This window comes from Martes martes (genome assembly GCF_963455335.1).
Source record: "Martes martes genome assembly, chromosome: 5".
Taxonomy (NCBI): domain Eukaryota; kingdom Metazoa; phylum Chordata; class Mammalia; order Carnivora; family Mustelidae; genus Martes; species Martes martes.
The window spans coordinates 18,993,107-19,116,037 of record NC_137892.1 but is presented as its reverse complement, the minus strand read 5'-3'; the positions used below and the strand labels follow the sequence as shown (position 1 = coordinate 19,116,037).

The window sequence follows — 122,931 nt, the reverse complement described above, 5'->3', positions numbered from 1 at the left end:
CTTCCTTTCCTCAGAGGTCCTTGATGAGCTCAGCTTCCAGAATGTTCCTCGGGGCCCCTGTAGGAGCGGTAGCACAGAGGGAATGGTTCAGGGTCACAGAGGCGTGTCCTGCAGGGGCTCAGGGAGGGGCTTTTCCACTTCCTTCATGATATGAGCACCTTAGGGCTGCCCAGGAGGGTGGCCATGCCCAGAGGGGCCTCCGGCAACACCTCGGTCAGCCGGAGCAGGCCCAGCCCAGGCAGGGCCCTGAGAGGCTGGGTGAGGGCAGGGAGGGAGGTGCAGATGGGAAGGCCTGGGGAGAGCTCCAGGGGTGGAGACCCCAGTTACGGCCTGGACCTCTGCCCAAGGACTTCCTCAGAAGCTGCCTGGGCTCGGCCTCAGCTTCCCGTTGTCAGGGCAGGGGATCGGCTTGGAGGCGAGGATGTCTGGGCCTCAGAGGAAATGAGGCTTTGGCAGGAGGGATCCCCTGACATGTGTGGAGACCCACAGACACACACGTGAGCTCCCACACACAACAGGCACAGAGGCCCCAAGGGACACATGCCATGCCTGCCCACAGACACGCATGGTCCTCGCAGTCGGCCCCGAGGGGGTGGGACAGGAGGCCGGAGCAGGGGGCTGTGGTCAGGACCGCTTTCAGGGAGGAAGGGGGCTGAGCGGCAGAGAGAGAGTGAGCGAGCTGGAGGACATGTCTCCACCACCACTGAGCGCCCATTCCTGTAATTGGCAGAGCTGGTCTAAAGCAGGGCACTGGCGTGGAGCCCCACCCCTGTCTCCAAGGAGCCTGCAGCGCCCCCTGGGGAGCAGCTGGTTCCTGGGCATTCCTTGGGCACTGGCCAGGCCAGGAGAGGGGGGAAAGGGGCTCTTGGGGAGCCCAGCAGACTACGACGCTCTCAGGCTAGAACCCATGCTTGGGGGGCAGCAAGGAAAGAGGCCAGCTGGGTTGTGGAGTCATTCTTAGAAAATATATCCTAAGCCCTAAGGGGCGAGTGTGGGAGTGTCAGCAGCCGCCGTCCTGTTCTCAGGCTGTTGAACGCAGTGGCCCCTGGGAGCAGGATCCCACAATCCCCAGGGGCAGGGCATGAGTTAGGAGCTAGGAAGGAATGTAACCTCAGTCCTCCCTTGCTGCACCTAGAGATTGCTAGCGCAAACATCCGCTCCTCCCTTATCCCAGGACTGACTCCCTGCGTACCCAGGCCTAGGGAAGAATGCAAGCCCACTTCCAGATATTTGCCCCTTTGTACTCCTTTCCCACGCTTGGAGGCATCTGTCCTTGCTTTTCTGACAAAAAAAACTAAATAAATAAAATAAAAGCTCTGTGTAGGATTCAGCGGCGGGTGCTCCTCCTAGCAGAGGCAGCCCTGCATGGCTGCTCAGGTTGGTGACTGAGAATTTTATTTCAGTGCTCAACGACATTTGGCGCTTGGACATCTTCAGGATCTGGTAAGAGTCCTCGTCTGCACATCACTCCTCAACCCTAGAAAGGGAAAGGACGTCTGCTCATCCAGGTAGGAACTACAGGCACTCGATGTCTGTGACGGAGTAACCATTGACCTCATTTTTTCTCTATTTTGTGCGGTATTTACTGTCTATTTCATCCTGATCTACTTTTCTGTCTGTTATAAACCTGTCAGTCATGGGAACATATTTAAGGAAGGAACAGGTTCTCATAAAAAACAGCTACATATACCGCTACGTTCTATAGGATGCGAAGGAATGAAGATTCGACACAGCTGTTGTCTGTAATATATCAACATTGCCTAGGGCACCTGCTGAAGGCTCTTTCGGTTGAAGACTGAGAACACACCGGCGAAAGGCTCAAAGATGCTTTGGGTCCTCTTAAAATTTCTCATTTGGATCCATGGAATCTTTACCCGATTGCTATCTACTCTTTGCAGGAAAAAAAAAAAAAAAAACCAGCTAAAACTAGTTAGCAGGACTTTATTCCTCCCCCTTTCAAATCTGGCCCCCACCATCCCCAGTCGCAACAACAGCCCCTAGCACCCCACCAGAGGCTCCAACATTATCCCCTAATCAATTGCCTCATCCTCCGCCCTCTCTGAAGGCAGAAAATAAAGCTGTCGGAGAGAGTGCCTCCTTTTCCATTAAAAAAAAAAAAAAAAAAGTTATAGAAAGCCCCCAAACAAGAAGACTTTATTGGAGCATTTTCTGTCCTTTAAGCCCAGGCCTGGCTCTCAGTCCGATTGTCCGGGCCATGGCAAAGGGGATCTCGCCTATAATAACTGGTCTATGCTTTACAAGAGAGAGAAAAAGAACAAATCGGTTCGTAGGTATCCCATTGGCAGCTATTTTAACCATCGCTGCTGTTTCGGCCATTGCTGCCGCATCTTTTCTATCTCCAAACTGCACGACAAATGCATTCACATATGCAAAACACTACAACTAATTTAGAAGAACAGGTCAAGATTGAGCCACACATTTTAGCTAGACGGCAGGCTCTCGAGGCCACTGTTGTCTGGCTAGGAGGGGGCTAGATCCCAAGCACTCTGGACCAGATCCCAGCGAACTCCTGACTCTTTCCTCCCGCTGCGTTACTTCAGTTCCCTACAACAAGACTTGGGGGCAATTGAAGACTCATCTTCATCAAGCCTTTTCCTCCTCTTTGAATCTCTCCATTGAAAATTTGAAACTTAGGGACGCCTGGGTGGCTCAGTTGGTTAAGCGGCTGCCTTTGGCTCAGGTCACGATCCCAGGGTCCTGGGATCGAGTCCCACATCGGGTTCCTTGCTCAGCAGGGAGCCTGCTTCTCCCTTTGTCTCTGCCTGCCTCTCTGTCTGCCTGTGCTCACTCTCTCTGACAAATAAATAAATAAAATCTTTAAAAAAAAAAAAGAAAATTTGAAACTTAGGTTATAAGCACAACTATAGGGAAGTCAACAAGCTATCATGAAGAATGTCAGGGACGTTTCTGTGCACTCAGTCCAGAAAAAAAAAATTGGTTCCCTGGGTTCAATTTCCACTCTTGGTTTGACATGGGCATACTGCTTTTAATGATCTCCTTTCTCATTATAGTTGTCAAGGCAAGGGGGAACTGTGGAAGTTTTCTTAGAAAATATATCGTAAGCCCTAAGGGGTGAGTGTCAGCTGTGGTCCTGTTCTCAGCTGTTGAATGCAGTGGCCCGGTAGGAACAGGATCTCATGATCCCCAGGGACAGGGCATGAGTTAGGAGCTAGGAAGGAATGTAACCTCAGCCTCCCCTTTCTGTACCTGGAGATTGCTAGCACTGACATCTGCTCCTCCCTTATCCCAGGACTGACTCTCTGAGTGCCTATGCCTAGGGAAGATATTTGCCCCTTTGTACTCCTTTCCATGGTTGGAGACATCTGTCCTTGCTTTCTGATAAAAAAACAAAAATAAAAACTCTGTGTGGGATTCAGCGGCAGCTGCTCTCCTTGGCAGAGGCGGCCCAGCACAGCTGCTCAGGTTGGTGACTGAGAACTTCATTTCCATGTGCCACGACACTAGGTGGCAAGGACAGAGCTCCTGGGGTCCCGGGACGCTGACATGTGGAGATTCCCCCAGAGCAACCAGGCAGAGGATGCCAGGGTTTCACAACAGCCCAGGACTAAATGCAGTGGCGGTGGCCCCAAGGACCCAGCCACTCCTTCCCTCCTGCAGCCGGGCCTGCCTGTGCGTGCGGCCTTTTCAGCTCCCGCCCAGGTGCCCCTATCAGGCTGGGCTCTGCCACTGTTGACCAAACCCAGCTCCAACCAGCCCTAGCCAAAGGAAGAAGTGGCTGCCTTATGAAATGGCAAGGCTGCCCGCCTAGAGGGTCGCTCTGGGCAAGTTGGCCCTGGGGCTCCAGGACATTAGCCACCTCCTTCCTCCCAGTGTGGCCTCATGTTGGCTCTCTCCTCCTCAGGGTGGCCAGTGGCCATAAAGGGCCCTCAGAAATCTTCCTCCCCCCATGAGTTCCGTTTTCCAAAGTTCTAAGGAAGTTTCCAGAACTGCATCTCACCCCCTTGAATTAGCCTCGGCCAGCACAGTCAGTTCTGACTCACCTGTCCATCCCTCAGGCCTGGGAGGGGTGGCAGGCAGCTCTGTCCACACCATAGGACCTGGGAAGATGAAGGGTTGGGATCTCCCAAGAGTGGGACACTGGCAGGTGGAAACAGCAGGTGACCATTCTAGGGTCACAGCCCCAGGAAAGGATGGGCTCAAGGATCCTGAGGGGTCTGACCCACCGTGCCAGGCTAGCAGGGTCGTCTTCAGGGTGGTCTGTGTGCGTGTGGCCCAGGCAGCTGTGAGGCTGGCAGACATCAGGTTTCCTGAGGGGAGCAGGGCTGTGGCTGTGCCCAGTGTGGACTGGGTGCGGGGACAGTCCTGCATCAGGGTTCCATGTTCCATCACAGCCCTGGCTGGACAGTGGGGGAAACAGGTACGTGGGCATATATGGGTGGGGGTGGGGTGGGGCTGGGAACCCTCGAGGAGCCTGTGACCTGTGCCTCGATGAGAGATGACCGAGGCAGGGCAGGGCTCGGAGGTGGCACGGGGTGGATTTGAGAATGAGAAGGACTTGATGGTCAGTGGAAAGTGATAGCCGAAGGAGGGAGTTGGAGGGGGGGTTGGGGAGGACCCTTTGGTTTCCTGGGACTGGATTCAGGACAAGGGGAGGTCCGGAGAGCCAACGGGGACCTGCTGCGGGTGCAGGGCCTGGAGGATGCTGGGTGGACAAGGGAGACAGGCCCCAGTCCATTAAGCCTCTGACTCTTGGTTTTGGCTCAGATCATGATCTCAGGATCATGGGCTTGAGCCCCACATAGGGCTCCGCGCTCGGTGTGGAGTCCGCTTATCCCTCTCCTTCTGCTCTCCCGCTCTCAAATAAATAAGTAAAATCTTAAACCAAACAAAACAAAAGAATGATTGGGAGGAAGTGGCCAGGCTGCCCCCAGGCCGCTGCTCCATCCTTCCCTGAGCTCCATCTGGCCCTGGTTTCCGCCTGCTCAGGCTTCTGCCCTTTCACTGGCTGTGGTCATGCCCCTCCCTCAGGCCCCCTCCCCTGAGAAGGGGCGGGGAGAAGGGCCAGTCTTCCTTTCCCGGCCAGCCTCTTGAGAGAGCCCGCAGACTGGGGCTGAGAAGAGCTCCGCAGTGACTCTCTTCATACACCAGCCTGGGCCCATAGAGCCGCCAGCACCATGCAGGACGAGGTGGCTCTTCTGGCCACTGTCACCCTCCTGGGAGTCCTGCTGCAAGGTGAGATGGCTCCTGTTTGGGGAGGTGGATGGGCTCTGGACTCCTGCAGCCTGCCTTCTGCCCTCCAGACCCTGGGGAGGGGCTGAAGGGCCCGGGGAGGGGGGGATGGTAGGGGCAGAGGCAAAGCCTGGAGCGTCCAGAGTCCTGGGGCCCCAGCTCTTCTGGCCACAGTTGAAGGCTGAGAAGCTTGCATAGTTCTGGCTGTGGGTCTCGAGGAGGGGCAGCCGTGGGCCTGGCGCAGCCCTGCTCCAACGGGTCCTGCCCTTGTCCTCTCCCTCCCTCTTCCTCTCCCACTGTCCTCTTGCTGGGGTTCCCAGGAGAACCCAGCTCTGCCTTCAAAGGCATCCTCTCTATGCTGGGATCCACATAGAGCTGGACCGAGTTGGAACCTGCTCCCTGAGCCCCCAAGGGGGCCTATGTGGTGGCCTTTTAGGCTAGCCCTAGAGGACACATTCCCAGGCTAGGCTATCCTCGCCACTTGGGACACCGTGACCCCACGCTGTAGGGGCTAGGACAAGGCATAGCCTGGGCAGGGGCCCTGCTGGGGGGCTGAATTGATCTCCTGCTTCATGAGCAAGCTTGTCTCTTAGCCCCTCCTCATGCAGCCACAGGGCCTCCTCCAGGTCCTACACTGATGGTACGCATGCCCTCGGCACCCACAGGGCACCTGGGAAGGTATATGGCACCAAGGGCACCAAGGCCACAGGAGTTGCTGGAAGACAGCTGGTGACAACCAGCACCGGGGCTGTGTGTGTGGTGGGGGCCCCTGTGCGTGCAGATCCTCTGGGGCCAGCGCACCCTCCACAGCCACCCATGCTGAAATGGAGACCCCAGGAGGCCCGGGGTGGGACTAGAAGTGTCCCAGCAGCAACCACCTGGGGGGAGGGGAGGGAATGTCTGTCAGATTTAGGTTGGGGTCCAGAACACCTGAACAGAGAAACTAAGGCAGGAGCCTGGCCTGATGTAGGGTCAAGAGATCCTCCCCGCCTAGTGGGCCCTGTAGGTGGGGGCCAGAAACTGTAGACCGCAGAGCGTATACTCTCCTGTACCTGGAAGGATGAGCCACCTCTGCCCTCAAGCCCCCGTTGTGTGCCCTCTTCAGGAACCCCCAAAGTCAAGGTCCGTGTCTAAAGAGTAGGTGCTAGTCATTTGCCTGTGTTTTGCAAGTCAAAGGATTCAGGAGCCAAGTCCTGAGCTTCCGGTCCCTCCCCGGTACAGATGTGTCTGGGGAGGTGGGGTGGGGGTGGGGGGATAGGGCCTCTTGGCATCCCAGGCCCTCACCCTGCCCTCCCTCTTGAGCATCTTAGATACAGGGCGGGCCCAGAATCAAGGGGTGGGGGCGAGAGAGCCCCTTGGCTGGCCTTTATTTTTCAGGAGCGCTTTAAAGGGGAGTCGTGACAAGGTCAGCGTGGAGAGGGCGGAGAAAAGGTGGAAACGGACAGAGGGTGCGGGCCTCCGGGCAGCCAGACCTGACTCCCGCCCCTTCTCGCCCCCAGCCTATTTCTCCCTGCAGGTGATCTCCGCGCGCAGAGCCTTCCGCGTGTCTCCGCCGCTCACCACCGGGCCGCCGGAGTTCGAGCGCGTCTACCGAGCCCAGTGAGACTTGGCGGGAGGGCGCGGGGCCGGCAGGGAGCGAGCCCGGGCGGCGGCAGGGTCCGAGCTCCCCGCCTCCGCCGGCGCCCTCATGCCCCCCGCCCCACCGCAGGGTGAACTGCAGCGAGTACTTCCCGCTCTTCCTGGCCACGCTCTGGGTCGCCGGCATCTTCTTCCACGAAGGTCTGCGCCCCGGACAGGCGCGCCCGCCCCGCAGCCCCGGGTCCCGCGCCCGCCGGCTCACCTTGCCCCGCCCGCCCTCCCCCAGGTACCGCAGCCCTGTGCGGCTTGGTCTACCTTTTCGCGCGCCTCCGCTACTTTCAGGGCTACGCGCGCTCGGCGCAGCAAAGGTGAGGACCCGGGCGGGGATCGCGGGAGGGCGCCAGAGGCCGAGGAAGCGGGGACCGGACGGGGCGGGTCAGGGGGCTTGTGGGCGGGGTCTGGCGGCCTGGGCAGGTGGGCGGGGCGGGGCCGCTGGCGCCCCGACCCCCGTCGAGCCCCGACCCCCGCTGAGCCCCGCCCGCAGGTTGACCCCGTTGTACGCGAGCGCGCGCGCGCTCTGGCTGCTCGTGGCGCTCGCGGCGCTCGGCCTGCTCGTCCACTTTCTCCCCCGCGCGCTGCGCGCCGCGCTCCTGGGACGGCTCGGGAAGCTGCTGCCCAGGGCCTGAGATGGAGGACGCCTGGTCAGCGGAACCGGAGAAGAGCCGGAGCTTCCGGGAGGACAGGGGAGGGGTGCTCGCCCCATCTCAGTCTCCAATTAAAGTGTCGATGGCTGGACCACGGACTCATTCTCTGGGTCGGAGGGGTTCGCGCGCCGCGTGCCGTGGAGCCCAGCCCCGAGCCGCGGCGGTCGGTGGGCTTCCCGGAGGGTGGGGTGCTGCGGAAGGACAGGGCCCTCTCTGGCCCTGGGGCCGCCCTTTTCGCCGAGGTTCACCCCACGGCTCCTCTTCCCTGCGTTCAACGCTTTCCTCGCCTGTCCCCTCCTCTGAGGCCTGCTGCCTCTTCACTGTCCCCCCGCCGTCCTCTTCCTCGTCCCCTGGCTTTCACAGCTGACACCAGGGCCATTTTCCGGTCAGCACTCGGTGCCTGGCGTCCAGCTTGGTGTAGAGGCTCAGGCACCCTGCCGCGCAGCCGTGGGGGCGGCGACCAGTGCAGGCAACGTAGCTGTGACAGGCGCTCGCGGGGGGGGGTGGGGGAGAGGACGCCCGGGTGCCTTGGGTGACCAGACCTGGGCAAGGCCTGCTGGCCGGACAGCGTCCCTAAAGAGGAGATTTTTTAGCCGAGTCTGCAGAAGAGAGGAGCTTTCCAGGCAGGGCAGCCGCGCGTGCACGGGCCCCAACGTGGGCGGGAGACCCTAAAATATGTCCGAGATGGGGGGTGGGGGGTGTGGCAGGGTGAGCGGGCGCCTTGGGGACCGAAGACGAGGGCAGGGCTGGGACTCACTAAGTGGGAGATCCGGGATGCCTCGCGTTTGAGAGGAGCAGGCAGTTGGGGCGGGATGATGGGTGTTAGGGGGCGTGCTTGGCGGGGGACGGGGGCGGTGGTCCGGAAGCGGAGGCGGCTTTGGGCTCCCGGCCCGGGATTCCGCGCCGCTTCCACCCGCGAGTCACAGTTCCGGAGGCCCGGGCCCTCGGGGAAGCGCGGCCGAGGTCGTGCGGAGCTGCGCGGCGCGGCGGGCCGAGGTGGCCGCGGGCACGGGCGGCACTGCCTGGCGCCCGGCCTCCCGCCACCGGCCGGAGCTCTGGGGAACGCGCACTCACACAGGAGGCACGCGCTTCATTAACCCTTTATTACAAGTCACGCTCTTATAGAAGTATATGTGGACTTACGTGAAAAAATCAAATGTATCCAAGAATAAAAAACACAGCACATAAAGTAGTATATGCATTCCAGTGTTCGCGCCGGAGACAGCGGGCGCCCAGGAAAAAGCTCTTCTAAAACGGCCTGGCTCGAGCCGGCCGGGGATGCGAACGGTTCCGGGCGGCACGGGCCAGCCTCAGGCACAGTGTGGGGGCCGCCTGCCTCCTCCCGCGGCCGGGCGGGCGGGGGCAGCACCAGCTCCTGGGGCCTCCGGGCCAGCGGGGATCCCAGGCCTGCGGAGCGGGGCGCCGGGCAGAACCCCTCAGGCTTGGGGCGGCGGCGGCACCGGGCCCTCCGGGGCAGCAGCGACAACATCCTGGGTCTCCCAGGGGGCTTCAGGGCCGGCCAGAGTGCACCCTCAGAAGCCCTCCGCTTAGTCGGCCTTTTTCAGGAAGATCTAGAAGAGCAGGACTCGGGGTCAGCGAGGTGCAGGGGGCCTCAGCGCTCAGCTCTGGTCCGGCTCCCTGACCTGCCCGGCTTACCTCGCTCAGAATGACCCACACTGGGGAGTCCGTCTGGATGGAGAGGCGCAGTGCTTCCAGGGGGCCAAAGGCAGGGTCCACCTCACCCTCTGCCACACCCTTGGAGAAGGAGCCTGAGGGAGGGCAGCGCTGAGCCACGAGCCCCAGACCCCGGCTCAGCCCAGCCCCATCCCCCCAACCCCGCGTCCGCCTGCCTGCCCCCCACTCACCTATCTGGAGGTAGCCGTCAGGGCTCCGAGGGTACCGGAGGGTGGCTGAGCGGCCCTCCTGCAGGGCCTCCTTGTCTGACTGGGGGTTCTGGGGGGCAACAGAAAGGGGCTGAAGCCAGTGGCCGTGGGAGGGGCCGGCCTTCCAGCACATCCTTCCCCTGCCACACTCACATCGAAGGGCAGCACCTCCACTGACGTGTTGAAGAGCTTGTCCTCTGGATGCTCGATGTTCCCGCTGCGGAAGAAGAACCTGCGGCCAGACAGGCCTGTGAGTTGCTGCCGGCGTGGGGGAGGGGTGGGAGAGCGGTGGGGGAGGGGGAAGGGTGGGGGTGCAGCCGCGGCCCCCCATCTGGCACAGAAAAGGCCAGGCCTGGCCCAGGAGCGTAGCAGGTGAGCCCTGGGGCGCTGAGCCAGGTGGGGGACCCCCCGGGGGGCAGACGTTGGCTTGAGCAAGGCACTCAGGGACGAAGGTGATGGGCCACTGTCACAGAGCTGCTGTGGGCACTGCCTTATTCTTAGTACCTACCATGCTGAACCTTCCTCTTCAGATAAGGACACTGAGGCAAGGTGAGGTTAAGTCATTTGCTGGGGGCCCAAGAGGGGGATATGGTGAGGCCTATCCCCTGGCGGTCTCCCTGCCCCTCCCCCGGGGTGGACCTGTGGGTGCCAGCACTGACCGCTCCAGGCGCAGTGGCTGGAAGAAGCGGAAGCGGATGAAGTCCCCGGCCGCAGGCGTGAAGGCCCAGAAGAAATCCTCGCGCAGGTAGGCCTTCTCCAGGGTGAAGTGCTGGTATGTCTTGAGGCTTGTGCTCACCTCGGCCGGTGGGTTCACGTGCTCCTTCCTCAGTGCCTGCTTCCCAAAGTCCTTGTCCTGCCCCCGAGGAGGGACAGCAGACTTAGAGAGGGCGCCCTCTGGAGGGGGACTTGCCCTGCTACCCCCAGCCACCCTCCCCAGCTCCCTGGGGCTCTGCCTGTCCCCGGCCAGGCCCGAGGGTGGCACAGCCCACCTTCAGTTTCTGGATCTTGCCAGCCAGTGAGGAGTGCGTGCCCACGTGCTGGAAGAGGGATGGCTTGAAGCGGATCCGCAGGTTGGCCTTCTGCCGGTCACAGTGCTTCTGCAGAGGGATACGGATAGCTGAGGGCTCCGCTTGGCTGTCTCCTTGTGTCGGTCCATGCCCCGCCCCGCCCTTGGTGCTGCCCCTGCTCACCGCATCCTTCTCGGGGTTGCAGACCTTCACCCACAGAATGTGGTCCAGGAGCCAGTCAATGGGCTTGTCCCGGTAGAACATGAGGATGAACTCCACAATCAGGCTCAGATCCAGCGACTTGAACATCTTCCCTGGGGGTGGGAAAGGGGGGAAAGGGGTGCTGGGTGGGCGTGGGGGGGGTCACTAAGAGGCTCCCACAGCAAGCCCCATGGCCAGCTGCAGGCAGGGGTGGGCACAAGGGGACAGACGGGTGTGGTGAGCCCTGACATCCTGAGGTAGAGGGTAAGGGGAAACAGGCCAGCGGGGGCTGCAGGGGACACTCCAGGCAAAGCTCACAAGCATGACGTTCTGTGGTCCCAGGGCTGCAGGGACAAGGACAGAGAGGCCGAGGTCGGCCGGACTGAGGGGCCCTGGTCAGGTCTGTGGCATGGGGTGGGGTGGGGGGGCGCACCAATGAAGCCCAGCTGGGAAAACTCCAGGATCATCCAGTCCTCTGAAGGCTGCTGGAGTGCGAAGTTCTTCATGGTGCTCAGGTAGTTGGGCTTGGCGACAATGTCATCCTCCAGCTGCACAGGGGTGGGTAGAAGGGCAGCTGGACTCAGGATGGGCACTGGGGTGGGGCTGGGCTCACCACCAGGGGCCAGGGCCGATGGGGGGCAAAACAGGGTCTCGGTGCTGACCTGCACGTAGTAGATGCCTTTGGACTGCGCATACATCATGAGAAAGCAGTAATCGAGGTTTTGTTTGGTCCTCCACCTGCAGGGCAGGGGCAAGGATCAGGAGCTCAGACCCCCCCACCCCAACCCCATGCTGGGGTTCTCTGATGGAGAAACGGAAGCACTGCCAGGAAGTGCCTGGGACTTGGGCACCCACAGACCGAGTTCTCAGCACCAGTGGGCAGGTGGTCAGGGTGCACGGGGAAGGGGGGAGTTCTCATACCTGACTCTCTCCTTGGGGTCCCCAAAGGACTCTCGGAGGCGGGAGAAGTCAGGGTAGAAGTGGGGGGAAGGGGAGATGACTTCCAGGAGCCCGGAATGGATCTCCGTGGGGAACCTGGGGGGACAGAAGGCCAGTGGGTGGGCAGTCTCCAGGCACAGCGGTTGGGGCAGCGCTGAGCTAGCTGGACCCGGTCCCTTTGCTCAGGACCCCCAGGCAGGACCCAGACAGCACACCCACCCTAAGGAGGCAGTGAGACTCCAGGGGGCTGGGCCACCTCTACACACCCACTGTCTTTCAGAGAAGAGGGGTAGCTCCCTTTCCCACATCGGAAGCCAGGATCATGTAAGTGAAGCAGGCACCTGCCTGCCCCACACTCCGCAGAGCCTCTTCCCCCCACCAGCTTTATGGGTCCGTCAGTACTCACAAGGCTTTGATGTTCTCTGTCACCACCGAGGTGTACTGTGGGTCAGTCTGTGGGGAGAACAAGTGCCCTCCCTAAGCCTGACTGCCACCCCAAATGCCCTGGGAGAAGGGGCTGGGGGGAAGGGCGCGGGCTTCAGATGACCCCATGCACAGAGGGAGTGAACCCCCCATCCTGAGGGCCGAGTAATTCTGGGCTGGGGGCCACAGGTGTGGCCTTCGGTGTACACGGGGCCCTGGGGGTGGGGCAGCCTAGGTAACTGGGATTTCCACCAGGGGGCGCTGATATGGTTTTTGTGGTTTTTTTTTTAACTTTTCATAAATTTGTGAATGAAACTGACAATCGAACCTCTGACAGTGTTTTCCTCCAGAATGTTGCTCGGTTTTCATTTCTCCTCCTTGTTATTTCCTGCCCTGTGTTCCCCGAATGCTCCACCCCGCCCCCACCCCGCACCCCAGCCCACTCGCCTCGGCGATCAGCACCACGATGACCGAGTCTTCCTTCTCCTGCGGGCTCAGCTCCGAGATGAGCGAGTGCAGCGTGTCCGTCAGGTACGAGTGCACCTCGCGCCGCACGCTGGGGATGCCCATCACTACCGACACTGCAGGGGAGCGAGGGGTCGGTACGGGCGAGATGGTGGGGCCCGCCCCCCATCGCCCAGCCCCTGCCGGGACCCGCCCCTACCTCCGGTGCGGCCCTGGCCCACGCGCACGGCGGGCTGCAGGCTGCTTTCCTTGGCCAGCAGGTGCGGCAGGTGGTGGAAGACGGTGGGCAGGTGCAGCACGTGCTTGTGGGAGACGTTCCACGGCTTCAGTCGTGGATCCTCTGAGCGGGTCGGGGAGGGACGGGTCAGACGAGGCACCCTCCATCCGCCCCGCCTCCCCGGTCGCCGCGGGCGCGGCTCCCGCGCTCACCAGTTAGGCGGCCCCAGGTGCGATTGCCCTCCCCCTCTCGCAGCGCCTGCCTCTCCGACACGGCCCTCTTGATCTCGTCCAGCACCAGGTTGAGCTCCTTGGAGCGCTTGAGGCTCTCCTGCTCAGCCGCGTGCAGCCGGTCACGCAGCGCCAGGAACTCCCGCTGGTACACGTCCACCACATCGCCTGTGGGTAGTTCGCACGCTGTCACCAGGGGGCAGCCGAGCGCTGACCTACTGCCCGGGGAGTGTGCCCGCGCGCGCATTTTTGTGCCCATCTGTGCGATGGTCCACCTACATCTGTTCTTGTGCCTGTGCACATGCCAGCTCCGTGTGTGTGTGTGTGCGCGCGCGCAGAGGGAGTGTGCACAAGGGTCACTTTGAGGTCACACTGACACACCGCGGGGAGAAAAATCCTCCCTGGCAGGATCAGTACTCTCCAGTACTCTCCCCCTCCCCCATTATCTTCACTTTTGAGGGGACAGCTGAAGGAGAGCTTCGGGGTCACTTCCAGCCCCAGGTGGGGCAGTCCTTAGACTGAATTATCACCCAGTGGCTCCCAAACCCCCTCTTGGTTCTTTCTGCAGTATCCACTCCTTCCAGGAGGATCGATGCCCAGGGTATCCCCCAGGGCACAAGGACGCAGCCCTTCTTCAACAGGCTTCTTAGCTCCCTGGCCTGTCCCCTTCCCACCCCTTGGCTTCTGCCCTTTGCTTCCCACTGGTGTTCACAGAGGAGGTCACAGGCAGCCCCAAGTCCCTCCGGGAATGGCCCTCCCTGGGTTCTCATTCTGTCCTCCAAGTAGCAATGGGCCCCAGTGCTCATTCTACACTAAACACCAGCTCTGGATTCTCTGTCGCCCTCCAGCCCCAGGGGGTAGCTGCTGCAGTTAGGGCCTCCTTGTGCTCCAAGGAACAGATGAAATTGAGGAACTACTCCCGGGTCACTCAGTGAGTCAGCAGCTGCAAGGGGACACAGCTCCGAATGCCCACGGGCCTGGCTCTCTGGAGACCTGTACTAAGCATGTATCCCCCTCTGCCAGGAGGACCTGTGTCCCAACCTCCAGCCAGGCCCCAGCTGCGGGCATTAGGAGTGCAGGCAGGGTGGGAGCACCACCCTGACAGTGTACTGGGTGCTGACAGTGGAAAGGGATTCCCAGGATGCCAAGCACCTGGCCCCACTGGTCTGGCAGGGACCAGTGAGCAAGAATGAGACAAAAAACAATCCCCCCCCCCCCGACCAGTGGCCCATGCAGGCGTGTCGCGTGGGGCTGTGCACTCAAGGACTGTTCTCAGCTCTTGTCATCCCTATACCGGCTTTTCCTTGTCTCCTGTTTGTGTCTTTGCGTGTGCACTCTCTTCTGCCTGGGAGCTCCTTTTCTCTTCTGGGTCTAATGAAAACCCGTGAAGGCTTCGAGGCCTAGTTTCAAAGTCTAGTGTTCAAGTCCAGGAAACCTTCCAGATCTCCCCTCTCAACCCTAGGCTGTTTCTGTTTCTTGATTTCCCCGTGGGGTCCCAGCCCCCAGAATGCCCTGGGATAGTGGCCACCCCCACCCAGCAATGTGCACCAAAGGTCATGACCAAGGCAAAGTTCTGTCATCTCGGGATACCCCTCCCCCCTTAAGCTGCAAGGGGCAGAAGTCTAAGAGCTAAATCCAAGGGGAAGAGGAAGAGGGGTGGAGGGTGTGCGGAGGGGGAGGCTGGGGAGGTGAGCCAAGCGGGCCCTCCCTAAGGCAATCCAGACTCATCTGCTGGCCCCACAGGGACAGCCCTGCAGGAGGAGGGAGGGGAGAGTCAGGTTACAAGATCTGTGAGGCTCTGTGCTGGGTTCAGTGGCCGGGTTACCCTGGAAACCTGACCCCTTGAACAGGAGCCAACCACCCCCATCAAACACTCACCCACCCTGCCCAGAGTGGGGTGGCACCAGGCACCACGAGCTTCTTCCTCTGGGGCAGCGGTCCCACAGGAAACGGGGACTGGAGTGCTCAGGGCCCGGGAGGGAGTTCAGAGCTGCTCTGTGAAGTTGGGGGAGGGGAGAGGCCTCCCTGGCCTTCTCTCTTGTGTAGACTAAGCTTTGTTCCACCTTCACCTGCCTGGGCAGACAAGCCAGGTGGGCAGCTGTGGGCACCTGAGTCACCCTGGCCACCGAGGCCTGGGCCCAGCCTGCTCCCTATCCCGGCCTCCCTTCCTAGGGGCCTCCCCAACCCCGGGTCCTGAACTTCTTCTGTTTACCAGAAGGCAATAGGCCCACACCAACCCTTCTGTTCTTTCCCTCCACACCACAGGCCCTGTCCCTCAGCAGCCCGCCCTGCTCCTGCCCTGCCTACAAGGTCCCCAACTGGACCATCGTTCGTGATGTCCCTGGTCCTGGGTCCACTGTCTTTGCCTCTCAAAGCTAGAAACTCAAGCTCTATGCCTGTGTCTCTCTGGGCTGAGCCTTAGGTGGCGGGGCTCTGCAAAGCCATCCTGGCACCCCTACGACCTTTTCAGGCTGGGTGGCTGGACTGCCACGGTGAACAGGCTAGGGAGGGGGCTCAAGGCAGAGGAGGGGCAAAGGGACAGAAGTTCCTGGGAGCTAGGGCTGAGGGCACTTTGGCTTCTCTCTCTGCACACCTTCCTAGCCCAGGGAGGAAGGGTGGAGGGCCTGGCCCAGGTGCAGCTGGCCCCAGGGAAGGACAGCAGCTGGGGCCCCACTAGGGCGCCTTTCCCACTCCTCCCCCGACACAAAGCAAAGTAATCAAGACACCTGAGGACCAAGGACCACAGTCTTCTCCTGGTTCCCCCTTGATTGAAGAAACAGATTTAAGAGCCAAGCCAGGCACAGGCCATGTGCCATGTACTTAGGGAAAGGGAAACAGGCTCTGAGGGGCACAGGCAGGTGCCAGGCCCAGTGAAGGGGTGGGGTTAATGTGCAGGTGGGCCCAGGGTGTTCTCCTCTCCAGGCCTCGAAAACCACGCCCCGCAGGGGGCATGGAGGGTGCCGGTGGTTGCTGACATCCGGCCTGCTGGGATGGTGGGCAGGGCTGAGGCCAGGGTCTGCTGTTCTCCCTGGGGATGGGCCTGCAGCAGGTGCTTGGCTCAGGGCCAGAGTCTGAGTGCTAGTGGAGCTGTTGCACAAATCTGGTCAAGGCTGGTTATGAAAGTGGGCCCCAAACCCGGATGCAGGGTCCAGCTGGCCAAGGCCTAGGTATCCTTCCTGGCCCTTGGCCCTAGGCTTCCAGGAAGCCACCTGCTCCTGCTGCCTCCTTCCTCTTTGGCTCCCAGCCTACCTTTCTTACAGATCCGGGTTCTTCTGCCCTTCCCCTCTGTACTGGTGCCTGGGCTAGTCCTGTCCTAAACCCCTCACTTCACTGCAGCCAGAAGCTGGGGTCAGGCCCGGCTTCCCCACGTGCAGGTGTCTACACGTACAAAGGAGAAAGGTTTGCCTAAGAGTCCAGATTCAGGCTCTTCTTGAGGCCTCCAAAGACCTGGCTTTGCCGGGCCCCCTAAAAGGGGAACAGCCTTTGACAGAGAAGGGCCTGGTCACCCTGTCGCCGCGTCTCACAGGCTTTTGGGCTTCTGTGAGGACCCCTGCCACTGAGCCCCACAGGTGTTTGGCTTGGAGTGCCAGCCTCCTGGATGGCCCCCTCGGAGACGGTGGGCCCTGGATGGAGCTTCTGGTGTCCCCTGTCCCTCTGCTGCGTCTGGAGGTCAGTTCCCTGGGCCAGCCAGGCTCCCAGAGAAGGGGTTGTGTGGGGGGACACCTGCACTGCAACTCCTGATCTCAGGATGAGGGCACGTGGCTGTCGCAGGAGGCACACAGGAACTGCGGCCTGGCTGAGGATGGGGTGCAAGGGCTCATCAACCCACTCACGGGCAGACAGGTGTGTCCCAGGGCATTAGATCCAGGCCCACCCTGGTCTCCATGCCACCCTGCTTATGTGGCTACTGTCCCAAAGGTCTCACATGCTTTCCACCTGATGACACACCCACCTACAGAGGAATCTGCCCCATCCGTGCCTTCTCCCAGGTGACACACCCAACCTACAGACTTCCAGAGAACTCTGCCCCAGCCATGCCCTCCCTGTGCCAGGCCCCAGGGACCTCCCTTCAGGGCCCCTGGAGGCTTAAGGCCCTGACCCAAACAGGCTGGTGGACCGCAGTGGGCTGGGGGCTGGTCAGGCAGGAGAGACAGGTGGGGGTCGTTGGGGCTTGGAGGGTCAGGGAGTTTCCAGAGCCTGCCTCAGGCGTCCCTCCTCCAGCTTCGTGTAGCATGGGGTTGAGAAAAGAGGGAAGCAGGAGGTAGGAGGGAGGCAGAGGGTCAGCTGGCCCCAGCTCGATCCCGCTTAGACCTCCCGCAGGAAGGCCAGGAGGCAGGAAGGAAGCAGCTTTTCCCGGAGGCTCCTACGCTGCAGGCCAGGGGGAATGAGGCCTGTGAGGGCCTCCTCAGCCCCAGCCGTCCCAGTCCCAACCAACATCAAGCGACTTCAGCCCGTGCTGCGGCCTGCCCCTGCCCCCATCCCCTGGTGTGCAGACCAAGCTCAGAGGAGTGGTGGTAGTCTGGCCAGCCTGCCCAAACTTCAGGTGGAGGGGTGGAGGTCTGAAATAAGTTAGCCGAGACTGGGCAGGCTACTCACCAGGCCAGCGGCGGGCCAGCAGCCACGGGAATGCTCCCCCAGCACCCAGGTCCCCCCCGAGGAATCCTGGGGCCAGACGTCATGGAGGAGGGCGGCGGAGGCCCCAGGGAGCGGCCCCCCACCTTACGCTGGGGTGGAGAGGTGGTGTGGGGTGGAGGGTGCTGTCCGGCTGCCCCCTCGCACCTGTCTCAGGAACACTGCACCGGCTCCTGCCCAGGTGCCTGGAGAAGGTACCTTGGGGCCACCTGGCCACGACCATCTCCTGACCTTGTGTCTCTGTCCCTCTCTGGAAACTCCAAGGTCCCCAGGTCGCCCGCGGGAGCGACCAGCCCTAGCACGGGCGCAGCCCTACTCACCGAGGCCGGTCCCGCGGTCCGGAGCACCGCCCCGGGCCCCCGCCGACCGCTCGGGCCCCGGCGGCCCAGCCCAGGCCGGAGGAGGATTTCGCTATTCCGGCAGCAAACAAGTGGGGGCGAGGATGGGAGGGGCGTCCTCCCGCGCCGCCCGGGCGGGGAAGGGGCGCCTGCGTCGGCTTCCGGCCGCCTCCCGCGGCCGCCGGCCGGACCCCGCTCCGGCCGCCGGCGCCCAGGTGAGCCCAGGTGCGGGACGCGGCGCGGGGCCCGGCGGGGGAGGGGCTCACCTTTCTGGCCGCTGAGCGCCGCGTACCAGGAGAGCGAGAGGAAGGCGCACAGGCAGAAGAGCAGCAGCGTCAGGAAGGTGCCATTGCGGAGCCTCATCTCCTCGGGTGCGCGGCGGGGCACCTCGGCGGGGCCGAGGCCGCATGGCCCGGGGAGCCGGGGCCGGGGCGCGGGGGGCCGGGAGGCGGTGGGGGGCCCCGGCCCCGGGGCGGAATGGGGCTGGGGGCCCGGGGCCGGGCGGGGGCGCGGGCGGGCGGCGCCGGGGACACGGGCCGGGCGCCGCGCTGACGGCTCCTCGCGGGCGCGGGGCGGGCGGCGCGGGCGGCCTCGACTGGGCGGCTGGGCCGGGCCGGGCTGGGCTCGGCGAGGCTGGGCGGCGAGAGCCGCGGCCCGGCCTGGATCCGGGGCCGCCGCGGAGTCGGCGGCGCAGGGCGGGGCGGCCCGGATTTAAAGGGGCCGCATCACCCGCTGCCGCCGCCAGCACCGCGAGGGGGCGGGGTGGGGTAGCGGCTCCCGGGATCCCGCCCGCGCGGCCCGGGACGGTGGCTCCCTGCGTGGGCTCGCGCGGCCCCGCCGTCGGGCCGCCTCGGGTAGGTCGAGGCCAGGGCCTCTGCGAGTGCGGGTCGGCTGCGGGGGAGGTGGCGAGCCGGGGGTGGGGAGCGGCGGCCTGGACCCCGGTTTTTTAACCTCTCCGTTAGGACCCACTGCCCCTCTCCAGCTGAGCCCCGGACCCACGTCCCCTTTACCCCGGGACCCTCGGGCCGGCGGGAGCTGGCGGTGCCTCGAGCTGGGGGGCCGGCCCGGAGTGGCCGCTGCCTGCACCGCGCCCCGGGCGCTTCCCCTTCCAGAATCTTTCTCAGTCGGCGGGATGAGGGCGCGCGGGGGGCTGCCGGAGGCGTTCTGCTCCGCAGAGTGCGGGCAGCGGGCCGTTTTCCCCAGCAAAAGAGCCGCTGTTACGCGGGTGTTGGGCACAGTGGCCAGTCCAGAGCGGGGCTGGCTCCCGGGGTGCTGGCGCGGATGGGCGGGAGGCAGGGGGAACCTCAGGGTGAGGCGGGCCACGGCCCCTCGCGGTCCCTCGCCTCTCCCCTCGCCGCGGGGCGCTCCGGCCTTCCCTCTTTCCCCAGCCCTCGGTGAAACCGGGGAGGGTGCAAACTGCAAACGGTGAAAGGATTCGTCCTACTGAGGTTCGGGCCGGGAATTTGGGGAGCGCCCTTTTCCAGTTCCTAGAGTCCTGGTTCCCAGCATTGCTCGCAGGCTCCGCCTGGTGGGAGAGGCTTCAGACCAGGAGTCGCTGGGGTTTTGTTTTTCCCTTCCAGCCCGGGTCCACATCTGGGGGTAGGATGTGCTCCGGGGAGCACGGGAGGGTCTGGGCGGGAGCCTCTGCAGAGGTATTTATGCGGGACCAAGTGAGGAGAGAGAGTCTAAGCAGATTCCACGCTGAGTGCGGAGCCGGTTGTCCCTGGGCCCCATCGCGGGCCGCGAGATCATGACCTGAGCCCAAACCAAGAGTCGGTCACTTAACCGACTGAGCCACCCAGGGGCCCCCTAATGAACTTTATGAACTGACACGAGGCCTTGTTGGATTCTTTTCCTTCTTCTTTTTTAAGGTTTTATTTATTTATTGGGGAGAGCGAGACAGATAGTGAGAGAGGGCAGGAGCAGGGAGGAGAGGGAGAAGGCTTCACCAGGGAGAAGGCTTCAGTGGCAGCAGGGAGCTCCATGCAGGACTCCATCCCAGGACTCTGGGATCATGACCCAAGAGGAAGGCAGTCGCCCAACCGACTGAGCCACCCAGGTGCCCGCCTTTTTTTATTTGAGAGAGAAAGAGAACGCTGGGATGCATGAGCGGGGGTGGGGGGGTGGGGGGGGCAAAGGAAGGGGTCGGAGAGGGAGAAGCAGACTCCCAGCTGGAACCCAGGACCCTGGGATCATGACCCAAAGAGCTGAAGGCAGGCTCTTAACCCACTGAGCCATTGTTGGAGTCTTTTTTTTTTTTTTTAAGATTTTATTTATTTGACAGAGATCACAAGTAGGCAGAGAGGCAGGCAGAGAGAGGAGGAAGCAGGCTCCCCGCTGAGCGGAGAGCCCCGTGCGGGACTCGATCCCAGGACCCTGGGATCATGACCTGAGCCGAAGGCAGAGGCTTAACACACTGAGCCACCCATGCGTACCTGTTGGAGTCTTCTGAAGGAAACTTGTGTTCCTGTGTTTTTACAAGGCATCTACTGGTTGTGGCAAGGGATAATGGTTTTTCATCTGGACTGTGATACAGGGGTTTTTAAATTTTTCTTAATGTCTATTTAAGTTTAAAAGTGAGTTTAAGTTTAAAAGTTAAGTTTAAAAGTGATTTAAGGAAAATTATTAAACCAGTAAAAATTAAAGAGATGGCCTGTCTGTGACAAAAGTTTGGGGAACTCATCCGAGTCCCCTCCCGCGGACACTCTGGCTTTTGGGAGGAGGAACCGGAATTAGGAGTGCCCCAGGGATGGGGACAGAATCCTGGGGATTGCAAGGCCTCTATCAGGAATGGGACTATCCAGGGCCATGGTGGGGGAGAAGGGTGGTGATTGACTTCAGGAAGTGTAAGGTCTGGAGCGAAGGGGAGTGGGAGAGGGGCTAGGGGCTCTAGGCTGGAGGGGGCCACACACCCGAGCCGGTGGTTGGGCAGCCACAGGGGTCCAGGCTATGGCGTTTTGGGGCCAGTCTTTCCCAGGAGGGATTCCCCACGCACCTGCCAGTTTGTCAACGCCATGCCCGAATGTCCTGCTGGGATTGTAAGCTGAGGGAGAGAAGGGACATCCCCAAGAAAGCCGGTGCTGCCACCAGAAGGGGGCTGGAAGTGGGGTGGTCCTGGCAAGAGAACAGAAGCCTGCAGAAGTGACATCCCCGGGAGGGGAGGCCGGGTGTTCCTTAATTCATTTGTTTCTGGATTCATTTGTTCATTCATTCTGCCCACTGTGGTGGGGTCTTGCCATCCCAGCTCCTGGAGGACTCCTACCTTTCTCCTTTGAAACGGGAGCATTTGCTGGGCCCCCATGCAGTTTTCCACTGCTCTCTGTGCCCTTGAAATAATTCATTCCCCAGGGACTGTCCACAGCCAGACTCCCTCCAGGCCCTTTGAGGCCTGGGGAGCAGCACCCCCTCACCCAAGGGTTCAGCTTCTGTGCTGGGGTTGGCAACTCTGATCCCCACCCAGGAGAAAGCATGGAGCCAAATGGGCACAGAAAAGTCCTGCTCTCTCCCCAGACCCCAAGCTGTTTGTCCTTCTTCCCTTGTCTTGCCTCCTACAGAGTGAAAACTCCCCCATATCAGGATCACCTGCCAGCCCTCAGCCCACTTTGCTTTCCTGGAGATTTTCTGGCATGGCCCTTGGCGATGGCCGGTCTTTCCATCCTTCTCTCCTGGGCTTCTCAACTGGTGGTCCAGGGACCTGGAATTGAGGAGGTCTAGGAGTTAAGATGAGAAAGAAAAAAAAAATCCATCTTAAATGTTTATGAATCTGTAACTGCAACGCAGCATTTCCTCCAGTTATGAACAGAGGCAAGGGAAGTCGGGCAGAACGAGTGGTATTTGAGGCCACTGCACAGAAATTTCAGGGATTTTCAGACTACGGGTGTCGCAGGGGCCTCTGAAGAGCAGTGACACACTTCTGCTTGGTGATTCTGGTGTTTATCAGCCCTGCCTCTCTATGTTTTAATGGAATGAGTTAATAAAGAATCACAGGTGGGGCGCCTGGCTCAGTTGGTAAAGTACAGGACCCTTGATCTCAGGGTCATGAGCTCAGGCTCATGAATTCAAGCCCCCCCTCCAACGTGGGGCTCAAATTCAGGACTCTGAGATCAATTGTTCACGGACCGAGCCAGCCGGGCAGGCGCCCCCCCACATTTGTGTTTTTATATTTTGATAATTGCATTTCAATATTAGTACTCCTTGTGTAATGCAGTATATTTTAAGCATTGCAAAACGTGGTTCTAAGCATGTTTTGTCCTCTCCAGATGCTAAGGGAATCTCCTGCCCCGTGAGAGTTTGGAAGTCCTGCCCTAAGCCTCACCTTGGCCCTCAGCGTTCCCTTCTTTCCTTGGACACCTCATTTCCATTTTCATTCATAACCAATGTTCTGAATGTTCGCCCTGTGCCAGACATGCCTGAGTCACCAATGATACCAGGGACACTAGCTGGGACACTACTCAGCCAGCGTCCTGTCTCTGGCCACTCCACCCGGTCCTGGAAAGGTAAAGTCCATGGAGCTCAGAAAGCTTACAGTGGGGGAAGTTCCCTTGTCCGAAGATAGTGGGCCTTCCTGGGGAAGTGAGGTTAGTGATATGCCCCGGGGGAGAAGGAGGACTGGCCCCAGCAGAGGGGGTCAGCTGGATCAGCCATGGAAGGAGTCCCCAGGCTGCCCAGCTACAGCTCAGGGAGAGAAGGGGTGGGTGGGGAGCAAGTCCTTGCGCACCTCGTCAGGGGTTGGGGGTTTTACCCTTGGAGCTACGGGGAGCATCCAAACCAGGGACTGAGATGGTCATACTGACATTTTGAAAAGATCACTACAGCAAGAGGGGAGAGGTGTGTGGAAGGGGCCGGAGGGAGGAAGAGAGGAAGCAGGGAGATGAACGAAGGGCCCTTGTAGGTGAAGGAGTCCAGAATACATCACTGGGGCATGAAAATTGTATCGAGCTGAAAGCATCTGAAAATAGGCTTTTCCTTGAACTCCCTTATCTGCCTGAAAGCAAGGCCTCCCCAAATAACTCAGTTGTTCTAAATCCCCTTCAGAGTGTCTGTTATTACCTGATAAGGCCATTGTTACAAAACCATCAATAATACCTCTCAACTGTTCTCCTGAGCAGCCATTTATCTTTCCTAGAAGTCTTTTGTTTCCCTCCTAAGTACCATCTCCTCCTCTGCTTTCCCTATTAAGTTGGGCTATCAGCCCCCGAATTCTAACTGCCTAGTACTGAAATAAAATTCTGACTTTTCTCTTGCTAATCGTTTTTTTTTTTTTTTTTTTGGTCAATTTAATTCACAGGCCCTAGGTACTGAACCTAAAAGGGTAGTGGTAGAGGTAGATGCCCTGATGCAGGCATCTGGGAGCAAGACGGCCTGGAACGGGGGACAGGGTTTTGGAGATGAAGTCGGTAGGTGCAGGACAACCTTCAGGGGATTGTATATTGTTGAGGTCGAGAGCGTGGACTAGAGAGGCAGCCTGCCTGGGTTCATAATCCTGATTCTGGGCAAGTTACTGAATCTTTTCTCTGCCTCTTTCCCTGGGGTGAAAAGTGGGGATAACAATCAGTCAGGATAGGCTTCATAACTGCACATTTCCATGATTTAATAACAGTATATTTCTCAAAGCCATGCATCCCTCACGGGTCGTTGGGGAACTCTGCTTGTGGTAGTTCCTGCCCAGGCTTTGGGGGACAGGGACAGAAGCTTTGACATTGGCAAATAAACACATGCTCTGGCCTATAAGTCTTATGGGGCTCTTGTCTCAGGTCCTGGGCTGGAATGAACGGCGTGACATTACCCCAGGGGAGCAGGTGAGTTCATACATAAAATATTCAGACTGCTTCCTGGCATAAGAGAAGCACTCGGTGAGTGTTTTACTGTGATTATCTGAATGTATGACCAACAGGAACCTGCCAGGGGTCTGAAGGCACCACAGGGTCACAGCTGAGCCCCGGGCTGCTGGCTGGCGTTGTGCGGAAGATCCTTGTCATTGGGGGCCCCGGGGCAGGCGTGACAGGTGGTCGGTAGTACTCGTGGTTACCACTGAGCAAGACCCAAATCAACTGGTTTAAGGCATCTCGTGATACAGCGTCAGGCCTGCCGGGGACCGAGGAGCTCGGAGGCCGAGGTCAGGGTCGGTGGCCAGCTAGGCTTACCTGCCCAGCCCTGACCCGGGATGCCACAGCGCTCTGGTTGGCCAAGCTTGGGCATGTCCCTGTCCCACCCTCCCCTCAGCCCTTGGAGAGAAATGAATCCTTAAGGGACAATTTCCATCCTTAAAGGAAATTAGGAATGCATGTGAAATGCAACAGTGAGGGCTATAAACTTCCTTCTCTCACCCGAACTTTTTTTTTTTTTTAAGATTTTATTTATTTATCTGACAGAGATCACAAGTAGGCAGAGAGGCAGGCAGAGAGAGAGAGGGGAGGAAGCATGCTCCCAGCTGAACAGAGAGCCTGATGCAGGGCTCAACTCCAGAACCCTGGGACCTGAGCCGAAGGCAGCGGCTTTAACCCACTGAGCCACCTAGACGCCCCTCACCCAAACTTTTATCAAGGGGAACTTCAGCCCTCGCCCCCACCCCTCTGCCTCCAGCTGCAGCCACCTGCTCTGCCAGGCCCAGATGCCTCCTCTAGTCTCCTGTCTTGGATCAGCCTGGGGCGCCTACACCTGTCCGGGGTCGCTGCACTGTCCCATCATGGTCCCGTCCCCCATACCACCAAGCTTCTCCTCGGATGGTTCCAGAACCATCTGCCTTCAGGCTGACCCTGGGCCCCTCAGTGGGCCCACAACAGTGCACAAAAGAATGGGAGAGGCCTGTAAGGTCTGGCGCCATCGGATCTCTGGATTTCCGTCCGTGACCCCGGTGACCCTTTTCTGAGCCTCCACCCAGGCATGGGTAGGTTCCAAGTAATCAATGGCCTTAGGGGACCACCAGATCTGATGTGTGTGCAGTGGGGGCGCTCTCCTTGGTGCTGTGGGTGGGGGAAACCAGTGCCGCTGCTGGCATCTCCACGGGGCAAGGACCTACCCAGGGCTAAGGGCCCAGGGACACACGATTGACAGGGGGCTGGCCAGTGGGCACCAGTAGTGAGGACGAGGTCCAGTCCAGCCTCTACCCAGGTGGCCTGTGGCTCCCTCCAGGGACTCCCACCTTGGGCCAAGCTCTGGCTGCACATTTGTTCCTGGCCAGGCACGTGGCAGGCACACGGCTCAGCTATAGAGGTCCCTAGTACCGCCCAGCCTGGGCACTGAGCTTGCTTGTTTGCTTCTTTTTTTCAGATTTAATGTATGTATTTGAGAGACAGTGAGCAAGCACAAGTGGGGGGAGCAGCAGAGGGAGAGGGGGAAGCAGGATCCCCACTGAGCAGGGAGCCCGATATGGGACTTGAACCCAGGACCCCAAGATCATGACCTGAGCCAAAGGCAGATGCTGAACCGACTGAGCCACCCAGGTGTCCCCGAGCTTTCTGACAGGTATTTACACATATGGCCCAATTGGGCCTTGGCGTGCTTCCTTTCCCTCATTCAGTGTTGATGAGAGCAGCCTCCGCAGCCTGCTGCCCACGGAGGGGCACTGTCACGTGCAGAGGGTGCCCCTCAGTGGCCTCTCTGGGACAAGTGTCCTGCCCCCATGGGATGGCATGCAGGCAGCTGAGCCCAGACTGACGCTCCTGTCCTCCAGCTACGTGCCCGGCAACTTAGCATTCCTGAACTCTCCAATCATGACGCCTGGCAGCTTTACTGCATTTCCCTGATGGTGCACACCTTGAGCCCCTTTTCTTTCTTTCTTTTTTTTTTTTAAACATTTATATATTTATTTTTGAGACAGCAGGTGGGGGGAGGGCAAAGGGAGAGGGAGAGAAAGAGATTCCCAAGCCAACTCTGCTGAGCGTGGAGCCCAACCTGGGGCTTGATCTCTCGACCCAAGAACACAACCTGAGCTGAAACCAAGAGTCGGAGGCTTAACCGACTGCACCACTCCTGTACCCAGAGCCCTTTTTCTTTAAGAACACCCCCAAACCCACCCCACCCTCACCCTGCCACGGCCCCCCACACCTCTTGGCTGGGCTGTGGGCTTTTGCAGGAGGGGTTAAAAGGAGGTAACACCCAGTGTTTGTGGGTTTTCCCAAGGGGGTGCTCAGGAAAGGCCTCCCCCCATGGAGGAGATGCCAGTGCAGGAGGAGGAGGGAGAGTTCCAGATAGGGAGGAACCTGGGGAAAGTCATCAGGTAGAATGAGCTGGCAGGATCAGGAGCCAAGGAGGGAGTGTGTTCCTCCCTTGTGGAGGACGGTGTGGAGCTCCCACCCACGAATCACACTGTTCCTCCACAGAGAAATAAGACTCAGCCCTCGGAGCCCGTGCTGGGTGAACCTGATCCCCCATGAGCCTCAGTTTCCTCTAGGTGGCCCAGAGCATCGTGGCCAGAGTCCTGCCATGGCCTTGTCTCTGGTTGCCCCAGCACCCACCTGTAGGCTTGGCTCCATACCCCAAAGAAAATAAACAGAACATCAGAAATCCATGGTCAAGGGATGGGATTACTTCTGTAAGGGAGGAGGCCTTGGGGGGTTACAACCTAGAGATGGCAATAAACCCAGTCAGATGACCTCCTGGCCAACCCTGCTCCTCCCCCAGAAACTCCTGACTCATGTCTCTCTCTGCTCCCACTCTTGCACCTCAAACCCTACTGTAGTCTCCTTCCTGACACCCCAACCCCCCAGCTGATGCCCCCAAAGGCAGCCAAATCCCAGCCAGCTCCCTGGGAGGAGCCCCTTTCTAGTCCCATTCAGAGATGGAGAAACTGAGAGGCTTCTCATATGCCTGAAGATGTGCCAGAACTAGTGGATCTTCTAGGGTCTTCTGATTCACCTCCCGGTGGGCACAGGGAAGGTTCCTGGAGTCCTGGGAGGGGACAGGCAGCAGATCTCAGAAGGGGGCCTGGGACCCCAGGGACAGGGTCTGGCTGGCTCTGGTCTCCCTGCTGCCACTGGGGCCTCTGTGGGCGCTTGCGGCTCTGAAGTACTGCTCCCCACCTTGGCGGCATGGCTGCCTGTTAAAATGTCACCGAGCTAGGTGGCAGTGGGGCGGGGATCCCCCCTGTTATGACGGGTGGTCATGGGACGCTGACTCACTGCCGGCCAGACCACCTGACCTCTCCCCACAGGCAAGAGGGCCCTGCCAGGGGGTTCCCCAGCTGCCGCCTTGTTTACTTCTCACTGGCCTTGGGGGAGGAGAGAAGGGCAGGGCCAGGGCCAGGGCTCCGCTCGGCAGGAGGGCATCCTGGGAAGGCCAGAGCAGGGACTCTCCAGGGGTGGGCGCCTCCAGGTTGGCTTCCCTGGGGCCATTTCCTGCCACTCTCTTTCCCCCTAAGCTCTCCATCCGTCCTCGAAAACCCACCACAGTCCCCAATGGGGCCAAAGGGTCAGAAAGCAAAGGAGGTTCTGGCGGCAAGTGTCTGTTTCCCCCGCTTGTTTGGACAGGGCCTGCACCTCAAGCCCTTCCTGAGACCCGAGGTTCCCAGGGCTTTCCTTCTGCACCCCCACTCGCTCCGATGAGGCCACTGAAACTTGGGGGGAGTGGGAAGCTGGGCTCTGGGTCAAGGCTGCCCTAGGACACCTGTGGGCCGAGGCAGCCTCTGCCCAGAGCTGCCCCTTGTCCATCCTCTGACCCTGGGGCAGTGGGCATCAGGTGCCTTTCCCAGGCTCACAGCAGGGATGCGGGGAGGGGCCTGAGAGGATATGTCCTTTTTAAAGGGGTGTGTCTACTCTGGAGCTCCCTGGGAAGGACCATCTACACCTGTGGACAGGTCCTTGCTGTGTTCCCATAAGCAAATCACCTTCACACCTGAGAGCCAAGTCCACCCACCCTTCCCTTCCGGGTTTCCCAGCCCTTGAGGTTGTGCCCGCTCCCCCAAACCCCACCATGAGAGGACATGACTCAACAAGTCTGCCTTCTACTCACAGGACCCCACCTGGGATACTGCATAGGGTGACCTACCCTTCTTGCCCACCTCCTTGGAAGACCCTCCCCCCACCTTCCTCCAGACCTTGTGAACTAGTGGGTTTGGTTCCATAAAACCGTGTTTCTTGGTTATTAACTGGACGGCTGTTGGTCTGATTCCTGGGATGCCCATGTGGCCAACAGGCCGGAGGCCACGCCGGCCCTTTGGGCACCACCTGTGGAACTGAACTCTGTGCTGACCGGCAGGGGTCGGGCTGCCCTTGGGGAGTCTCTTGGGCCATAGTGAACACCTGAGGTCCACTGAGGCCCCAGAGCCAGGTGGGGGTAGGAGACCCCGTGCTCCTGAGGCACCTCTCAGCCTTACCCACCAGGAGCTCCTCTGATGCTCAGGCCCGACTGGGGGTGTGTCTCTCACTCCACTAAGGGGCCATCATGGAAGATGCTGGAGGCGCTGGAGCGGGCTGCCACCTGGAAGCCAACTTCTTCCAAAGGATGGGAGGCTGTGAAGAGTGAAGTGTCCCGCACAGGACCTCGAGAGCCAGTTAGTTCTGGCCTGGGGCTCAGGGCCGCTGCGCTGGGCATCCCCGGCGGCCTTTGTTCTGCTTTGCTGAGTCACGGTCAGGCCCAGGCCTGGGAGGGTTCCGGGGCGGGACCCCCGTGGGTGCTTTCCCGCAGGTGAGGAGGTCGGAGCCCAGCCCTAGAGGTCAGAGTCCCGGGCCGGCCTCTTGGGGTCCCGGGGGCACTGAGGACAGTAGGGAGGGGCTCGGTTGTAGGAGGACGCGGGATACCGTGAGGGGAGAGCGGGGGTGGGGGGAGGCGACACACGGGAGGGGGCAGAGGGCTCGGGGCCTCGGCAGGGCGGCTCGCGCTGGGCGCTGCGGAGGGGCGGGGCGAGAAGGCCCCGCCCCCAGGAGGCCGGCCGGGGCGGGGCTTCCCGCGGTCCTTATAAAAGCTCGCGCCCGCCGTCATCGCGGCCCGGCTCGTCCCCAGCCGCCCGACCTGCAGTGATGGCGTCGCTCACCGTGAAGGCCTACCTTCTGGGCAAGGAGGACGCGGCCCGCGAGATCCGCCGCTTCAGCTTCTGCTTCAGCGCCGAGGCCGAGGCGGAGGGCGCGGCCGGGCCTGGGCCCTGCGAGCGGCTGCTGAGCCGGGTGGCCGCCCTGTTCCCGGTGCTGCGGCCCGGCGGCTTCCAGACGCACTACCGCGGTGAGCGGGCCGGGCGCCCTCGGGGGGCTGCGGGGAGCCGTGACGCCGGCTGGCGGGGCAGCACGGGGCGGGGCGGTCGGCTGCCCCTGCTCCTCCGGCCTGGGGGCGCCCGCGGGGTGAGGGTGGCGCTCCCGGCGGGGGTCGGGGCCGGAGACCCGGGGGCGCCGGCCCCTCCCCCTCCCTGCCGTGACGTCGCAGGTCTGGGCCCCGGCGCGCTGGGGCGTCCTCGCCTGCCGGCGGCGGGCACTCCGGTTACGCTGACCGATTGCTGCGGCCGAGTCGGGGCTGCCTGGGGCCCGGGAAGAGCCGGCCGGCCGCGGAGGAAGGGCTGGCGGGGGAGGCGGGCCAACCAGCACGGGGGCGCGTGCAGGCGGCGGGGAGGAGCGGGCGGGAGCGGCCCCGGAGCGCCCGAGGCCGGCCTGGGTGCTGACGTTCTCCCGCCGGCCGTGGGCAGGGGGACCCAGTCGGGCCGTTCTGCAGTAGCGTCGGCGGAGATGCCCAGGAACGCGCTCCGTCTCTTGCGGCGCGGGTGTGGGCCCTGGCCGCTGGGGGTGGGGGCGGGGAGCCGGTCGGGGCCGGGAGGGGGCGGGCAGCCAAGGCCGGCCCCTGGGAGGGGCAGTGCCGGGCCCTCCCTAGGAGCGCTGCCAGCTGGCCCGCCCGGTTCCTGGCTTGTTTGTTTTTGTGACAACTTCGTGGAGCTCTAATCCACTTCCCGTGTAACTCCCCCGTTGCACGGGAACAGTTCTAGAGCCTTTACATCACCTGAGAAATGGACCTAAGGTTTAGCTAAGACATATGTAGCTCTTCTCCTCCTCCGCTCTAAGCAATCGCTAATGTTTTTCTCGATGGATTTCCTTATTCTGGACGTTTCCTGTGGACAGGGACACTGTATTTTCCTCTTTTTTTGCAACCGACTTGTACTCCGCGTAACACTTTCGAGGTTTAGGGGTGTTGTAGCTTGTGTCTGGACTTCATTCCTTTTTGTGCTGAATAATAGGCCATTCTACGCACATAACCACGTTTTGTTGGTCCGCTCCTTAGCTGGTGGGGGTTTGGGTTATCACCTTTTGACGCTGCACGTGTTCTTACGGCAGATGTTGCATCCTGGGCCCACAGAGCTGGCCCAGCCTGCAGGTGCGGCGGGGGGGGGGGGTGGGGGCGGTGTGGGGGGGTTTGGCCTGCATGGTGGGACATCAGCACCGTTTGCTGAACTAAAAATCAGAGAGCGCATTACAAATCCTGTAGCTTTATTGGGGGCAGAAGCAGGCAGGTGGACTCCTCTTCTTGGCTTTCCTAAAAAGCCAAAGGCCCAAGGCCTTTGGAGGGGCTGGGCCCCCAGGAATCCCATCACAGGTGGGGGTCTGCTACAGTTGAAGATGGGTCTTGGCCTGGCTAGACATGGACCGAAGCAGTGCCTGCTTAAGGGGCCGCTGGCTCAGAGGCAGAGTGGCAGCTGCAGTATGCCCCCCCCCCCGCCGCCCCCCCCGCCCCCAGCAACCCCCATTCGCTGGCACATGCTCTGTCTCCCTTGGGAACCCAGGGCCCATGTGGGAGAGCTTACCTTCCAGGCAGTGTCACAGTGAGTGGGCAGTCCGGTCTCCGCCCTGCTGGACACTGGCTCACTCAGGTGTGCCTCAGTTCCTAGGCCTGCAGATGCCCCTCTAGTAGCAGCCTGTGCCCTTCTCAGCAGCTTGGGTCCAACTGAGAAGCCTCTGGTGCTCACATGCTGTCTTGTAAACAATCTAGATGAGGACGGAGACTTGGTGGCCTTTTCCAGTGACGAGGAACTGACCATGGCACTGTCCTACGTGAAGGATGACATCTTTCGTATTTACATTAAAGGTAAAGGCTTGTTCTGGGGGCTCCCCGAAGCCAGGTGCTTCTTGCTGAATAAAACCTGCTTGAGGTTCTTGAGCAATCCCCTCCGAGGAGCAGGGAAGGACCTGGGGTTCTTTCAGAGCTGGACTCAGTTCTCTCTGTGCTTGGCCTGAGAGAGGAGGCCCGCAGGGGTTGGGCCTGGGGATCTCTGGGTTCACTCTTGATGCTGCCCCAGCCAAGTGCCGGGGCGGCTTTGGGGATGCTGTGGGGCTTATTTTAATGGAGGGGGCAGCACTCCCTGTGGCTTCTTGCTTGCCCGGGCCCCCTGTACTGGGTACCAGGCGCAGGACTGCGAGCCTCATGGCAGGTTCTTGGGTCCCCCTTGCTGCTCTCACTTGAACAGCCGGGTTGCACACGGACCCCGTGTCTGGAGAGCAGGGCCAGGGGCCACTGACTGAAAGCTCCCCCCAGTAGGGATGAGCGGGAACTGTGGGGTCCCACCTTTTGGCTCTCTGCCCTTCCTGCAGAGAAGAAGGAGTGTCGGCGGGACCACCGCCCGCCGTGTGCTCAGGAGACGGCCCGCGGCCTGGTGCACCCCAACGTGATCTGCGACGGTTGCAGTGGGCCGGTGGTAGGGACCCGCTACAAGTGCAGCGTCTGCCCGGACTATGACCTGTGTGTCGCCTGCGAGGGGAAGGGCATGCACCGGGAGCACAGCAAGCTGGTTCTCCCTGCTGCCTTCGGCCCCTTCCCTGAGGTGAGCAGGGCTGCCCTGCAGGTGGGGTGGGGGGCACGGAGGGCCAGGAGCTGGAGGCGGGGGAGTCCTCTGCTTTGGTGTCACTGGGCCCCTCTGTTCCTCCCCGCCCCCAGGGCTTCTCTCATAGCCGCTGGCTGCGGAAGCTGAAACACGGGCACTTCGGGTGGCCCGGCTGGGAGATGGGCCCACCGGGGAACTGGAGCCCGCGTCCTCCCCGGGCGGGGGACGCTCGGCCCAGCTCTGCGGCAGAACCAGGTGAGGCTTGTGTCTGCTGGCTTTGGACAGGGGAGGTGGCCGGCTGGCAGCCTGGGGGCCTTCCCCACGTCATGCAGTCCTGCATGGCTGCGGTGGTGCCCCTCAGCCCCTCTCAGGTGGGGAGCGTCCCTCTTCTCTTCCTCGCACACATAGAGTGCCCGAGGCTGCTCATTTGCTGCCCTAGCTGAGTGCTCAGCCCTAAACTGCACCCTCATCAAACCTTCTGTTTTTGTTTTTGTTTTGTTTTGTTTTAAAGATTTTATTTATTTATTTGACAAGCCTTCTGTTTTTTAAAGTGAGTTCTACACCCAGTGTGGGGTTTGAACTCCCAACCCTGAGCTCTGAGAGTTGCGTGCTCTCCTGACTAAGGTGGCCAGGGGCCCCTGCTCAAGTCTTCTGGAGCACAGTCACAAAGTGAAGAGCTTAACTTCTGGCTTGTGTTCCAGAATCCTGGATTCTGGTTTTATTCTGATTTTATTAACTTACTGTCTTCTGATGTCCCCTTTCTTTGGAACAAAGGTGGGAATGTTTGATCCTGAAGGGGGTTTGAGCTAGAATGTGGTCAGTATTGTAAAGCGCACGTAGCAAATCCCCCATGGGCTGAGTACCAGGGTCACACAGGAGCCTGGAGCAGGAGAGAGTTCGGGAAGGCTGCCGGGACAAGACCCCCGGGGATGGGGGGCACCTATGAGGAAGGTGATAGGATCGTAACAGGTATTGAAGTCTGCTTTGAACATTTTTTGTTTGTTTTTTTTGAAAACTGAAGCTGCTGGTCCGTCGGAGGATCCCAGTGTGAATTTCCTTAAGAACGTAGGGGAGAGTGTGGCGGCTGCCCTGAGCCCTCTGGGTAAGTGGTGGCCTCTGTCCTTTGAGAGCAGCAGTGTTTTACCCGGTGAGAGGGTGGCTGGTGGGTTGCTTGTCACCACCTGGGTCGCCATGGAGGAATGGTGACTGCCAGGCCCTGAGGGCTGGCCAGCATTTGTCGCCTCACACCAGCCTTCGCCATGCGCTGCACCATAGGCCACTCGAAGTTGAATTCCATGACACTTTCTGGAACTTTCCCTGTGGAGTGAAGTGGAACCCACAAGTGTTAGGTTGGGATGATCCCAGTAGCCTCTGCTGCAGGGCTGGGCCCTGCGGCAGTGGGGGTCCACTAGGACCGGGACTTCTGGTTCAAGGGTACAGTGGACCTGTGATCTCTGACTAGAGGCGTGCTCCGCTTTGTGTCTGCCATGGCAGCGAGTGTCCACGTGTGAGCGGATGCTGATGGGAAGGGGAGGCAGGCCTGTTCTTGCCCCCAGCTTGAGGGCATTTCAGCTCCCCCTCCTTCGGGCTGCTGCTCAGTGGGGACCTCCTGGCGTTGCTCCTCCGTGAAACTGCGGACTGCAGTTTCGCACTGGAGCTAAAGGCTCTGGAGAGCAAGGAGAAGAACGGATGGTTTTCATGCCTTCTAGCAGGGCAGCGGAGGGGCGGTGACCAGGTCCTCATCGGGGGACAAGCTGGTGCTGAAGCCCAGCTGCCGCTCGAGATGCCGTGATGGGAGCCGTGATTTAGGGGGACGGGAAGCTTCTCTTTGGAAGCTGGTAAATGGCCAGTGGTTCTCAAGGTTGGCTGAGCCTCCAAATCACCAACACGGGGTGTTTTGTTTGTTTGTTTGTTTGTTTGTTTGTTTGTTTGTTTTTTGGTATGTTTTGGCTTATGGAAACTTGTCTAAAATTATTCTGAAGAACTAAGTCTTTTGCTAAAAGAACAAACCAGACAAGCTGGGGAGTCCCAAACCCCAGTCTAGGTCCAGGTAGGGTACTTTGAAACTGCAGAGTCCCCGGTCCACCTTCTGGGTTCTGGCAAATTGGTCGTGGGTTGGGCCTGGGAGCTTTGTGTTTCAAAGGCTTGCCAGGGACTTTGAGTTCCACTTGCTGTCCATCGCGAGGCCCATCTGAGCGTGTGGCCTGTTTCAGAACTTGACCCGGATTCCCCACTTGGGACAGAGGGGAATAATTTTGGCCATGCTCAGAGGCGTTGTAGGATAAGGGTAAAGGCCTTTTCAGGTCTTTCAGAGCGGATGGGAGTTGCTGTGTACCCACTAGGGAGGAGCCTGGAGCTCTTGCACAAGGACAGTTTCAGTACCTATGCCTCTGAGTGGTTTCAGTTGAGGAGAGCCACTTGCGGAATTGACTAAACTCTATAGAATTTTGGGTATTTTCCTTCTTAGGAGGTCCTGACAGCTAGGATGACTCCTGTGCTAATGGCCTAGAAGGGACTGTTCCCAGAGCAGGGGCCTGGAGGGACAGCCAGTAACACCTCCCAGAGGGCAGACTATATGAGTGACTCAGCAATTTTAAAGCACAGCCCCAAGGCCTTGTTTGGTAGGTGCCCTGAGAGCCAGCTGAGCAGGTCCGTGGCTGAGGCCCCGGGACCGCTTCGGGCCCGAGTTTGCAGTCATTGACCTCTGCGACCCAAAACCGCAGGTCCTTTCCTTGTCCCAGGGTCTTCAGAAGACCCTCCCCTTCACAGGCTCCGGGGAAAGCAGGCCACAACCAGTGGTACAGTCTGTAAGCCCCTAGGTCTCAGGTTATCATCTGTTGGAGAAATTGGGGTTCTAGAATCTCTCTGGTTCATTTACGGAAGTCCTGTCATTCGTCCACATAGAAAACTGAGACTGTGTATGGGTGTTTATTGTATGTCCTTCCAACTTTTCTGTTTGCTTGAACCTTTTTTTTTTTTTTAATTAAAAGATTTTATTTAGAGCACGTATGGGGGAGGGGCAGAGGGAGAGAGAATCTCAAGCAGATTTCCCAATGAGTGTGGAGCCCGACACGGGGCTCCAGCTCACGACCCTGAGATCATGACCTGAGTTGAAACTAAGAGCCTAAAAGCTCAACTGACTGAGCCACTAAGACACCCATGCTTGAACTGTTTATGATGAAAAGTTGGGGGAGGATAGAAGGAGAAAAAGGACTTAAATATCCAGATGAGAGTACTGGTAGCTAAGCCCGCTTTTATCTCTCTCTGTTCCTCACGCTGTACCAAAGTAGCAGTAAAGGGATTAAACACAGGAGTATAAAGCAACATGGACAAAGAAAAGGGGGAAAAAGTGCTAGAGGAGAAGGTAAGAAGACCTCACACTTTGAATGGTAGGAAAAGAGTTTGAAGGTGGTGACCAGCAGCGTGGAGGCATCAGAAACCCACGTGCCTGCTCAGGGGTCCTGGGGCCGGTCAGGAAAGGCCAAGGAACCAGGTGGGGGGTGGTGTGGGAGGTTGAAGGCCACTCTTCAGGGTCACCTGGAGATCACTGGCTGGTCAGTCAGCTGCTGGTCCTTGCCCACCCACGCATGAGACCTGATGCTTTGTTGCTGGAGCATTTGACCCAAGGAAGCTTCAGCCCTAAGGACATAGGGCAGGGTGAGGCACCAGCCTGAAATTGGGCCCCGTGAATGGGCAGTGGGTCTGGCTGGGGCGTCCCTGCTCAGTAGTGGCCAGACAGGCCAGAGCCAGGTCCCACAGCTCTGCCACCTGGGATCCCGCTGCCTGGCCAGGCACTCAGCCACCCTCCAGAGGGAGACGAATGATGGCCCTGGCCCCTCCGAGACGGCCTCGCTAGGGTCCAAAGGCCACAGTCTCCAGCCTTTTGGGCACTTCCTGCATATGGACGAGAAGGAACTTGGGGACGGGCTTTACAGGAAAGAGAATGTCAGCGTCCAGCTTTTCCATCCTTGAAAAAAGAACAAGATACAAATGGTATCTTAAGAACAGATAAGAAACAGTTGAAGAACATTTTTTTTTTTAGAAATTAAGAAAAATAGCCAGAATAAAGAACTTTAAAAGAAGGCTTAGATTTTAAGGTCATTTCAAGGAAATAATCCAAAAACAAAATAGAGGTGAGAAGAGAGAAAAGGTGAGAAGAATTGAGGATTAATTCCTGGAGGCCCAGGGTAGGACAGCTAATAGGAGTTCTGTGAAGAGAGCAGACAAAACTGAAGGAAGGAAATGAACAAAGAATGTAAGACCATCTTGGCCCAGAGGACATTAACCTCTAGATTGAAAGGGACTCCAAGTGCCCTGGACAGTGACCAGAAAAGATTCCGCTCCAGACCTCCTTGTCCTGGCGCAGAACCCTCTGGAGAACGGGAGGCTCTGGAAATGCTCCAGGTTACTGGAAGAGCTCGAGAGTTCTAGGGGCCAACACCAGAAGACTGTGCATCAACCAGGGACTGTGAAAGTCTGAGCAGAACTGGCTTCTCAACCTCGAGCGCCATTCCCAGCTGAAACGCTCACGTATGAGGGCAGAGCAAAGCTGTATGTGGTGGCGTTCACCTGAACGCCGAGTGTGGTTTTCTCTGAAGAGTTTCTGAAAGGACAGGGGAAGGGGAGCTAAGTGTTGATCTAGAACAAGAAGCAGTGAACTCGAGCCATCAGAGAAAAGGTGGCGTGGGGTGAAAGCGGTCTTTGGGGAGTGGGTGAGCTGTGTGTTGGGGCCAGGAATCTTTGCTTGAGCCTTCTGGAATGGTTGGAGTCTAAACTGGGGGCATGTGGTCGTCTGATAAATTAATTAGAAACAGCACCAGTGACTCTGCCCTCCGTCCCCTCAGTGGGCACGTGTGCCCTTGTGAGGGGCTGCAGGCGACCTGCTGGCCAGCCCAGGCTTCCCTCCTCGTGGGCTTCCCACAAGGCCAAGCAGGATTCTTGGGTTTCCTGTCACTGCGCCGCACCCCTCCCCCCCAACATGTGAGGCTTCGTGTGGTCCTGGGTGCTGTGGCTGGGGCTCTCTGGCCACGTCTGGTATGTGGCTCCCTGTTTCTAGCCCGCTGCCCACACGGGGCAAACAGGGGCTCTTTATGGGCTTTCTGGCTCCAGTGCTGACCTGGGGTGTTTGCTGAGATTAAGGTTGCATTAACTTGGAAGAAGAAGAAGGGCCAGTAAGGTGCACAAGTCAGCAGACATGTGCTGGGAGCCAAGGTTTGGGGCCAGGGTATTGGCAGCAGTTAGCCCTTGGGGATCCTGAAGGTCAGATGAACGGCCATCTGCCTTGTGGCGGCGGGGGGCTGGCCTTGTGCCTTGGTCCTGCTGTGGCTGTGCGATCCTGTGCCCCCCCCCAGTATGCTGGGTCCCCTCCCCACTACTCTGTAGGGCCCCCTCCTATGCTGTGGGGTCCCCTCCCCACTACGCTGTGTCCCCAGCCAGGAGGCCCTCCGGAGACCTCACAGGTCTTTGCTTCCTCCTCGGTCTCTGCAGGCATTGAAGTAGATATTGATGTGGAACACGGAGGGAAAAGAAGCCGCCTCACCCCCGTCTCTCCAGGCAGCTCCAGCACCGAGGAGAAGTGTGGCTCTCAGCCGAGCAGCTGCTCTTCAGACCCCGGCAAACCGGACGGGGACCCGGAGGGCGCAGCGCAGTCCTTGGCGGAGCAGATGGACAAGGTCGCCCTGGAGTCAGGGCCGCCCGAGGCAAGTGCTTCCCACCTCGACCCCCAGGCCGCACACAGCCCATCAGGCTGCGTTCCTGGCAGAGGGCCGTCTGGGGCGTTTGTCATTCTGCAAACCCGCTGCTTGAACGTTCCTTACCATTTGCAGGAGTGGAGGCTGGGGCAGGTGGGCTTGGTGCGGGTGTCCTGTGTGCTCACGGGCTTTCTGTTCCAGGAGCAGATGGAGTCTGATAACTGCTCGGGAGGAGACGAAGACTGGACTCATTTGTCTTCAAAGGAAGTGGACCCGTCTACAGGGGAACTCCAGTCTCTACAGATGCCTGAATCCGAAGGGCCAGGCTCTCTAGACTCTTCTCAGGAAGGGCCCACGGGATTGAAGGAAGCTGCGTTGTACCCACATCTGCCACCAGGCAAGTGGCTTCAAGCCATTGTTTCTGCCTCTTTCTCTCTGAACATCCCCTCCCCTCCTTTTAGCGTCTGGACCCAGAATCACGAAGGCCGTCAGACTTAGAGGCCACCTTCAGTTTCCCCGAGGAAAGTGTCGACCTCTGGGTGGGGTCCACGGCCAGGGTCCCTTTGGAGCCAGGCAGGACACCCAGCAACGTGGAGAGGTGGTGTGTGCGTGGCAGTAAGGCCCGGTGGGGACTGTGGCAGCCTGGAGCACAGCTGAGTAGCAGGGGACAGCTGACCTCTTGCTCAGGCTCATTATTCTCACAGTAACATTAAACCGTAAAACTGGTGAAAACCCACCTGTGGGCCACATTTGGCCCTTTGGGCTACTGATACTACTCTCTGTCTTGGAGCAGGGGCAGCAAGCTATCACTTATAGGCCAAGAACTGTTGTTTAAAAAAAAATTTTTTTTTTATTTATTAGAGAGTATGAGCAGGGGGAGGGTGAGGGGCAAAGGGAGAAGCAGGCTCCCCGCTGATCAGGGAACCCAGTGTGGGCCTCGATCCCTGGACCCTGAGATCATGACCTGAGCCAAAGGCAGACACTTAACCGAATGAGCCCCTAGGCAGGTGCCCTGATTTTTTCATTTGGATAATGGTTGGGAAGAAGTCAAGATGTGAAAACTGGAAGAAGGTCAGATGTCAGTATTCGGGACAGAAGTTGCCGTGGAGCACAGCCGCGGCCTTCTGTTCAGACTCTGCGGTGTTCGCTGTAATGGCAGAAGTGAGTTAGGAGACCATACAGCCTTGCAGAGCTGCTCAAAATCCTCACCTTCTGGCCTTTTCTGGAAAGAGCTTGTCTGGCTGTCTGGGAGGGTCGCTATGCTGGGCAGAGGGCCCATGGAAGGGCTGGTCCCTTGGGCGCTGGCTGGCTGCCCCCCCTCACGGCTTCCGTCCTCCTCCTGGCAGAGGCTGACCCCCGGCTCATCGAGTCCCTGTCCCAGATGCTGTCTATGGGCTTCTCCGACGAAGGCGGCTGGCTCACCAGGCTCCTGCAGACCAAGAACTACGACATCGGGGCAGCGCTGGACACCATCCAGTATTCGAAGCACCCGTTGTGACGGCTTCTGCCCCAGTCCTGTCCCCCTTCTTGTCTCCTGGTCGTGTTGAGCTAGTGTAGAACAGCGCGGCCCCTCTCAGGGCCAGTTTCTCTGCATTCTTCTTCCAGAATCTGGGGGTGGGGATGCACCAAGCCATCCAGGGCAGTAGTGCAAGTGAAGGGAGGGGGAGGCCCATGTGTGTGGCTGCTGATGTCAGAGAAGCGTCTGCCGGCTCCTGTGGGTGGACGAAGAGTCCTTGCTGGGAGGACGCGGAGGCCCGATGGCCTCCTACTGCTCTCCCCCCACCAGGATCACACCAGCAGTCCAGAATGTCTTGCCTAATGGTCTTGTGCTTTTCTTTTTTTAATGACTATAATAGTAAGCTGACCTATAGTTGATTTTCACTGGAAACCTGATCGGCTCCAAGTTCAGAGCGAGGACAGCAGACATTCTGTCAGGTGGGGCAGGAGTGAGGATGGGGAGGACAGGGCAGACAGGACAGTCCAAGCCTGGGCTTCTTGAATCTGCAACTGAGGGGCTGAGAGAGGGAGGCTGGTGCTCACAGAATACCGCCTGTTCCATAACCACTCTAATTCTCTCACTTTTGAATGTGTCTGTTGCTTTCACAGTAAGAAAACCCGTTTGTAACCATTCTGTTGCTGTGTTGCAAACAATCTGTAATTAAATGGTATAAGCACTTTAATCAAAGATGTTGCAACCAGAGACGACTTGATAGTTTGTTCTTGTTGACAGCTTGTATAAATCATCTCTGGTCCCTTTTTTTTTTTTTTTAAAGATTTTATTTGAGAAAGTGTGAGGGAGAGGGAGGGAGGGATGGAAGCATGAGCAAGGGGTGGGGCAGAAGGAGAAGCAGACTCTCCCCTCCCTGCCCCCCCACAGCCCCCTATGTCTATGGGCTTCTGGCAGGGAGCCAGATGCAGGACTCGATCCCAGGACCCTGAGATCATGACCTGAGCTGAAGGTACAGGCTTTACCAACTGAGTCTCCCAGGTACTGCCCCCCTCCCGTCCTATTTAAAAGCTAATTTTTTGGGGTGGGGGGCAGTGGCCAAGAGGTCCCATGTAACATGTGTCCGGGAGGGTAACCTTGTTTAAGTCACTTCACAGATCATCCTCAAAGTCCTCACCAGTTTTAAAAAGGTCACATAGTCGCACAAGCGGGGGCTCCTGTACCCCTGTGACCAAGGGACTGCCCTTTGCCAGAGGACCAGTGTCCCGTGGTTGTCCGGAGGGCTTTACACAGGGCCTCTGAGACACCGACGTGAAAGTATGTGCAGGCCAGGGAAGTTTGGGTGCACCGAGCAGCCTGCTGGGGTGCCCTTCCCTTGGGGTCTGGACCCATAGGGTCCCCTGCTCAGCCAGTGCTGCCTCAGCATGCTCGGGGTCTCTCCGTAGGGCCAGGGAGGGCTCCATGTCTGCTCGTGGGCCATTTCCAGGTGGCAGAAGGAATCGTTCCCACTTGGAAGATGTAGCTCTGACCTGTGGGGCCAGATGTGGAGGACCCACCCGAGGAACAGAAAGCTCCCCGGTTCCCCTGTCCTCGTGGCTGCCGCCTTCTTTGACCTTCCCGGCCAGGCCAGCTTCGTCCTGCAATGGAAATGACAGGAGAGAACCATGTGCTCTATTCCGAACAAGTGCCCGTGGCCTGGCAAGACCGAGGGAGGGGAGGGGAGGGGAGGATCCCCACGCCTGCACGGCTGCTTTCTTCTCTCCGCCTCGGGGCTCCCACACACCTCACACTCTGTTCCACCTGTTCTTCCCGCTCGGGCCGGCAGGCTGGGGACCTGCTCTCATCTGATGGGTTAGCAAAGCAGGGCAAACGAACGCCCTCGCCACCTCTGCCACATTCCATGACCGGGCTTTCCTCAAGAGATTATTCCCACGGAAGCCTTAGAATCAGGTGCCCAAGACCATCTAGAAAGGGTGGAAGAGCTTCCGTCCTGTCTGCTCCGTGCCAGGCAGATGTGAAAGTCTCCGGAACCATGGGGAGGGTTTGGAGCTGTGGGAGTGGCTGCAGAGGACCCCAGGAGGACCTCAGCAACCGCAGCCCCAGGGCCTGACTGCCTATCGTGGAAGGTTCACGAGGACAGGCAGGAGCCTGCATCACGACCCCAGGGCGGCGTGGAAGAGGCTCATGGTGCTCTGTTTCCGATGCGGTGCCCCTGACCTGCCGGGACTCTGCTCAACTATGGCGCAGCCTGAGTTCCTCCCCTTCAAAACAAACTGTGCCCGTGTGAGCCTTCCTGTGAGAATGCAGTTGAATGTTAACCTTGGGCCTGGCCCATCAGTAACTGCCATTATTCTACAACTCAGCTTCAGGGCCACACAGCAACATCAAAGTCTGACCTTTGCACTACCAGTTGAAGCTGGGCAGGCTGGCCTTGGCCTTGTTGGGGGATGGCAGAGACCGATGCCCAGCAGAGAGCCTTGGCCTCCATGCCTGTGGCTCCTGTGAGACAAGAGAACTGAGCCTCCGTTCTGCGGCCTTAAATGTGCGGTGGCGTCTGGCCTGCCAGGCAGAAAGCCTCTAGAATGAGCCGCGGTGTGGGGACGGCGGGGTGGTGTGGAGCGTGGGATGCAGGGCAGGAGGACCCTGAGCTTACCTCCTACCACAGACACACCGAGGCAACAACTGCACGTATTGCAACTAACTGAAGATGCTGTGAAGCCAGCAGGACTGACTTTCCACGGCTGGCTTTAGCAAGGTCACATCACAAACGGTAGGAGGGCTGGACATGTGGTCAGGAACCAAACCCCTGGAGTGACTGGCCACAGACGGGAAGGGCCTCGCAAGCTCCGAGAACATGGGGTCAGACCCCACACTGGGCATCCCTGGCCTTGGGGACCTGCACTGGGCAAACCAGTCCCTGCATCACATCTGGCTTTGAAAATCTGGGGCCTCACACCCAGAGCTGGAGGGTGACAGGACACTAAGTCCCTGCCCTTAAAAAGCCAACATGCTGGGGCGCCTGGGTGGCTCCGTTGGTTAAGCCTCTGCCTTCAGCTCAGGTCATGATCTCAGGGTCCTGGGATTGAGTCTTGCATCGGGCTCTCTGCTTGGCGGGGAGCCTGCTTCCCTTCCTCTCTCTCTGCCTGCCTCTCTACCTACTTGTGATCTCTGTCAAATGAATAAATAAAATCTTAAAAAAAAACCCAAAAAACCAAAAAACCAACATGCTGAAGAGCCCAGCCCAACACCGCACGGAAATAGCAGTCGGTAAAGCACCTGGTATGCATGTGAAGGTTTAACGACTAATTTTAGGATGTGTGCTGGCAGGCCAGGGAGCTACAGGTTTCCCCCAGAATAACAGTACTGGCGGGGGGGGGGGCACATTTCACTTGCCCTCCCCCGGCCTGGACGAGCGGGTGCTTGCGGGAGCCGGCTCCATCCCCGTGCCAGCTTCAGGCAGGTGCTCCACGCCAGCAGCCCTGCAGGCTTGTTCCACCCAACCTCCCTGCCTGCAGAGCGGCTCCTGCCCTGGGGGTGGGGGCAGGGACCAGTGTGCCAGGCTGCCCTCCTGGCTAGCTATGAAGGGGGCGAGCCCGGCGCTCTAGTGCCCCCACCGCTATTGTGGGGCTGACTCAGGCCCTGTTCCTGAGAACCCCTGGTGGCTGCAGCTGGGCCTCTAAGGTGCTGGGAACAGACCGTGCCCGTGTAGCTGCAGCAGGGAAGCAGGGCACTGCGGCCAGCCCCGCCTGCAAGCACGCCCATAGCGGCCACAGTTCAGACACAACGGGCACACCGCTCACAGGGGACACCCCTAGCACCACGGCATGGTTCTGCCGACCCTGTGGGACTGCACTACAGAGCAGCACAGGAACGCTTCTCCACGAAGCCACTATTTGCAAGAGCAGGAGACAGAGCTGACCTACCTAATCTACAGAAACAAACAGAATCAGACAAAATGAGGAGACAGGACCATGTCCCAAATGAAAGAACGGGACAAAAATCACAGAAAAAGAGCTAAACAAAATGGAAATAAGCAATATGCTGGATAAACAGTTCAAAACAATGGTAAGAAATGGTTGCTGAACTTGAGAGGTAAGTGGGTAATCCCTGAGACTGTCAACAAAGAGATAAAAATGATAAAAAACACACCAGAGGGAATTGGTGGCAGGTTAGAGGATGTGGAAGACCGAATCAGCGACCTGGAAGACAGGGTCATGGAAAGCACCATGCTGAACAGCAAAAATAATGAAAAATGAGACCAGGTGAGAGGACCTCTAAGATATTAGCAAACTTCACAACATTCACATTGCAGGGGTCTCAAAAGAAGAAGAGAGACGCGGCAGAAAATTTATCTGAAGAAACAATAGCTAAAATCCTCCCTAATCTGGGGAAGGAAACAGATATCCTGGACTAGGAAGCACAGAAAGCCCCAAACAGGATTCCCACACAGGACATGATGAGGATGGCAAAATCAAAGGGAAGATTTTTTCTTTTTTTAAAGATCCCATTTATTTGACAGAGAGAGATCACAAGTAGGCAGAGAGGCAGGCAGAGAGAGGGGGAAGCAGGCTCCCTGCTGAGCAGAGAGCCCGATGTGGGGCTCGATCCCAGGACTTCGAGATCATGACCTGAGCCCGAAGGCAGAGGTTTAACCCACTGAGCCACCCAGGCACCCCTCAAAGAGAAGATCTTAAAAGCAATCAGAGCAAAGCAAACATACATACAAGGGAAATGCCATAAGGCTATATGCTGATTTTCAGCAGAAACTCTGCAGACCAGAAAAGAGTGGCATGACACACTCAAAGTGCTGAAAGGAAAAACCCACAGTCAGGAATATTCTACCTGGTAAGGCCGTCATTCAGAATTTTAAACGTGCTAAACAGTTCCCCAGACAAAATTCAAAGGATCACCACTAAATCAACCTTTACAAGAAATATTAAAGGAACTTTAACAAGAAAGAAAAGCCCGTAAGTGGAAGAAAATTATGAAGGGAAAAAATCTGACAGGGGAAAGCAAACATCTAGGAAAGGTAGTGGGTTAATCACTTATGAAGCCCCTATGGAGATTAAAATGCAAAAGTAGTAAAATCAATGATATCTACAGATAGTAGTCAAGGCACACACACAAAAAAGATATAAAATATATACATAAAATGTGGAGGGGGAAATAACAATTTATGGCTCTTAGAATGTGTTTGAACTTAGGCAGCCATTAACTTAATACAGACGGCCAGATGTACAGCTCTTGTTCTGTATGAACCCAACGGTAATCACAGATCAAAAAATTAAGGATAGTTAAAAAAAACTACAAAAAACTGGGGCGCCTGGGTGACTCAGGTGAAGGGTCCAGCTCTTGATTCCGGCTCAGGTGGTGAGGGCAGGGTTGTGGGACAGAGCACCGTGTTGGACTCCACCGCCCTCAGCAGGGAGTTGGCTCGAGATTCTCTCTCCCTCTGCCCCCGCCCCCACCGCCACACGCTCTCTGTAAAATAAATAAATAAAAATCCCGGAAAAAAAAAAAAAAAAAGCCATGACAGATGCACAAAGAATAGAAAGGAACCTAAGCACAACACTAAGGAAAGGAACATAGAAGAACCATGAAAACAACCAGGAATAACAAAATGGCAGTAAACACATACTATCAATGATTATCTTAAATTGTCTCAGTGCTCCAGTCAAGAGGTATGGGGTGACTGAACGGATAAAAAGGCAAGACCCATCTATGTGCTGCCTACAAGAGTCACTTCAGACCTAAAGACAGACTGAAAGTGAAGGGACAGGAAAAGATACACCATGCAAATGGAAGTGGAAAGAAAGCTGCGGTAGCAATACTTCATCAGAAAAAGTAGACTTAAGGACTGTGCGGGCATTACACAGTGATAAAGGGATCAGCCCAACAAAAAGAGGTAATAGCTGTAAGTATCCGTGCACCCACCATCAGAGGAACACCTAAACCTGTAAGTATTAACAGACGAAGGGGAGAAGTTGACCGTAACAGAATAATTGTAGGGGACTTTAACGCCTCTATTACATCGATGGACAGATTATGCACATGGAAAATCAGTAAGGAAATGGTGGCTTTGAAAGACACAGATGTACTTAGCAGATACATACAGAACATTCCATCTAAGAAAAGCAGAATACGTATTCTTTTCAAGTATACACAGAACTATCTCCAGGAGAGGTCACATGTTAGGCTACGAAACAAGTCTCAATAAATTTAAGAAGATTGACATCACATCAAACATCTTTTTCAACCACACTCTATGAATCTAAAATCAATGACCAGAAAAGAACGGGAAAAAACACAAACATATGGAGGCTAACAACATGTTACTGAACAACCAGTGGCTCAACCATGAAATTAAAGAGGAAAAAAAAAATACATGGAGAGAAAAGAAGATGAAACACAATGGTCCAAAATCTTTGGGATGCAGGAAAATCAGTTTTTTTTTTTTTAAAGATTTTATTTATTTATTTGACAGACAGAGACCACAAGTAGGCAGAGGCAGGCAGAGAGAGAGGAGGAATCATGCTCCCTGCTGAGCAGAGAGCCCGATGTGGGGCTCGATCCCAGAACCCTGGGATCATGACCTGAGCCGAAGGCAGAGGCTTTAACCCACTGAGCCACCCAGGTGCCCCAGGAAAATCAGTTTTAAGATGGAAGTTTATAGCAATACAGGCCTCTCTCAAGAACAATAAAAATCTCAGGGGATGCCTGGGTGGCCCAGTCAGCTAAGCATCTGCCTTCAGCTCAGGTCATGATCCCAGGGTCCTGGAATCGAGCCCCACATCATGCTCTCTGCTCAGTGAGGAGCCTGCTTCTCCCTCTCCATCTGCCCCTGCTCCATGGTCTCTCTCAAATACATAAATAAATACAATCTTTTAAAAAAGGAGAACGATAAACATCTCAAATAACCTAATCTTACACCTAAAAGAACAAGAAAGAAAAAGAACAAAGCCCAAAGTTAGTAGAAGGAAGGACTCAAAAACAGAGCAGCAATAAAGGAAAAAGAGACTAAGAAAACAACAGGAAAGACAAGTGAAACCAAGAGCTGGTTCTCTGAAAGATAAAATTGGTACATCTTTAGCTAGACTCATCAAGTAAACTCAAATACATAAGATCAGAAATGAAAGAGGATGGGTGTCTGGGTGGCCTAGTGGATTAAAGCCTCTGCCTTCAGCTCAGGTCATGATCCCAGGGTCCTGGGATCGAGTCCCATATCGGCTCTCTGCTCCTCAGCGAGCCTGCTTCCCTTCCTCTCTCTCTGCCTGCCTCTCTGCCTACCTGTGATCTCTGTCTGTCAAATTAAATAAAATCTTTAAAAAATAAAAAAAAAAAAGAAATGAAAGAGGAGAGGTAGCAACCATCATCACAGAAACACAAGACTCTGAGACTACCATTAAAAAATTATATGACAACAAGCTGGACAGACTAGAAGCATTACATAAATTCCTAAAAACAAATCTTTCAAAAATGAATCAGGAAGAAATAGAAAATTTGAACAGGCCAATTAGTAGTGATGAAATAGAATTTGTAATAAAAAAAATTCCCAACAAACCAAAGTCCAGGACCAGAAGGCTGCACAGGTAAATTCTAGCAAACACTTAAAGACTTAATACTTATTTTCTTTACACTACTCCAAAAAATAGAAGAGAAAAGAAAATTTCTAAATTCATTTTATGAGCCTTCTACCAGCATCACCCTGAAACCAAAACCAGAAAAGGCACTATGTAAAAAGAAAATTATGGACCAAAATCCCTGATGAACATAGATGCAAAAATCGTCAACAAAATCTCAGTAACCCAAATTCAGCAATATGTTAGAAGGATCATTCAGCATGATCAAGCAGGATTTATTCCAGTTATACCAGGGTCGTTCAATATTTGCAAATCAATGGGACACGTCGCATCAACAAGACTAACAATAAAAACCATATAGTTGCATAAAAAAACCCAACAGTTGCATAAAAAGCATCTGTCAAAATACAGCATCTACTCAGGATTAAAAAAAAAAAACTCTCAACAAAATGGGTTTAGAGGAAACATACTTCAACATAATAACAGCCACAGAAGTCAAACCCATAGTTAACACCATACCAAATGGCACAAAAGTTAAAGCGTTTCCTCTAAGATCTCAGGAACAAGACAAGGATGTCCACTCTTACTACTTCTATCCAACACAGTACTAGAAGTCCTATCACAGCAGTCAGACAAGGAAAAGAAATAAAAGGCATCCGAATTGGTAAGGAAGAAGTAAATTCCCTATTTACAGGTGACATGATACTTTACACAGAGAACCCTAAGGACTCCACCTAAAAACTTCTAGAACTGATAAATGAATTCAGTGAAGTTACAAAATGAATATACAGAAATCTGTTGTGTTTCTATACACTAATAACGAAATAGCAAAAAGAAAAAAAAAACAAAAATAAAAAACAAAAAGGGAGGCCTGGCTCACTTGGTTAAGCGTCTGCCTTCGGCTCAGGTCATGGTCCCAGGATTCTGGGATCAATTCCTGCATTGGGCAGGGAGCCTGCTTTTCCCTCTCCCCACCCACCCCGTGCTCTCTCTTGCTATTGCCTCTCTCAAATAAATAAATTAATTAAAAAAAAAACACTTAGGAATAAATTTAACGAAGGAGGTAAAAGGTCTATACTCTGAAAACCAAGATGCTGATGAAAGAAACTGCAGATGACACAAACAAATGGAAAGATAAACCATACTCGTGGATGGGAAGGGCCAATACAGTTAAAATGTCCATACTACCCTAAGCATTCTATGAAATTCAGTGCAATCCACAAGAAAATACCAATACTATTTTTCACAGAACTAGAACAGATAATCCTTAATTTGTATGGAATCCAAAGACCTTGAATAGCAAAAGCAAACTTAAGAAAGAAAAAAACCTACCCCGGATTTCAAGATATAGTACAAAGGTATCGTAATCAAAACAGTATGGTACTGGCATAAAAAACTGACACATAGATCAATGGAACATAACAGAAAGTTCAGAATTAAACCCACAATTATATGGCCCAATAAGGATGAAAGAGGCAAGAATATACAATGGGGCAAAGACAGTCTCTTCAATGAAAGGTGGTGAGAAAACGGGACTGCTTTCTTACACGATATGAGAAAATAAATTCAAAATGGATTAAAGACCTAAATGTGAGAAATGAAACCATGAAACTCCTAAAAAAAACATAGCCAGTAAGCTGCTGGACATTGGCCTTAGCAACGTATTTACGGTTATGTCTTCTCAGGCAAGGGAAACAAAAGCAAAAACAAAATACTGGGAGTACATAAAAATAAAAAGGTTTTGCATAGTAAAGGAAGCCATTAACAAAATGAAAAGACAACATACTGAATGGAAGAAGATATTTACAAACAATGTACCTGAAAACATCCTTAATATATAAAGAACTTATAAACACCAAAACCCCAAATAATCCAATTAAAAAATGGGCAGAGGACCTGAATAGACATTTTCCCAAAGAAGAGATACAGATAGGTAACAGACACATGAAAAGATGCTCAACATCACTCACCATCAGGGAACTGCAAATCAGAACCACGAGATTATCCTCACACCGGTCAGAATGGGTAGTACCAAAAAGACAAGAAATAACAAGTATTGGGGAAGATGTGGAGAAAGGGAACTCTTGTGCAGTGTTGGTGGAAATGTATATTGGTGCAGCCATTGTGGAAAACTGTATGGAATTTCTTCCAAAAATTAAAAATAGAAAATCATATGATCCAGTAATTTCATTACCCATGAGAGCAATAACACTAGTTTGAAAAGATCTATGCACCCCTATGTTTGCTGCAGCATTATTTACAACAGCCAAAATAGGGACGCAGCCCAAGTGTCCAATGATGGGTGAATGGAAAGAGAAGATGTGGTGTGTACCTACATAATGGAATATTACTCAGGCATAAAGAAGAACTCATAAGTACAGAGAACCGGTGGTGGCCGAAGGGGACGAACGGATGGGCAAAACAGATGAAGGGTACTGAGCAGTACAAACTTCCGGTGAAAAATAAGGAAGGAGATGAAAAATATAGCATAGGGCATAGAGTCAGTAATATTGTAACAACGTGTGCTGACGGACGATGACTGGCATGGTGAGCACGGACTCAAGTACTAACTGCCAGATCACTGTGTTGTGCCCCTGGAAGTAATATACCATCATCTGTCAACCATACTTGAAAAATGAAAATAAAAACAAGACCGGGGCAGGGGGGCGCCTGGGTGGCTCAGTGGGTTAAAGCCTCTGCCTTCAGCTCAGGTCATGATCTCCAGGTCCTGGGATCGAGCCCTGAACTGGGCTCTCTGCTCAGCGGGGAGCCTGCTTTCTCCTCTCTCTCTCTGCCTACTTGCGATCTCTGTTAAATTAAAAAACAAACAAAAGAGCAGGTCCTAGGTGAGGACAGTGTCTCGATGCGCAAGGACCACCTGGATGAGTGACGACGAGGCTGAGAACAGCTCTTCGGAAGTCCGGGGCAGGTCCTATGCTGGACAGTCAAAGACCCGCCCTGGCACATCAAGGGAAGAGAATGGTCCTGACTCAGAAAAGCCCTACTGCTCAAACTTGGTTGATTCCAAGGCAACAAGCTGTCCTTGTGCCCAGAAGCTCACATCACTGAGACTGGGCATGGCAGGGAGATGGTCAAGCCAGAGAACGAGGATGGCTTAAGTCAGAGCAGACAAAACACTCAGGTAGTTAGCAATTCTATGTGTGTTTCATGGTTACCGGGACCAGAAGAGAAACACTGTCCTCAATCACTGACCTTCTGGGGTTCCAAGGTAAGCTCAGAATCACATAAGTTCTGGACATCAGGGCTGGGTGGAGGCTGGACTGTGCTCTGGCTCCATTTCCTGGTGGAGAGAAAGCACTGTGAAGAATCCAGTCCTGTCACCATACTTGGGGTCATCCCAGCACAGGTAGGGGCCTGTCCTCCCATACAGCTTCCCACCCAGGTGGCCACTCAACTTCTGCTCGGCTGCCAAGAGCAGGCTGCCCGATGACACCCAAGGCAACCCACTTCTCTGCCCCAGAGCTTGTAGTTGCTAGAAAGTTCTTACTTTGAACTGGAATCTAACTCCCAATATCACTTGCCCTGTAGGGGCCACCCTGGCTCTAGACCAGGTACTGTCTCCAAAGACTCAGGGAAACTAGAGGAGCATAGACCTACAAAAGGTCAGGTCTTCCCTGCTGTAAGCTACAAGCTCCCAGAACCGCGAACCACCCTGGCCACACTGCACTATGTGTCACAAGGATGTGAGCACCATAAAAGGCGCCCATGCTGGCATCCTACCCGACCCTGAACACCACACGGCAGCACTTGGGACCCTGCAAGGCCAAGAAGGGCTTGGTGGTGACGGCACCTCCGGCCAGGCTGCTCCGCGCTGCTGACCGCGAGAGGCCACTTGTCACTCCCTGTGAGGCACTGTGGGGACAGGGCAATGGCTGGATCAGTGACAAGCTCAGCACCTTTTTTTAGGCAGGCCTGTGTTGAAGGAAGGCTCTGGCTCTGGCTCCTCTGTCCTGGACGAGGGTGCACTCTCGAAACACACACCTCCTTCCATCCCCAGCCCTTTTGAGTCTTTTTCCAGATACTTCAGCCAGCGGTTCTCTGAGGACTGGGGTTTTTCCTGCAGGATTGGGAAGCAAGTTTATTCTCAGGACCCATATCCGCCCTGGCACCAGGAAAGGCATTTTGTGGGGGAGGGGGCAGTGATAATGGGGAGATGGATGTCCTATAGCACACTGGGGGCTGTGCACTGGCACAGAGTGTGGGAAAGCTGCTGGACACAACTCATCAAGGAACTTCCCAAATGTCCATGCTCCCCGGCCCAGTGGTTCCAAAGGAAGGCAAAAGCACAAAAAGGCTCATCCAAGTGACATAAATCAGAGTGAAAACTCACCACAGCGAAAATCTGGAAATAATCTACGTGCCCAGTCATCATGGGGTAAATATCAGTACCTCCACTCTATTCTGTAGATACTGGGCATCACTGCAGACTCTACAGCAAGGGAACGACACGTGTGAAAACTCCGGGGCGCAAATTAGGATTTCTCATAATCGTGATGATGTGAGATGGAGTCCCTCAGCATACAAAATCGGAAACAGAGCGCTAACCATGTGAGAGTTGTTGTGTTAAAGTGGTGTATGAGCAACACTCCCGTTTATAATAAAAATACGGAAAGCCAGCAGAGGGAGGATGTTGCCAACACGATTCTGTGAGCAGAGGCGGGCTCTGTCCTCCAGTGGGCGGGGAGCCTCCGACAGCTGTTCCCGTGCCCCCGGCCCTGGCAGGACAGTTTTCTGTGTACCCACGGCACCCTGGGTGTACCCATGGTGTCACCTCCTCAGTCACTCAAGCTCTGACACACACCACCCACCCACCATGGTCTGAGCACCTACTTTACTGGGCACTGGGGCAGAAAACTGGATGGGAGCCCCGCGGGGAGGCTCTATCTGGAGAAAGGGAACATGAAAGCCAGGAACTCTGCAACAGCATCTTTCCCCTAGCTGAGGTGTGCCCAGAGCGCAACGGGGCCAAGGGGAGAAACAAGAGGCGGTGAAGTTCAGGCAAAGTTCAGAGAGCTCCCAGCCAAAGACAACGCCCTTTTCAGAGTCCCGTCATTACCACTAAACATGGGTGTCTCCAGCCTCACCAAAGGGATGGGTTTACTTTGTGTTCCCTGCAGCTTTAAGCCAGTGTGTGTTACGGACAGCATTTGTTGCACAAAAGACCAACAAGAGAACTCCCTCTGGGACATACTTACCTGCACACTCTCATGCTCAGCCTGCCTGGGCCCCGCATTTTCCTCTTCATCAACATTTCCAGGTTCTTCCAGAGACCTCAGTGAAAGATTATACATGTGTCCTTAGTGAAATGACCCGAGAGACGAAGGGCAAGGAGATAGGGATGCCAGGATGCGCATACTTGACAACGGATATCAAGGACTGCTCTAGGGATCTTAGGATCTTATGTGTGTTTTTTTGACGTAATCTGGTGATACTCAAACAGTTCAGAAGGGCCTGCGAGGAGGGACCATTTGTTGTTCCGATTTAGGCTGGTCAAGCCGTCCATCAACAAGAAAGGTGACACGGGCAGAAGGGGCCAACTCTTCACCTAGACAGACCCGTGTTTGCATCCTGGCTTTGCCAATGACTGGCCGTCACTGTGACAGTGTGACTTTGGGTTCGTCAGTGTACCCCAGTTCCCTCTCCACAAACACAAGATGGCGTGGGTGACTATGAGGATGAAAGAGATGACGTGTGCCCGTGCTTTGCTGAGGGTCTGGGATACAGAGTAACGTCAGTGGAAGCCTTACAGCAGTTCCTCCCGTCAGCTAAGGAGAGGAGGTGTCCGCTGCAGTTCTACCCTTATGAGTGAGGAGAGACCCTGTGTCTGTGTCACAGTGACTTCTGCCAGCCTCCCAGGGGCAGCAGGGCCCTCTCGACACACGGAGAATGGGGGGCCAGGGCCTCCCTGGCCTCTGAGGGGCATGACTGGCCAGGAGAACACTTACTGTGCCAGCGCTGGAGGCTGGAGCAAAACCACCCACCCCCCACGTCGGACACGGTGGTTCCATCACACCATCAGATGGGACCTCTCTCCAGTGAGCGGCCGAGTATGGTCATCTGGTCTTCAGTTTCTTCACTGGTACGCAGACATCCACGATCTCCACAGAGCGATTATAAAGAGGCAACGGGAGCATGCACGTGCAACACCTACCCCGCCACGGGGCTGATACTCCGGCGTTCACTTGAGCCGTGTCCTACCAGCTACCAGCCAGACCTCTGCTCACCTTTCTGATTCAGGGACTCAACTCCAACAAAGGACAGTCTGAAGGGAGCAGTCCGTCTTCTCGCTTTAAAGTCACCACTGAGAAGTTGGGCCTCTGCTGTTCCTTTGTAGGCAATCTCTCTTCTCTCCAGCTGCTTTTCAGCTCTTCCCTTTGTCTTCTGTGTTCTGTAATTTTATCATGCTCCTGTGTCTAAGGGCAGATTTTTTTTAACCTTAAAAATTAACTTAAGGTAGGACATACACTAAAATTTAAGTGTATAGTTAGATGAGCTTTGATGAATTATATCTTTGAAACTATTATCCAATTAAGATCGAGAAAAAAATTTTTAATGGAGATATAATGGACAACATATGGAAAATTTTCATCACGCCCAGAAATTTTCATATGTGTCTTTAGAGGCAATTCTCCTCTCCCCCAGAAAACCACTGATCCCTACAATATGTAGTCTTTTGTGTCTGGCTTCTCTCACTTAGCAATGTTTCTGAGATTTGCCCTTGTTGTTTTGAATATTGTAGCATCCCACTGCAGGAACATACCTGTAATTTGTTTATCCATTTACCTTCTGATTTATCTCTATGTCTAGCCTTTCACCAATAGCGCACTGTCTCAATTACTGTAGCATTATAGTAGATCTTGAAATCAGGCTGCACAAGTCCTCAGCTCTGTCTTGGTAATTCTAGGTACTATATTTCTTTTTTTTTTTTTTTAAGATTTTATTTATTTATTTGACAGGGAGAGAGAGATCACAAGTAGGCAGAGAGGCAGGCAGAGAGAGAGGGAAGCAGGCTCCCCGCGGAGCAGAGAGCCCGACGTGGGGCTCGATCCCAGGACCCTAAGACCACGACCCGAGCCGAAGGCAGAGGCTTAACCCGCTGAGCCACCCAGGTGCCCCAAGGTACTGTATTTCTATATAATAGGATCAGTTTGTCAATTTTTGCAAAAAAAAAAAAAAAGAAGCCCACTGGAATTTTGACTTGGATTAGGGTATCTCTACCAATTTAAGGTAAACTGAAACCTTCGTGATATTGAGTTTTCCAATCCATGAACATGTTACATCTTTTCGTTAATTTAGCTCTTCTTTAATTTCTCTCAGCAATGTTTTGTAGTTTTTACTGAACAGATCTTGCATATATTTTGTTATATTTATCCCTACATACCTAATTTTTTGATGCTGTTCTAAATTGTATTTGATTTAAAAAATAATTTTCCGGGGTGCCTAGGTGGCTCAGTTGGTTAAGTCTTTGGTTCAAGTCATGATCCCAGGTTCCTGGGATTGAGCCCTGCACTGGACTCTCTGCTCAGCAGGAAGGCTGCTTCTCCCTCTCCCACTCCCCCTGCTTGTGTTCCCTCTCTCACTGTGTCTCTGTCAAATAAATAAAATCTTTAAAATTTTTTTCTAATTGCTCATAGCATTTATATAGAAATAGTTTAATTCTACCTATTTACTTCTTTAGATTTTATTTATTTATATGAGGGGGAGAGAGAGAGAGAGACTGCACAAGTTAGGGAAGAGGCAAGGAGCAGGGGAGAGACAAGCAGACTCCCTGCTGAGCATGGAGCCCTATGCAGGACTCAATCCCAGGACCCTGAGATCATGACCTGAGCTGAAGTCGAATGCTTAAGACTGACCCACCCATGCACTCCTGTATGTTAAATTTGTATTGTTGTGATCTTGGTAAAATACTAGCTCTAGTAGCATTTGTGTAAGTTCATTAGGATTTCCTTATATACAACCATGTTGTTTGCAAATAAAATAATGACGTTATCCAGTTTGAGACTTATTGTTTCCTAAATCTAAGAATGTAAGACTATGAATCTGGAAAATGCTCTAGTCTTTTCTCTTCAAATATTGCCTCTGCCCCACTTTCTTTATTCTCTCTCACTGGAACTCTTCCCTGTAGCTTCCATGTTTCTCAACTCACATTTTCCGTCTTTTTATTTCTGTGTTGCATTGTGAATACTTTCTTCACATTTTGCTTCCATTTCACTGATTGTCTCTTCAGCTACATTTAATGCTAAACCAGTCCACTGAATTTTTAATTTCAACGATTATACTTTTCACTTCTATAAACTCTTTTTGGTTGTTTGTCACCTACTTGGGCATTTTTAAAAGTCCTTTGCTTCCTTTTTTTTTTGCACTCTATCCCCAGTGTGGGGCTTGAATTCATGACCCTGAGATCAAGAGTTGCATGCTCTACTGACTGAACCAGGCAGGTGGCCTGAAGTCCTTTGCTTTTTATATTATCAACCCTGTCTTTTATCTCATTAAAGGTATCAAATATACATTCTGTAGTCTGAAGTCTCTGTGGGTCTCACTTTTCTGTTGTTTCTGTTCTCTTTTGCTCATGATGACGTATCTCCTTGAGTGTTTAATGATTTTTTAACTCTGAGTATATGCTTCCTGGAACTTTATCTGCAGAAATTCTTTCAGGCCTGGGTTGAAGATGTATGCTCCAAAGGTGCTGCATTTGCCTTTGCTTCCTTGGACGATTTAAAAATAAATTCTCAGCTTGAGGCTTTTCACACAGAGCATGTAAAAGGCTGAAAAGCCACGTGACCGCTTTCTTGTGTTTATAAATTCCTAGAGAGATAGTTCCCTTCCCCATGCCAAGGCCAACATGCTCCCCGTTGCAGAGAGGGTGTGTTTCTAGTTCATTTGCTCATCCACTGAGGGTGTAGTATTCTGGGGACTCAGCTCTAGGTGGCGGTCTCCTACTGACCCTCCCACATTGACCAGGCCATAGTCCTTGTCTTTGTCCCCCACACCCTTCCTAGCCATCTAAATGGGAGCTCCAGAGCAGCTCAGGCACTTACTCTCTGGACTTTGGCTTTTGCTTTGTTTTTGACTTCTGATATTTCGTTTACTTCCCTGCCATCTCATCAGGGTACTCAAAATACTACAGTTAGCATTTTTAGTTATTTTCAGTGGGAAGACCCTTCAGGGGAACTAATCATCACATGGAAATCTAAGGGATTTCTCCATCTTCTACTTCCACTAACCACTCAAGGTGAATGCAGGCCAAGACAAGATAACCATGCCCTTCTCAAACAACTATACCTGAATGCCATCTCTGAGATCTGTCCCTGCAGCAGATTTAATTTTTGGACATGGCATCTACAGTCAGCACCGGAGCCCTCACCATAAGTCTGAAAAACAAAAAAAATAGTAAGTTTAAGAAATGTGGATGGAACGCTGGGAAACAGATCCATTAGTGATGTACCTCAGGAAGTGGAAAGCTGTACTTTGCAAGGCCCAGAAGCAACATGCAGAAATCCTGATGACTGACCACTGTTTCTGGAGTGATTTATTTACAAACTAACTAAAGTTTGTAGTTTATTTATTTGTAGTTTATTTACAAACTAAACTCAGGAACTAATAGTTCTGGGCTATCTGGCTGTCCTTTTTTTTTTTTTTTTAAGATTTTATTTATTTATTTGAAGAGAGAGAGAGCAAGCAAGTGAGCATGACAGGGGAGAAGGTCAGAGGGAGAAGCAGACTCCCCATGGAGCTGGGAGCCCAATGCGGGACTCAATCCCAGGACTCTGGGATCATGACCTGAGCCGAAGGCAGTCGCTTAACCGACTGAGCCACCCAGGCACCCCTCTGGCTGTCCTTCTAAAGCACTCAGAACTTGCATATCAAGGACACACTCAGCCCCAAACCCCACACTAAATGGTTACTGAATGTAAACAAGAAATTTGGAAGAGAAGTAACACGAACCACCAATAAATATACAACATGATACTTACTATTTACTGATAATCAAAGGAACATAAATCAAAATACAACGAAGTACCTTTTTTTCCCCACTTAGCAATCATTTGTTTAACATTTATTGCATACCTATTATGTGCCAGGCCCCTGGACCAGGTAAGGACAATACAATACAGGAGTGGACAAAAATCACTGTCATCGTGGAGTGTACATTCTAGTGCGAGGAGACAGACAATAAGCATATAACTATGTGGCCATCAGATGATAAGTACTACCCAGGAAAATAAGGCAATGAAAGGGGTAGAGTAGGGACAGAGCAGACAATTTTATATGGGTTTTCAGGGAACAGATCACTAGGCTGACATCTGAGCACACAACAGGAAAATATGAGGGCCAGAGCCATGTAGGCACCTGGGGGTAGGCTTTAGCATAAGCAATGAAAAGGACACGAGAGCAAGGCCCTGTGCCTGGCACTTTGGGGGAACCATAAGGCAGCCACATGGCTAGAGCTGAGTGGTCTGAGGGAAAACGACAGGAGGGGAGGTTTGAGTGTAGTCCCTGCCCCAGGCCAAGCTGGCTTTGTGGGCATGAGACCTGTTTTGTTGCTGCCATCTTGAAAACATTTTTTTAAAATTTGAAATTCTTAATAATCTTACCTTTGAACTTGTGTTGCATGGGACAATGGGTCGCGTCTGTAAGCAGGGATACACACGCTATGCACGCCCACGGTTCTCTGCTGCACCATTCGCATACAGCATGCTCAATGACCCCAGAGCACAGGATTCCAGTAGACTCACAACAAACATGTGGGAGTGTTCACGGAGAGTCGGAGTGTAGACGCTAAGTGGTTGCCGTCTACACCTGAGTCTGGGGGGCACCCACAGCCTGAGAAGCCAGGCTTTCCACAGAACAAGAACCCGCTTCAGATGCAGATATAAGGCAAGGGTGTTCTAAACATACACAAATGACCAAAGAACCCTGTCATATCTTTTCTTATTCTGGTTACCTGCCTAGACAACTGATCACTGATGCTGAAAAGGAGGACACTGAAGGAAAAGGCAAGAAAGGGAGACCCTTGTTCCTCTCCCTCTCAGTCCTTCCTTACACATCAGGGAGCTGATGAGGGGGAGTGTGGGGAGAATGTGTGCATATCACTAGAAAAAAGCTGAATTAATTTTGTGAAGCATTTCCACTGTTTTGGGAACAGTGAAATACACAGGCATGTATGAGATCCAAAATCCAAGGAGGACAATCTGGATGATCCTGCATATACAGTAAACACTCTTATGTTATTTGGCTCACGGCTAAATGCTCTTCGCATTTTAAACTGGGGTTGCAGGGCGCCTGGGTGGCTCCGTGGGTTAAGCCTCTGCCTTCAGCTCAGGTCATGGTCCCAGGGTCCTGGGATTGAGCCCGGCGTTGGGCTCTCTGCTCAGCAGGGAGCCTGCTTCCCCCCACTCTCCCTGCCTCTCTGCCTACTTGTGATCTGTCAAATAAATAAATAAAATCTTAAAAAAAAACCAAACTGGTGTTGCACAATACCAATGGTAAAATTCACGCTAATAATTTAAAATAACTTAGGAAGACATGCCACAGTAAATTAAAAACATTATGAGTAGTCAAGAGAGACAAGGAAAGAAAGGAAAAACTTACTATTTTAGTACCTTTCATGGCTTTTTTTCCTGCTTTTGAACAAGGGGCCTTCCATTTTCATTTTGTACCAGGCACACTTGGCCCTGTCTGTAGGACCAGGGATTTTGCTCTAACCTGGAAGGCTGGGGAGAGTGGCCTGGCCCTGCACACGTTTTAGCGGGACCTGAGGCTGCAGTGCTGAGGGCAGGCCGTGCGCAGCAATAGGGCAGGCGGCAAGGAGTGTCGCCAACAGTGGTGTGGCTCCAACCACTGGAGTAGCAAGTGGTCAGGCTGGGTGCATCCGCAAAGCAGAGCTGACAAAATCCGCTGATGAACTGGACGAAGAGTGTTTAAAAAAAAAAAAAAAAAGAGGAGTCAATGATACCCTCCAGATTTTAAGCCCAAACTAACACATATGTGAGGGGGAGGACTGTGGGAGAGCAGGCGGGTGGGGGCTGGCGAGACCTTCTGTTTGGAAAGGGGTCTCTGGATGCCTATCCGAGAACCAGTAGAGCGCTTAATGGGAGGTTCAGGGCTGGGCGTGGGGTCTGAGACAGACATCCCAGCACTGTCAGATGACCTCCTCTCAGAGTGTGAAGGGAGTGAGGCCAACAAACTGAGAGCCAGAGCAATTCTCAAATTTAGAAGTTGGCTAGCTTAGAAAAAGCTAGCCAAGAGGACTGAAACCCAGCCAGAAAGACAGCAGGAGAACTAGGAGTGGGATGACTGGAAGTCCAAGTGAACACAGTGTTTGAGGGGGAGGAAATGACAAACTGTGACAGATGCTGCCAACAGGTCAAGTCCCTGGAGGCCTGAGAACTCACTACTGTTTTTAGCAAATGGAGAGCACCACTGACTTTGACAGGAGCCCTTCTACTGCACTGTGGAGAATAAAAGCCCAGCTGGGGCAAGTTCAAGTGAGAGGGGGAGAGAGGAACTGAAGAACGAAATGAAAAAGCTTTGCAAGACGTTACTTGACATCCGGCATAAATGGCAGGGACCACAGCCGAATGCTAAAATCCTTCTCCCCTCATCTGGGCACAAACTGGACAACGTTTTCTAGTCTTCCTTGCAGTCAAGGGTGGCCATGAGACAAGGTTCTTTCTAGAGGGATGGGAGCCACTTCCAAGCCTGACCCCTAAAAGCCTCCCGTGTAGCTCCTTCCTGCTCTTGGCCCTCGGTGGCCTAAGGCAGCAGGAGACAAGCCTCGGGGAGTAAGAGGACCTTGAGATAAAGGGGGCCTGGGTCCCTGCATGGTGGCACCAAGAATGGCCACGCTGTTGCTCTCAGTCCCTCCCAGGATTGAGCAAGAGAGACAACTCTGTCATGCTACCACAGTTTTGTTGTCTGTGTGTCACTGTGGCCTAGTCTACAGAAAGCCAGGCTCAACTGCACAGGCACGGAGGCGCGAGAGGAGCTCCCCTCCAGAATTTGGAAATACATGCTGACGTGGAAAACAAGCAGCAGTCACTAGCTCACAAGCCCGCTCCTTGTCTTTGGGGAGGGCCTCAGCAGCTATACTGCTGACCAATGACCTGATCGTCCCTACTCCCACCATCCCAGTTGGCTTGACCAGATGTGGCCATCTGGGTCAACAGAGCCGATCAGATTGCTTCTCCCAGTTTATTAATTGGGACTCAGCCACTCTAGTTGGCTTGAAGTGACAGTCTGTGGTCTGTGGGTGGAGTATGTCACCGTGAACTATCTAGGGAGAGAGAGGAAAGGAAGGAGAGGAGGCAGGGAACAGGGAAGGACGATACAGGGAGAATCTGGGTGCAAGGAAACAAGGGGAAGAAAAAATGATGTCTGCGTCGTCTGCAGCTTTGTAGTTCCTGGGGCTGGTCCTTCAAGGGCTCAGGGAAGAAACTCCTCCCTTGCAAGCCCCAAGATACCCCGTCACCTTGCCAGTACATTTTTTTTTTAATTTTGCTGAAGCCATTCTGAAGTGTTCTTTTTGTTTTGTTTTGTTTTGTTCCTACTTGAAACTAAAAGAACCTTGGTCAAAAGATATCCTTTGAAATAGCAATTTAACTTCTAGGAATTTGTCCTAAGGGAATAATTGGTCTCGTGAAGAAAGAGGTCTTTGTAGGAAGCTTCACTGCAGAGCTGTTCATAACAATGAAAACGAAAATCAGCCTAAATGCCAATCACTGTGGGCTTGGTCATTTTCTGATTCAACAAATATTTACTGGGTGAGCACTTATCATGCCAGGCACTGTGCGACGTGAGAGGGTGTATCAGTAAACAAACCCAGCGAAGCTTGAACTTCCAGGAGATAAACGAGACTCACGTAAACACACTCGGACATAATATCTAAACCAGGAAAACGAGAAGAGCTGGGGGAAGCCCCAGCAACGCGCACAAAGGCTGTGAGAGTGCGGCGCTGGACTGTTTCAAGGTCTGAAAGGAAAGGCCTGACGGTTGGAGGAGGAGAACGAGAAGCTGAGGCTGGAGAGGTGGCATCAAGGGCCAGAGAAGGTGAGCGAGGGGCTCAGTGAGGCAAAGGGTGCAGGACAGTTGGTGGTAGTGAAGAGATGAGGTGGCGCAACAGGAACTTGCCTGAAAAGGGCTGAAGTGGGCCTCAGTGAGAGATTTTACCCCGAGCTTCCTTCCGTCCATACACTCTCGAGTGTCTCCTACCGGCCTCCACTTCCTGAGCCTGCACCCACCAACACATCCCACCCGGCTGGGTCTGATGGCCCGGTCATCTCCTTACAGGCCCTGCCTTCTCCTTGCATTTGCTCAGTCTGGTTTTAAATGACCTGTGTGTGTGCATCAGATTCTCTTCCACGTGAGCAGATCTGTGAGGGCAAGAACGACGAAGTTTGGCCTTCCCTTATTTCTCCTGTGCCTGCACACAGAGGGTGCTCAGTAAACACTTGCTAACTGAATAAACAATGAAGGGAACTTTCCAGCCACTGCTCCATCCAGTTCACTTCCTGAAGGAACAGGAACCCACGGGGCAAAAGTTCTAGATCTAGGGAACTTGGTCCCAATACTGGAATCCTGGGGCTCCACAGTAACATGCTTCTGTAGGGCTGGGTCCCACCCTCTTTCTGGCATGGCTGTTAGAACCCCTGTTTCTCAAGACTCACCCGCAAAAATGACTGCTTCTCTCCACAAGCTTTGCATGTCCACTTCAGACCCTTTTTCTCCTACAATGAAATTCCAGAAATTTGGCTTAGATGATTATTTAGGTGGAGCTGAATCATAATGATTTTTAAAGATCAATGAAGAATAGAAGCCTAAAAACAAATCACCATATATGTAAAAAAAAAAAAAGCTACTATATTACAAAGGTGGCATTTTAGGAATGAGGGAAAAACAGACTATTTAATAAATGGTGCTGGAAAAACTGGCTGTCCATATGAAACAAAGTCAAGTAGATCTCTACTACTTCCACAACCTTTAATTTCAATTCTTGAAAAGTTTAACTAGATGGGTTCTCTCTTAACATGAAAACACACCTTACATTCAGCTCTAAAACTGGAAAATCACTACCAGCACTCCCATGAAAATCAAGAACAAGCCCAAAACCCCCATTACTATTCAACTGTTATTTTTCTGCCAATGGAATTGGGAAAGAAAAAGTAATGAGGTATGAAAACCGGAGAGGAGGAAAAAAATTATCATTATAGATATGATTTTTTAAAAATATTTTATTTCTTTATTTGACAGAGGGAGAGATCACAAGTAGGCAGAGAGACAGAGAGAGAGGGAGAAGCAGGCTCCCCGCTGAGCAGAGAGCCCGAGGCGGAACTCGATCCCAGGACCCTGAGATCATGACCTGAGCTGAAGGCAGAGGCTTAACCCACTGAGCCACCTAGGCGCCCCAGATATGATTTATCTACCTGAAAACTCAAGAAAATCAAATGAAAAAGTACTAAAAACAGTTAAGACAATTTAATAGAGTGGGGCTGAGTACAAAGTTAATAGAGCCTTTACATAAGCGAATACCTAGTTAGAAAAGGTAATGGGAGAGTCCATTTATAATAGCAAGAAAGAGTGTTATCAAGGGACACAAAGTTGCTTTAAAAAATGGAACGAAGCTGCATGCTTAACATCAAGATGCCTGTTTTTTTTAATAATTTTGATTTATCAAAATTAATATGAGTATGATCCTAATATGATCAGTCTTCTTGGGGAAGTACCCAAAAGGAGTCTAAGGAGGACAGCAGCACCTAAAGCACCTACTACAAATTTCTGTGGGCATATCCGCCGAGTCAGCACTTCTGATTCTCTAGCACCTATCTTCAAATACCATAAAAATACTGCTTTCTATGGGTACATCTGGAGGTAAGAAATGTACTTAAAAGAAAAAAAAAAAGGTCTGCAAGGACACACAGGTAGCTAGCTCTAGGGGTGTGGAGTCTGGACAGAGACAGTATGGGGTAACAAGATCTTTGCACTCATCCAGCCCTAGATCTGCCATTTATTAGACACCTTGACTTCTCTGGATTTCTGTATTCTTCTCTCTGTAAAACCAGAATGATCCTAATCCAGAGGGTGTTGAAATTAAATGGGATGTGTGAAATGGTCCCATCTGCAATTACCCTTAACTCTTTTCTCGCTTTAGTTTCAAATCTCATAGTTGAAAATGACCGTGAGAATGCGCACTACATATGTGTAATAACTGAAAAATGGAAACGATTTCCATTGAATCTCAACTCCTAAAACACAGTGCAAAAAAAGTGAAGTAAGTAAAAACAGTTTCTGAGCCCCCCAGCAGCCCTTGGGGGTCTTAGCAAGCTTACAGGTGCATACTGAGCATCTGACATTTAAACACTCATTTTGAGTGAGTTTGATGTTATCCTTTTCCAGGACACGGCAGACGAGCAGGTAACCAGGGGGAAGCGAGAACTGTCAAGAAGTAGGTATGCTGGACGGCAGTATTAGGTGACAGCAAGCAGGAAGATGAAACGCAATCCAGGAGAAAACAGGTTAAGTGACATCCCCTCTCCCGCGTCTTGAAAGTCAAGGAAGCAGTACGTTTTGGAAATACCGAGTATCCTGTTTAAAACGCTCCACGCGAGGGTTGTTCACCGTCTGGGGAACAGCCCCTCATCACAGGGAGGGAGACACCACGGAGCTAAGGGCTGGATGGCACGGCACGCCCAGTCGTGTCTCAGTCTCAAAAGCTGTCATCCCTCTCGTAGTTAAAGTAAGAGCCAGCCGCTCTGGGAGGGGCTATCCTCAACCTGCTTTCCCCAACTATCCGCAAGAAGCCACGAGGCCGCCTCCGCAGAAACCATTACCCCCGGTTTCGACGCATCTTATAACCACCACGCCGGAAACTTAAAAAAAAAAAAAAAAGCTCGGAACGACGTTCTGGCGGGACAGCAAAACCCAGTCCTCAGGGCCAGTCACCGTCACGAGTCCGGGCGTCCGGGAGACCCAAGCAACCGCAGGAGACGGCGCCCGCGCCTGGCGGCCGCAAGGCACACAAACGAAGCCCGGCCCCCCGCGGCCCCGCCAAGTCCTGCCCGCCCTCCCCGCGCCCGGAGGAGGGGGAGGCCGGTGCCCGCCCCACCTGGTGCGCCTGGAAGAGGCGACAGCGGCAGCACCGCAGCACCCGAACCCGCTGTGGGGGCGCCATTGCGGACGCCGTCGCCGCTGCGCACGCCGTCGCCGCTGCGCACGCGCCCTATACTCCTGTCCGTTCCGGCTTCGTCTTCCGCGCGCGTTCGGGGTCCTTTAGACCCCGGCGCGCCTCGCGTGCGCGTGCGCTCTACGCTTCGGCCCGCCCCTGCACCGCCCAGCTCCCCTGCACGCGTTCGGGCCTCTCTAGCCCGCCGAGCGTCTCGGCGGTCAGCCGGGCTCCCTGTGACTGCCCAGGGAAGGCCTTCGGGGATCGCAAGGGGTTTGGGTCAGCCGGGTCACCACCGACTTGCTGCCTGGAGCAGGCCCGCCCCCGCCCCCGTCTCTCTCTAAGCCCGCGTCTTCGCCGGGGCTCGCTGGAAAGATTGAAGTTGCAAGGGCCGGGCCTCCAGCGCCGCTCCGGGTCTGGGCTCTGCCCGCGCCGTTCCCTCTGTGGCTTCTAGTCGCCGACCGGGAGCGGGTGGGCTCCTCCCCTCTGCGGCCCAAACCCTCGGGATCGGGGTTGGAATTCGAAGGACCTCCGGGCGGAGGCGGCCTTTGGTAACCTTTGAGCTCAAGCCCGAGGGCTGCGGAACCAAAGATCCTGGGACGGTGGCTCATGAGCCCCACGCTTTCCGGAGACGGGAAGCTGCTGTGGACGAAACCAGCCCCCCGGGAAAGCCCCGCCGCGACCCCCTCAAAGGTTGGAGGGGCAGGACCCCTTCTGTCCCAGCCCGGCAACCCGCCGAGACGTTCCATCACCACACCCTGACAAGGGTCTGGTGGGAGGAACCCTTCTTAACGGATCCTGGTAGAAGGGTAAAATGGAAAACCATCTGGCAGTTACCCCTGCTCTAAGAAAACAATCTGACTCACCCAGATTTATTTTTTATGTACTAGTGTTCACTGACATAGAACAGGAAAATGGAAGTAGACGTGCTAAACGGACCATCGTGCAGGTCCATTACAGACAATCTGTTTCCCCGTGCAGATGCTGCATGTGTACTGATGGGAAGCAAAGAAGTTACAGACAGTACATAATTACAATTAGGAAAAACCAGACATTATTTATTTCCAGGGGTGGGGAGGGGGTTACTGTTATAGAAGATTTAAAGTTGTTTATATTTTCCAAATTTTGCACAGTAGCATATGTTACGGGGGAAAAAAAACAAATTAGCTTAAAAATTGTTTGAGGGGCTCCTGGGTGGCTCAGTCGGTTACACATCTGACTTCTGGTCAGGTCATGATCCTGAGGTCCTGGGATCCAGCATCCCCCTCCTTTTGCCACGCCCCCCCCATACTCACTTTCTTGTGAGCTCTCTCAAAGAAATAGGTAAAATCTTTAAAAAAAATGTTAAAGAGGCTGGATTTACAAACGGACTGTGACCAGACCACACATGAAAACCAACCCCCAACCCTCCAAGCCAACCTACAACCTCTAGGACAGACAGGGCTCAGTCAATAACGGCCAGTTTCCCTATATTTTGCATTTCCGTCTTCATCTCAGGACCAACCAGAGAAAGCCAATTACGCTCCTCACACCAACACAGAAGAAATCCCTCGTTAGCTAGCTTCCCCTTCCAGGCCAACAGCCTCTAATCAGCACACCCCCTGAAGCCTTCCCTCGTTTTCACGCTTAAGGCTTTCCCACTCCTCTACCTTGAGTCTCTGCCAAATGCAAGGGGTGATGGGTGACTGCTTTTCTAGCAAGCTCCAGATACACAGTCCCTGTTCTCATTTGGGTGGTCTTTGTTTATTCCCACCTGTTTTGAGTTATTGTGGCTAAAAGCAGAAGGCAGCTGAAAAGAGTGTTTTATGATTAATGAAAAGAGCAGAACAATTTCATGGGACACCTTGGTGGCTCAGCTGGCAAAGCAGTGAAGCGTATGACTTGATTTCGGCTCCGGTCACAATCCCCGGGATCGTGAGATCCAGCGAGCACAGCGTCTGCTTGAGATTCTTCCTCTCCTGTTCCCTCTGCCCCTCTGCCTCCCTGCCCCCACACGCAGGCACGCGCACTCTCTCTAAAATCTTAAGTTATTTTTATATGCGGTATGGGTTCAGGTTTGAAAAAGATAAAAAAATAAACACAAAAATACTGAGTAATCTTCGGGCGCCTGGGTGGCTCAGTTAAGTGTCGCGGTCATGATCACAGGATCCTGGGAATGAGTCCCCCAGTTGGGCTCCCAGCTCTGTGGGGAGCCTGCTTCTCCCTCTGCATTTCTCTCTCATTGATAAATAAATAAAATCTTAAAAAAAATACTGACTAGGGGCGCCTGGGTGGCTTAAGCTTCTGCCTTTGGCTCAGGTCATGATCTCAGGGTCCTGGGACTGAGCCCCGCATCGGGCTCTCTGCTCAGTGGGGAGCCTGCTTCTCCCTCTCTCTCTGCCTACTTGTGATCCCTCTTTGTCAAATAAATAATAAAATCTTAAAAAAAAATACTGAGTAATCTTAAATACTAGGAAAAATCGTTTTTCTACTTTTCCTTTCACAACAAATACGTAAATTTTAAAACTTCATATAGTTTTCTTGGGAATTATAAAATTGATGTGGTTTGGTACATCACCTGGTAAGCAGTTTTAAAATATAATTACATTCACTTACAGAAGGGAAATATTTTTAAAGCTTTACTTGTATTATCCATCTATTTTTTAGTGTTACTGTTCTAGTTGTCATTTTGAATGTCATTGCAGGTTGAATGATTAACAGATGAAAGTACTATTGTACATTTTTGTATATTCCTTTTTTTTTTTTTAAAGATTATTTATTTATTTATTTGACAGACAGAGATCACAAGTAGGCAGAGAGAAAGGCAGAGAGGGAGGAAGGGAAGCAGGCTCTCTGCTGAGCAGAAAGCCTGATGCGGGGCTTGATTCCAGGACCCTGGGATCATGACCTGAGCCGAAGGCAGAGGCTTAACCCACTGAGCCACCCAGGTGCCCCTGTATATTCTTTTATCATATGAAAGGCTAGATTCCTGTTTTATATTCTTCTGTTTCTTTGGGATAGTCTCACATTTAGACTTCCACATGATACATAAAATACATATCCAAATTTCAAATTATTTAAATCTAATTGATTACAACTTAAGACTTAAAACTGCCAACTTTGTGGAATTTTTGTTTATCTTTACTTAATTTCATTATGGCCAAGTATATGGTCTTTCTGGTGTGAGCTCTTTGAAATTACTTTATGGCAAAGCATGTAGTCAGTTTGTGTAAATACTAGAAAGGAAGTTACATTGATTGACATTTTTTGTTGTTGTTAAGAAAGCAAAGTTATTCAGTTTCCTTGCTGTTGTTTTGCTGTGTTTACTGAGACGGGACCCAGCAGCTGTGAACAAGGTAAAATCATGGAGACTGTTATTTAAACAACCAGCCATAAAATCTAAAGATAGAAAGTAGATTAGCGGTTGCTTGGGGCTGGGGGTGGAAACAGGGATTGGCTGCACATGGGTAGGAGGGTGTGTTTTAGGTGATGGAAGTATTCTAAAATTGCATGGTGGTGATAGTCACACTATAAATTTACTCAAAATCATTGAATTATAACTCAAAATAAGTGAATTTTATGACATGTAAGTTATGCCTCAATAAAGCTATTAAATTAAAAAACAAAAACAGAGGCGCCTGGGTGACTCACTTGGTTAAGTAACCGACTGGAGCTCAGCTAGGGTCTTGATCTCAGGGTCGTGAGTTCAAACCCCACACTGGGCTCCAGGCTGGGCATGGAGCCTACTTATAACAACAACAACAACAAAAGAGGAAAAAGCCTCCCAGCCTCAGATCTATCTATATATGTTTTTAAGGTTTTATTTATTTATTTGTCAGAAAGAGAGTGAGCCAGCAGAGGAAGCTGCAGGTAAAGTGAGAAGCAGGCTCCAGGCTGAGCAGGGAGCCCGATGCCGGGCTCTATTCCAGGACCCTGGGACCATGACCTGAGCTGAAGGCAGACGCTTAACCAACTGAGCCACCAAGGCGTCCCTCAGATGTATCTTTCGGTAGAAGAGCTGCCCCATGTGGTGGGGATGGGGGGCTGAACGTTAGACACTGAAGATCAGCTTTTGCTGCAAAGTTAGGGGGTGCTCTTGGCTCAGTCTGTCACCTATGGCCCCACAACATCTTACTGGACCCAAGTGCTTGCTACAGCCCAGGTCCAGGCCCAAGCCCACACCTGCACACTGGTCCCAGGCTGTTTGTACCTGTGGAGCTTGGGACCTCCCCCATCGGCAGACTTCTGGGCCTGCAGCAGCACCTTCTGTGTCGCCCTTCTGGGGGCCCTGAAGCCCCACCCCTGTGGGGGTCTGAGTGGCCAGAACCCCTGGAACATGTCCTGGGCCCCTACCTGGGAGGAAGCCAAAAGCCAAGCAGTAGCTGAGGCCACATGAAGGCTCTGTACACAGTGCGGTATTGAGTTCTTTCAGGGGTTTATTAAGGCATTGCGCACAGTGTGATTTTCTGCCAACCGAAATGAATACAAGGAAATCTACCAGGACCTGAGGGATGTGCTTGTAAGGTTAACGGTGAGGCTGACGAGCTGAGAGAAGATATAGAATAATGCCCTCATGGTCCGCTCTGGTGCGCCCCAGGGGCTGAGCCAGGGGCTCAGGCTCTGGGCTCCTAGAGAGCACCAGGACCCCCACCCCCTCTCCCCAAGTGTGGAAGCTGCGGTGTGGCCTGGCCACAGAATGGGGCACAGAGGCACTGGGCAAGCAGGCCAGGATGGGTGGCCTCTGACACGACGACACAGGGACCAAGGCAGGTCCCGCCAGGCAGGCAGAAAGAAGGGGCTGGGAGCCTCTGTCTGGGCCCTACTGTGGCTATTCTGCCTTTTTTTCCATTTACAGCTCACTGGATCCAGGGAGAACAGGAGAGGTGCGTCCTGAGAGAACAAACAGAACAGGAGGGAGGAGGGGGCGGGGAGGAGAGACAGGCCAGGTCCCCGTCAGCCTGAAACTCCAGACTGTTCGAGGTCACTGGACGTGCTGAACTGTCTCTCCACCTTCTTTTGGTCCTTGATCTTGAGTCCAATGTCCACCCTCTTCTCAAAGAAGTTCACCAGGACGGACTCTGTCAGGATGGAGGCCAAGATCTGCTCAAAGGAGATGCACCAGTCTGTGTCGACAGTGCCCCCGCCGCGGGTGGGGGCCGGGGGGCCGCGGGCCTCCGCGCCCACCAGCACCGTGTCGTCGGCCAGGTCCTCACACTGCAGGGAGCCTGTGCTGACCACCGAGTACGAGGACATGGACATGTCGTCTTTGGTTTCGTCGTCGGACAGCAGCTGGGACGGGGAGCCCCGGCCCTCGCCACCACCCCCGTCACCCACCACCTGGGTCTCCTGGGGAGCCTTCCCGAGGTGGGTGTCCCCGCCGGCTTTGGCCTGGGGGTCCCCTGCAGCTGGAGGCTGAAGCTCCAGGGCTGGGTCCTGTGTGGGGTCAGGGGCTGGTGGCTCGTCCTCCTCAGCGACACCGGCCCTGGGCTTCCTGCCTGGTGGGGCGGAAAACTTCTTCCCCACCTCGCCGATGCGGAGCAGCAGGCTGGCCACGGTGGCGATGGCGTGGTACAGGGCCTGCTCCATGGGGTCCTCACTGAACATATTGTACAGCGTCTTGCACAGCTCAATGAACTGTTCCTTTGCCGGGGAGACACAGAGGAAGGACAGGGAGATGGTGAAAGACGGGTTAGTCTGGCCTGGAATCGGCCAGACTGCCAGTGCTGTGTTGTCCTGTTCGTGGTCTCTAAGACCTGTGCCTTGTGCCCATTTCACGGACTGGGACATGGAGGTGCAGAGAGGGAAAGTGCCTTGACTAGTATCACAGCCTTAGAAGAGCGTTCTCTCCCAGCTGCCTTTCTTTCAGCACAGAGAGAGACTGAGAGCCTCTCCCTCTCCCTACAGCTATGCTGCAGGCAGAGCCAGGCTGATTTCTATCAGGACCTTCCAGATCCAGTGGCTACAAGGACTTCTTCAGTGTGTTTTGCAATCACTTTGAGTTTTTTATATCTTTGACCAGGATGGAGGGTGAGGACAAAGCAAGCAGAGCCTGGGTCGGGTGAGGGGGTGCAGAGGTCTGACACTACACACTCAGGCCTCCTGCCTTGCTCCACGGGGGACCCCACTCTTCGGGACACAGGTGCGAGAGTGCCCAGACTGCAGAGAGCCCCTCTGGGCAGGGCAGGGCTGTGGTTGGGCTGTGGCCCCGGCTCTGAGACCCTTGGCCAGATGCTGGGCTCCCAACCCAGAGGCCAGCAACTGAACAAGGGCCTGTGGGCAGAGATGGCCTGGGTGGGCAGGGCACTGAGGAGGGGCCTGGGAGGAATAGGGGCGCTGTGAGGCTGTCTTATAAAAGTGGTTGTGTGGGTCTCTGTGTGTCAGAGGCTAACCTTCCCTACCGCTTCTCTGGTGTGTAGATACGGATGAAATGTGAATGGATCATCGCCACAATACACCATCCAGGATAAAGCCCCAAAGAACTGGCCCCCGTCCTTCTGGAATCCTCCCTGATGGCTGTCTGACTGGCAGGGGCAGGAGGTAGACAGGAGAACTTCTGCCCTCCAGGGAGTGCTGGGAGGGAGGGAGGGGAGCTGCTGGGTTAGGCGAAACCCAGCCTCGAAAGTGTCTGTTGTGGGCTCTGAGTGGGCCTACCTGGTTCATTTTGGGGAGATCCTTAATCGTTTCCTTCTGAACCTCTTTCTCTTTGGCCCACATGCGAAGGTAGTGCCGATAGTCGGGAGGGCTGGTCCCCTTCTCCTCTGTGAGTTGGGAGAAAAAAAATCTGTCAACTTAGAGAAAGAGCTGGGAGCTGGTAGCAGGTAGTGAGTGGGTTTCGGTAATGTCTGGCACGGGGTTACCTGGGCTCTTTTACAAAACACCCTGGTTTTTGGGGAGGTGATGTTGGAAAGAACACTCCAGAACACCTGATGTCTTCCCCGAGTTCTTATGCTAAAGGAAGGCCTGAGCTGATGAAGATGGCCCCACCCTGTCTCCCCCAAGATGGCGAAAGAGAGATGACGTGGAGGTGGGGAGAGGCTGGCAGGAGAGGGAGGGAGACTGGACACGTAGAGAGGTCCTGGCAGAAAGCAGGTGCCCTGAAAGGAGGTGGCGATGGGGGTGGGGAGCTAAGAGAGTTTCAGGCCTGGGGCTGATGAGAGTGGCTTCCACCCACAGCAGGCTTCCCTGGGTGGGGGTCCCACCCACAGGGAGGACGGCCCAGCCCCAGGGCCCTGGGATCTGGATCAGCACCGTGAACAATGGCCTGCTTGTACCTCCTCTTTTTTCTTGGCTGTCTTCATTTCCGCCTCTTTCTTGCTCTTCCTGCCGTAGGGTCTCTGGACGACCAGAAAAGAGAAAGCACATGGGAACACTCCTGTTTGCAATCGCAAACCACGGAGGCCTGCGAACAGCCCGCTCCGGCCTCCCGCAGGAGCAGTGGGCCCAGCGCACACTCACACTCTTCACCTGCTCACAGGGACCGACGCGCCACCAGACCCGCCTTCCTCTCTGCCAAGGGAACACGAGTCTCAGCCCGCGGGATTAAGTTGAAAAGGGTCAAATTGAGGGCAGTCCTGATCATCAGTTCAACCCTCCACCAACCAGCACACTGACTGATGAGGAGTTTTATGTATAGGAATTCTGTCCTGGACACCCTGTTTCTCAAAGTGACATATTTGCTGGAGTTGGCCCACACTGTCTGCTATGGGGCCCACGAACGTGGGGAGGAGCTGGGGGCCCAGCTCTCCCAGACCTGGGGGTGGCAAGGCCACCGGGGGTCCCCCAGTGGGTCGCAGCCTCCCAGCGCAGTTAGTAGCAGGGAGACTCTGGGCTCAGGCTTCTCACTGCGGAGTGGAGACCCACTGCCTGGGGCTGCGTGGGGTCTGAGGACAGGGCTCTGTACTCCCAGGCCCTGGCCTTAACTAGAAGCCCCTGGGAAAGGCCAGAAGTGCCTGTGATTTTCCCAGATTCTCATGGTAACAGAAGACCCATCTGCTTCTTTGCTTTGTGCACCTGAAATCAAGGTCCTCAGGCTTCCTATCAAGTTCAAATTAAGCCTTTGACACCACCGGCAGGCCTGCCTTGGGTTTCCTGATATGCACTGTGTTTCATCTCTCTCTTGGCTCTGTGTATCCTTGCTGGGCAGTATCTACCATGAGAACTGACAGGCTGGGGTTTTGGCCGGTGAACCCCAGGCCCGGAACGCCCCATCACCCTGGATGTGATGCTCTCAACAGGCTTTACGTGTAGCAGGGAACACCTTCCAAAAGGCACCCCACAAATCTCTCTCTCCTTAACAGAAGAGCCGTGTAGGCCATGAGAACGTTTCCACCGCCCTCCTCCCCTGCTGCCTGTCCGTTTCCCACTGTTGCAATGATGGTGTTTAGACTTTTTCTCTAGAGCCTGACGATGGAATGCTGTTTGCATGCAGCTGGGGAGCTGATGCCTAGTACTGTGCCATATGTCCTCACTTACTATGCCCCTCGACCAGCACAGAGGCCACCTCCCTCCTCCCCAGTATGCTGTGGCTTGGTTCTGGGTCCTCGGACCTCATTCTCACAGGAGGCATACCTGGACCAAGGAGGGACCAAGCATGTCCAGGCCTCCCGACCATGTGTGGTGGGGGGTGGGGATGTTAGGCAGACACAGCTCAGCACAAAGCAGGTGCCCCTGGCCCCCAGGGACTGACCTTGAGCCTCCCAGGGCAGGAAAAGGTCCAGATCTGAGGCCAGAGGAGATGCTGGAAGGGAGAGCGGAGGAGTAAAGGAGAGAGGGAGGGAGAGACCAAGGTCCAGGAAGGCAGAGACAAGAGAAACAGGAGTGAGAACACCCCGGGGGCCCTCCCAGAGAGAGGCCGTTGCCGTCACCCGCGGCTCCCCAATCCCACCGAGGGCCGCAGACCACCTGTGCGGGTCCCACAGCACAACTGCCCCACAGCAAGGCCGGAAGCTCCCCCCTCAACGCTGGGGCCAGTGGAACTCACCTTCTGAGGAGCTGTCTTCTGTGAAGTAGTGGGTCGCTTCCAGGGCTGACTCGGCCTCCTCCGGGCTCAGGGCTGTGCTCAGAGAGAAAGGGAAGTGAGAGCATAGTGAGGCGCCCCGCCACGGGGCCCCGAGATACGGTGTGGGCAGAGCGGTAACAACGACCACGGATCTTGGGTATTGCTCCTTTCTTGACTTCCACGTTGTGTCTGAGAATGTCACACGTGGCTCATCCGAATACCCCGCCATTCGTAGCTGGGAGTCCCGCCAACAGCCAGCCTCCCTCCCGCCCTGCTGGTGTGGTGCAGGGTGTCCTGAGGGGACCAGACCCCTGTGGGCAGCTGCATGGGGACCAGTCACACACAAGGGACTTGCTCTTCTCGCTCTACGCATCTTGGGCATCGTTCCCCACTGGTACGTTCTGGGTAATGATGTGGTCCCCGGGGTTTGGGAGCCACGTGGTTCTGTGGTGGGGGGACTCGTTCTCCCCCCCCACCCCCCCTACCCTGTGCAGACGGGAATGCAATGACAGGGGTTGAACAGGTGGCACTGGGGGGAGGTGGCAGGGTGTGGTCTGTGGGCTCTGGGAGCCCTGGATGGAGCAGGGCAGACACAGGTGGCTTGGGAGTGGGTGAAGATGGTCCCACGTGCCCTCACCCGGAGGAGCCTGGCCCAGTGGGGTCTGCCCAGCCCAGGCCTTTCCCTCCACAGGGTCAGAGGTGGCTGGCACCAACCTTCCCTGGAGGCATGCCTGAGGCCACTGTTCATGTTGAATTACAGGCAAAAACCAGCCACAGGTGAGAACACCTAGGTCCAGGCCTGCGGCTTCCAGCTCCGGCCACCCAGAACCACCCCCCAGGCAGCTCTAGAACCGCATTCTGGGCCGATGAAGTGACAGCCTCAGGGGCGCGCACAGCACTGTGTTCTGAACACCACTGTGCCACCCCCTCCACGCAGCCCTGGGGCAGCTGGTGAGCAGCAGCAGGGACCTGATGGCTCCACCCCTGGGCTGGAATTCACCCCGGCCTGAGTCTTCGTTTCCCGGTGGAAACAAGGAACCTCATCTTGGAGAACTCTCCATGCTGGGCAGAGTGAGCCGGGCCACGCAGTGGGAACCGACAGACTATGGGATTCGGCCTGAGGACTTGCTGCCCGTCATCCTTCTCCCCCTGTGGCCTGCTGGTGACCCTGGGAAGCTCAGGCACAGCGCAGAGAGCCCAAGGAGAGCAGCTCCTGCTATGGGCTGCTCAGCAGGGTCCCCATCCCGTGCATGATAGGCCCTGACTGGTGAGGGGGCCCTCACCTGGGGGCAGGTGCAGTTTGTAGAGGGCCTTGAGCTTGTCGGTCAGGTCCCCATGGTACATCCCACCTGCAAAGGGAAGCCAGTGAGGAGGCCTGCCAGCAAGAGGGCACCAAAGCCCCCCAGCCAGTCCCCACTGGAGCCCCTGCCCTTTGAGTGGGTTCTGGTGCATCCCTCCTCCCAGCCTCTCTCCTGGAGAGCTCTCTGGAGGGAGCCCCAGGCCCCCCACTTGCCCCGAGCTTTGCCCTTCTCAGAGTCGGCAGACCCACCCCAAGCAGTCATGGCCCGAGGGAGGGGAAGTGGTGCGGAGGACCCCACTGGACGCCCACATGTCCCCAGTGGGAAAACTGCCCTTTCCATATCAAGGCTGCTGCTGCAGTGGGAGGACTGGTGGGGCTGGCATCTGGAGGCTTCTGGGGGCCGGGCCCTGGAGCTACTCACTCATCCCCGTCACAAACTCCTTGAAGTTGATCAGAGAGTCCCTGTTTTCGTCTAGGAGCCGGAACATGCGCCCCGCCAAGACTGGCGTGTGGGCGCCACAGGCCCAGGGCGTCAGGCTGGTGAAGAGCTCCCGGAACTGGCTGGCGTCAATGCGGTACTGCTCCAGGTAGGGCAGGCTGGGGTCCCGACGCACAGCGGTGGGCCGGCTGCCCCCCCAGTACTGACTTGCCAGGTGCTTGGCCTGCAGGGGACACAGCCTGGTGAGACGGCTGGGCCCCCCAGCGCCCCGGCGCTCAGGACTGCCCGGCTGGTCCATGTGTTCTACCTGCTCCGTCGGAGCCTGCAGAGTCCCAGGCCGGGGAGCACCAGCCCGACACGGCATCTCACAGAACCGCCCACACAGGCCCCATCGGCCTCTCGTGGACAGATGCAGGAGCGGAAACACAGCCCTAGGGCTGCTGGCTACAGCAGGCCACGGCGGGTGGGAGGCGGCACCGACTAGACCGTTGTGACTGTAAGGCTCAGGTCTGAGTGCCAAACCAGAGGCCGCCGGGAACCGACAACAGGTGGTCTGGACTTAGCTGTTTCTGCCTGCTCTTCACAACTGCTCCCCTTCTGTTAACAGCATGTGAAATTTTGGGGGAGAGCCCCTCCTGTCCCATCCTCAGGCTGTGGGCTGGGCACATGGCCTAGATTTGGCTCAACAAACACCCTCCTGTAGCCACAGCACCTAACCTGAGTTAGTCCAACAATTACCCCTGGACTTCTTGTTAAAACCACTTGGAAAGAAAAGGCTCTTTCCCCTGAGAGAACGGGATGAGCCTGGAGCTGCAGACGATAGTCCTGCCATTCTGTAGGCAGAGCAGTCCAGAGGACATCTGAAGTAGGGGAGCTGGGCAGCATGTTTAAGCACCTGGATCTAGCCATGCATGAAGCTATGCATTCCTAGATTTTCCAGTAACATGAACCAATATATCCCCTCTCACATAACTGTAAGCTGACTTGAGTGGATTTTCTGCCTCTTAAGAAAGTATCCTGCCTAAACTCCCTGAAGGAATAAATTCTGCCCTAGGAAGTCTGTGGTAACTACATCTGAGGATGCTTGTAAATTGATTTCTCGGGGTGCCTGGGTGGCTCAGTTGGTTAAGTGTCTGCCTTCAACTCAGGTCATGATCCCAGGGTCCTGGGATGGAGCCCCACGTTGGGCTCCCTGCTTGTGGGAAGCCTGCTTCTCCTTCCCTTCCCTGCTCATGTTCTCTCTCTCAAATAAAATCTTAAAAAAAAATCGATTTGTCCTTTGGCAGGAGGTTGCCACACTGAGGACGCACTTAGGAGACTTAGGGGACGCACTTAGGCTGAGGTACTGGGCCTGCCCTTGGTCTTGGCTGTCACCTTAAACACCATGTAGAGGTCCTCCAGCTCTTCAATTGAGAAACCGATGTCCCCAGGTATAGCTCGGACCTAGAAGGAAAGGGCAACAGGATGTACTGACGGATTCTCAAGTTCCAGGTCTCTGAGAGAACCCCCAGTGGACAAAGGCTAAGACAAACCACCCTGCCAGGGTGCTGCCAGTTGGCCAAGCCCAGGACGGCAGTCCATTCACGGAAGGAGGTGTGGACCATACGCTTATCCCTGGTCACCCATCCCACCACTCAGTCCACACTCCAAGTTCCTTCGTGGTGAGTGCCGCAGGGGCCTTTCTGTCCCGAACACCCAGTCAGGGACACAGGGTGAGGGCAATGATGCAGTGACCACTGTCTGGATCCTTGGAAAGACTCTGGCACTGGCTCTCTGGAAGGTGTCCTAGAACTTACCAGTAAGGGATCTCTCCAGAGCTGGGGAGGACAAAGGCTTGTAGTAGAGGCACAGCGGGTTGGGTGGGTGGAGGGTGGCTGAGTGTCATTACCCAGGGGCATGGGGGAAGCCAGGCTGGAGGACTCAGCCCACAGGAGGATGACCCTTGGCCTTTAGGTGCTGGGGTGTCAAAGAAACTTGCAGTGACAGTCCAGGAGCAGAAAATAGCCACCAGGCCCCTCCCACTTCCTCAAATTTGCACCTTCACTCCCAGATTCCAGTCCCACAGGAGGCAGTACTAAGGGACTCTGCCCCACACCCTCTGGGGAGGAGCAGCCCACCCAGGTCATGCCTACTGCCCCCGGCCCCCCGCAACCCACGGCCATCAGGCCCAGCCCTGTCCATACCACGCTGCGCTTGGCCGTGTCCTCCAAGGACTGGATCACTTTCAGCCTCTGTTTAAACCGCATCTGTTCGATGTCATCGGCCCTCAGGCTGCTGAATTTCTACCGGCCAGAGGTGACTCAGTGAGAGGAGGCAGAACCACAGAGCAGAGAACTGCCCTGGGCCACAGCCACCCACACCCACACACCCGGATGGTGCACATCAGCCTGAGAGCCCCAGAGGGTGCTGACCTCATAGGACACCTTCAGGAGGTCGAAGATGTCCACTTCGGCTGGCGGGTCATCTCCACTAGTCAGCAGGGCATGGAGGTGTGGAATAGGAGGAGAAACACTCTGCTTGTTGACCACGTTATCTAGGTATCTGCAAGGATTAAAGGACAGAAGCCTGGACCCCCACAGGCAACAGGGGTGTCTTACCTACTAAGTGACGTGGAGAACCTAACCTGCGTAGACTCCCCATCAATAATTGAGGTGCCCGCCAAGTTGGGAATCCCCCTGGAGGCAGTGAGAGGCCTCACCCCTCATGAGGCCTGAGCACTAACTCTAGGAAGCCAGCCTGTCCTCTGGGGGTTCCTTGGGTCAGGACCCTGTTTCAGCCCAGACCAGACCACACCACAAGAGAGGTCTGTCCCAGTGGGAGGGACGACAGGGCTCTGGGTTGGCTCGGTGGGCAGGTGGCAGCACCCCTGGCAGGCCGGGGTTGCTGGGAGTGTTCCAGGCCAGGCAAATACTCACACATGGCCAGCAGGGCCCTATAGAACTCAGGGCCTGGGCCAGTGTGAGGCCGGGGCGGGGCAGGGGTCCTGGCTGTGGGGGGCACAGGGAGTCCCAAGGCGAGATTCTGAGGTGAATGAGCTCTGTGGGATGCTGCTGGCTGGGGCCAGCGCAGGCAAAACTGTGATGAAGCAGGCCCAGGGCCCAGGGTAGGGGGACTGTGGGCTAGCACGGAGATGGAGGGAGGGGCCGGATCCCAGAGAATGTGCAAGGGTGGGATGTGGGGACTCAGGGGGCATGTGGCGGCCAGGAGACAGGTATGTATGAGTCCACTCAGCTGTGCGGGCAAGCCTAGCGTGGGCCTCTCCATCTGGGTGACAGTGAGGAGGGAGTGATGCGGAACGAGGAAAGCAGCATCAGGACCGCTTTGGGAGGCGAGCAGATGCAGGGCGTCCACCCGTGGCTGGAGGCCATGCTGTTCCAGCCCACTTTATCTGCTCCCAGAGCTACCACACCCCAGGGCTGTTTGTCGCCAAGTTCCCACCAGAAAGGAGGCTCCCCACTGCCCCGGGCCCAAGTGTGCTCAGTGGGCACGTCGGTGCATGCTGAGTGAGGAATGCCCAGAGCTGCTGGGGGGCTGGGCTCTGCCATCTGCGGGGGTGCTGGCTAGCAGCCCGGCAGGACGAGGGAGGCCAGCTCGGTCACCTGCCCAGGACGGTCATGGCCTCGCCCTCATCGCCGCAGCCCAGCAGCTGCTCCATGTTGGCATCCAGGATGGCCAAGGCCACCTGCAGGATCACCTTGATGCCCTCGTAGAAGAAGCAGTCAACGATGACCACAGCGCTCTCGAAGGGCATGACGCTGAGGAAGAGGGTCAGGAACCAGGAGAGAGAGATGCTGGAGATCACCCCCAGGTCCTGCATCTTCTCCGAGAGCTGGGGCAAGAAGTCTCTCGTGAGCTCCTCAAAGATGCCTTGGTCCACCAGGGCCCCTAGGGAGAGGACAAGGGAGTTTGAAGGCCAAGCCCATGCCGCTGGCTTGGGCCCCAGGGGGTGCGGGGAGCCCACTGGATCCCCAGCAAGCTCCACTCACACGCAGGGCCAGAGGGGATGGGCTGGAGGAAACAAGGGAGAAACAGCTTGAGGGCTTCCCTTCCTCGGCGTCCAAACTACTGTGGGAGAAGAACACTTGCTCCCACTGTGCTTGGATTTGCTTTGGGGGAAATACAAATCCCTCCCTTCTAGAAGTGTCAGGAGTAAGCAGGAGCCGTGGGGGCTACTGCATGTCATGCCCTGAAACTTGTGAATCCCAGTGGGGGAGGCCCCCCAAACCAAATGGTAGGGGAGGGGCATCTTCGAATAGCAGACTGAGTCAGGTCTGTAATTAAACACTTTGCCAGTGCATTTCCATTTAATCATACAGACTCTTCGGGCTGTCGCTCGTGGTCGTCAGGCTGGGTGACAGGTGCGCAGGGAGGTACTACCCCCTCTCACTGCAAGGTTGGAAATCCTGCACAATGAAAACCCTTACACAGAGAGTTAGATGGCTGAGAACGGAGGCCCAGGCTGACCTCTGAAAACCACTGATTGTGTAATAGCTTCTCTCCCTGCCAGCAGCTCCTGGGGAGCTGCACGGAGTCTGGGCAAGGTGGCCGGGGGTCTGCGTGGCCTCTGCCTTCTAGCTATGTGGTCATTTCTCAGCCTCATCTGGGGAATGGAGCCATGAGGGTCTGCAGCCTGCTGCACGTCACTGAGGCCCCCCGAGAGCTCACTTGTGCTGAGTGCTCGGTGCGGGGGCTGGTCCAGGGGCACCACCCCCACGGGGAGCCTTGGGCACTCACCCACCACCCTGGTGTTATAATAGTCAGGCAGCATGCGCTCACAGAGGGCCACCAGCAGCCAGAAGGCCTCCTCCTCGCTGCCGTAGAGCAGGAGCACGGAGGTGACGATATTCATGGCCTGCGGGCACAGAGACAGCAAAGGGGAGGCTCACGGAGCTGGGCCAAGCGTAAAACCGCCCCATCCCCCCAAGGGCCTGCATGGGCTCACTCTCCACGCAAGTCCGACTACGACAAATGACAACAGCAGGCAATTTGCCGAAAGGCCATTTGCCGGAAACCAATTTGGCAAGAACCATCAGCCAGATCCCTCCAATCGGGCCAGTGGGCGCTTGGAAAGCCGAGAGGGAGGGAATGAGCATGTGGCTCTTCTTCAGAGGTTTCTGGGGTGGGAGGTGTGATACAGGGACAGGAGGATCGGTGAGTGAGCTCCATGCGACAGCCACACAGCTGAGGTCAAACGGGGCTGCACACAGTCTACACCGATAGCAAGGCTACTCAGAACAAGCTTCCATCTTAAAAATTCTCTCAAGCCAGCATGTGGACTTTCCCTGTCCCAGTAACAGGTCATGCAGAACACTGGCCATTGGGAAAGGGGCTTCTGAAGGGGCAGCATGCTTCTTGGAAACCCAGACGCAGTCTCAGGGAAACAGAACGCCATCCGACTGGGCCGGGAAAATGGCCTCCCCAGATGTAAAATCCGATGCTGCCAAAAGTGCACCTCGAAACCTCGATGAGATGCCACCTCACATCATTAGGGTGGCTACGGTCCAAAGACCAGAAAGCCAGCATGGTGAGCATGTGGGGCAAGTGGAACCTTGTGCATCACGGGGTGGGGGGGTGGGGGCGAGGCGTGTAAGATGGTGTCATCACTGTGGAAAGCACTATGGCTACTCCAAAAACAAAACAAAAACAAAAACATTAAAGGTCAAATTACCATACAGTCCAGCAATTACACTTCTGGGTACGGACTCAAGAGAAGTGAAAGCAGGGAGAGGAATAGGCACTGCAAGGGCCCGCTCATGGCGGCGGTATTCACAAGAGCCCAAGGAAGAAGCCACCATGTGCCCAGCTGAAGACACAGGGGAGAGCGAGTGTGGCCTATACACGAAGTGCAGTATGGTTTGAGAGATTCTGACACTGGACCCAACAGGGATGAGCCCCGAGGATGCTGCGCTAATGGAGCTGGCCGGCCCCCAAAAGGCGAATCCCACACGACTCAGTTTCAGGGCGGTACTTAAGGTGTGCAAAGCCATAGAGACGGAAGGCAGTATGGGGATTAGCAGGGGAGTCGTTGGCAGACACCAGACAACCAAATGCTCCGGGACCCAGACCCGAGCCCGCAGAAGGCGTCCCTGCCAGGGGGCGAAGTGAGCAGTTAAGAGTGGCTCCTGTTATACGGCTCTTGGTGGTTGGGCTCTTCCGGGGGACACAGGGCACACTCTGGCTTCTGCTGAGCGAGCCACTGGCGGGAGGTGTGGCCCCTGGGCCCGGCTCACCCCCTCTACCTGACAGTAGCCGATGGTGGGGTTTCGGAAAGCATAGGCAGTTAGCACCCGCCGGAGGGCAGCGATGCCCAGCTCGTTCTGGAAGGCGGGGTGCTCGGGCATGGAGCGGTGGAGGTCTCGCTCGATCTCCTCTGTGGCCAGGCTGTACTTCCCCGTGGACTTCTCCACCAGCTCGGCATAGTAGCCCGGGTGAGTCACCATCTCATTCCAGGCCCCTGAGGAGACAGAGCCGGCAGCTGTCTCCCACCTCCTCCCCTCCTGCTGGGGCCGTGGGGGCAGTGACAGGGCAGGCTGGGCATGTCAGTGCACCCCAGAAGAGAGGAGGAACTCTGGGGCCCATCAGGAGGTGTGAGGCAAGGGTCCCTTGGTGGCAGCTCCTGGGAGGGGTCGCCCCACCACAGTTTGAGTGGTCTTCTCAAGAAACCATCCACGTGGCTAAGGGCATGCGTGCTGACAGAGCCTGACCCGAGGAGAGGAGGCCTGGCGGGGGTGGGAAGACACCACCTGGGTGACAGAGCCCCACCCTCCATGTCTGCGCCCCAGGACAGTGCCCCGAGCTCGGGCCCCTCACAGCTCAGAGCCCCATTTCGGCCTTGGAAAGGGCTGGCACCTCCAGCCCGGCGGACACAGAAGGCTGGCCCGGGGCCCGTGGGGCTCTCACACGGTGGCGCTGGGGGCCGGGCCGATGTCGGGCAGCTCACCAGAGAAGAGGAGCCACAGCTCCCCACGGAGGCTCTCAGGGATGCCCTTCAGCACCAGCTCCCGAGTCTTGGCTGTGCGGTACATGCACACACCGCGGCCGTACTCGAAGAAGTGAATGTCCCATGACTCCTCTTTCATCTTCTCCTTGGCCTGGGGGAGAAGCAAACGCTCTGCGCGTGTGGGCCAGGGCCCTCCGCCATCTACAGCGCATGGCATGAGGGCCCACGCCGGGCGGCAGGGACAAGAGCCTCCGTGTGGAGGCCTCGAGCCCAGGTCGGGCAGGGTGCCCCCGAACACTGTCCCTCGGGGCCCAAGGACCTGAGGTGACGTGCAGGCACGAAGCCTCCTCCCAGGCCCGGGTCCCGTGCGGTGATGGGGCCCATGCTCCAGGCTTACCCCCTTGGCCCCAAGGTCCTCCATGGGAGAGTTTCCCTGGAAGAGTTTAAGCAGCCCCTGGGATGCGGTCGGTGCCTCCTGCACACTGGAGCCCTGGCGGGCCCCCAGGGGGGTGGTGGGGCTGGGCTGATCTGCGGCCTCTGCCAGAGCCGGGAGGCGCTGAAAAACACAACACGGGGTGGGGGTGGGAGGGAGAAGAAGTACCCAGTGAGTGGGCTGCCCAGCGCAGGGTCTCTGATGTGTTTGACCATCGGCTGTTTGAGCTCGTGGCCCCGGGCCGCGGGGAGCTGCTTATGTTGGGCCTACAGGGACAGAGCAGCGGACCTCACAGAGCCCAAGGGCCAGGCCGCACAATGCAGCAGAGGCAGGGTGACCTGAGGGCCCGTTACAGGTCTAACAGGTCAGAGGCAATTGGTACTGCAGAAGCTCCTGATGACTGCCGGGCCAGGCCAGGAACCCTCTTCTGCCCCCCTCCCTCGGGCGACCTGTCCACTGGGCCCTCAAGGGCCCTTCCAAGAAGAAGGGGCTCCCAAGAGGGCTGCTTGGTGCCCCTACAACTCCCCACATTTCTATCTTCCTCTGGTCCACACGTCTGGTGTGGGGTGTGCCCCACAGCGGCCACACGACCCCTTGGCCCTGGACACTCGTGTCGGTTGGGGACTGGGTGCTGTGGCATCTGGTGTACTAGAACTGGGTGTGTTCTAGTACACAGAGAGGGTGTGGACCCTCTCTGCCTCGGGTGCCACTGGCTATTTCCCCCATGGGGCCTAGCCATAAACAGGGCCTCAGAGGGCTATAGGCCACTCCCCGGGGTGGAGGCCCAGGGGTCTGTTTTCACACCACATAGCCAGCCAAGGAGCTGAGAAAGGGAGCCTGGAGTGGCCCAGGGAACGTACCAGGGTGGGCAGCAGTATGGGGCTGGCAGAGGGAAGGGAGGATTCAGGGACAAAGGTCTATAGGGGAGCCCTCACTTCTAGGGCTCTTGCCCTGGTTTTCTGGAACTATTCCTCTGGCAAACACATCTCCTCAGGGGAGCGCTGGCAGCCATGACCCTTCAGGCCCAGTGTGGGTGATACCTGACATCCGCTCCTTGCTTGTCCACTGTCCCTGCGGCCTGACTTCCAGGGGAGCTCGGTGCGGGCGACGCCCTATGCAGGGAGCTTGCCTCGTCCCCTGGCCCAGGGGGTCAGGCGGGCCACAGCTGGCGCCTTCTGTCTGTTCTCCCCTCGGCTCCCTCCCTGAGCACCCACCGACAAGAACAACACTGCTCTGAGGTGGGCACTCGTCACTGGCTCCCCACCACCCACATCCCCTCATGCCCGCAGCCAGTTCCCCATTTTTATGTGGGGACACACTTCTCTCTGCTCTTGGCCTTGTACTTTGTGGGCTCCACTGAGAACTGGGGTGATAGCCCTGTACTAATGATGAGCTTTTCCCACCCCTGGGCCCAGAGGGTGGTTGGAGGCACTATGTTACCCAGTCACCACCAAGGACACACACGGGTGACTCTGCAGGGAATGCTGGGATGAGCCAAGGAGGATCCTGGTCCCATACAAGGCCTGGGAACTAGGCCTTCCTGGTGAAAAGCCCCGTCCAGCAGGGAGAGGCCCCTCTGAAGACAGGCGGCCGACTGCAAGGACTTCTTGCAGTGGACCTGTAACCCTCCCCCGCCTTTGCATGTCGTGTTCCAGTCTGGGTCCTGTTGTCTCTGATCCCAACCCCCCGCATGGTCCTGTCCTCCAAGTGGCAGGGACAGGGGAGGCTGGCTGGCTTCCTGTGGGACCTCACCCTCTCCGTGTTCCTTGTAAGAGAGCCCTCTTCGTGGCTGTGATGACAGGTGATGCAGGGAATATGTGTTAAACCCACCGAACCCTAGTCTTTGACTATATATGGCATATTATATGTCAGTTTTATCCTGGAGATGCTGTTTTTAATAAAAGGTGGGGAAAAAAAGAAAGAAAAAAAAGAAGCGAACTCTGCTAGGTCCCATCCACAGTCCATCTCTCTGTCCCCCGCTGGTGTTTCGGAAGTGGAGTTTGGGTCTGCTCAGTCTGTGGGACACAACCCCAGTCCAGACCGAAATGGAGATTCTGCTTCCTGCCCGAGGTTCCCCAAAGGGACCAGGGCACAAATGGACTTTCAGGCCCCAGAGTACCTCAGGGAATCAGACTCTCAGTGCCGGTGAAGGGCCCGGACTCCAGGACGTGGCCTTGGCCATACCATCCTGTGTGACAGCCGTGTGTGAGATGGGGAGCTCACGGGCCACCTGGGAGCCCTGTGTTTTCCTGGGGCAGGTCCTCCCATGCCTGCAGGTGACCACCTCACACATCTGTCCAGTGCCAACCTCCTGAACCACCTGCCCGCCTCGTTTCCTGCTCAACAGAACCTCCAGCCTCCTGTTTGACTGACTGAGCAAGTGCGAGCACCAGGGTCCGTCACGGCCACAGGCATCAGCCAGCCTTCCTTCCTGCATCCATGGCCCACAGTCCCACCATTCCACCTCCAGGACCTCCCTCTAGGCAACAACCCTCCTCCAGTGGGCCCACAGACTGGATCCAGGCTGCACCCTCTCTACAAGCTCTCCTCGCACTTCCACTGGTGTATGGGTTATACTTCAACTGAAGTGACCCCTGTTCTTCTCAGCTGACCTTTATACAAACTCCTCAAAAGAGCTGTTTAGATTGTTAGACTGTTTCCTTTCCCCCAGTCCGTCAGAAAGTATACCTCCATGTTCTACTATCCAATACCTAGTACCCGGGTCCGTTCTTCCTAGACCCTGTCGATTCCCTCCGGTGGGCAAAACTGAAATCAGCAAGTGAGCTTCTCCCCATCCCTGCTTTCCCTGTCAACATACAGTAATACACTTTCACTCTCAGGTAAGGAGGCAAATGATGAACTTATTCTACTTTCCATGCCTTTGAAAAAAAAAGAATTTATTGATTTGAGAGAGAGAGAGAGAGGAGGGAGGGAGAGAGAGAACGAGCAGGGGGAGAGGCAGAGTGACAGGGAGAAGCAGGATCCCTGCTGAGCAGGGAACCTGATGCAAGGCTTGATCCCAGGACCCTGAGATAATGACCTGAGCTGAAGGCAGATGCTTAACCAATGGAGCCACCCAGGCGCCCCATAAAGCTGTTAGATCTCTTAAATTCCTTCATGTTCTTTACTTATTACCTGTGGTCTTCACTCCTGAATCTTAGTTTGCCAATATAAAATTCTTCACTTGTGCTTTTTAAAAATTGTGTTATCTTTAAAATGTTATTCTGGAGGGCTTGGGTGGCTCAGTGGGCTGAGCCTCTGCCTTCGGCTTGGGTCATGATCTCAGAGTCCTGGGATCGAGCCCTGCATCAGGTTCTCTGCTCAGCGGCGAGCCTGCTTCCCCACTCTCTCTGCCTGCCTCTCTGCCTGCTTGTGATCTCTGTCAAATAAATAAATAAAATCTTAAAAAAATGTTATTCTGGGGGCGCCTGGGTGGCTCAGTTAATTGAGCATTGGACTTGATTTGGCTCAGGTCATGGTCTCAGGGTCCTGGGATCAAGCCCCACGTCAGGCTCTGCATGGAGTCTGCTTGAGATTCTCTCTCTCTCCCTCTGCCATTCCCTCTGGCTTATGTGCTCTCTCTCTCAAATAAAAAAAGAAGTCTTAAGAAAAAAAGACATCTCTGATGCTTATTTTTAAAAAAATTAAAAATAAAATGTTACTCTATGTAAAATGTTGCTATCTGAAAAGTCTGAACCCACTCTGATTTTCTTCTTTCATAAATGACCTGGGTCTTTTTTGACTGGTTGTCCCAAAGATTTTTTCTTTTTAATCTTTAAATAGTTTTTACTGCATTCTGTAATAATATTGACTATTCTGGACTGGTTTTCCCAGATGTATGACATGCCCTTCCACCATGCACTGTCAAGTCTTTTTACACTCAAAAAAGTTTTCTCGATTAGTAGTTTCTATCAGCAGTTAGTCTATGCTCTTTTGCATAAGTTGGATCTTCTTTGTCTGACTTCTTTATCACAGCTTCTGACTATTTTTTTCTCTTTCTTCATTTGTTTGGCCCTCCTCTGACCCCCATCCCTTCTTTAACCCTTCAAGACTATTCATTGTAGCGTTCTCTTTGCGTAATACCTACTTCTCAAAAATTTCTCGAGTCCCGTCAACTCTCTTTCCTGTTGACTTGTCAACTTTGTTTCCGAGCTTTCTAAAAAATTTTATTTATACCATTCTTTGGTAGTTTCTATTACTTTTCTAGTTCTTTTTAGATCATTTTGAAATATTAGAGTACGGTTTTCATCTGCTCTGGGGGGACACTGTTCTGACAGACTTTCATTGTGGAAGGTTACTTGGGTTTGTTTCTTTCCCTCTATGATGCCTTCGTATGGGGTGTGATCATAATCCTCTGTTGCTTGGGTTTGAATGACGTCAATCTTCTGTACTTTTGGGAGGATCATGTACATGTTGGGGAGATGACATTAAAAGCACAAGAAATAAAAGAAAAATAGATAAACTGGACTACATGAAAATGTAAAACTTCTATACATCAAAGGACACAATCATCAAAATGAGAAGACAATCCATGGGAATGAAAGAAAATATTTGCAAATTATATCTCTGATGGGTTAATATCCAAAACATATAGAGATTTTCTACAGCTTGACAACAAACAACCCAACTTAAAAAAAAAGGTGAGGGACTTGAATAGACATTTCTCCAAAGAAGCTGCACAAATGGCCAAGAGGACATGAAAAGATACTCAATATCACTGATCACTGTGGAAACACAAATCAAAACAACAATGACATACCACTTTGCACCCATTAAAATGGTTATTACAAAAAACCTGGAAGGTAACCAGCATTGGCAAGGATGGGGAGGAACTGGAACCCTTGTGCATTGCTGGTGGGAGCATAAAATGATGCTGCTGCTGCGGAGAAAGGTGTGGAAATTCCTCAAAATACTAAACACTGAATTACCCATTGACCTCTTCTCAGCAATTTCACTTCCTGGTATCTCCCTCTCAGAACTGAAAGCAGGGTCTCGAAGAGATAAGTGCACACCTACATTCACAGCAGCATTATAAAATAGCCCGAAGATAGAAGCAACCCAAGAGTCTATCGAAAGACGGACAGCGGCTGCCTGGGTGGCTCAGTGGGTTAAGCGTCAGACACTTGATTTCAGCTCGGGTCATGATCTCAGGCTTAGAAGATCAAGACCTGCATTGGGCTCCCTGCTAAATGTGGAGCCTACTTAAGATTCTCTCTTTCCCTCTACCACCGCCCCCAAAGGCTCCCACTCACACACTCTCTCTCTTTAAAAAAAAAAAAAAAAAAAAGATGAGTGGAAAAACAAATATATGGTATATACATCTACAATGGGATATTATTCAGCCTTAAAAAGGAAATTCTGACATTGCTATCACAAGGACGAACCTTGAGGACATGACACTAATAAGATCAGCCAACCACGGAAGGACAGATACCATAGGATTCCTCTTCTCTGAGGCCCCTAGAACGGTCAGAGTCATAGAAGTAGAAAGGGGAGTGGTGGTTCCCAGGGGCAGCGGGGAGAGGGACTGGGGATAGTGTTTCAGTTCTGCAAGATGGAAAGAGTGCTGGGGACGGATGGTGGTGGTGGGCGCACCACACAAGAAGTGAATGGACATCACGCCACTGAACTATACACTTTATAAAGGGTAAGGTGGCAAGTTTTAGGTTACGTGTCTTTTACCACAATTAAAAAAAAAAAAAAGGACCTCCTGAATTTGACCACTTCTCCTGAGCGCCTCTGCTCCTACCCTTGACCAAGGCTCTATCATTCCATGTCCTGATTACTTGAGCAGCCTTCAACTCCTGTCTGCTTCTACCCGGACCCCTCTTGAGCCCAGCACTGCCCGAGAGAAACAGGATGAGAGCAGCCTGGGTGGTTTGGCCGGTTGGGGATCTGCCTTTGGCTCAGGTTGTGATCCCAGGGTGCTGGGATTGAGCCCTGCTCTGGGCTCCCTGCTCAGTGGGGAGCCTGCTTCTCCCTCTCCTCCCTGCTTGTAGTCTCTCTTACTGTCTCTGTCTCTGATCGTCTCTCTTAAATAAATAAATAAAATCTTTAAAAGAAAAAAGAAGAATGAGAAAAGCATATGTAATTTAATACGTTCTAGCAGCCACGTTAAAATACAGGAGAGAAACTGGTGAGATGAGTTTTAAATAACCGATTTCATTTGATCTGCTAGAGCCAATATATGCTTACTACGACATGGAATTACTATAGGAAGTTACTGAGATCTTTTCCGTCCTCCTTTTTCAGAGCAAATCTTTAAGCACTGGTGCGGAGTTCACAGTTATGACACATTTCCATGTGGACCAGCCATGTTCTCAAGGGCTCCGGAGCTGCATGTGGTTTCCATACAGAGTCGCTATGCTTCTAACCCGTACCCAATCTGACAGGCCAGACTCACTCTATGAAAGCACACACAGATCCTGTCGCTCTGGCCAGAAGTCCCCAATGGTTTCCCATCTCACTCAGAGTCAGAGCTAAAGTGCCCACAAGGCCTGCAGGCTTCTGTGCTCGGGCTTCCTGCTTCCCCCCTAACCTCACCTTCTACACTGGTCTTTGCTCGCCTCTGTAGCCAGTGCCAAGCCCAGTCCCACCTCTAGGCCTTTGCACTTGCTATTCCCTCTGCCTCCAACGCCCCTTCCCCAGGTACTCATGGCTTGTTCCCTTGCTTCTTTCAAGCTTGATCGGAGCCCCTCCTTTTCCCAGATCCCCTTATCCTGTTCTATTTTTATCCATAGATCTTATTACCACCAGCCGTATCTCAGATGTTTGCTTACTATCTGTCTCTCTCACTAGAATACAAGCTCTGTCTAATCTGTTCGCTGCTCTATTCCCAGTGCCTGGGGTAGCACCTGGCACCTAAGGGAAATGCAGTAAAAACATGTTGGCGGAGGGTGCCTGGGTGGCTCAGTGGGTTAAGCATCCAACTCTTGGTTTCAGCTCAGGTTGTGATCTCTGGGTCATGGGAATGAGCCTCACATCAGGCTCCCCACTCAGCGCAGAGTCTGCTTGTCCCTCTCCCTCTGTTCCTCGTCCCAACCCCTGCTCGTGCTCTCTCTCTCTCTCAAAATAAATAAATAAAATCTTGAAAAAAAAACAAACCCAAAACTATGTTGGGTGAATGGTGAGCCTGTTTAGAAGGGGCCCAGGGTCTGTGCTTACTCTGGCCTGGTGGGTCCTGTCATTTGTCGTGTTGGGCCTCATGAAAGCCTCAACATTCTTGCTTGTGCCCCTTTTCACCCAACCTAAACTCACTCTCTTGAAATCCCAGGTCAAGCCTACCTTCTTGTAAGAAACCGTTCTCAATGTCTCCAATGAACAGTCTGTCTGGTCCCTCCGCATCCCTTCCCTACCTACTTAATAGCTTACTGAGCACTGACCACGGGGATGGAAAATACAAAGGCCTCCATGGGCCAGACCAGGTGGGGATCTGGGGAGCAGTCAGGCACGTGCCACTGCTCAGGTGCAATGCCACCCGGCAGGAATGTGGACCCTGTAATGCCAACACTGCTGATTTTTCCAGAGAAGCCAGCTATGTGGATCTTTATAAGGACTCCTCTACTCATGAAGTGGTTTCACAAACTCAGACCGACCCACAGCACACATACCTTGTCATACCAGGAAGTGATTAGATATGGCCACGGCTGTGCCAACCTCAGTGAGCTCCCTCTGGTCGCAGATGGACGTGAGGGTAATCACTGTCATGGACAGAAGCACATCACGCTGCCTAAATCTCTAAGTTCATAATTATACCACAAACTGAACATCTCAAGGGACTCGATCATGTTTAGAGGATACTAGAAATGCAGCTCCTCATTCTAACAACTGGTGAGTAAAAGCAGGGATAAAAGATTTCCTCTGGGGGCGCCTGGGTGGCTCTGTGGGTTAAAGCCTCTGCCTTCGGCTCAGATCATGATCCCAGGGTCCTGGGATCGAGCCCCACATCGGGGTCTCTGCTTGGCGGGGAGCCTGCTTCTCTCTCTCTGCCTGCCTCTCTGCCTACTTGTGATCTCTGTCAAATAAATAAATTAAAAAAAAAAAAAGATTTCCTCTGCCTTTCCTAGGTGAACTGTGCCTCAAGTAGTGAAGTAGTCGATGAGGGGGATTCTGCCTAGGGACGGATGCCAGCTCATAAACAGAAGGACTGACATCAGTAGACGGCTGCCCTCTTGTAACCCCTGATGAATTACCACATCTATGCAAAGCCCGTCAGGGGCTGGAAACAGCACATGACAAGAAGAGTGGGTGTTGGATGTAGCTCCTCAAGCCCGCCTACAAGCAGACCTGCCCCTAAACGCACAAACAACTGAATCTGAATCTGATCTGGGTTTTGCTATTCAACCACCAACCTACAGGAGACGAGGACCGAGGAACACGCTGAACACCTCCAGAGGGATGCTGTCAGGAAGAACCAGACCGTGAGGCCCTCTACAGCACAAATGACCCCGTTCCTTCCATAAAATACTGCACAAAGAAAGAGAGATGGAGCAAACATCTCCAGATCAAAAGGAATTTGAAAGACATATCAGCCGCCTACATATGACCTATGTGCATTTCAAGGCCAATGGTGCTCAACCAGTAAAAAGTAGGCCTGTGTTTGTGGAAATGTGAACACAAGTACTGCACCTCTGAGCAGCTCGGGTTCTGAGCGCGCAGGCCCCCTGTTTTGGATAAACACAGTGCTGTAAATGTGTCTTCCTTCCCTTATGATTTTCTTAATCTCATTTTTTTTTTTGCTATTGTAAGAATACGGTATATAATACACGTAACATACCAAATCCAGGTTAATCAACTGTTAATGCTGAGTAAGGCTTCCAGTCCAGCGTGGGCTATTAGTAGTTAAGTTCTGGAGGAGTCACAAGTTCTACGCGGATTTCTGACTGTGTGAGGGGTTGGCACCCTTACCTTTGCATTGCTCAAAGGTCAACTGTATTTGATGTCAAGGAATTACTGTTCATTTTGTTGGCGTAATAATGACATTGAAGTTAAGTCTTTAAAAAAGATGTCTCCCCGCCCCACTAAAGAAGACTAAACTAAAAAAAAAAAAAAGATCTTTTCCTGTGAAAATCCCTGAAAGGTTCAAGATTGACGGGAGAAATACCAGTAAATAAACCCAAGCTGGCTAGGCCTCGACCGTGTGGCAGAAGTTCCTAACAGATGGACATGAGGTTGGCTGGTCAAGCCAGAGGTGGTTTCTTATATGGATGGCGTTTGAGCCAGGCAGGTGACACTCAGAAGGACCGCGCGGGCAGAGACAGATATGGCTAGAACACCCGGGTCAGGCTAGCTTAGGCTCGCCATCCTGCACCCAGAAGGAGCCCTCCCACCTGAGGCCCACGGCAGGCAGCAGCATGGAGGCTGATGGCTGCCCGGTCTCTTTTCCTGGCCCTGACCACCCCTGGCCCAGCGCTCCCGGGGACCCCCTGACCTCTGGGGCTGGGTCTGCGGTGCTGGCTTTCCTTCCCCCGCCGCTGCCTCCTGGCTGCTTGGACGGCATCTTCTGGAGGAAGTCAGAGATCCTCTGCACTAAGAAATCACGGTCTTTCAGGTTGGCGAATAGGAAGGTCATTTTGCTCTTGGTGCTGATGGACAGAGGGCTGGGCAGGACACTGGAGCTGTCAGCTTTTTCAACAATGGTCACCTGAGAAGGCAGATCAAGCACCAGGTGTCAGTGTCTGGGAATGGGAAGCTGATTGGCTCTGTGCACGTGGGAGCACAGTGGCCTCCCGTGGTTGTGTCTGGGCCAGGGGCACCGGTTGGGCCCCACTGTGTTCCTGTGTTGAGTCTGCTGCTTGCCACTGGGCAACTCTGAGCAAGTCATGTGCATGTGCAGCCTGGTATCCCCCCATGGATAGGCAAGGTGAGGTCGCCAGCCCCGCTGCCAGTCCCATTCGGCTTCCCAGAGATGTCCAGTTACTCTCTGAAGCACGGGGAGCAGCCCTGCCCATGCACTGGCCCAAGCATGGGCTGCCGTGGCATAGGCCGACAGGTGCAGCCCCAGGCCCGGCTCTGACCTTGAGGCATGTGCACAGCATCACAGGCATGGGGGTTGCAGAACGGGCTTTCATGGGATGACTCTGCAGAGCCTGCGGCCCAGAGGGGGCAGACAGACAACAGACATGCAGCGGCTGGCCTGACAGACAAGGACAGGCTGGAGAAGCTGGTGCAAGAGTGAGCAGGGGTGGGGCACGTGAGTGTGTGCAGGTGTGCGTGTGTGCACAGGTCTGCATGCATGGGAGCTGAGATCTAAGAAGGGGCCAATGGTTCACTGAAGGTGCACAGGTCATGGCCGGGCACCAACAGGCGCTGACTGATGCTCTGAATTCCACGGGCTGCTGTGGGGTTAGGGGAACTAGAGGGGGGCAGGGGCAGGTAGCACCCTCCTGGCGGGGACGGCTGTGGAGAGAAAGGGACGTGCTACGGGTGGGGCGCGGGAACAAGGCCAGGTCAGCATCCAGGCCAGCTCCTGCTTTTCAGCTGAGTGGATGGACGGAAGGAATGCTGGTTCCCTAGGCGGCAATGAGAAGAGCACATTTGGGGGCATGATGTCCAGAGCCCGTGGGAGGTATGTGTGGAGACTGCTCTGAGGGGGAGGCCCCGGGAAGGCCCCTGGTGGGCACACTGAGGATCATCAGCTCTAGGCCTCAGTCCCAACCCCAGAGCCCAAGTCAGTCCTGCTCCCCGCCTCAGCCAGAGCTCTCTGCCATCAGAAATGGTGGGGTCATTGGGAGAAACAGAGCTGAGGACTACAGAGACCTCTGCACCCACCCCCAGGTCTTGGCCCAGGACAGACTCATGGCCCAGCAGGAACAGGAGACGTAGGGTCAGGGATGCCCTGAGCCCTCAGCCAGGAGCTTCTAGAGCTGCGGCTCTTTCCAGTCCTGTGCCTTAGACTTCCCTGGGGAAAATGAGGCAGCACACAGGAACCCCCTCTCACTGACCCCATACCTATCACCGCTGCACCTACAACCGGAGGGCTTTGTAAATGCAAGGGGAATCTCATCACTCCAGGTCGTTAATAAAATCAGGATACTGTGATTTAGATTCTAACTTAAGCACCTCACTGTGCTTCACAGAGCTGAACAGCCAATCTGCCCTGCTGGGCCATGAGGAAAAGGAGGCCTGGGGACCTTCTGAGGTGGGGGGTCTGTCAGTGCTTCTCATCTGGGCAGGAGCCCTCTCCCTCACTGTCCACACCCCTCACTGTGGCATATGACAAACGGCCTTGCTCCCATCAGGGTCACTGGGGAAGCCTAAGAAACCTGAGGAAAAAAATACCTCTGACAGGTTAGAGCTGACCCCCTACCTGCGACAAGTGAGAGCTGTCCCCTACCTGTGACTGGTGAGAGCCGACCCCTGGGACAGGTGACAGCTGACTCTTGCTTGTGACTGGTGAGATCTGTCCCCATCCCTGACAGGTAAAAGCCGACCCTATCTGTGACAGGTGAGAGCCGACCCCTATGACAGGTGAGAGCTGACCCCTGCCTGTGATAGGTGAGATCTGTCCCCATCCCTGACAGGTGAGAGCTGACCCTACCTGTGACAGATAAGATCTGTCCCCATCTCTGACAGGTGAGAGCTGTCCCCATCCCTGACAGGTGAGAGCTGACCCCTACCTGTGACAGGTGAGATCTGTCCCCATCCCTCACAGGTGAGAGCTGACAGGTGAGAACCATCCCCAACCCTGACAGGTGAGAGTGGACTTCCAGCAGCCCTGCTGGAGTCTGAGTCACAGCCAAGACAAGTGTCGGGAGAGGAACAGTGAGGTGGCCTCTGAGAGTGACATGGCGGGGCTGGTCAGGGTCAAAGTCCTCCCAGTCCAGCCAAAGTGGGGCTTTGCTAAAGTCCAACTGCTGGGCCAGGAAGGCAAGACTCGGGGACACTCCCCCGCAGGAAGCCTCTGGGATCTGATCAGGGAGGCACAGGTCTGTCCTGAAGTTAGCTGAGCTCTCCTGGCATGCCAAACCCCAGCCTATCTCCCGACGAGGAGAGGTGACCCCCGGGGGAGCATCCAGCTCACCCCATGCCTGGAGAGGCCTGACATGAGGCAGGGGCTCAGGGAAGCTGCTGACTCACTATGTGCTCCCCACGTGCCCACCACCAAACCCCAGAGGGCTGCCTGGGCTGGCGACCCCCACCAGGTGCCCCAGGGAATCAGGGGAAAGCTGGCGGAGGGGGCTGGGGGCTCACCTCCCGCAGGGGTATGATGAGATGGCAGGCATCCTCCTCCTTGCTGGCGAAGCAGATGTAGTTGCTGGAGATGAACATCTGGCCAGGGATGTGCAGCTTATTGAACGGGGTCCACAGGGTACAGCCTGTGTGGCCATCCAGGCGCTCGTCCCTGGGCAGCCGGAATGTGGCCCGGTAGCACTCGTTCTTGGCTCGGGCGTCCAGGTCTCTGGGGAAGCATGGCAGGGTGAGGGGGGGAAGGGGAGAGTAGTCAGGGCCAGTGTGCCTGCAAGGGGGCTGCCATGTGGGATAGGGCTCTTTGGGGTCCTCCGTGAGCAAGTCACGCCCAGGGTCTCAGAGTTCAATGGAACACACTTGGCAGATGGCCAAATACCACAAGACACATCTGTAAGACCAGCAGAGATCGATCGGTCAGCAAACAGCACGCCCTGGAGCCCCGAGCGCTCTGGAGGACAGCCAGAGGCTTGACAGGGTTTGACAAGTCACCTGCTAGGTGCTGAGGGCAGACAGGGGCCCAGGGCCTAGAGGCACCCCACGCCTGTCCCACACCCGCCCTGAGGCTGCTGCTGCCACCACGGAAGACCCGGCCCCACGGGGACACCCAGATGAGCACCCCTGAGCTCAAACCCATGGTATTGTGGATGGACACCAAGGCACGCCTGCCCAATGACCTTGAGAGGTGGCTACCTGGCACCCTGCTCTTGGCCCACTTGGTGGCTTTTTCCTTGTAAACATCTCTCCCCACAGTGCCACGGGGGCTACTGGCCCCCTTAGCAGGGCCTGGCAGGCACAGCCTGATGGACACTATCAAGTCCTGGCCCTTGCTTGTTTCCTTTCTGGAAGGTTCTAAAAGCACCCCGTCACTGGCATAAGGAGAGTGATGTCCTTGGATGGTGCCCTCCTGTAACTATGGGCAACCAGCCCTTTCTGGGACCTCCCACCCGAGGGGGCTGCGCACCGCTTCAGAGCTGAGATGTTTCTGTGTGGCCGGGTGGGCCGGGGCAGTGCCTTCTCCTCCAGGAAGCCCTCGCTGTCCAGCAGCTGCCGCATGGCCAGGTTGGCCAGCTGCTCCATGAGCTTGAAGGTCTCACCGATGTTGAGGAACATAGAGAAGAAGAGCTCCTGGTCCCGTGTGTCCACACGGATGCTCTCAGGGAAGAGCAGAGTGGCATTCTTCTCCAGCCTCGTGACGTCCACCCACTGCACCACCAGGCTCACTGGACACCAGCAGGGACACAGGCTGGTGGGTCACATGGGCCAGAGAGTGGAACAGCTCCGGCGCCTGAAACCCACCAGGAGAACCGCACCCGAGGGCATCACGGACCGTAGTGGGGCCTCTGCCCCTCCCCCATGCCTGAGCCTGGCCATGCTGGGACGGGGGTGCCTGCAAGGAGGGCCTGGGCCATAGGGGTCTCCTCTGGACCCCAGGCCAAACTAGCACCCCACCCTGAGAACATCCTGAGGAATATCTGCCCCACAAATGGCTGAAGGGTGACAAAGGGCACAGGGAGGTGAGCCAGAGAGGACCCTGCACCGTGAGGAGGTGCCAGGTGGGAGGAGGGTAGGGGAAGGGTGTACGACAGGTGCGTGCACAGTGGGGTAAGGCCTCGCTGTGCTCAGAACCGCTGAAGCCCTGGGAGTTCTTTCTGGGGGTGGCGTGGCTGCCCTGGGGACTCTGCCTTGTGCCCCAAGGCCAGGGCTTCCCCCAGCAAGGCCCTTCCACCACATTCTGCTGCTTGGGGATGGCAGCAGACCTAGAATATTCCGACTTCAAGGAGAGCAGAGAGCCCCTGAGCCGTCGTTCTGGGAAGAACCCTTTGGTAGGTGCAGGTGGGCCAGGTGCCTGCCTGCCTCAGGTCGGGGCCTCCTTGCCGTGAACTGCGGAAGTGCACTGAGTTTTGGGGAGACCCTCCGGGTAGGGGAGTGGTGTGCGGGCACAGAATATCAGGGGGCCATAGCGGGGGGAAGCCACTCAGGAGCTCCGGCGGGTGGGAGAGGCGGGGACGGCTGGGGGGCAGGGGTCTGGGGGCCGCTCACCTTCCTTCCCCAGCAGGAAGGAGTAGAAGCACAGGTGGTTGACGCTCAGGTAGAGCCAGCCCTGCCGGGGCACGCGGCCCTTCCAGTAGCTGCAGGAGTAGTAATTGACCAGCTTCTCCCCCTCGGGCATCCCGAACTGCTTCCGCATCTTCAGCTCAGCCTCCTTGAACTTTCCAGGGTCCTCATCTCCCTGTGGCTGCAGGTTCTTGTTCTCTTCTGCGATGATGCCCTGCAGGGGGACAAGGGGACTGATTCTGGCAGGCCCTGGCAGTGGGGGAGGCAGGAGGCAGGTGCCTCGACCCAGGACTCCTGGACGCTGGCCCCAGGGCCACAAGCTGGCGAGGCCGAGGCATGTGGTGGGACAGATGCCAGGCAGGTTCCCTCAACCCCTGAGCTGATAATCCGGATCTCCAGCATGGCTGACCAGAAGTAGGGACTTTTCAAATAAACATTTATTTCTATGTAAACTTCCTGGAAAATTTAATAAATGTGGTAAAAAACACCGAGTACAACAGTGTATTCAGTAAGCATGGAGCCTCCCTCTTGCCCGCTCTGCTGGTTCCCTTCAGACATGCAGGCACCAACGTTCCTTTGCGCAAACACATGGTTTTCTCTTTCCCTCTTTCTTTACCCAAATGGCATCCAGCTGCGGCAACGTTCTGTGAAGTGCTTTTCTCATGAAAAGGATGCTCTGTATTTCTTTGACTTTCTCCCCACTCCCTCAATGTACCAGGGGCTCCTACTTCTTGACCCCACCCCCAGACCAGCTGCAGGCCCCTCCCAGCTCAGGACATATCCATGCTGTGCTCTGCCGGCCTCTTCCCTGGTCTCAGGATGCCCAGAGATATCACTCTGGGCCACAGAGCCAGCCCCAAACCTCTTGAGGTAAAAGATGTTCTTAGCACCCTTGGCTCAAAACATACATGCAGATTTTCCAGGAGGATGATTCCTCAGTAAATGAAGGTAATTCAAGGCCAGTGTTTGGGGCCTGGCCTACTGCTCCCACCAGGCCTCCTGGTGGCCTCTTGCTCCTCCATCCAGGGGCAGGGCGGATAGCCAGGGGCCTGGGTGAGGGCCAGAGGTTGCAAAGCACCTGCCTTGTTACTAAGGCCCCACCTTTGTCTTCTGCTGCCCTCAGTTCCACTGCTGGGAGGCTGGGGAAGCAGGCCCACCAGTGGAGTGCGGGCGGGCCTTCACCCACACCCAGCTGCATCAGTCACCTTCCTGGGTCTCAGTCGGAAGCCCCCTCTTCCCTTCTCCCCGCAGCTGGGAGACCCCGAAGCAGGGCGTAGAGGGGCTGACCTCTCCTGCTCTGCCTTTCCCTCTGCGATCTCCTGGGGCCCCTCTTCCCAATGCCTTGTCCTTTAGGAACAGTGTTGCAGAAGGAACGGTCCCTACCAATGGGAATGAGCTGGCCTGGCTCACAGGGCTGGGATTTGGTTTGTTGGCTGACTGAACGGGACTGTACAAATCACTCAGTTGATTTTAAATGACTGAGTCCATTTCTTTAATAGTTTCAGGCATAGTCAGCTTTCTTACTGCTTCCTGAGTCCCAGTTTCAGTTATATTACATGGTAGGCCAAATAAGAGCTCCCCAGAGACGTCCACAGCCCAAACCCCAGAGCCGGGCACAGGTTACCTTATGTGGCAAAAAGAGCTCTGCAGATGTGCTGACGTATGGATTCTGACCCAGGGAGAGGTCCCTGGATCATTCAGTGAGCCCAGTATATCACCACCAGGGTCCTTGTCAAGACGAGACAGGATGGTCAGAGCCGTGGAGGGAATGAGAGGACAGGAGTGGGGAAAGAGAGGGCGTGATCTAGGGTGCCACGCTGCTGGCAGGCAGATGAGGGAAGGGGCTCAGAACTGAGGAAGACCGGCGGCCCTGTAAAAGGAACTGGAGGGGAAACAGGTCCTCCCCGCCCTGAGCCTCCAGAAGGAGCCCCATCTGCCCACACCTGTCGTTCAGCCGAGACCCGCTGAGTTCTGCTGACTTCCAGAACTCCCAGCTAACGGACCTGTGTGGGGCCACGAAGCATATGGGAACTTGTGGCAAGCAGCGATGGAAACGAATGCATCCTATTGTGAGAAAGTATCTGCGTTGTCTAAACTCTTGGACTTCCTGGCTCGAAGCTGTTCATGGCATTTTTCTCTCTTCTAAAACTCTGCTTTTTTATAGGTGCTCCTCCTAGTTCCCTCCCAACCCTGCTCGTTTGAGGCTTCCCGCTTTGGTCCTGCGTCCCATTTGCCACAGGTCTGCTTATGGCTTAGGTCATTTCCGGACCTGTTGTCTTTCTGCACCGTTCTCTCGTTTCCTACGGAGTTAACTTCTGCCCTTTACTAATTCCTTCGGATTTCCTCATTTCTGGGCTTAGACACGCTAACTTACTGAACTTACTGAGCTTGGGTCATGAAATTCCACCCTCTCTTCTCCTCCTAAGATTTAAGCCTTAAGTCCCGCTGTGTCCTCCTTTGGCTGCAGCCTGCAAATTCGGATATGCCATGGCATTCTGAGGATCATTCAGTTCTAAATGTTTTCTAACGCACACATCTTCTTTAACCCATGCGTCATGGAGAAATTTTTTTTCCATTCTGTTGGTGACTTTGTTTGGGTCTGGCGTGCAAGAAGCATTCAATAATGTTGCTTTATTGTTATTATTATTATTACTATTATTATTCTTGCCCAGCTTGCTCACTGGGAGAAGAGAGACTTGCCTCTGCTCTCCTTGCCTTTTTTTTCGTGGAGCTACAAAGGTGATGTGGGTCCTGCTCAGAGCCTCAAAGTGCACAAGAGCCAAGGAGCTCGGCGACGTCTGATGCGTCTAGAAGGTTCCGGAATAATGAAGTCACAGGGACCTGCCCAAAGCAACCCTGCACTGCTAAACCTGGACACAGTAAGAGCCCTCCAAGAAACATAATCTAAGGCAAAATCATGGGACAGAAAGACGACGACGCACAGGCCCATGTGCTCAGGTAGAGGCTCGTTACCACATGAATGAGCCCCTGAAGATGAGCTGAAGCATCCCTGTGGGTTTTGACACACGGCTCCAGTTTTCACAGCTGTAACACACGCCACTCAGTGTACCGCGTGTGACTGAACTGGATGAGCCGGGTACAGGACTCGGTAGGAAGTCCTCGATAAATGCCAGGCCAGCAAGCCGCTTGGCTCTGGCTCTGCGGAATGGACTGCGGCCACTTCCCCTCCCCACCTCAGCCTGGAGGTACTGTTTCTGCTGCCGGCACTGCAGGGAGCATCCTGGGACCCATGTGTCGCCCTGCACATGTGCCTATGCTGTGGGACCAATACCAGGCAAGGGATAGGCTGCGTCAGAGGCGCACACAGTTCTAATTTCCTAAGTGAAACGTACCTCTGGCTAGCCTGGTACTTCCAGCATTTCCCTGTTCTGTGAGCCATGGGACTGACCATCAGCGATGCGTGCCCCCCGCTTGTTCTAAGATCCTCTGCAGGGGACAGGAAGTCGTGGCTAAGTGCAGGCTGACTCTGGGTCCGCCCCGAGAGGGGAGGCCCTGCCTGGCAATGAGTTCAATCAAATGCCCCTTTCAGGAGCAGAATGGGAGCACACGGTTGTCTTTGCTGCTGTTAAAGGGAGATGAGGGCCACACCACCCTGTCTGATGAGTAAATGAGATGACACAGGCCAACACTGCCCACCCCAAGCTGGGCATGGGAACCAGAAGTGGAAAAGGTGGACCTTACGTGGATCTTGCCCTTGACGAAGGTGGTGATGTCTTCCTCATTGTCGAAGATGGACAGCGTCTGGAGTAAGTTATTTTCCAGCCATTCCCAGTGCTTGGTGATCTCTTTGCGGGAAGAACCTGGGGGAGGTTTGGTGGAGTAAAGAGGAAAATCATTACACTCACCACACCTTAAACATAAGTTCGGAGGCTAACATGGATGACCTAATTTGCTCTACCCAAGACACTACAATCTTGAGGCTGCTTTCTCTTTTCCTTCCTCCAGCATTCTGTACGGGTACATGACGGTAGTCATGAATGGTCCCGATGAACCCAAAAATAACTCAGGCAGAATGGCAGTCATGTGCAAGGTAAGGCCTGCACCTCCCCTAACACCACAGAAGAGTGGCCGCTATTCCCCATATGCCCTTCCAGAAGCAGTCTGTAGGTCTGCGGGTCTGCTGGGTTGTCACGATTTTCCTTCAGGATAAAGGATTTCCTGTGGTCTCTGGTATGCAGGGGACTAACCAGACACAGACTTGGTGCAAGGGACTGCAGTCCTCCAGACAGTACGTCTTGTAGGACTCCGACCCCCTGGCCGGCTGCTCTCCTGCTGCACGTGCTAGAGGCTCTCACCCCGTCTCTGAAGCCAGATGCAGCCACCCAGGTCTCTGCCTGCAGCTCTCCTCCCCATCCCTGCTCACATCTCTGCTCCTGCCTCCTCCAGGAAGCCCTGCCTGACCCTGTCAGCTTCTGGCTGGGCCCCTGTGTCTGTCCCGCCTCGGAGGTGGTCCTGTGCTCCTCGGGGAGGGGCCCTGGGGGCACAGCAAGTCCACTGGTAATGGAAAAACTCAGAGAAGGCAGTTCACCACCTCTCCCAAAGGGCGGGGTGGCTGTTTTCTCTGCCCCCACCCCCGGAACTGGGAAAAGGGCCCCCCAGGAGGAGAAGCAAAGGGATGAGGGAAGTCTCTGCCTGGCCTGGCTTCCCCTGCCTCTCTGGGGTTTTGCTTGTGCCTGGCAGGGGCCTTGCACTCAAGAGCTGTTTTCTGAAGGAGTGAACACAAGAAGAAGGGGGAGGGCCCTGCCTCCTCCCAGCTGACCCGGGGTGGGACAGTCTAGGGACTGAGAGTGCCAAGAAGGCCCAGCTGACCCCCTGTGACCTATGTCTACATGGAGGGAGCCCGAGCAAAGACACAAGATCAACACGGCTGTGGACCACAGACATTTTTGCTAGGCTGCCTGATTTTCTGGTAGCCCGTCCTTCCCTACCTGGCAACACTCTTCCACCTGCTGGAGACTCCGGAGCCCACCCTGGCCAGGTCGAGTTGGTCCCCACCATCTCCTCTGTCCAGGGCACTTGCTCATTGCTCTGGCACATATCACAGCCCAGCCGTGTCTTGGTGAGGGGTGACTGTTTCTTTACCTTTACCCAAGGCGCTCACTACTCTATAACCGTTCTGAATTAGGGCCCTCCCCTCCCCTGTGGGCCAGCATGAGGCTGCCTCTGTGAAGGCGATTAAAACCCAGGATCATACGACTTACAGCGAGCCACAACACACAGTCAGCGGGACCCCAGCAAGCCTCTTCAATCATCCATAAGTGACCTTTCCCCCCATTTTTCTTTGGGCTTCTCATGTGGCCTCCTTTCCCTGGTGTACAGAGGCCAAGGTCTAGCTGCTAGGAGAAGGGATTTCCCTCTTTTTCTGCCAAGATCCCACGTTTGAATTTGGAAGTTAAATCTGCAAGCAATGCAACTCAAGCATGTCATTCTCTTTTACACTCGCGTTCCTGGCAACCTCAAACAGAAGAAATCTTGTCCACACTACTCATGTGGATCTGTGTGAATTTGATTATAAATATTTACATGTGTGCATTTAAAAGAATTATTAGTTAGCAGTAACTCAGTCTTCATTTAGCACTAAGTGAACACAAACTATGCCATCTCTGTGTGTTAGGTTCAGAGACTATAAAGAATGTAACTGCTAATTATTATGAAGTGCTATTTTGGCTTTCAGACCTTTTCGTGATGTCTCTTGTTTACTTCTTAGAGAATCTTGGAGACAGGACCATTATTTTCATTTCACAGGAAGAAACTGAGGCACAGAGAGGTTAAGTAAGTGGCCCAGTGTCACAGAGCCAGGAAGTAAGCAAAGCACGATCCTAACCGAGGCTGCCTACCCTCGCCCTCAGAGAGCTGCGAGTCGAGTGGGAGAGCCCGTGAGCCTGCAGTGTATGAGATGCTGGTAAAGACACGGCGAGTCCAGGGGAGCAAGAAGGAAAGATGGATGTCTGGGTCTGGGGAATCTGGTTTTCCATAGGAGCTGACACCCGGGCGGGGTCTCAACAGAGTGGTAGGTTAGGTGGATGTGGGGCGGGGGAGACACCAGGCACAGGAACCAGGACAGGTGTGGCTGGGAACTTCGGGTCCCGTGAGTGTCTGTCTGGTCTGGCTACGGGCCAGGTGTGAGTTGAGGGGAGGACAGGAATGGAGGCGGGCTGACCCCGAAAGGCCTTCAGGGTAGGCTAAGGAGTCGGGATTCACTGGGCAGGTGTAGGCATGACCAAACCTGGTTTGGCAGAGCTGGAGGGGAGGAGCGTGCCCAGTAGAGGTCAGGGCAGGGCTGGGAGGCCTAATAGAAGCCGCAGCAGCTGGGAGCGTGTGGCCTGAGGCTAAGGACTAAGGCTCTCCAGCATGGCCTCCCACCTCCCTCACTGCCTCCAGATCTGTTCCCGGAGAAAGAACATCAGGGAGACAGAGGAAAATTTCGAGGGGCCATTTTAGACTCACATCTCTCGCTCTAACCCAGGCACACACCAATCTCCCTGGGCCCCACCCCATGGAAGCCCTGCAGACCAGGAGCACCGGGGTCCTGCCATGCCCCACTTGGCCTTGGGCAAACCCAGACTCGGATTCATACACAGGGGAAAGGGCACCTCCGTTCAGAAACACCCCCCACCCCACCACGGAGGAGGCTGACTTCCAAAGCCAAGATCCCAGCTGTGGATGCTCTTGTCACCTTTCTCGGGCCTCCTAACCCCCTCAGGGCCACTGCTTCCTCATCTTCAAAATAGAAAAAAAACCCCAAACCCCCCCCCCCCCCCGCCAAAGTTTCACCTTCTGGAGTTCTTGGGAGGTTTGCTAAGTGCCTGGCCTGCAGGAAGTGCTATCTGAGTGTATCCGTGAATGCGTCCAAGTGACCTCAGCAAGGCCAGTAGGGGCTGACAGGGACCTCTTCCCAGACCCGGGGAGGGTGGTGTGTGTCTCTGCCCGGGAGGACAGCCACCGCTGACTGTCATTATTGATGGCAGTTGCATTCCATCATGTCTCCTGGAACATGGAAGAGGCCAGGATGGATCCCAGGGGAGCTGCGGGGAGGGCTATGCTCCCGAAAACCTGGGGTCACACAACGTTTCCATCAACCGATCAGTTCATGACTGTGTTTCACGCAGTCTTCTCCTTAAAGGCGCCTTATTTCATATATATTAATTCCCTCCCATCGCATTTGAGGCCAGCGGCTATAACTCAGGCCTGAACGGAGCCCCCCAAACACATGTCCTCTCTCCATGAGGCCCATTACCACGTTTGTGCTGAGGGACACAACTGGCACCTTGGCACCCCACTTGGGGCCACTGGCAACAGCAAAACCACCCACAAAACCTACAAAATGCCCAAAGTATGGCCCAAAGACCGCAGAAAGGACCCCTGTTTTATAGTCTGACAACTGCCAGAAGGCAGAAGGATGTATTGTCCCCCTTGGGCTGGGAACCCGAGTGTTGGGCGACTCAAGATGCTCATTGCACATTTCCATGACTGTCCACAGGGTGCCCACGACCATCTGAGCTGCCTTTCTAAGCGGGATGCCGGCCTGGCCGTGTAGGCTGAAGGAAAGGCAGCACTGGGTTCTCCAGAGGCAACATCCAGCCCAGGAATGCAGGCTGTGTCCCCTTCCTCCTGGGGTACCCCCCACTCGTCCACAGCAGGCCCTACCCAGCACCTACCACATGCCACTGTCCAGTAGACCTGCGAGTCCTGGGTCTGGTGCAGGATTCGGTAAGGGGCCACGCGGGCACTGGAGTCCAACACCACATCCAGGGTGCCCACGAGAAGACCTGGGGGCAGGGCAGAGAGAAGAGGGTGAGGGAGGGCCACGCTCACAGCTGAGCCCTGGAGGCTGCCCAAAACGGTGGCACCACCCTTGATGCCCCGGCCCAGACGGAGACACAGCTGGCACCCCCCTCATCCACCAAAGGACTTCTTTTTCCTCCAAGGCCTATGGAAAAATCCCCTCCCACTTCTTCCTGGCAGCTTCTGCTCACTCCCTGGACTCACAAACACTTGGAGGCAGGGGCTGAGGCAGGTTTTAGGGGGGCCTTCTTTATAAGCTTAAACCATTCTGGAAGGCCCTTTTTAGGAAAAATTAGGTTGTTCTTTAATTTTTAAATTTATTTTAAATATTTTTTCAAAAATTTTTTCAAAATTCTCAAAAGATGAGAAAGTACAACCGTCGCAAACTAAAGACAAAAACACCACCATGGATATCACAAAATTCAGACAAAGAGTATAGTGTGTTTTATTAACTGCCAGACACATCTCTTAAGGTACATTTTCCTGACATTTTTGGCCATGTACTCTGCCAGCTTTTTTAAAAAATGTAAGACGATGATTTTATAATATCATTTTCCGTTATCAACAACAGGAAGATAATGTAGTTTCTCCTCTGCCAAGTAATCACAAATTTTTATTCTGGGAAGTGGGGCTTGGGGCTTGGGGCTTCAAAAGTCATGACTGAAGAGGACACAGCAATTTTTAGAACTGTCCAATTTGGGAAAACACTTATCCAGTGGTTTCCACCTCTGAAGCATTTTAGGGCATTTCAGATTTTCCTTCTCCTCACGTACAGCCTTTGTCAATGCCACCATCTCCCCAACAAATCAGAGATGTCTGCCTTTTACCACTGTGTTTGATTCTCTCCTCTTCGTTAAGTGAATTATCAAGCTCTCTGAAAATCTGTTCGCTGTTCCTATTTGGAATTTATGTTTTCCTCTTTGATGAAGTGCTGCTTTTGGTATGCTCTGGAAATAGTCTGTTACCATTTTCCTGTTGATGTCAGAATAATTTTTACTGATTGTATTAACTTGAATCTAACACTTTCATTTCATATTCCACTTTTAATTATTTTTTCCCTCCCCAGTCTTGAACAAATAAAATTACTGATTACAAAAGAAGGTACCCATCGCAAACACCCAAGTTAGGAGCCTGTAATCTCGCCTGTTTTACTGAAATGTTCTAAAACGTCTCTCTACATAGTCGTTAAAGTGGCATATATTCAAGCTTTATCAGTGTGTGGAATAAACTTTTTTTCATGGTTCCTGTTGGGGTTTCTCTTCTGGTCTTGGAAACTTTATTTTAATGCTTATTCTGTTGGCATATCCATGTTTCGAGACCTGAAAGCTTTTTCGCGGGCAGACCATCTCATCATACTCAGACTCTTCCTCCTTCTTCTCCCCCCCACCTTTTTTTAAAAGGTTTTATTTATTTATTTGACAGAGAGAGAGCACAAGCAGGGGAAGCAGCAGGCAGAGGGAGAAGCAGGCTCCCCACTGAGCAAGGAGCCTGATGTGAGGCTCGATCCCAGGACCCCAGGATCACGACCCGAGCCGAAGGCAGACGCTTAGCTGACTGAGCCACCCAGGCCCCTCTTATACTCAGACTCTTCACTGAAGGATCCAGGCTTGCATCTGTTTTTAAAAGCCATCCTGAACAAACCCACATCACTAACTGTTCCTCCCTTGGGGAGATGGGGTTCAGGAGGCCATGATGCCTATGATGGCACAGGGAAGGCCAGGCAGAGGCCCGGGTAGGACTCACCAAACCTAACTGGAATGGGAAGTTGAAGGAGTGGTTCCTGGGGTGGGGTAGGGGAGGCCTGGGCTCCATCCTGGCGGACACAGAGAGATGCGTGAGGTGGGAAGGGCCTTCTGTGCACAGAGGGTCCCAGCCACCCTCTGAGATGATCCTCGGAAGCACAGAAAACCGAACAAGCCGGTGGAAGCGCACTGACCAGACTGGACACACTGGTACGCTGGTGCAACGTAACAAAAGGTTCTGGGCACTATGCCTCGTCTTTCTGCTCTGGCTTGCAGTAGCTTCGGAGGCTGACCACTGTTCAGACTGTCCAGAGGGGCTGCTGTCTCACCTCCGCTGAGCAGCGAGTCCAGGATGCAGGTCCAGCGCTGGCTCTTGGGATTCCTGAGGCTGTGGGGAGGCAGCCCCAGGCAGTGAAGGGAACAGTTTTCTTAGGAAAGGGATAGCGTCTTCCACATTAGGAGGTGTGGCTCTAGAGAGGGTGGCAGAGGACGTCCATAGGAAACTTCTGCCTGCATCTGGCAGGACTGTATTCGCTGCTAATGTTTCAAATCAGGATGTTTCACAGAAATTGCTATTGGTAACTTGTAAGATGCGCCCGCAGTCTTGCATGGCCACAGTGGGCCACTGACTGGTTTGGCCTCCAGTCTGCCCCAGCTCAGTGCTGGGGGTGGGGTGTGTGTGTGTGTGTGGCCACAACGGGCTTGGAGCATGCGGGACCTCAGACCACACCTGCAGAGGGCACGCCCCATGGGCCTTCCCTGGATCCCAGGTGTCACACGACTTCATGAGGTGCCTGTCCACGGTTACGGGTACTGCCCAGGTGGACAAAAGGGCACCCTGGCTGGCTCACCAGAACAGCCGACTCTGGTAATCAGGCACGGCCTCCGTCTGCCGCTCCGGGTCACCAAGAAGCAGGAAAGGTGGGCGAGGAGAGACCGACCGGAAAGATGAGGGCTGAGGCCAGCAGCAGCTCAGGGGACCTCTGATCTCGCTCAAAGGGCAATTTTGGGGGGAAGGAAAGAGGCAAAAGAGAATGTGTGCTTCTGTCACTTGGCCGCTCAGAGGCACTTGGGGAAACTGAGGCAGAGGACGAAGCCCGAGGAGGCGTCGCCGCCTTTCAGCTGTGAATCCCACTCCAGGAGGCTGCACGCGCCTGGGCTAAGCCCCGGGGAGCTCACGGGCGCCGCGTCCAGGCAGAGGCCGCTGCCAGCCTTACCCTGGGCGCTCTGGGTCGGCCGAAGTCACCCACCCCACTCCCAACGACGGCACCTTCGCCTTCCCCCGGTCCTAGGCCCGCGCCCCCCGCGCGCCCCCGCCCCCGCCTCCTGGCCGCGGCCCCGTCCCCACCCCGCCTCGCAGACACCCCCTCGGCCCTCCCCCACTGCGCCCCGCGCCCGGCCCGGCCCCCCGCCGCCACCGGCGCGCCCTCCCCGCCCGGCCCGCCGCCACAGGCCCGACCGCCGCGCGCCCCTCACCCGTGAGGCCGCCACCCTTGCCGTGGCCGCGGCGCCGCTGCAGCACGAAGAAGGGGTTGGCCCGCTCCGTCACCCACAGAGCGTTGGCCACCAGCACCTCCTCCGGGCCCAGCCACATCGTGGGGTCGCTCGCACCGGGCCGAGGCCGGCCAGGCGGAAGCGCCGCCGCCACCGCCGCCGCCGCCGCCGCCGCCGCCGCCGCCAGAGCCGAGCAAGCGGGGCGGGGCGGGCGGGCCGGGCGGGCAGCGCCCCCTGGCGGGCGCGCGGACCAACACACGCGGGCTCCGGGCCCGCCGGGCGCGCGCACCTCCCGGGGCCCCGCCCGCTCCGCCCCGCCCCGCCCCGCCCCCGGCCTCCCGTTACTGGCCGGCGTGGCCCGGCCGTCCTGTCGCCCAGGCCCGGCCGCTGCAGACTCATCTAGGAGCGACCGGCCAGCCCCGGGGACACGGGCCAGAATGGCCGAGTGCCCAGGCCAGAGGAACGGGTCGTGCAGAGAGCCGGGCCCCTGGCATTTTGTGAAAACCAGTCCAGGGGCTTGTGGGGACGGAGGAAATGTAAAGAAATAGCCTTTGCAAAAACACTTTCGGCTGATTGTGCTGTGCGCCCCAGGGCGTGTTGACTTTGCAAAGGGCTGCTGGAGACGGGTGGAGAAGATTGTCGTCATTCTCAGAATTCTGACACTCGGGCCGGAGACTAGGAGAACCGCCCGGAGCGCCGCAGCTGGCAGGATCCTCAGAAATCCCTGCAGTCCACTCACCTGACAGATGGGGACACTGGGGGTGGGTGGTGTAGGGTTCGGGGACAGGGCTGGCCCAGGGACTTTGGGTTTTTTTTTGCCTAGGCAAGGGCAGCATCCCCCCACCCCCACCCCGTGGGGGATGTGGGTCCCTGCTCTCCCAGCGCTGGCCTGTAGGGGAAAACCCCCCAACACTGACCCTTTTGAGGGAAAGGTGGAGCTGTGAACTCCCTCTGGGGCAATCCAGAATGTCCACGGGCCAGTTGGGTGGCAGGATCGGGCTGCTGGCCTGAGCCTGCCAGGACCTGGCAGGAGGGCAGAGGGAAGGGGGCACTTTGGGATCCTCCCGGGAGTTTAAGCTGGTTGCCCATTGGGTTTCTGTCACGGGCATTCAAGAATCCAATATGATAGATGGAGGTAAAGTAGGCAGTTTCATGGTGGACAGCCAGAGTAATCAAAAGTCCTCTGAAATATTGCTTGAGACTGAATTGAGATGCAGAGGCCATTTTTCCCTAAGACCTTGGAAGCTTACATTGATAGTGTGCTCTCTGGGGAGTAATCTACCCTCAGGAATTTGGAGTACTTGTTAACACGCTGGGAGGTGGTAAATGGTTATTTTGTTCTTTCTCAGGCTTGAGCATGCATCAGAATCAAACGCAAGCCTTGTTAAAACACACATGGTTGGGCCCCACCTCAGTGTTTGCATTTCTAGCAAGTTCCTAGGTGATGTTGATGCTGCTGCTGTGGAGACCGCCTTTTGATAACTATGCTTTGTAAGAAGGAAAAGAACAGACATTTATTGAGCACTTAGGCTGTGCTAAGCCTACTTCATTTTTCCCCTTCTTCTAAGATATAATTCATGTTGCATAAAATTCACCCTTTTAAAGTGCACAATTCAGTATTAGTATATTCACAGAGTTGTGCAATCATTACCACTAATTCCATCACTCCAAAAAGAAACCTCTTAGGGACGCCTGGGTGACTCAGTCAGTTAGGCTGCTGCCTTCGGCTCAGGTCATGATCCTAGAGTCGTGGGATCAAGTCCCGCATGGGGTTTCTTGCTCGGCAGGGAGCCTGAGTTTCCCTCTGCCTGCTCTGCCTGCTGCTCCCCCTACTTGTGCGCGCTCGCTCTCTCTCTCTCTCTCTCTGGCAAATAAATAAATAAAATCTTAAAGAAAAAGAAACCTCTTACCTATTAGTAATCACTCTCCATTCCCCAACCCCCTCTCTACCCCTGGCAACCATTAATCTCTTTCTGTCCCTCTGGATTTACCCACTCTGGACATGTCCTAAACATGAAATCATACACACTATGTGGTCTTTGTGTCTGGCTTCTTCCACTTACTGGAATGTGTTCAAGGTTCATGTTGTAGCAGGTATCAGTCCTTATTCCTTTTTAAGGCTGAATAATATTCCATTGTAGAAACACACCCCATTGTGTTGATCTATTAATCAGTTGGACATTCGGGTTGTTTCCCCTTTTTGGCAATTATGAACAAGGCTTTTGTGTGAACATATTTTCAGTTCTCTTGACTATGTTTCTAGGAGGGGAACTGCTGGGTTCTGTGGTAAAGCTGTGTAACTTTTTTTCTTTTTAAATAGGTTCCATGCCCGGTGTGGAGCCCAACATGGGGCTTGAACTCACAGCCCTGAGATCAAGACCTGAACTGAGATCAAGAGTCAGATGCTTAACCAACTGAGCCACCCAGGCGCCCCTATGTTTAACTTTTTGAGAAATCACCAAACTGTTCTCCAAAGCAGCTGCACCATTGCACATTCCCACCAGTGATGGGTGAGAGTTGCAGTTTCTCTGTATCTCCATTTGTTATTGCCTATCTTTTTTAAACATAGCCACCTTAGTGGCTATGAAGTATTATCTTATGTGATTTAGATCTCCCTTTCCCTAATGACTTATGATGTTGGGTATCTTTTCTTGTGCTTGATGGTCATTTGCATATCTTCGATAGAGAAATGCCTATTCATATGCTTTGCCCATTTTTCAATTGGGTTGCCTTTTTATTGTTGAATTATAAGATTTATTTATAATTCTATTTTTTCAAAAAAGATTTTACTTATTTGACAGAGAGCACAAGTGGGGTAAGGAGCAGAGGGAGAAGCAGACTCTCTGCCGAGCAGGGAACCCAACGTGGGGCTGGATCCCGGGGTTCCAGGATCGTGACCTAAGCTGAAGACAGACACCTAAATGACTGAGTCACCCAGGTGCCCCATATATATTCTAAATACTAGGCTGTTACTGGATAAGTGATATTAAGCCTACTTCTTACCTTCCTTAAACTCTAATCTCCACATGTTAACGCTATGATGTATTTTATGATCCCTACATGAGAGACGATACAACTGAAATCCAGGCAGAAGAAATTACCTGCAGAGTTCATACTAGTGAGTGGCAGAGGTGGTAGCGATGTCCAGACCTTTTTGGGTACCAACTCTTTTCTACACATGTTGGACATCTGCTGCTTTTGTCCCAGCACCCACTTCTTTGTGTGCAGCATCATGATTTTGTTGAGGAAACCCCACCTTTAGAACTCTCAGCTCCTGTCTTTCAGGGAAAGCCACATTCACTCCATGGCTGCAGAAGTGAAGCACATGCTGGGCTCGGCCACTGGCACAAATCAACTCTGTGACCACAGTGGCTGGTTCAGCGAGAGGGCCACAGGCCTCCAACCAAGCCAGTCAGGCTCAAGGAGATGCCCATTCCGGTCTGGGTTACCTCCTGGGGAAGGAACCCAGCTCCCATGCTGATGGGGCTACTGCCACCCTACGCCCGAGCCTGGAGCCTCCCTGGGGGGAGCTAGCAAGTGTGTCCTGGTGTCCGTGTTTGAGGGGCAACCCGTGCCGCAAGGGACATGAGGACAGCCCTGGCATTTTAGCTTTTGGGAGCCACTTTTGCTCAAGCCAGTTTGGGTGGGGTTTCTGTCACTTGCAACCAAGGGGGTCCTCGCGGATACAGATTACCATATGGCCAAAGCAGCTTTGTCAATAGGTTTTTATTGGAACGGTTATATTAGCAAATCCCCACACATACAGGTACACACTATCAGCATGTAGGTATAGACCATACCATTTCACTACTTAATTATACTTACATTAACCATATGGACCTAGGCATTGTGCTGCCCAGGACTTTTGAAAGGGCTTATAAGATCTGCTTGCCAAGAAATCAGCTTACATTCTATTTGCAGGTATCTGTGTTTCTAGACAAGGTAACCCCCCTTCAGTGAGCCCCCAAACTAAGCAAGTGATCGATTTTGCTTTTTTGGCTATTTGATGTGTGTTCTTTCTGGCACAAGCTATCCACTGGTGAATTAAGATTCAAGTGCATAGTATCCCTTTCATCCCTCAAGGTGGAAGGGAAGTCATTTGCCACATTTAAGTATATCCCAATCCTCCCCCACCCCCAAATTACCTGTGCTACGGTTAGAAAAATAGTTCTGTATGCCATCCTCTGAGATGTTGTGCATAGTTAGCAGGAACTCAGAATGAGAGGAGCTCTGTGAATGACCCTAATGTGAAAGGGGTAACTTGAATATTTTAGATGAGTACAAAAGCTGCTGAGGGTCAAAAACAATTGTGATGTGTGTAGCCTATGGTTTGGACCAACTCCTGCTCTCGTACAGGAACAGGACTGCTCTAGTAGGTGAGGCCCGTTCCCCGTACCCCAAATAGCATTTCCTAGATTGGGGTCTTTTTCCTGTTTCTGTGATTGCACCGGTCAGGTTTCCTTAGACAGACTCATGGCCACTTGAGTGGACCTTGCTTCTCATTCTCAGTTTTAGACTTAGATTTCCATTCTGACCCCAACACCAGCCAAGGGCGCCAGTTGGGTCAGCTGACCAGGGAGACGAAGGACACAGCGCCCTCTCCAGGACGGTATGTGTCATTACAGGCGGGGCACCCAGTAAAGGTGCTAGGACCCTGACACTGGCCACAGCTAGTGACTTGGTCCACACAGCATGCTGGCAGTCAGTAGGCAGTTAACCTGCTTAGAAACAGCGTACTTGAGTGAAGGGAAAGAAATGGCCTGGGTGTTAAGAGTCTACCTATCCCCCATCCCCACCTTTTGTTTTTACAAACACCTCGCTCAGTACCTACCACTCACTGAAATAGTCCTTTAATATCGCACAGTGTGAATACCCTTAGATTTAATTGTGGATGAAGGATAAGTCTGAAAACAAATTAGAATTCACTTTGTGTTGGGTTAAATTTGTAAAAATATAGCTCAGAACAATCATCTGTAGCTTTTGACAGTTGCCAGTAGGTCTAAAGAGAGCTGGAGAGAGAGAGTGACAGTCCGCCTAGGGGATAGGTTGCTGATGAAGGCCAGCTGGGCTTGTCAGATGACCGATCAACATGACATGCGTCTTCCCTGCATGCCTGCTCACCCAAGTGGATGGCGGTGGACTGGTGGGAAATGAGCCTGGTTTCGGGCCAGCACTCCACTGGGTGGGGGCCCCTTGAAGTTGTGTCCCAGGGGATTAAGGATCCACTGCAGCTGAGAAAAGGCTAATGACATCCTCCAGCTCTTGGCTTTTCCACCCAAGGACAATGCATGTGGTTTATAAAGGCGCTTACCCTGATTTTGACGACCACCCTTGCCTTGTGCACCGGGGTCTCTGGAAGCTGCCTTTGGCCCCCCAGCAACACTCCCCAGGTCTGCTGTTCCAGAGAAAGTCATTCCTTTCAGGATGCCAAGCCAGGTTAGCGCCACCTCGAACCTCTGTCTTTTGTGGTATATGCATGTAGAAAATTCAAAGGGAGGGACTACGAAAGCCTAGGACGGAGGTCTGCATGATTCCAGCAGCACTGAATCCTTCTGAAAGTTTAATACTCAAGTATGCATGAAATTCCAAATTAAAAAAAAATTCTTTTTTTCTTGTTTTTTGTTTGTCCTGAAGTATCTTCCTTCTTCCCCAAGTCAGAGTGAAGAAAACAACAAATGGCTTCAGCTAGAGTGAACGGCAAGAGGGAAAACCCCAGATAGGTCCGAGGTCATGGACTGGGGGCCCCCACAGGGTCTCACTAGACCACGAGAGACCAAGAGAGTCAAGTCTTGGGGAGATACATGACATCCTTTGGGCAGCTGAGGTTCCCGGCACCCCCTTCCCCTCCACAGTCACCGGAGGCCCATGGGACGCCGCTCTGGGGAACGCAGGTGACTGCATTCCATGTCTGCTGGGGGTCCACCAGACTCTCTTCTTCAAGGCTCAGTTTGTTGAGATCTTTCAGGACACCCCTAAGAAAGACCACACACTCCTTGACCCGACTGGCACCCCAGAGGAGCCCCACGGCCACAAGGGGGCTGGGAGCCCCAGAGTGAGGTAAAGGGGCTCAGCAGCTAGGGGAGAAAACTTTCTCCTTCTGATATGCCAGGCTCTTCCTGCTGTTTTGCTGGACAGTAAGAAAAGCACAGGTCCATGCACCCAATACAGGCACCTTCCCTCCGGAAGGGAAGTTTTCCAGTCCTGCTAAAATATCCGTGGATGTTATGTGAACATATACACTCATTTTCTCCTTTTCCCAGTGGGCTTTGGAATGATTTACTGACAAGGTCACAAGAAAGGGCACAACTGCTCTTAGTAGGGAGGACACTTCTTTTAAGCTGAGGGTGTCACAGTGGTCCTCCTATGGTAATGATCCCTTACTCGGGTGTGGAGTTGGGAGTGAACACTCTGTTGAATCACTCCAAACTCTGATTCTGGGAGGGAGTGAGGGCCAGTGCCTCTGCCTGTGGCACTGCGGTCGGGCCAACACCTCCTCTCTTGAAGAAGGAAGTGACACTCAGTGGTTTTTCTAAATTGGTCGCTGTCAGGAGCTCGTTCTATTCATACCTTAAATGTCAGGATCCCCAGGGCATTTTCCCAAGCCTGGCTCTCATGGCACAGGGCAATATTAGCCCCACACTGGCCTCCACCATCATCGGAAATTAAGGGAACACCAGGCCCAGCTGGACACCCACTCTGGGGGATTCTAACTCCTGTGAGCGAGTGTGTGTGTGTGTGTGTGTGTGTGTGCGCGCGCGCGCGTGCGCGTGTGCCTTGTGTACACATCTGTGTGTGTATGTGGGGAGAAAGGGGTAAGGGGGGAGGAGAGAGGGGAGAGGGAGGGGAGAAGAGGGTGGGAGGGAGGGGAGAAGAGGGGAGACAAGGAGGGAAGATGGGGGCAGACAGGGGGAAGGGGGAGGGGAGAAAGGGAGAAACAGAAGGCATGGGGGAGACAGGGAGAGTGGGAAAGACAGAGAGGGAAGGGAGAGGCAGAGAGGGGAGAAAGGGGAGAGGGAGGGGAGAAGAGGGTGGGAGGGAGGGGAGAAGGGGGGAGACAGGGAGGAAGGGGGAAGAAAGGAGAAGGTTTAGGGCTTCCCGGGGATTGGGGCCTACTTTGGTAGGCGCAGGTGACAAGTTCATTTAAAACACAGCTTCCCAGGGATTCCAATGTGGAGGGGCCCCACCTTGACCCCATTTTCTCTACCAAAACTCTGCCTGAGCCCCAGAGCTGGTTCTCCAGGCCTCTCTCTAGAGGCCCTGCCAGCCCGAGATGGAAAGTGTCCCCACCGGGGTGCTCTCTGGGTCCCACCAACGGCCCCCGGGTCACCGAGACTGCCAACCTGGGCTTCTGCTTCAGCCTCCTGGCACCCTCCTTTCCCGCTCTCAGTGGGACCTGGGGGTCAGCCTAACTGCAGTGCTCTGCTCAGCCCAGCCCCTGGTCGGGGGCAACCTGTCTGGTCCACATCCACCCTGCGAAGTGAGATTCCCCCCTCCCACCGCCCTTGCCGGTCTCAGGGCCTTGAGGCCAGTCACACCTCTGCATGGCTGCCCTGTGCACCTCCCTCTGCACCCAGGAAACCCTCCTCTTCCTGAGTCACCCCCATGGTGCCTGGCCTCCCACCGCAGCTGGCTGTTAACGTACCAGTTTCTCTCACAGCCTGTCTTCACGGTCACTGGGGTGGCCCCAGCTCTGAGTGTGTGCGTTTAGCACGAGGTGGGCACTTAATCAAGGGCTCTTGGAGAGAGCGACCTCATAATCCTGCCTTTTCCCTTTCAAATTCTACTTCCCAGACATCATTGTTTGTGTCTGATGACGTTTAGGTGCCGTGACTGCCTCACAAGGGGACGTGACGCGAGCACCACCTCCTCACTTCCCTGGAGCAGAAACCGGGTCTAAGCGATCAAGGCCAACAGCAAGAGGGCACTTTGGATTTGCCCTCAGTTAAAACCAGTCTCACTGAACAAGGAGACGGTGGAAAGAAGTGGGTGTGGGCAGTGATAACAAGCAAGGAGAGTTCACGAAGCCTGCGGGAACTCTCAGGTCCGCAGGAACTATCAGATCCGTCAGATTCAGTCATCCTGTCTTGTCTAAACCCTTGGAGCCCACCGTGTTTTGGAAGCTGGGCTGTTGGGGGCCTTGGGGCGGCTGGCGGGTATAGGCCCGGCCCCCAAGAGCAGAGGGTGGGGGAGTTTCTCTGAGCTGGGCCTGAAGAGGAGCTGGGGGATGGAGCCTTCCTTCCTGAGCAGGGCTCCCCGGACTTGCTGAGGGGTCTGTCACCAGCAGGGAGGAGAGCCTGTCTTCCCTTGCAGCTGGTGGGTGGGGTGGGGCAGAGGCAGGCAGCCCTGGATGGACTCGCTGCCCATTGCACCCACCAACCGGCTGACTCCAGGCCTGGCCTTCCTATTGTGTTCTGGCTCGTAGGAAGTGGGGCGACAGAGGGGGAAGGGGAGACAGACAGGGAAGGGGAAGATGCGGGGAGGCGGGATGAAGGGGGGAGGCAGAGGTGGAAGGAGGAAATGGAGGGGGAAGGGAGAGGTAGAGGGGAAAGAGGGGAGGCAGAGGGGGAGGGGGGAGGTAGAGGGGGAAGGGGGAAGCAGAGGCTGGAAGCCAGGGCCAGTTCAGAGCAGTCCGCCAGAGGGACGAGGGTTTGTGGTAGAAGCAGCTAGTTCCTCTGTCCCTTCTGTTCTTCAAATAGTAACCCCCAACCACCAAAAAAAAAAAAACCCTGATCAAAGTTATTTACACGTCCTCACTGATGACCACTGTGACTGTAAGTCTTGCTGTGGCTGAGATGCTCATAGGTCGGGGGTGGAGTGTCTCTCCATAACCCCCACCCTGCCTGTATGGTCGATGAGCTGCTCCCCAAACGTCGAACTTCTCCGAGGCAGGGGTGCCGAGAAGGTTGTCCTCCCCAACCATCCCTGCCGTCCAGGGTCCCTGGAGTGGCTCCCCAGAGGGGTCTCCAGCCCCCACACCGGCAGAGAGGCTGTTATTTGGGAGGAACATTGCTGTTCCCCAGGGGGATGTGACCTCCACGCAGAAGTTAATGTCCTGACAAAGGCAGGACATTCTGAAGCTGAGCAGGGAAGTGGCCTCAATTTTTAGGGAGAAGGTGTTGAGCTGGGACCTGGGGCACTATTCTGAGTGAATTCCCCTGTAAGAAATGCCTCCTTGGCTCTTTGACAGTGAAGGCGTGCCCTAGATATGCCAGAAACTCAACTATTGTTTAATAGGTAGATTTCTGAGGGGCCCGAATCTCTACCTCCTTCTTGTGCGATTTCATTCCTTTCCCGGAAAAGTAATGTCTCGAGTGCAATGTAACGCGTATGCTTTTTCCAGACGGTACAAATCAGGAGAGAATGCTCGGAGAGGGTCTCAGCTCGGGAGCGGGCGATCAAGGTCGTGGCGAGGACAGCATGGCCAGAAGTGAGCCATCTTCCCCGTCCCAGGAGCCAAGCCAAACAAAGCCGGGGTGTGTGTCCCAGAGCGTCTGGCACACGGAGTTCTCATCTCCTCCAGGTCCAGTCCCTCGCCGCAAAGCCGCGGGCGCAGAGCTTGTCTTTCTGGACAGTGCCCTCTTGAAACTGTTTATCAAAAATATGTTTATAGTACAAAGACCATAAAAAGGAGGGGGGGAACCTCAAACAGAAGCCCTTGGTGGATGGTAAAAAAAGAAAAAGCTGCTGAGACCTTACAAATTCCATGCTGTTCCAGCCTCGCGTGATTAGAAACACGACGCTGCTGGTGACCGGGAGGCGACGCTCCTGATGGCTCTCTCCACCGTGGTTCTCTGAGGGGTTGTGATTGGGGGGGGCACAACCGTGCTTGCGGTGTCTTACAGGGATGATGAGAACAGACACGTGAGGAAGAGAAGCCAGCCGCACACGGGAACGTGGCGAGCGTTCGCCTCAAACTCGTGTTTCACGGAGTCGATAAAAATCGACAGGTGTGTGTGTTTGTGGGGGTGGGGTGGGGTCCCAGGTCCACGCGGTTTGCTGCCAGATCTAAGTCCAGAACGTGGAGGCTGGAGTTTCCATTCTCATGCTGGGGATCTGAGGACTTGGATGCATTTCATCTCTACATGGCTCCCGTGGGTAGGAGAAACGGCCTGAACTGTGGTTGTGTCCTTGGGCAAGAAGGATGCCTCCATCTGTTTCCTCAACGTGCTCATTGTGGTTCTGGGTCGGGACTGCTCTCCGGAGACATGTTTCCTGTGACGTTAATGCCATGTCATCCCAGGCGTGTGGGAGGAGTGTGTGCGTCCTTGAATGTCCGCCATGCCGGCCACCGTGTCCTTTTCTGGAAACTCCCGTGCCTTCTTGGTGCCAATGCTGAGGCTGGCGGGAGGGGGCTGGGTTGGATCGGGAAGGAGGAAGAGGGGTGCTCGTCTGGTCTCTAACAGCAAGGATGTGGTTCGAACTTCTCAAGAAAGCACTCAGAGTCATTCTGATTTTGATGTCCACTGGCCATCACGCCCAGAGAAGACTGCCAGGCGGGCCTCCGGGACCAGCTCTGTACACACCTCAGCAGATGCCAAGCAGACGAGTCCGCAGGCCTCAGGGTCAAGGTGGTCACATAAGCACTCGGCTCTAAGCTCTGTGATGGGGTCTGGACGGCCCCCTGTCTTGCGTAGCCAGTGGGTCCCCCCCTCCTCGTGCTGCTCTGAGTGGCCAGTCTCAGAAGAGGGACGAAAGGCAAGACTTTCTCTCGGGAACCTTTAGGAAGAGGCTCTTTAACAGAAAGTAGGATAAGAGACAAGAAAATACGGAGCGGGCCAAGGAGCAGCAACTCGGGCCCCATGTCCGTAAGCAGCAGCGCCTGCAAGCTTTAGTATGCGTTGTGAGTGGGGAACACAAAAGGTATTAAAAAAAAAACAAAACAGCTGTCACCCTGACACAGAAAAGCATGTGATTATTCAGAGACATGTTTGCTACGCAACCCTCACCTCCCCCACCGGCCCCTGCTCCTCTCTGGGAACAGCCAAGCTTGTTGGGGCCCACTTTCTCCTGCCGGCTTGGGGCAGGTTTTCAGTCCTGCGAGGCCACCTGGGCGATAACGCTGTCCTCAAAGCCTCCCCTTGTGGGGGACCTTGCAATTTAACCCTGAGCCCCATCCTGCACTTGGAAAGCCCTGCCATTCTTCCAAAAATGGACGTTGACAGAAAGATACAAAATAAGAAAGGTGATTGTAAATTAAATCACAAAAGAGGTGACCCCCCAGAGCCCATTTAGAAAAAATCAGGTTTTGTTCTCATCATACATGTCCAAGGAAGGTTCGATTGTGGAGAATTCACTTTCGTACACGAGGCTCCGAGGAGACAAGGAGTTTCGGTGGAAGAAGTGACCACCTGGAAAATGGACAAGAAGAAACAGACTTAATCCGGGCGTCAGGCCTCCCCTTCCCGCACAGCTCGGAGGAAGCACACGGATTTCTCTTCAAAACGGCACATTTTCTCAGATAGCTCCATTTTGGGCTCTTGTCATGAGACAAATGGAAAGAATTCAGGCATTCCCTCAACTTAAGCACAATATAAACATGTAAATCCCAATGTTCAGATCCCCAAGAGATTAACACCTGGAGCTTTTCTTTTTTAAAGATTTCATTTATTTGAGAGAGAGCACAAGCAGGGGGAGCAGCAGGCAGAGGGAGAAGCAGGCTCCCCACTGAGCAGGAAGCTCGATGTGGGACTTGATCCCAGGACCCTGAGATCATGACTTGAACCAAAGGCAGACGCCCAACCGAGCCACCCAGGTGCCCCTAATTTTTTTCTCCAGTGTTAGACTCTATCTGCTGAGGCAATGCTACAGAAGATGAAGACTTCCCCCTCTCTTCCTCTACTCCTACTTTCTACTCTCCAATATAATATTTTGATACAAATTTCAGCATTTACATTATTTGACTATTTCTGCTAGTCAGAGCGAAGCCGTGCTCACGTTTCCTTTTCTGAACAACTGATTCATTTGCACAGGTTTCCTGACATATAACTGACATAAAACAAAATGCACGTATTTCAAACCAAGACCAGATTCAAGATGGTGGACATCTCTCTCCCCCCAAAAAGTTTCCTGGAGCCTCTGGTAATTCTTCTCTTCTTCCTGACCTACTTCCACCCTCAGATAAACACAGATGAGGCTACGTCTTTCTAGAATTTTTTAAACGTGGATTCATAGTTATCTATTGGCTCTTACAAATAAAGTTGCTATGAACACCTGTGTCCAAGTCTGAGTGAGGATGGTGCTTTCCTTTCTCTCAGATAGATACCTAGGACCGGAGTGTCTGTGTGGGTGTATGTTGACTTTTCTAGAATGCATGACCATTCCCCAAGCACTGTATGGGAGTCCTAGTTCCTCCGCACCCTCACCAGCACTCAGATGGCCAATCTTTGACGCTCTGGCCTTTCAAGTACGAGCATAGGAATATCTCGTCGTACTTCTAATTTGTATTTCCCTGAACTTGGGGCATCCACCCATGTGCCTATTAGCCAACTGTATATCTGCTTTTGTGAAGCGTTTTGGTAAAAATCTCTTGCCCGTTAAAAAAAAATGGGCTGTCTTCCTATTACTGAGCGGTAAGTGTTTTTATATATTTTATTCATTTATTTATATATTTATATATAATAATTAATAAATATGATAATATTTATTAAATGTTATATTAAAATATATTTTCTAGAAACAAGTCTTCCGTCACACGTGGTTTGCAAATATTTTCGCCCAGTTGGAGGCTTGCCTTTTTACTTTCAGAACAATGTCGTTTGAAGACCAAAAATTTAAAATTTTGATAAGAATCTAGTTTACAGATTTTCCTTTTTATAGTTTGTGCATTTTGTGTCAGAATAAAGATATCTTTGCCAAACCCAAGGTCAGTCAGATCTCCTCCTATGCGTTTAGCCAGAAGCTTTACAGTTTTCGTGCTTACATTTAGATGTAATCTGTTCTGGTCAGAGAAAGACATGATGTTGGCTTTGTCAAGGAAGGAGAGCATGTTTTTCGACACCTGAAAACACACCCTACTTACTGATCAAATGATGAGGACTGTTTTCGTTATTAAGCACATAATGTAATTATGTAAACTCTTAGTTGAGGCATAACCTGTATACGTTGTGTGTACAAATCGTAAGCACATACAGGTAAATTTGAATGTGCACAGAGAGAACACATCCCTGAAATCATCACTCGATCAAGAACTAGGCCCCGTAGCTCCCCATGAGTCTATCTACCAACCTCAATCACCAGACCCTCCCGAAGGAAACCACAATCCAGACTTCTCACACCATGGTTTGGTTGTGTCTGTCTTTCATGGAAATAGTGTTCTTTTGTGTCTTGATTCTTTCAGACAATGTTATGTGGTGATATTTATCCATGTCATGAAATATATCAGGAATTGGTTTGTTTTCACAGTGGTGTGACATTCCGTTGTGTGACTACCTCACCATTTACATACATCTACTCTTCTCCTGGTGCACTTTGGAATGGTTTCCATTTTGGAGCTCCTATGAATGTTGCTGTGAGAAACAGTCTTGTGTGTATCTTTTGCACACATGCACATGGAATTCTCTTGGAATTGTGGGATCTTGAGGTCTGTATATGTCCAACTGTAGCACACGATGGCTGTATTCCAAAGTGGGTGAACCAATTTCTACCTCCACCACTAGACGAGAATTCCAATTGCTTTGTATCTGCACCAATACTTGATATTTTCTGTATGTTTTCATTCTAGCACTTCTGGGGGGGTATATAATGGTATTTCATAATGGTTTTAATTTTCATTCCACTGATGCCAAAAAGGATGAACTCCTTTTCACATGTTTTTAGGGTATTTGTACATCCTGTTCATCCCGAAACACCTGTATATTTACTTCTTTTTTTACAAGTTGTGGTATAACTGACATATAACATTATATAAGTTTTAGGTGTGCAACGTAATGGTTCGATATTTTTGTATATCATGACATGATTACAAGAAGTCCGATGAATATATAGTTATAAAATTCCTTTTCTTATAATGAGAACTTTTAATGTCTATTCTCTTAGCTACTTTCAAATATACAATACAGTATTATTAATTGCAGCAACCATGTTTCACATCACATCCCCGTGGCTTACTGTTCTATTTTTTGTTTTGTTTTGGTTTTATGACTTCTTTGTTTTATAACTGGACATTAGTACCTTTTGATCCCTTTTACCCATATTGCCCACACCTAACCACCCCACCTCTGGCAACCACCAATCTTCTCTGTTGTCTGTGAACTTGGTATTGGTTTTTTTTTTAAATTCCACATGTAAATGAGATCATAAGGTGTTTGTCTTTTTCTGACTTATTTCACTTTGTGTGATGCCCTCAAGGTCCATCCACGTTGTTGCGAATAGCAAGATTTCCTTCTTTTTTTATGGCTGAATAGGATGCATGCACATGTGTGTACACACACACACACACACACACACACACACACACACTTTCTTCATTCATTCATCCATCGACGGACCCTTAGGTTGTTTCTATATCTTGGCTATTGTAAATAATGCGTGATGAACATTAGGGTACATGTGTCTTTTAGAGTTTGTGCTTTTGTTTTTCTCATTTAAATACCCAGGAGTGGAATTGCTAGGTCTTATGGTAGCTCTTGTTTTAACGTTTTGATGCTCCACACTGTTTTCCACAGTGGTTGCACCAGTTTGCATTCCCACCGACAGTGTAGGAAGGTTCCCCTTTCAGGATGCCTGGGTGGCTCAGTTGGTTAAGCGTCTGCCTTTGGCTCAGGTCATGATCTCAAGGTCCTAGGATCACCCTTGTTGGGTCCCCTGCTCAGTGGGGAGTCTGCTTCTCTCCCTCCTTCTGCCACTCCCCCCACTTATACGCTCTCAAATAAATAAAATCTTTTTTTTAAAAAAAAAAAGGCTTCTCTTTCTCTACATTCTCGCCAACACCTGTTGTTTCTTGTGTTGTTAATTTTAGCCATTCTGACTGGTGTGAGGTGGTATCTCACTGTGGCTTTGATTTGCATTTCCCTGCTGCCGAGTGACACTGAACATTTTTTCACGTGTCTGTTGGCCATCTGGATGTCTTCTTTGGGAAAATGTTTATCCACATCCTCTGCCCATTTTAAATTGGGTTGTTTTCTTGATATTGAGTTGTATGAGCTATTGGTATATTTTGACTATTAACCACTTACCAGATATATGATTTACAACTATCTTCTCCCATTCAGGAGCTTGCCTTTTTGTTTTGTTGACGGTTTCCTTCACTGTGGTAAAGCTTTTCAGTCTGGTGTAGTCCCAATTGTTTATTTTTGCCTTTATTTCCCTTGCCTGGGGAGACATATTTGGAAAACTATTGCTAAAGATAAGGTCTAAGAGATTACTATGTTTTCTTTTAGTTTTATGGTGTCAGGTCTTAGATTTAGGTCTTTAATCTGTTTTATTTTTGTGTATGTGTAATAAATTGGTCCAGTTTTCCCAGACCTATTTATTGAAGAGACTGTCTCTTCCCCATTGTATATTTGCCTTTTTTGTCATAAATGAATTGCCCATATAAGTATGGATTTACTTCTGGGCTCTATTCTGTTCCATTGATCTGTGTCTATTTTTATGCCAGGACCATACTGTTTTGATTAGTATATCTTTGCAGTATGTCATTTAGGCTCCACATGTTTGTGTTTCTTCCTGTGTGTGTGTGTGTGTGTGTGTGTGTGTGTTTTGTACTTGATTCCCCATTTCACACATTTCATTCTTGATATGATTTCAATCTTTTTTAAAAAAATATTTTATTTATTTATTTGACAGAGAGAGAGAGAGATCACAAGTAGGCAGGGAGTCAGGCTGAGAGAGGGGGTAAGCAGGCTCCCCACATAGCAGAGAGCCTGATGCGGGGCTATATCCCAGGACACTGAGATACTGACCTGAGCCAAAGGCAGAGGCTTAACCCACTGAGCCACCCAGGCACCTCTCAATCTTTTTTTTTTAAGTAAATTTATTTATTCATTTGAGAGAAAGAGCAAGAGCATGGGCAGGAGGGAAGGGCAGAGGGAGAAGGAGAAGCAGACTCCCCACTGAGCAGGGAGCCTGATGTGGGGCTCGATCTCAGAACCCTGGAATCATGGCCT

At 54.2% G+C, this 122,931-nt stretch overlaps 5 protein-coding genes across 8 annotated transcripts; 2 read left to right on the top strand and 3 right to left on the bottom strand.

Annotated features, from left to right (window-relative positions):
• The first annotated feature begins 5,083 nt into the window (after positions 1 to 5,083).
• Positions 5,084 to 7,595, top strand: LTC4S (leukotriene C4 synthase). Its single transcript, XM_080804297.1, has 5 exons — positions 5,084 to 5,214; positions 6,711 to 6,810; positions 6,920 to 6,990; positions 7,076 to 7,157; positions 7,334 to 7,595. Exons 1-5 carry the CDS (start codon positions 5,157 to 5,159, stop codon positions 7,473 to 7,475), a joined length of 453 nt encoding a protein of 150 aa, XP_080660423.1. The 5' UTR covers positions 5,084 to 5,156; the 3' UTR covers positions 7,476 to 7,595.
• Positions 7,596 to 8,581: 986 nt separating this feature from the next.
• MGAT4B (alpha-1,3-mannosyl-glycoprotein 4-beta-N-acetylglucosaminyltransferase B) lies at positions 8,582 to 18,323 on the bottom strand. The gene is made up of 15 exons (XM_080804255.1): positions 18,095 to 18,323; positions 12,841 to 13,026; positions 12,611 to 12,751; positions 12,394 to 12,527; positions 11,930 to 11,976; positions 11,506 to 11,619; positions 11,247 to 11,322; positions 11,018 to 11,132; positions 10,567 to 10,697; positions 10,366 to 10,473; positions 10,036 to 10,229; positions 9,530 to 9,608; positions 9,359 to 9,446; positions 9,150 to 9,262; positions 8,582 to 9,064 (listed from the first exon to the last, which is right to left on the bottom strand). Exons 1-15 carry the CDS (start codon positions 18,189 to 18,191, stop codon positions 9,041 to 9,043), a joined length of 1,647 nt encoding a protein of 548 aa, XP_080660381.1. The 5' UTR covers positions 18,192 to 18,323; the 3' UTR covers positions 8,582 to 9,040.
• Positions 18,324 to 28,032: 9,709 nt separating this feature from the next.
• SQSTM1 (sequestosome 1) lies at positions 28,033 to 39,447 on the top strand. The gene is made up of 9 exons (XM_080803466.1): positions 28,033 to 28,317; positions 28,767 to 28,982; positions 30,729 to 30,824; positions 31,328 to 31,557; positions 31,671 to 31,812; positions 32,579 to 32,659; positions 37,045 to 37,256; positions 37,449 to 37,644; positions 38,594 to 39,447. Exons 2-9 carry the CDS (start codon positions 28,784 to 28,786, stop codon positions 38,743 to 38,745), a joined length of 1,308 nt encoding a protein of 435 aa, XP_080659592.1. The 5' UTR covers positions 28,033 to 28,317; positions 28,767 to 28,783; the 3' UTR covers positions 38,746 to 39,447.
• A 69-nt stretch (positions 39,448 to 39,516) lies between these two features.
• Positions 39,517 to 63,608, bottom strand: MRNIP (MRN complex interacting protein). Of its 3 annotated transcripts, none has more exons than XM_080803468.1 (8): positions 63,397 to 63,548; positions 60,962 to 61,021; positions 57,899 to 58,201; positions 55,578 to 55,666; positions 51,491 to 51,566; positions 50,192 to 50,352; positions 49,488 to 49,575; positions 39,517 to 40,331 (listed from the first exon to the last, which is right to left on the bottom strand). In XM_080803468.1, exons 4-8 carry the CDS (start codon positions 55,586 to 55,588, stop codon positions 39,846 to 39,848), a joined length of 822 nt encoding a protein of 273 aa, XP_080659594.1. In that variant the 5' UTR covers positions 55,589 to 55,666; positions 57,899 to 58,201; positions 60,962 to 61,021; positions 63,397 to 63,548; the 3' UTR covers positions 39,517 to 39,845. The 3 variants fall into 3 exon arrangements, with proteins under 3 accessions (XP_080659594.1, XP_080659595.1, XP_080659593.1); XM_080803469.1 differs by having other exon boundaries at positions 57,888 to 58,201; positions 63,397 to 63,483; XM_080803467.1 differs by lacking the exon at positions 57,899 to 58,201 and having other exon boundaries at positions 63,397 to 63,608.
• A 2,598-nt stretch (positions 63,609 to 66,206) lies between these two features.
• Positions 66,207 to 107,011, bottom strand: TBC1D9B (TBC1 domain family member 9B). Of its 2 annotated transcripts, XM_080803464.1 has the most exons (22): positions 106,811 to 107,011; positions 103,466 to 103,576; positions 99,489 to 99,607; positions 95,772 to 96,000; positions 94,693 to 94,951; positions 93,735 to 93,942; positions 90,973 to 91,185; positions 81,507 to 81,665; positions 81,110 to 81,260; positions 80,409 to 80,623; positions 78,904 to 79,021; positions 77,769 to 78,054; positions 76,581 to 76,710; positions 76,353 to 76,451; positions 75,544 to 75,612; positions 74,152 to 74,392; positions 73,714 to 73,779; positions 72,413 to 72,484; positions 72,119 to 72,169; positions 70,704 to 70,766; positions 70,084 to 70,190; positions 66,207 to 69,072 (listed from the first exon to the last, which is right to left on the bottom strand). In XM_080803464.1, exons 1-22 carry the CDS (start codon positions 106,926 to 106,928, stop codon positions 68,386 to 68,388), a joined length of 3,771 nt encoding a protein of 1,256 aa, XP_080659590.1. In that variant the 5' UTR covers positions 106,929 to 107,011; the 3' UTR covers positions 66,207 to 68,385. The 2 variants fall into 2 exon arrangements, with proteins under 2 accessions (XP_080659590.1, XP_080659591.1); XM_080803465.1 differs by lacking the exon at positions 72,119 to 72,169.
• Between the last annotated feature and the right edge of the window lie 15,920 nt (positions 107,012 to 122,931).

Coding starts and splice junctions, on each gene's coding strand:
- LTC4S (XM_080804297.1), top strand. CDS start 5,157: ATGCAGGACGAGGTGGCTCTTCTGGCCACTGTCACCCTCCTGGGAGTC. Junction 5,215..6,710: donor CCTGGGAGTCCTGCTGCAAG/GTGAGATGGCTC, acceptor TCTCGCCCCCAG/CCTATTTCTCCCTGCAGGTG. Junction 6,991..7,075: donor CGGCATCTTCTTCCACGAAG/GTCTGCGCCCCG, acceptor GCCCTCCCCCAG/GTACCGCAGCCCTGTGCGGC.
- MGAT4B (XM_080804255.1), bottom strand. CDS start 18,191: ATGAGGCTCCGCAATGGCACCTTCCTGACGCTGCTGCTCTTCTGCCTG. Junction 11,133..11,246: donor AAGGCATCTACTACGTGCAG/GTCAGCACCGAG, acceptor ACCCCTGTGCAG/CTGGAGGATGACATTGTCGC. Junction 10,474..10,566: donor GCAACCCCGAGAAGGATGCG/GTGAGCAGGGGC, acceptor ATCCCTCTGCAG/AAGCACTGTGACCGGCAGAA.
- SQSTM1 (XM_080803466.1), top strand. CDS start 28,784: ATGGCGTCGCTCACCGTGAAGGCCTACCTTCTGGGCAAGGAGGACGCG. Junction 28,983..30,728: donor CTTCCAGACGCACTACCGCG/GTGAGCGGGCCG, acceptor TAAACAATCTAG/ATGAGGACGGAGACTTGGTG. Junction 31,813..32,578: donor CAGCTCTGCGGCAGAACCAG/GTGAGGCTTGTG, acceptor TGAAAACTGAAG/CTGCTGGTCCGTCGGAGGAT.
- MRNIP (XM_080803467.1), bottom strand. CDS start 63,462: ATGGCGCCCCCACAGCGGGTTCGGGTGCTGCGGTGCTGCCGCTGTCGC. Junction 51,567..55,577: donor ATCTCAGAGATGGCATTCAG/GTATAGTTGTTT, acceptor TCTTTCACTGAG/GTCTCTGGAAGAACCTGGAA. Junction 50,353..51,490: donor CTGAGCATGAGAGTGTGCAG/GTAAGTATGTCC, acceptor CCAATCCTGCAG/GAAAAACCCCAGTCCTCAGA.
- TBC1D9B (XM_080803464.1), bottom strand. CDS start 106,928: ATGTGGCTGGGCCCGGAGGAGGTGCTGGTGGCCAACGCTCTGTGGGTG. Junction 81,666..90,972: donor CCGCAGACCCAGCCCCAGAG/GTCAGGGGGTCC, acceptor TGTGTTTTTCAG/CGCCTCCCGGCTCTGGCAGA. Junction 80,624..81,109: donor GCTGTGGCTCCTCTTCTCTG/GTGAGCTGCCCG, acceptor CTGTCTCCTCAG/GGGCCTGGAATGAGATGGTG.